Source organism: Erythranthe guttata, chromosome 9, assembly GCF_056151865.1.
Source record: "Erythranthe guttata isolate IM_541 chromosome 9, IM_541, whole genome shotgun sequence".
In the NCBI taxonomy this organism is placed as follows: Eukaryota; Viridiplantae; Streptophyta; class Magnoliopsida; order Lamiales; family Phrymaceae; genus Erythranthe; species Erythranthe guttata.
The window spans coordinates 14,999,142-15,141,397 of NC_142541.1; the positions used below are offsets into that span (position 1 = coordinate 14,999,142).

At 34.1% G+C, this 142,256-nt stretch overlaps 15 protein-coding genes, 8 long non-coding RNA genes and 2 other non-coding genes across 34 annotated transcripts; 6 read left to right on the plus strand and 19 right to left on the minus strand.

Annotated features, from left to right (window-relative positions):
- Positions 1-11,593: 11,593 nt before the first annotated feature.
- Positions 11,594-13,583, minus strand: LOC148768187 (uncharacterized; the record flags this gene model as incomplete). Its single annotated transcript, XM_088822798.1, has 5 exons — positions 11,594-11,682; positions 12,024-12,095; positions 12,990-13,112; positions 13,233-13,304; positions 13,421-13,583. Coding segments are annotated over 5 exons (519 nt in total), but the record flags the coding sequence as incomplete, so codon positions are not given.
- A 4,219-nt stretch (positions 13,584-17,802) lies between these two features.
- Positions 17,803-49,020, minus strand: ERH3 (P-loop containing nucleoside triphosphate hydrolases superfamily protein). 5 transcript variants are annotated; one of them, XM_088823074.1, is made up of 9 exons: positions 48,806-49,020; positions 22,025-22,052; positions 21,556-21,895; positions 20,896-21,391; positions 19,724-19,921; positions 19,357-19,601; positions 19,108-19,266; positions 18,924-19,011; positions 17,803-18,257 (listed from the first exon to the last, which is right to left on the minus strand). In XM_088823074.1, exons 3-9 carry the CDS (start codon positions 21,675-21,677, stop codon positions 17,976-17,978), a joined length of 1,590 nt encoding a protein of 529 aa, XP_088679200.1. In that variant the 5' UTR covers positions 21,678-21,895; positions 22,025-22,052; positions 48,806-49,020; the 3' UTR covers positions 17,803-17,975. The 5 variants fall into 5 exon arrangements, with proteins under 5 accessions (XP_088679200.1, XP_088679199.1, XP_088679198.1 ...); XM_088823073.1 differs by having other exon boundaries at positions 21,991-22,052; XM_088823072.1 differs by having other exon boundaries at positions 21,984-22,052.
- On the plus strand, positions 23,327-27,932 carry LOC105975859 (P-loop containing nucleoside triphosphate hydrolases superfamily protein). 2 transcript variants are annotated; one of them, XM_013001098.2, is made up of 13 exons: positions 23,327-23,651; positions 24,217-24,602; positions 24,704-24,783; positions 24,878-24,929; positions 25,019-25,060; positions 25,214-25,292; positions 25,392-25,423; positions 25,515-25,583; positions 25,656-25,730; positions 25,819-25,935; positions 26,054-26,104; positions 26,202-26,363; positions 27,626-27,932. In XM_013001098.2, the coding sequence occupies exons 1-12, from the start codon at positions 23,396-23,398 to the stop codon at positions 26,343-26,345; spliced, it is 1,383 nt and encodes a 460-aa protein (XP_012856552.2). In that variant the 5' UTR covers positions 23,327-23,395; the 3' UTR covers positions 26,346-26,363; positions 27,626-27,932. The 2 variants fall into 2 exon arrangements, with proteins under 2 accessions (XP_012856552.2, XP_012856551.2); XM_013001097.2 differs by lacking the exon at positions 27,626-27,932 and adding an exon at positions 27,074-27,324.
- LOC105975861 (uncharacterized) lies at positions 26,384-26,940 on the minus strand. Its single transcript, XR_016033491.1, has 2 exons — positions 26,798-26,940; positions 26,384-26,694 (listed from the first exon to the last, which is right to left on the minus strand). It is a non-coding gene; the product is annotated as an uncharacterized LOC105975861 (transcript).
- LOC148768188 (uncharacterized) lies at positions 27,493-28,383 on the minus strand. Its single transcript, XR_016033492.1, has 2 exons — positions 28,225-28,383; positions 27,493-27,697 (listed from the first exon to the last, which is right to left on the minus strand). It is a non-coding gene; the product is annotated as an uncharacterized LOC148768188 (long non-coding RNA).
- On the minus strand, positions 28,792-30,224 carry CDI (Nucleotide-diphospho-sugar transferases superfamily protein). The gene has a single exon (XM_013001301.2). The coding sequence runs from the start codon at positions 29,836-29,838 to the stop codon at positions 29,080-29,082; it is 759 nt and encodes a 252-aa protein (XP_012856755.2). The 5' UTR covers positions 29,839-30,224; the 3' UTR covers positions 28,792-29,079.
- LOC105975479 (putative protein phosphatase 2C 55) lies at positions 31,015-31,860 on the minus strand. Its single transcript, XM_013000677.2, has one exon. It carries the CDS (start codon positions 31,858-31,860, stop codon positions 31,015-31,017), a length of 846 nt encoding a protein of 281 aa, XP_012856131.2.
- On the plus strand, positions 33,051-33,949 carry LOC148768189 (uncharacterized). The gene is made up of 2 exons (XR_016033493.1): positions 33,051-33,282; positions 33,656-33,949. It is a non-coding gene; the product is annotated as an uncharacterized LOC148768189 (long non-coding RNA).
- Positions 35,204-37,563, minus strand: LOC105976049 (auxin-induced protein IAA6). The gene is made up of 3 exons (XM_013001330.2): positions 37,180-37,563; positions 36,793-36,886; positions 35,204-35,515 (listed from the first exon to the last, which is right to left on the minus strand). The coding sequence occupies exons 1-3, from the start codon at positions 37,490-37,492 to the stop codon at positions 35,404-35,406; spliced, it is 519 nt and encodes a 172-aa protein (XP_012856784.2). The 5' UTR covers positions 37,493-37,563; the 3' UTR covers positions 35,204-35,403.
- LOC105976048 (uncharacterized) lies at positions 40,802-42,960 on the minus strand. Of its 2 annotated transcripts, none has more exons than XM_088823071.1 (3): positions 42,606-42,960; positions 42,143-42,313; positions 40,802-41,667 (listed from the first exon to the last, which is right to left on the minus strand). In XM_088823071.1, exons 1-3 carry the CDS (start codon positions 42,756-42,758, stop codon positions 40,969-40,971), a joined length of 1,023 nt encoding a protein of 340 aa, XP_088679197.1. In that variant the 5' UTR covers positions 42,759-42,960; the 3' UTR covers positions 40,802-40,968. The 2 variants fall into 2 exon arrangements, with proteins under 2 accessions (XP_088679197.1, XP_012856783.2); XM_013001329.2 differs by having other exon boundaries at positions 42,143-42,337; positions 42,606-42,956.
- Positions 49,021-49,765: 745 nt separating the features above from the next.
- On the minus strand, positions 49,766-61,530 carry EMB2753 (tetratricopeptide repeat (TPR)-containing protein). The gene is made up of 26 exons (XM_013001007.2): positions 61,075-61,530; positions 60,062-60,140; positions 59,014-59,096; positions 58,768-58,917; positions 58,542-58,657; positions 57,792-57,897; positions 57,104-57,175; positions 56,908-57,023; positions 55,465-55,597; positions 54,699-54,776; positions 54,563-54,616; positions 54,391-54,461; positions 53,864-53,918; positions 53,665-53,760; positions 52,913-53,041; positions 52,714-52,796; positions 52,396-52,626; positions 52,164-52,296; positions 51,975-52,079; positions 51,715-51,846; positions 51,535-51,591; positions 51,288-51,385; positions 51,098-51,156; positions 50,901-51,012; positions 50,733-50,812; positions 49,766-50,414 (listed from the first exon to the last, which is right to left on the minus strand). The coding sequence occupies exons 1-26, from the start codon at positions 61,123-61,125 to the stop codon at positions 50,227-50,229; spliced, it is 2,667 nt and encodes an 888-aa protein (XP_012856461.1). The 5' UTR covers positions 61,126-61,530; the 3' UTR covers positions 49,766-50,226.
- A 2,568-nt stretch (positions 61,531-64,098) lies between these two features.
- ATXRCC1 (BRCT domain-containing DNA repair protein) lies at positions 64,099-67,935 on the minus strand. Its single transcript, XM_088823078.1, has 8 exons — positions 67,723-67,935; positions 67,313-67,539; positions 67,023-67,211; positions 66,328-66,439; positions 65,788-65,867; positions 65,435-65,527; positions 64,951-65,037; positions 64,099-64,521 (listed from the first exon to the last, which is right to left on the minus strand). The coding sequence occupies exons 2-8, from the start codon at positions 67,484-67,486 to the stop codon at positions 64,198-64,200; spliced, it is 1,059 nt and encodes a 352-aa protein (XP_088679204.1). The 5' UTR covers positions 67,487-67,539; positions 67,723-67,935; the 3' UTR covers positions 64,099-64,197.
- Positions 67,936-68,750: 815 nt separating this feature from the next.
- Positions 68,751-74,005, plus strand: CENP-C (centromere protein C). Of its 2 annotated transcripts, none has more exons than XM_088823077.1 (10): positions 68,751-69,124; positions 69,613-69,824; positions 69,926-70,014; positions 70,212-70,314; positions 70,440-70,618; positions 70,755-71,576; positions 71,749-71,834; positions 72,939-73,104; positions 73,191-73,298; positions 73,610-74,005. In XM_088823077.1, exons 1-10 carry the CDS (start codon positions 68,969-68,971, stop codon positions 73,738-73,740), a joined length of 2,052 nt encoding a protein of 683 aa, XP_088679203.1. In that variant the 5' UTR covers positions 68,751-68,968; the 3' UTR covers positions 73,741-74,005. The 2 variants fall into 2 exon arrangements, with proteins under 2 accessions (XP_088679203.1, XP_088679202.1); XM_088823076.1 differs by having other exon boundaries at positions 68,815-69,124; positions 70,752-71,576.
- Positions 74,006-74,821: 816 nt separating this feature from the next.
- On the plus strand, positions 74,822-76,561 carry LOC105975765 (F-box/kelch-repeat protein At1g80440). The gene has a single exon (XM_013000994.2). It carries the CDS (start codon positions 75,303-75,305, stop codon positions 76,371-76,373), a length of 1,071 nt encoding a protein of 356 aa, XP_012856448.2. The 5' UTR covers positions 74,822-75,302; the 3' UTR covers positions 76,374-76,561.
- A 2,191-nt stretch (positions 76,562-78,752) lies between these two features.
- Positions 78,753-80,591, plus strand: ASHR2 (ASH1-related protein 2). Of its 2 annotated transcripts, none has more exons than XM_013000993.2 (2): positions 78,753-80,082; positions 80,391-80,591. In XM_013000993.2, exon 1 carries the CDS (start codon positions 78,888-78,890, stop codon positions 80,055-80,057), a length of 1,170 nt encoding a protein of 389 aa, XP_012856447.2. In that variant the 5' UTR covers positions 78,753-78,887; the 3' UTR covers positions 80,058-80,082; positions 80,391-80,591. The 2 variants fall into 2 exon arrangements, with proteins under 2 accessions (XP_012856447.2, XP_088679205.1); XM_088823079.1 differs by having other exon boundaries at positions 78,753-80,093; positions 80,391-80,551.
- Positions 80,592-80,620: 29 nt separating this feature from the next.
- Positions 80,621-84,181, minus strand: LOC105975763 (UDP-Glycosyltransferase superfamily protein). Its single transcript, XM_013000991.2, has 5 exons — positions 83,580-84,181; positions 82,192-83,305; positions 81,368-82,101; positions 81,147-81,203; positions 80,621-81,013 (listed from the first exon to the last, which is right to left on the minus strand). The coding sequence occupies exons 2-5, from the start codon at positions 83,189-83,191 to the stop codon at positions 80,768-80,770; spliced, it is 2,037 nt and encodes a 678-aa protein (XP_012856445.2). The 5' UTR covers positions 83,192-83,305; positions 83,580-84,181; the 3' UTR covers positions 80,621-80,767.
- A 1,921-nt stretch (positions 84,182-86,102) lies between these two features.
- On the minus strand, positions 86,103-91,407 carry LOC105975838 (CASC3/Barentsz eIF4AIII binding protein). Its single transcript, XM_013001076.2, has 11 exons — positions 90,577-91,407; positions 89,519-89,621; positions 89,212-89,432; positions 88,366-89,135; positions 87,928-88,039; positions 87,630-87,749; positions 87,406-87,461; positions 87,276-87,321; positions 86,962-87,195; positions 86,451-86,537; positions 86,103-86,372 (listed from the first exon to the last, which is right to left on the minus strand). The coding sequence occupies exons 1-9, from the start codon at positions 91,110-91,112 to the stop codon at positions 87,168-87,170; spliced, it is 1,992 nt and encodes a 663-aa protein (XP_012856530.2). The 5' UTR covers positions 91,113-91,407; the 3' UTR covers positions 86,103-86,372; positions 86,451-86,537; positions 86,962-87,167.
- A 1,034-nt stretch (positions 91,408-92,441) lies between these two features.
- Positions 92,442-93,126, minus strand: LOC148768190 (uncharacterized). The gene is made up of 2 exons (XR_016033661.1): positions 92,782-93,126; positions 92,442-92,680 (listed from the first exon to the last, which is right to left on the minus strand). It is a non-coding gene; the product is annotated as an uncharacterized LOC148768190 (long non-coding RNA).
- Positions 93,127-100,022: 6,896 nt separating this feature from the next.
- LOC148768191 (uncharacterized) lies at positions 100,023-100,764 on the minus strand. The gene is made up of 2 exons (XR_016033494.1): positions 100,402-100,764; positions 100,023-100,319 (listed from the first exon to the last, which is right to left on the minus strand). It is a non-coding gene; the product is annotated as an uncharacterized LOC148768191 (long non-coding RNA).
- Positions 100,765-105,911: 5,147 nt separating this feature from the next.
- LOC148768192 (uncharacterized) lies at positions 105,912-106,698 on the minus strand. Its single transcript, XR_016033662.1, has 2 exons — positions 106,386-106,698; positions 105,912-106,158 (listed from the first exon to the last, which is right to left on the minus strand). It is a non-coding gene; the product is annotated as an uncharacterized LOC148768192 (long non-coding RNA).
- Positions 106,699-107,398: 700 nt separating this feature from the next.
- LOC148768193 (uncharacterized) lies at positions 107,399-109,652 on the plus strand. 2 transcript variants are annotated; one of them, XR_016033664.1, is made up of 4 exons: positions 107,399-107,866; positions 108,134-108,264; positions 108,830-108,864; positions 108,944-109,652. It is a non-coding gene; the product is annotated as an uncharacterized LOC148768193 (long non-coding RNA). The 2 variants fall into 2 exon arrangements; XR_016033663.1 differs by having other exon boundaries at positions 108,830-109,652.
- Positions 109,653-112,113: 2,461 nt separating this feature from the next.
- Positions 112,114-112,847, minus strand: LOC148768194 (uncharacterized). Its single transcript, XR_016033665.1, has 2 exons — positions 112,496-112,847; positions 112,114-112,384 (listed from the first exon to the last, which is right to left on the minus strand). It is a non-coding gene; the product is annotated as an uncharacterized LOC148768194 (long non-coding RNA).
- A 2,516-nt stretch (positions 112,848-115,363) lies between these two features.
- LOC105975477 (uncharacterized) lies at positions 115,364-116,238 on the minus strand. Its single transcript, XR_016033666.1, has 2 exons — positions 115,941-116,238; positions 115,364-115,614 (listed from the first exon to the last, which is right to left on the minus strand). It is a non-coding gene; the product is annotated as an uncharacterized LOC105975477 (transcript).
- A 5,348-nt stretch (positions 116,239-121,586) lies between these two features.
- LOC148768195 (uncharacterized) lies at positions 121,587-122,372 on the minus strand. Its single transcript, XR_016033667.1, has 2 exons — positions 122,054-122,372; positions 121,587-121,785 (listed from the first exon to the last, which is right to left on the minus strand). It is a non-coding gene; the product is annotated as an uncharacterized LOC148768195 (long non-coding RNA).
- Positions 122,373-123,403: 1,031 nt separating this feature from the next.
- On the minus strand, positions 123,404-124,466 carry LOC105975627 (thionin-like protein 1). Its single transcript, XM_013000818.2, has 2 exons — positions 124,107-124,466; positions 123,404-123,685 (listed from the first exon to the last, which is right to left on the minus strand). Exons 1-2 carry the CDS (start codon positions 124,387-124,389, stop codon positions 123,555-123,557), a joined length of 414 nt encoding a protein of 137 aa, XP_012856272.1. The 5' UTR covers positions 124,390-124,466; the 3' UTR covers positions 123,404-123,554.
- Positions 124,467-142,256: the final 17,790 nt, after the last annotated feature.

Below are 142,256 nucleotides of genomic sequence, written 5' to 3' on the forward strand. Positions count from 1 at the left end.
AAGATGAAGATGTTCATCAAGTCCGTTGATGAACGAGCGTGGCGTGCTATCGTGACTGGTTGGACCCCGCCCATGGCTAAAGGAACGGATGGTATGCAAACGGTAAAACCAGAAGAAGCATGGACTAATGAAGAGATATTACTTGCCAATTACAACTCAAGGGCGATAAACTCAATTTTTAGTGGCGTTGGTGACAATCAGTTCAAACTGATAGCATCGTGTGAATCAGCAAAAAGGGCATGGGAGATCCTACAAGTGACGTATGAAGGCACATCAACTGTTAAAACATCTAAGCTGCAGATGTTAGCCACGAGATTTGAGAGTCTTCATATGGAGGAGGACGAGACGATTGCTGATTTCCACGCTAAGTTGTGTGATATTTCAAATGAATCGTATGCATTAGGTGAACAATACTCGGAAACAAAGTTGGTAAGAAAGGCACTACGTTCATTACCAGAAAGATTCGCTTACAGAGTTGCAGCAATCGAAGAAGTGAGAGATATCAATACGCTAAAGCTAGATGAACTCATGGGTAAACTACAAACCCAAGAAATGAATTTTAGAGCAAATATTCGAGAAAAGAAAAAGGTGAAGAATGTGGCATTCCAAGCTGAAGCTTCCCATGGCATCTCACAAGGCCAAACATTTCATGAGTGTGACATTGATGTTGAAGAATCCTTAGCAATTATGTCAAATAACCTCGAAAGCCTGCGTCAAAAAATTGAAAATAGAGAAAATTCCTCTCAATCAGGTAAGTCTGTTAACCCTAACAACTTTAAAAAGTTTTCTAATAATGGTTATTTTGGTGATGCAAAGTCTAGGAGAAAGCAATGTCGAGAGTGTGGGGGTTTTGGACATATTCAGGCCGAGTGTGCGAACACTTTGAAGAAAAACAAGATGTCACTCACCACTGTTTGGAGTGATAAAGAGGACAGTGATGAGGATGAGAACAGCAAAGGAGATCAAACCACTAAATTTATGGCATTCAGTGGTACTACTTCGATGAGCAGAACCGAGGGACGAACTGTTGCAACAGTCTGTCCGACAGATTTCAGGTATGATGAATTATCTTTAAATAAGGACAATAGTCTGACTTCATCATTTAATTTTGCAGGTGAATCTGAGAGCAGTAGTGATGATGAAGAGCCAACCCTCGAAGAGGTGAAAGATGTATATGAAAAAATGTACCGGAAGTGGCTTGAAGTATCTGAGGTAAATAAGCGCCTTGAAAATGATAAGCATGTTCTCATAGAGGAAAATAAAGTGTTAAAGGTAAGAATTTCTACTCTTGAACAAAATGTTATTTCTTCTAGTAGAGAAATAGATAGCTTGCAGGCTAAATTTGCTCAAACCCAAGATGTTATTTCTAAGTTTAATACTGGTAGAGTAACTTTGAATGAAATTTTGAACAAAAATCAGCCGAACTACTGTCGTATAGGTATAGGGGGTAATCAGCTATCTAATGATGCATTGAAACAGAAAGAAGATCCAAAAAGAAAAATCAATTTTGTTAAACAATCCACTGTTTCACAAACTGTTGCGACAGTTGCATCAACTCAGTCATCTCAAAGAAAACGTTTTGTCCCTACCTGTCATTTTTGTCATGCTCCTGGTCATATACGACCTAGGTGTTTTAAGTACTTGAAATTAGTTAAAAGAATAATGGCCCGCTCACCACTTTCCGCTAAAATTGATCACACTTCTGTGTCGTCTCAAAAACCCAAGATAAAGGTTGATTTAGTGAATAAAACTCAACAAAAAATCTGGGTAAAGAAGTCTGATCTTAATTGTTTATCTGCCATTACTTCTTTAAACTCATGTGATGATAGTACTAACTGTTCCAACAGTTCTGGTGACAAAGCTAGTTTTGGGAATAAAAAACTTGGTAATCTGAATTGTGATAATTTGAATGCGAAAAATAAGTTTATGAATCCAATTCAGCATTCGAGAACTAAGCTTACTGATATCTGTCATTGTTTCATAAGGGGCTTGGTCGAAAAGGGGGTTGTCTCAATTGATTATGCTGCAACGGAGAATGAATTAACTGATGCTTTTGCAAAAACCCTTGATGCACAGAGATTTGATTCCTTGCGAAAATCGCTGGGAATTTATGTTGTTTAATCTGATGCAGTTGCATGAACTGTTGCAACAGTCTGTGTGTCCAGACTTGCAACTTTTAGTGGTAGGACACTTCATATGTTTTGCATCTCATATAGGATCTGCATTAAGCATACTGCATATGATTGAGACAAATGTGAATTTGATACAACGTGTATTTCTAAATTTTGTGGGGTAGAACTTCACAAATTCCCAAAATGATTACTTAAAAGGCTCCAACTTATTTATTTCTCTGAATAGTCTTGTCATGGTTGGATGTTTTTATAGGGAAAAGCTGCCTCTTTTAATGAGTGAAAGCTACTCTTGAACTACTGTTACTAATATGTATATCTACAACCATTTGGTCAGTGAATAGTTCGAAGCCTTTTTGAGTCGAGTCAGTAAATCACGTGGCCGAAAGCTCGCTACAAGGCTCAATTAGAAAGCCCAGGGGACTACACATTGCACGACCAATATAAATTATATATATGGTCAGTGAATAGTTCGAAGCCTAGTTGAGTCGAGCCAGTAAACCACTTGACCGAACACTTACTACAAAGCTCAATTAGAAAGCCCAGGGGACTACACATTGCACGACCAGCATAATCTCGTTCCTTTTTAATTGCTCTGTTTTTCATGGGAAAAAGCTACCATTAGACGTGTGTGTACGCTACCTAATAAGAGCATCTTTGTGTTTGACTTGGGATTATTAAGTTTGTTGGTTGCATTGGCAGTCGGATTTTTGGGGATTGCGCTTATCGTGAATGTGAAGATAAATCCCATATATTTTGTTTGTCCATGCAGTATCCTATTCACATATGTCTCTTCACTCATGTCTATTTCTCATGTTTACTTTTTGTACTGCATTAGGCATTATTTAATAAAAAAAAAAAAAAAAAAAAAAAAAAAAAAAAAAAAAGAGAGAGAGAGAGAGAGAGAGACGGGATTTTTGTTTATGTGCCGGTTAAATTTTATTTTTTGTTGCAACCGGATCGATTGGGCTTACTCCTCACATTTCCACGTTTCTTATGAAGTTTGGCAAAGTCTGTAGTCTTTGCTATTTAATGTTGGATTTGATATCACCATCCTTTGATTTATGCATTGCAATTATCGTGTGGTATTGAGTTTGTGAGTTTGTGATTTTCTGTGCACGTTATGTATAGTGATTCTTCTCACTTAGTTCCAAGATTCTCTCTTCGTTTTGATCTTTTTGTTAAGTGTTTGAACAGCTTGCTTGACTCATCAAGATCGTTAGTCCATGTTGAGTTATCTTTGCATGGTGATTGCCCAGAAAGGGGGAGAAAAGAACAGTAACGATGGCATGAACACAGGGGGAGTTCCACAACTGTTGCGACAGTGCATCAGACAGTTGCTGGAACAGTGCAGGGGGAGTTCAGACAACTGTTGAAACAGTGCATGAGACAGTTGCTGGGCAGAAATATAGGACAACTAATAAGCATTGTGCAGAGAAGTTGTTTCTGCTACTGCATATCCTTTTATCTCGTGCTTATCTGAACGAATTATCTGCTTTTATTATGGAACTATGGTTTATTTACGGTTTACACTATATGCTGAACTGTTTGATAAACTGTTGCAACAGTTTATATGTGCAGATGTTATTCTGAATTTGCTAACCCTTGTTCATGCAGTTATCATATATTTAGGGGGAGTAAATGTTCTGACCAATCAATGCCAAAGGGGGAGAGTGTTAGAATCTCGTGGGATTCTAAGTCCACAACACCAAGTGAAATTCTATGGAGATGTTTATTGTCATTAATTGGTTTAGGTCTTCACAAGAATATAAAAGGAGGAGCTATAATGCCGACGTTATTTGTTGAGTCTCTTATCACGTGGATGATTTACCACGTCGCGTTCCACCGATCTCCAAGCCTACCAAGCCAAGTAAGCAAAGGGGAAGAATGAATGCATTTGCAAGAGGAGCTGCCTAAGGATCATTCACAGGGGGAGATACACATGCAGGGGGAGTTAACTTTGTTGTGAACCACCTGCCGAAGCCACTACTGCTGGAACAGTTGCTGAAACTGTGGCACTTACTATTGCAGCAGTTGATGTCACTCTCGTTGCTGAAAGAGATGATGATGAGCTGTTCCTTTAATACTGAGGATGATCCTGAGTTTTATTGCTTACGTCTATCATCTAATTGTTTTATTTTCAGGTATTTGACGAAGGGGGAGGACTTGATTATAATAAATAGATGACAAAGGGGGAGATTGTTAGAATCCGAGAGGATTCTAATTTTGGTTTTTCAACACGTGTGAAAAACGCTATCTAAAGCTAGGGAAGTTTCCTTAATGCTTTAAACTCTTATTTTGTCATTAATTTATTTAATTATATAAGTCATATGTTAGCAAGGAATTTCTTGGACAAAGACTTTCCTTACTACATAATTTTGTTTCCTCACGTAAGATTCTCACTAACCTAATGGGCTCCAATTTTGTAGGGCTCTTCTATTCAGGAATATAATTACAGGAGTATCAACGTTTTGTTGTTCACGCCTTTTTGGAGAGAAAATTATATTTTTCTGCTCTTTTGATTGCTGCTCTAGGAACGTCTATTTTATCGAGAGAAGTTTTTCACAAAAAATATTTTTCCTCTCGTTTTGATTGTTCCATCGTGATACGTGATTTTCATAGAAAATATATCGGCTTCAAGGCTTTGTGGTGAAGACATCAAGATTCAAGGAGTATCACAAGTTTGCTTCTTCTATATAAAAAGAAGATCGGTTCTTCGGGAGAGGGGCTTAAACAGATCTCGGGAGGAGATCGATCCGCCGACTGAGGGATTCAGCGTTGAAGGGAGTTCAACCGTGCGGAGCAAGGGACGTGCTGCAAATTGAAGATTTATAATTCAGCGTAGTATACAAGAACGGCGTCAACAAAGAGGGAGTCTTTGTATTTTGATTAAGTCCTATTATTGTATTCGTAAAACTAAAAATTAGTAAATTTTATTTGCAGGTCCCAGTGGATGTAGGGTACAGTTGTATCCGAACCACATTAAATTTGTGTCTCGTTTATTTCTGTTTTTACAAACTGTTTCACGAACTGTTGCAACACTTCACGCAACAGTAACGAAAAACTGAATCTGACACAAATAATTTATATCTGCACGAAATAAATTCTAACAATTAGGATATATATTATATATTATGAACCTGCAGCCAATAATTTGATGGAAAATCCAATCAATCCCATAATTTATTCACAACCAAATAATTATATATATATCCTAGCTGGTCTAGGTGTGAATTAATTATGGATATATATAGGGTTAATTTCTCTTGGACCCCTTTTGAATAGTGAAATTGCAGACACACCCCCTTGTTAGTCTAAAAATTGCTCAAATCTCCCCTTTTAGACGGTTCTTCTTACTCAGTTGGCCCCTCCATCCATATTTTGGACGGAAATTGATGATGTCATCAAAAAATAGGTTAACTTCTTATTTTGCTCGTTTGATCAAAGTTGACTATACTCACTATATTTGGACGGAATGAAATGCCCTTAATTTATTTAAGTTAGAGGGGTGTCAAAGTAATAAAATAAATATATAGGGGTGTTAAAATCTTATATCAAGTACTTTACGTATATATTGTAAACGAAGACATTTTTCAACTTATTGTTGCTATATCTCAAATGGTAAAGATGCTTAAAGTACACCCTAAAGGTTGCAGGTTCGATACTCAGACTATGCAAGCGTGGGGTTCTACGTTAATTATTTACCACTCTTTTAATATTTTTAATAATATTCTCTCTAAATATTATCTAAATTATTTCATAATTTACAAATGATCCTTTTAAATTTGATGTTTTACATATTTTTTAATTGTTATCTGTGTATATTATTATTATATAAAAAAAATGGGGGCGCTGCCCTCCAACTCTGTAAACATTTAGTCAACCAGTTCGAACATCCTTACAAAAAATCATGAATTTGTCACTGCCTGAAAGAGGACCTTTTAGGAGGAGGTTTTCCCCCATCTCTACAAATCCAAGTTCCCCAGATAATTCATATCAAGAACTCCTTGTCACGATTGCAATGCTTCAAACCAGAAATGGTATATTTGTCGTTCCATACTTGACTCATTTTTTCCCTATAGTACCGCATTTTTAAAAAAAATGGTCAATGTAACGGTAAATTTATGTTTCACACGCTCCGTTAGTCTGTGGTAAGCGTAATCTTCTAAAAGGGGAGGTTTGGGCAATTTTTTAACTAAGAGGGGAGGACTCTTTAATTTCACTATCTAACCGGGGTCCAAAAGTAAAAGTAACCCTAAATAATAATTATAAAAATATATATGGAAGGACCATGATGGTCAATTATATTTCACCATACTTGTGTATTTCAGACTCAGTGTTATATAACTATTCATTTTTTACACACATCCACATGTATATGTGTGTAACAATTACGTACCGATGTCCCTCACCGTATATATACGTCGTATACAAGGCAAACAATATACCTTGGAATCCCATAGCTATAGTACTCATCTTGAACAAGAATTGATCGACTTAATTCAATTTGTTAAACCTGCAACTTAAACCCATGTTCTTTTTAAGGAAACTAGTAGTTTCTTATTCTAGAAATCATCACAAAACCAATGAAATTAAATATTCAAAACAAGATAAATTTATTAAATATTATGAATTTTAATTTCAGATTTTTGTAATTCAAAATATCCTTATCTGTATATCTAGATGCAGAACATGCCATTTCTTGTTTCTGTACTTATATGTTGAATATATGTCATTGTCTACGTAATTTGTTTTAACATATTGTCACATATATATATATATTATAAATGTATAAATATTTCAATTTTCAGTCTGCAGTATGAAAATTAAACCAATGGTATAGCATAGAGCGAAGGAAAAATGAAATACTCGGGAACGAAACAGATTAGCCGTGCACACTACACGATTTTCGACGTGAATTTTGTCGGGCTAAAGAAAAAAGAAATCGAAAAAACTTAATTTAATTATTATACAAAATGGCAATAATATAATAGGCCAAAATTTCACTTTTGCCTCAGTTGGAATTATATACATGTATGCATGGTTTTATATATTTTAATAATTTATTGTAGTGTATTTTATTTCAATATTAATATAGGTTTTAATTTCACCTGTTGGGAAAACGAAGGGTTACTGTCATAATTTGCATGTTTGTATTCTACGTTTGATTGCTGCCTTAACCTTTGTCAGAGGAGATATCACCATCTTTATATAATATAAGCTTCATCACGAAGGAAAATTAATACTTTCAGTTATTTTTTATTTGGTCCAATCCATATATATAATTATATAATTATATAATTTATTTGAAATTAATTAATTATATAAGTTTATTCACCGAGCACGAAAGTTTAAAAGAGCAAGAAAAAATTGGAGTCCTCAAGAAAATATAGAGAAAACTCTTGGGAGTTAATTTATTGCGTAAATTACGTCCACCCCCTTGAGGTCAGGTCAAATTACGAAAAATCCCTACTTGTTCGGGTAATTACAACCACCCTCCTCAACTATGAACCTTCTTACACGTTCATCCTCGTGGTGTCAAATTCAACAGAATCTTTCGAATTCCGTAGAATGTTCTCCAATTTGTACTCGTTTTATGCAAATATGCAGATACACAACAATGTGATATTTCCAAAGCAAGAGAGGCATCTAGTTTCAAAATGTGGACCTCAAATGGGGTAATACGGGTACAAATTGGAGAATATTCCAAATAATCTAGAAGATTCCACTAAATTTGACACTACGACGGTGGATGTGCAAGAAAATTTATAGTAAGGGGTGGTTGTAATTACCCAAATAGAAGGGGATTATCGTAATTTACCTTAACCCAGGGGTGGACGTAATTACCCACAATTTATACTATTACGAAAAACCAACTCATAAAAAAAAAAGGAAAAAAGAAAAGAAAAAAAAAGATAGTAAATTAAAGTACAAAAATTATTTAAATAGGTGTTGGGTGCTAAATACCCACACGCAAGTGCACGTATCACAAACAAGTAGTAAAGTAGACTCGTGAGAGTCGGATGTCGATCCCACAGGGAATACGCAAATTATTTAATTCTAAGTACCAAATCTTAACAATTACAATTTTTATCCAGCCTACGCAGGGTTATCAATTTAATTAACTAAATAAATTAAACTAATTAAGAAAGCAAGTAATTACGAGAAAATATCAATATAAAACGGATCTAGGATTTTATCTTCCCCCTATGCGATAATTCTTCACCCAATTAATCTCCTATCATGCAAGTTACGATTCCCGATTATTAACCCAAGACACGAAATTACTCATAACCAGCTGTCGCTGCGTTATAAGCCTATTATTCATAAAAGATTCACTATATGTCTATGCAAACCTAGTACAAATAAAGCATTAACTAACAAGTCTCGTAAACGGCTACCTAAGGTATTATCTGTATGTCTACGATAATACATGCAATCAACACACGCATTCGGTGAAAAACTACTCGAAGGCTCTTCTATCCCTGTTCTAATTATTAAAACGATCTGTCAATCAATTCTAACAATAACAAATAGCAACATAAATTAGCTACGTTCATGCGCTAAATAAGATCAAGATAGAGGAAATAATCGAAGAATTAAACTTGCATAAAAGTAGAAAAATAGGTTCGAATTACCACATAGGGTTCCAATAAAATCCTAGAATAAAAACTTAGCTACTCATGTTCGTAACGAAAAGCATAATAAAAATATGAAAAATCATAAAAGCTATAAATAAAAATCAAAGAGGAGAATTAGGATGAAGATTCGTCAAGTCTTCGTCTTCGTTCTTGTGCTCCTTGATCGCGTGTAGAAAGATGAAGAATAAAAACTAAGATAAACGATAAAAAGGAAAAAGATAGATCTAATTGTGTGCTCTTGGCCTTTAAATAGGGTGCAAAAATATAATAGGGCGGGTTTCCTTGTGTAATTAAAGTTCCTTCACTGCGCCTTCACGTCCACCCGGACGGCCGTGTGAGATTTTGAACTAAAATCCGCACGGCCGTGCGGTCTTTTAATTCTTCAGAAATCTGATTTTTTCACTTTTGGCCCACTTTTTCTCTGAATTTGCAGTTTTCACCCCAAAAGTTGCCAATTCTTCAATTTGCACCTAAAATACAATTAATAACCATATTAAGCACCAATTATCGTAAAAACACATCAAAAGCTCCAATTAAAAGGTACAATTAAGTGTATAAATATACACTTCACAATAGGCAAAACAATTTACCTAAAAATAAATATTATATTTTGAATCATTGATCATTTTAAGATATTTTGGAATCGTCATTTCTATATGTAACAATTAATTATTCCCAAAAAAGAAATATATTGTTTTAAATATTTTTTTCTACTGTAGACAAAATGAAATAGAGCTGTGTTCGACTTCGAAGTCGAATTGTAACATTATTATTAATTAAAAAGATTTATACTTCTAACTTTAATAAGTACGAGTATATCTAAACAATTTGGATATGCTTCTCTATATATATGCCACTTATTCTTTTATATGTTGATGAATATATGTCATTGTATACGTAATAATTTGGAACATACGTAAATGTATAAATATTGTTGATTCTGATTAATTTAATTAATTTAATTTCCAGGATGAATACCAATAGATATAGATAGCATAGTCGTCAAAATTGCACTATTTCCGAATTAAATTCCGTCAAGCTAATACAATTCAATGAAAAAAAAACAAAAAACAAAAAAATTAAAAATTAAAAATTAAATATATTGCGATAATAGGCCAAAATTTAACTTTTGGACCCAGTTGGAATTATATTATATATATCATCTTTTATTGTATTTTTCCCCATTCAGTGGGGTACATTTGAAACTAGGGTTTAACCTATTAGGCTTAGCTATCCCAAAGGGTAAACGAAGGGTTACTGTTGTATTTTCTATTTCTACATTTTTTTTTAAATCATTTTTTTCATAATTAAATCAACAAAAATAATATTGATTCAAAAAATAAAATAAAATAAATTGAGAAATACAATTTAATTGAAGTTTCAATATTATTGTGATATATATATATATATATATATATATATATATATATATATATATATATATATATATATATATATATATATATATATATATATATATTGTTGTGACTTGTGAATGATCGGCGAAATTTGTTTCTACTTGAACTCATTTCCAAGGGAATTATAAATTATAATGAAACAAATAAGTAAATTATAAAATGTTTCATGGCGGAGGGACTCTTCTTACTATTCATTTGTATCAATGGACCAAATAGAAATTAAAATTAGGTGCTCTAAAAAAATTATGGAAAATTATAGTTTCACCCTCAAGTTTGCACTAATTCCACATTTGGTCCCCCATGTTCACAACAAATATATTTGGTCCCTCATGTTTCAACAATTTAATATTTTTGATCATTTTCGTCAATTTACCGCTAGTCTGTGAGTTAAGACGCTGATGGGCACATACTTGAATCAGCAAGTACTAACAGAAAATTGACGAATATGACTACAAATGTTGGTTTTTTGAAAATTTAGGTACTAAAAATTTAATTGAAAATTACAGTTTTCATCCCTCGAGTTTGCACCAATTTTACATTTGGTCCACCATGTTAAAAAAAACACATTTGTCCCACATGTTGTCATTTTCGTCCATTTACTGATGGTCTGTCAATTAAGGCAGTGATGGACACATGCTTGAAACCGTTAGTACTAACGGAAAATTGACAGGATAGACTAAGAATATTGAATTAGTGAAACATGGGGAACTAAATGTGTTTTTTTGTGAACATAGGGACCAAATATAAAGTTGGTACAAACTTGAGGGGTAAAAATTGTAATTTTTCAATTAAATTTTCAGAGCACCTAAATTTTTCAAAAAAATCAAATTTTTAGTTCAATTCGTCAAATATGCTAAATCAAACTTTAAACCCCAAAAAAAATTTAGTTAACCAATCAAACCATACTAGAATTCACAACATTTATACAAATTAAACATAGGAAAAATGGATTTTTTAAATACAATATACATGATGCATATATGATATATCTCTGCGTCCATTGGTTACTTTGGTGTGCGTGACCGCATGGAAAAATGTCCCTCAGCTAAAGCAGTTGGATAAGATTCACATGTTGCTCAAACAAAGTGAGTGTGACTACATATTTTGGAGTATACATGTATGTTACAAAAATCCACTATTTATTAAATTTGCTCCAATTTCAAGAGAATTTAATTTTTTATTTTAATAAATAAATTGGGAGATGGGCCTATCATTTATATCTGACACTTGATGTAAAAAATTGAGAAAGTATTACCGAACATCTGTTTTAAATTAAGTGTCGTTTAAAAATTCATCGAACACATTCAGAAAAATAACATTAATATTTATGAATTTCAATTGTTTTTACACAACTTCAAATGACATGAATCAATTATATGTTAAATCTATAGATATAATTGTTGCACTACACGACTAAAGCCAAAATGATTCCGGATAAGAAAACCAAATTCGAACCATCACAACTCTTCAAGTTCGTCGAAATCTTTCCCAATCCTTTCAAAACAACAAGAAATAAATAAGAAATTGTTATGTATTTAAATTTCAATTAAATACTAAAGATATTTATTATAATTTATTGTCTTTCAAATATTGTATGTTATAAGTGTGTGTGTGTGTGTGTGTGTATTTATTACTTTTTTTTATATATGAATATAATGAGTTCGAGTTTTAACAAATAGAGCTTATGAATATTTTCGAAGAACTACCAATAAAATTTCCGAAAATATAAAAAATAAAATTATTTGCAGATATTAAATGAGAAAAAGCAAATGAAAACCCTCGAAGCCGCCTACCCTTTGGTGGCGACGATGATTTTTTTGGTTGCGCTAACGTACCATTTGTTGGTGGCGGTGGTGGTGGTGTATGTGGACCAAGCCCAAGTCCACTACAGTCTGCTCCAAACGAACCTGTCGAATATATAAATAAATCAGTAAAATGAGTCGTAATTAATTTAAATAATTGAACTTTATTTGATTTGTTTAGTTCAAAGATATCTTACAAGCCAAACAATTACGAAAATAAATGAGCTCTAATCTCGGGTTCATCGAGAAACTCGCAATGAACCTCTAGACACCTTTGACAGCTAACTATTATTTTTAGGGTAAATTCCACTTTACCCCCTCGTACTCTGCCTGAGAGTTACTTTACCCCCTCGTACTCTTAATTTTATCGATTTATCCCCTTGTACTTGTACAATTTCCCAATACAGCCCTTTCCTTCACTTTTTGTCGATTTTGACTCTAACGCCATTTGGTCAACTATGTAAATTACAAAATTGCCACTGCCTATAACGCGTCGTTTCTCCTCCGTCAATATTGTCATTTCTTCTTCTCCCACCACTTCCCCTTCCAAGATATCCCCAAATTGAACCCCTAACTTAGTAAAAATCAAGACCCAAAAATTGATCGATTTCACCCAGTGCAAAGAAAAAAATATATGAATGTGTGAAACTTTCTCTTTTCTAATCTCGAGAGTCAAAATCGAAAAAATTCAATATTTACGTCAATATTTTGACTCCTGACCAAATGGCGTCAGAGTCAAAATCGAAAAAAGTTGACGAAGAGGGTTGTATTGGGAAATTGTACAAGTACAATGGGGTAAATCGACGAAATTAAGAGTACGAGGGGGTAAAGCGGTTCTTGGGCAGAGTACAAGGGGTAAAGTGGAATTTACCCTTATTTTTATATAGGTATTATAATTCACTTAATCAAAGCACATAAAATTTTCTAAAATAAAATTGAAATATTTTATATAAGTATTATTCATTGATGAGTTTGTAAATTGGGATAAAGAATTCTTACATTGCTTGACACAAGGTAAGGAAGTGTTACTAAATAAATTGGAAGATCCTTGGTTACATTGACAATAATGCCCCGTCCCGTTTACGACGCAGCTCCCCTCACCGCACCATACAAGATTGCAAGCTGTCAAAATAAGCAAATTTTGTTTATATACATTTTATTCGTCTCGAATTTTAATCGGTTATTTAATTGTCATTAATTATAGTTCATAAAAAAAATTATAATATTTATTTTTTGTTTTACGGTCAAAGGGGTTGATCGGCGGTGGTGGAGGAAGAGGTGTTGCTGCATTTCCACATTCAAAGTTTAGAGTGCCTGCAATATAATGAATTTAACGCTTGAGTTCGAATTTTCAATTTTTTCTATTTTTTAAAAAATAATTGATTCATTTGATTAAGTAAACATACATATATATAAATGTAGAGACTTACAATTTGGAAGGATACAAGAGGGAAAAGTAATATTCCAAAATTCCGGTTTCTTCCAACCGGGGTAGCAATCACAATCAAACCCTAGAATCGAACCGTTATACGGTACACATTTTCCACTCACACAATTCACGTTTGCACAAACATCACCTACATATGTAACCAAAAATTAAAAAATTAAAAAATTAAAAAAAATTAATAAAAGGACGCACAAACCAAATTTCTCGAGTATCCAATAATATATATATATATATATATATATATATATATATATATATATATATATATATATATATATATATATATATATATATATGTGTGTGTGTGAAAATAAAAGTGATCGAAAGAAACCTTGTGCATGGATCGGAAGACGAACGAGAAGTACGGCGAAGAAGAAGAGGAGATGAAAAAGGAATGGAGTGGGAGCAAAGTACTTCAAATTGTAGCTTCTCATAATTTAATTTATTTTAATTTTAATTTTAATTTGCTCTAGTGAAGAAGGACATATTTGTATAGCACCACAACCATATGCTTTTGTTGTAGTAATTATCGATAATTATAATAATAATTATTATAAACTTTTGTCCCACATAGATTGATGATTCGATTTTGCAGACAGGAGAAGGTTTTGGCCTGTTTTTGGACATTTCAAGAACTTAAATCAAAACATATTTAATAGTTAATACAATATGAAACATATTAATAAATTAGCAAAAAAAATAGTAAAAAAAAAAAAAAATTCCTAGTAAGCCAGAATCATAATTTGACAGATCATAAACACAAAAAAGTTAATTAATTAGGATATGTACAGAAAATGTACATTAGAAATTACGTATATATTTTTCTCATAGCAAATATTATTTTATAGGGAATAAGGAAATATATAGGCGAAGTATACCATATGATTGTGCTTCGATTTTTGTTTGGGACAACATTTATTAATTGTAAAATAGTATAAAACAAAATACATTTAATGCATCAATGAAATTTTAAGTGACAGATAATATGAAACAAAAATATTATGTCTCGATTATTGTGAAACATGGGGGAGTTCTATGCTCCGTTAAGGTGAAGGCCCGGCCCAAGGCACAGGCTGGAGAGGCTGTTGCCTTGGAACTCCGAAAAATCGAACACTTTTGGAGCCTGCAATTTTTATAAACTGAATAATAAGTTATATGTACAAAGTAAATATAAGTTTATGCTTTCCTTAAATGGCAGAATACTTGCATTCTTTCTTAGCGGTCGTTAGATCGAGTCCCAGTTAGCACATGCGTTCATATTTGTTTTCTTTTTATTCTAATTTTTTTGACAATCAAAATTGAGTTGTTTTGAGTTTAATAATTAGGGTCGTATTTTCTTTTATATTTTTTATTGCTATAGAATATAGATTGGTTATTTCTCGATACTATGGGTCCTAGAAAATTCGAGTCTCGACAGCATAAAAAATAAAAAAATTAAAGAATCAAAGCTTGATTTTTTCAATGTTGTTCCCCGGCCCCTAATTATAAACATGGTTATTTGGTTAGGTAAGGGGGCCTCACCTCTGGTCTATCAACATGTTATCTTGTCCTAAGTGTAAATAATGATTTTATTTCACAAAATGATAAACTAAATAAAAAAAAATAGTTATTTAATGATCATGATCAATTTTACCAACATATTCATCAATAGTATATATATATATATAATATATTAAAAACTCTCAATGAAATACAAAGTGGAAATTACAGTGCTAACACCAAAATGGATGCAGTTAACAAAGCCATATTGGCATCTCCGCGATTCCTCCGACCGTTTGAGCTCTCTCCGGATCCTTCTAGAAGAAAAAATAAACGATGAAGAGATTAACAATGCAACGTTTTAATGCGACTTAGAACATTCGTATTCGATATCACAGATACGTTAAAAAAAATATGTTGCGATGCTTAGACCACTAGTTAATACGAAGGAATTTAAATGCATTCGATTATTTAGTTATTACTACACCTTAGTAGAAAATGATAAATATTTGTTTTGTATTTAATGTTTTGGCAATTTTAATTGAATGATGTAAGAATTAGAGAGCCCCTCGAAGCCACCTACCCTTTGTGGGCGGCAAAGGTGGCGGCGGTGGTGTTAGTGATGGTGGCGACGGTGCTAACATACCATTTGGTGGTTCTGTAATTACAGGCGGACCAAAGCCAAGTGCACTACAGTCTGCTCCAAAGCTACCTGTTATTAAATAAACCAATAATTGAAGATAAAATTAGTTTCTCGAACAAAAAGTAATATTTTATTTTATTAATATATGTTATATATTTATATCTATTACCTATGAAAATGATATATATTGCTAATACTTACATTGCTTTAAGCAAACTAATGAAATGTTGCTCAATAAATTGGAAGACCCTTGGTTACATTGACAATAATGCCCCGTCCCGTTTACGACGCAGCTCCCATCACCGCACCATACAAAATTGCAAGCTATCGAAAGAAAGTAATTATTTTTTTTGAATATAATCTTCATTTTCGGTCCCAATTACTTATTTATATATTTTATTGTAAGTTATAATTAGAAATTAAAGTTTGTTTACGGTTTGAAAGATTGAAAGATCGCGGGAGAGGAGGCGGTGGTGCCTCACATTGCAAATCTAGAGTGCCTGCAAATAATTTATCCTCGCCTATTAGGTTTGTATATATGATTATTCGGAGTTGTACGAGAAAATACCATTGTCGTAGTATTGACAAAGGGTATAAATTAGACAGACCGGATCGAAATTGATTTTTTTATTTTATTTAAATCAATTATTTTAGGAAGCAAAAAAATTATTCCATTAATTCATTTCATAAAATTCAAGAAAAAAAAATCAGAAATTAAATAGATGGAGACTTACAATTTGGAAGAACACAAGCAGGGATAACCAATGGACCTAATTCAACTTTCTTCCATCCAGAGAAGCACTCACAATCATACCCAAAAATTGAGCCACTAGATTGTACACATTTGCCCCTCACACAATCCACATTTGCACAAACATCATCTGCATATTTATATTAATTAATTAAAAATAACCTTGTATTAGTATCCATTCATTCATTCATAAATATTATCAAATAACATTTTATTTTCATTTGTAATTAAACGAATCAAACTGAAACTTCAAATTTGTCAGATCATCAGTGGAATCAGAATTTTAAGTTCGGTGGCACCGAATGCATTAAAAAAAATCTGAGGGAGGCCCGTTAACAACGTTAATGCATAGTACACAAAAACTTTATATTTATATATCAATTAATAGAGATTTGAGAAATGTTGAACGATGTGGGAGCAGGCCCCCCGGCCCAGGGGCGTACCCAAGCTTGTGGCTGGGGTGGCCCCCGCCCCCCCAAGAAAAAATTTAAAGTTTTTTTTTTTTTTTTGGTATTTATGTATTAGTTAATGCACTTTCGCCCCCCCAAACTTTTAATTTTGTACACTTTAGTCCTAAAAACAAAAAAAAATTCCTTTCTTAAATTACCCCTATATTTCAGCCCCCAAGAAAACCCCCCTGGGTCCGCCCCTGCCCCGGCCCCTATGTTGACTTTGCGGATAGGTATTATTTTAAATCACATAAAATGAAGAACAATTAGTACCTTGTGCATGGATCGGAACATGGCCGAGGAGGAGGAAGAAGAAGAGAGGAACAAGGAAATAAGAAGTGGGAGTGAAGTTCAAGAAAATGTCTCCCATTTTTCTTTTAATTTGGTGAAAGAGAATCAAACATATATATGTAAATATATATATATATATATAAAAGTATAAATTGGCTTTGATTCACTAATTGAAAAATTAAAGTTATGTGAGTAGATTTAATCTCAATCTTACTCTAATTAAACAAATAAAACAAATTAAGGATATGCAGATATTTACATAGGATAGTACGTATATTTTATTTTTTCTTACAATATGATTGTAATATATGAATAAATTAAAGATGGTTACTAGGCGGAGAAAACAATGGCACATTGAGATGAAAAATCCAGAAAGCTTATAAAAAATCGATTCTTTCAATAATGCAAATATGGGTTTTATCTATGCTACATCGAGGGAATTAAAGGGAATTAAAGGGAATAGTATCTCATCGTAAATCTTCACACAATCACACACACATACATGTGTAAAATAGTACTTACACAGAATAAGTATATGCTAAATTCTATATATAGCGAAGTTCAGCTATTATAGCATAAAAATAAAAAAATAAAAAATAAAAAGAATAATTTCAAATTCGTTGTCGTATCTAAGAAGCTGAATCTCAAATAATCACGTTTTAAAAGTGTAGCAAAATCACCATCAAAACACACACACACCCACACGGGTGTGTGTGTTTTTGCAGTGTACAAATCACATGCATGCATGCATGCATGAAAGTAAGAATAATAAATAAAATATCTTCAAAATAATCATAAAAAAAAAAAAAAAAAAAAAAATCTGTAATAGATAGAATACAAAGTTACCCTTACAAATACAAACAAACACAACACCATCAATTTCCATTTCGAAAACCCGAAAAAAAAAAAAAGAAAAAAAAAATTCTCAGGCGGACCCGAATTCGGAGAACCATTTCTCGTGCCTTTCGATATCGGAAGCAGAAACACTGGGCTGAACCTTAGCAATAGCTTCTAGAAAGTCGCACATTGCAATAGGATCGTTCGAAATCTCGTCTTTAGGCATATTCTTGATTTCATCGCGTGTCTTCCCTGCAATCTTTCGCCTCATGCCGTTTAACGAAGCATCTCTACAAACATTCGTCAGGTCGTCTCCACTGTACCCCTCTGTCTTACGCGCCACCTCGTCAATGTCCACATCTGCAGCTACCTGTTATATTGTACCCACAAAAAGGAAAGGCATGAAAATATAATCAAGGTGATTGATCACATGGGACAATGTAATTCTAACGAGTTTAATCAATCTTGACAATTCCAATCAACGTTTCCAAACGGGGCCTTAATTGGATAAGATGGCAATCAATTCCACTAATAAAACGTCGATTAATAGCATCACATAAAAAGACATGTGGACAATAATGAGAGTAGACATTATTAAAAAGAAAATTTAATTAAATACTTACAAACAGAATAAGTTTGTTCATCAAATCTTTGTTTCCTAATGTAAGAAGTAAGAACTGATTTGTAGTAAGAAGTAATACGAATTCTAGCAAGAAAATATAGCATATAAGTAATGCACGACTTCCAAAATAATGGTAACCGTTAGTTTGTTTAAATACTGACAGTGAAGAAAAAGTCGAAAAATGTTAGGGACCCAAATCTATAAATACTTGTGTTCCCCATTACCGATTTTATACACGATATATGATATATGCTATGATGCATCATATGCTAAATATTTCTCAATTGTCGGCAATTTTCACCAGAAGACATGCAAAGTATTGGTCGATGGGGAAATTAAGTCATACACGCACACACCACACACACACACACGCACGCACACACACACAGACCGGAAAAAGCAGTAAGTTATTACCTCCACAGTTTTCACATTTATTCGTACAAGCTCCTTACGACTCTCGAAATTCGGTAAAGGTATGTAAATTCTTTTCTCCAGCCGCCTCCTACGTACATTTATCGTGAATAAATCAAATACATAAGTTAGAATTTGAAGACAATATAAAAAAACTATAAGAACGCAAATAAACAAAGGACCAAACCTCAAAGCCTCATCTATATCCCAAGGAAAATTCGTGGCCGCCAAAACCATCACAAGCTTGCGCGTACCATCTTCATTGGTCGAAGAAGCATTCACCCCATCAACCTGAACTAGAAGTTCCGATTTTACCCTCCTCGACGACTCATGTTCTCCAGAAGCCCTAAAAAAAACGCAGAGTCGGACAAAATTAGCAAAAAAATATGAATTGGCCAATTACAAAATTTGTACAAAAAATAATTAAATTCCTTACCCGCGAGAATTGCAAAGAGAATCGATTTCATCGATGAATATTGTGCTGGGAGCATGAGCTCGAGCGAGATCAAATAAGCATCTAACCATTCTTTCACTTTCTCCACGCCATTTTGAAGCCAAAGTGGCAGAAGAAACATTAAAAAATGTGGTCCCACATTCAGTTGCAACGGCTTTAGCGAGAAGTGTCTTTCCAGTACCTGGGGGGCCAAACATGAGGACACCTTTCCATGGCCTACGGATTCCCTACAAGCAAATACATGTTTTCAAGATTTCGTTTGAAGTACGTGTATTACAGTAAGATCTAATTTAGACCAACTAGCATTAGACTAGTAAGAAATCATTCATTTTTGAGAGATATCTGATACCTGGAAATATTCGGGCATCCATAATGGAAGAACAACAGCTTCCTCGAGAAGTCTTTTTGCTTCACTTAAACCAGCCACATCATCCCATCTTACACCAGGACTCGAGTCCAAAACATCCCTTTCGAGCATAGCTGCCAAGTCTGCATCGGGCCCTTCATATTGCACCTTTTTGGGCTTCCCTTCCTCAAAGTCACCATTCTGAAATGTTGCAACAAATTCATTAAGAAACTCAAAATATATAAATAGATATGAAAATAGGAACAATAGTAAAACCATAACAATCGGATATACTCCACAAGAAGTCAAAATTGTGAAGCAAGAAAGGTTTATAATGCCCTCTACAAGTAATATGGATTAAACAATATTCAACTCCCGTCAAACTATGTGGCTGTCACAATAAAATGTTCCAGTTAGAACTGAAGCGTATATCTATTATCTATGTAGTCAACTGGAAGCTTTAAATTAGACAACGGAGAACTTGTTCCATCACACAAAGTTACATAAATTACCGCAAAGATTTATGGAACAGACAAAATATGTTTCATAAAATGTGAATGACAAGAAACCGCGAGGTCAGAAACCAAAGTCCTAGAGAGTCTTCAAGGTTGTCATTTGACAAAAATTGCTATGACAACCCTTGGCATGTAGATTAACAGAACTGCCATCAACTACTAAAGGCATAGAACTTCAAAGATATAGACCTGAGCTATCATCGTCTTAGGGCGTACAAATAGAAGCATATAATTAAACAGAACAAATGATATTCCCTGACATAAGTGTACAACAGTCAATAAACTAATTTAGTGTCCACAAAAGAAATTATCGAAACAGAGTACGCGCGCGTGATTATGGTCTCTTGCTTTCTTCTAACATTATACTCATATCACTTACTGAAAGTGCATAGAAAAGGAAAACATGTAACAATTGCCATCGTAAACTAAAACGCTCAAACCTCTGTTTATAATAGCAGTGATATATTTCCTTTTCAATCGAACCACAAATTATTCAATTTAGTTACCCATTTAGCAACCACAATAACACTCAAATCAGTAGCAAGTATACACCAGTTGCACACAAAAGAAGAAAGGGGAACTATTACTGCAATTAGTCGATCACTTAAATTAATTAAACAACCAAAATAACAACCGAATATTCTAAGCGTTAAAACTTACAACAGAATCTGCTTTTCCAGCGGTGTTCTTTCCAGATCCTTTCTTTGCAGCAGTAGAAGTAGTAGTCGAAGACCGAACTCCAGTGTTTGCCTTACTAGAGCCACCGCCACCGGCACTGCCAGCTGTCCTTCCTCCACGACCCGTTGGTCTTGTTGAAGCTCCACGGGCCCACGTCGCATCTTGTGGTGCTTTCCTCGTGCCCACTTGACCGGGTCTCGTGGGTCGCCGACCCGCTGGATCTCGGGTGGGCGGCCTCCACACATCCGGGTCGTCCATTGAGGCACCAGATGAAGTAGGGTACTCATCCAACGGTTGAAATACGAAAGACGATTTAGTCGAAATAGGAGGGGAATTAGGGCGTCTGCCTAGAGAAGCCTCCTTGAATGACCTTTTTTCGGCATCCAACTGCTTCACCACCTCTGTTTCTTCTGAAATTGCTTTCTTTACATTCATCCATTTCGTACGGAGCATAGGATCGTCAACAGTATTCAAATGCCTATGAAAATTAAAATAAAATTAATATTCAAAATTCGACACTCCAGAGTGCAGATTTCCCCAATTCGCGATTTTGAATTAATTACGCCTTCGATTAGGTTCAAAATATCAAGTAATTGCAAGATGTAATGACAAAAAATGAAACGGGGATCAAAGAATAATTACTTGTTGATCTGAGCAATGGCGCCATCGAAGAAGATAACGGAAGTATCGTAGAGCCCTTCGACTGCGTACTCTCTCGCTAACTTGAGATGATCTTGCAGACCAGCCAGAGAAGCGCCCACCATTGTTTATAGATACATACAACACGATGTGTCTCTATATAAAACGAACTGAACAGGCGTTTGCTCTAATTAGGGTTTCGGACAAACTGAATTGGGGAAAATCGAAGCTCAAGGAAGAAGAAGAAGGGCGAATTGTTGGTGAAATGAAATGCAACCGAAACGAAGAAACGCTGTGGGAATTTGAAGCTGGTGGACTGAAACGACGGCGTTTAAATGGTCGACTGAAACGAAAAGAGAAGAATTGATAATTAGAGTTCGGTCCTCAGAGTTATGAGAATTTACATTAGAGAACTTTTTATTATTTGGTACTTGGTACTTGTAGTTCTAATTCTTCTCTAACATATCCTCACACATGCATTTTGCAACGAGTAATATATACTTGTATTGTATATATTCACGCTCACACACACTACACGCGCATACACACACAAACGTACATACACTTTTGACACGCACTTGCACACATTTTTCACACACACTCAAATACACTCCAACACACACTCAAATACATTTGACACGCACTTGCACACATTTTTCACACACACTCAAATACACTGAGACACACACTCCAACACACTTTTCAGACGCACATATGCACCTTTAAAACATATATACACACTGTTGTCCCACGCACATAGACACACTCTTATATTGGCTATTACGTAGGCCCAATTTCAAATTTGTGCCCCGGTCATAAACGCATAAATCGTGCTCAAAGCTTGTGTCCACGCTTTTTCATTTTCAAATAATAACGAAAATAGAAGTAGAATATCTTTTAGAATAAAAAAGGGAAAAAGAAAAAATTTTAAAAGGAAAAGGCAATTCTTTAAATTCAATTTCCAACCCTTTTATTTGAATTTAATTCATCCTCATCATTTGATCAACGTTCTATTTTTTATTTCATTTTTTATTTTTTTTAATCTTTTTATGTAGTTCATTTAAAGAAAAATGAAAACAAAGATTCAAAATATTAATGTTGAGCCCATTATTTTATTATGGGTCGAAATATGGGTTTATATTCTTAAATCTAGACCCTACCCAATTAGATGAGTTTTGGGTTGGGCCTTCCCTGATATGTTATCAATAGAATTTGGATCCAACGAATGTACAACCTATGATCCACGGAAATTGCTAGACGCGCGCGTTTCTACGTTTTGGAAACTGAAACGCCATAACATTTGTTGAATACTTTTCGGAGATGTTTTCGTAAATATTATAGTTTCAAAGACGTTTCTAGCATTAGTAGAAAAAAATAAAAAAAGCATTTACATCCCAAAAAAAATCTAAAACTCGTTTTAAATATAGACTCGATAATTTTTTTAAAATTATGAAAGCACCCCTATATTTTTAACATTGACACGTTTCTCCACATTTCAATATCCAACTTTTTGAAAATTGGTATTTCTCCATATCCATTTCTCGATTTCACCGTGTACGCATTCCCGTGTTCGTGCGATATCGCTAACAACAAATATTTTATGTTTTCTAAAAAAAAAAGAGAATTGAAACTGTTTAATACCTAAAATAGAAAATAGTATTAAACAGATTTGACTTTGTGCAAGCCACCCCACCCCACCCTACCCCAACCCCCACCCCCCCCCCCCCCCCCCCCCAGCATCCTACGTGGCAATTGCTGGAATGAGAACCAAGCCAAACTGATCGCAATTTTTCGAAGTTATCATTAAAAATAGTAAAATACTGGAATTTCAGAGGAGATAACAATGGCGGTGTTGACTGGTTTATCCCCGCCAATCAGCTCATCGTTGATTACGTCACCGTCCTCCTTACCTTCGACTTCCAATTATTTTAATAATGACGAAAGAAATTGGCATTTTTTGCCCCAAAAAATTTCGAAATGCAGTCGATTTTCCCCAATTTCCGCAGCAGTTCGTAAGCGTAAAGCAGAGAGAGCTCAATCAATTCTGTACTCGATTCAGCCCCAGCCCCAGATGAACCCTAACTCCTTAAATTCATCAGGTAAAATCATGGGTAATTATGAATTATGCAATGATTCTTTAAATTTTGTGCTCAATTTTTATTTCTGGAGTGATGATTTTTTGTTGTATTTCTGATTAAGGGTTTGTCTCTTTTTTTTTTTCTTTGTAAATTTAAGCTGGTGAAATAAAAAATGATTAGTGCATTATAAATAGACTGAAGATTATGTTCTGTGAAGTACCTAATTGTTAGGTTTATGCAAAAAAAAAAAATAATAATAATAATAAATAAATAAATATTGTGTATTTATTGAATTCTGCAAATTGTCTATATATCTGAACCATAAAGAAGTTTCTGGTGGCTAATTTAAGACAGAAAATATAAAGCAAATATAGAAAGCCATTTCTCACTGAAAAGCAGCTTATTTATGTCGATATCGGTCGCCATAATCACCAAATATTTAATTTACTTAAAGAATGGACGATTATCTTTTGATGTTGCTCGTACTAATATACGACACTTGGCATTTGAGATATTATCCAAAAAAAAAAAAAAATTTGTAGTGGATTTTCGAAGGACTTGTACTAACTGTTGGTTTTCATTACAGGTAGTGGAGTTTCATGGATAAGAAACGAACCATCGATTTACAACAAATTTGATTGTCATGGGCAAAGTGAAGGTCCATTGCATTCGGTGTTCCCTACAACATCGGCACAAGTTTCTTCTGTAGAGGATCTTTACGAATTTATATGTGCGGGCCCACTTATAGACAAAGTAGGCCTGAATCCGGAAAAGGTGGGCGAATCAATCAACGAGTGGGTACTGTGTGGGTCCCACCTCTGCAGATTGTTTCAGCTCGACGAACTCTTTCTCACCGAGCCTCAAAAAATCCGTATCTACCATTACTACATACCTGTCTTCATGTGGTGCGAACAGGAAATCTCTCGTCATAATTCTCAGTTTAAAGACAAAGATGACGTTCCCCCTTTAGTGGTATATCTTTTTTTAATTTTTTTTTTTTTTTGTGATCGAATGAGTGCTGAAATTTTTGGTGATGGGAGCGTATTCGTAAATTTGTTGTTCTTCGAATGCAGATTGGTTTCAGTGCGCCACAAGGGTGTGGGAAAACGACTCTTGTATTTGCTCTGGATTTCCTTTTTAGTATCTCTGGGAGGTAGATTACTAAAATGGTAAATTAATATTTGTTCGAAAGTACGAAATTATGGGTGAATTAAAAGATGGTAAAAACAGATGATTTAAGTTTTCAGGAAGACTGCGACTGTGTCGATCGATGATTTTTACCTGACGGCAGAGAATCAGGTGAATCTTTCTTCTTGTCTGAAATTGAACTCTGCTATTTACGTATCGAATGAATTACAAGAATTTCTTTTTTGTACTGTCCATTTTAGGCCAAGCTAAGAGAAAGCAATCCTGGAAATGCACTTCTAGAGGTAGTTTGAACTTCTCTCGAAATTACGCATTTTTATTTTTGTTTTAGTATTATTAAACCGAAACCCGAAACCCCGAAACCCCAAAAATTCGAAACCGAAAACCTTTTATATATTGTTGTGCGATTAAGAAAACATATACATTTTTACCTTCAGTACCGTGGAAATGCTGGAAGCCACGATCTTTCATTGTCCATTGAGACGTTGACAGAACTAAACAAATTGACCAAAGAAGGTAACAGAAACAAGCCTAATGCAGTTATTTCGATCAATCTTCAATGCTTTGATTGTGTTATATTGGCATAATATGTATAATTTTAATGTCGAAATACAGGCATGAAAATGAAGCTTCCCCGATATGACAAGGTAAGTACACAAGAACGATCGTAATATTCTTATTCTTATTCTTACAATGTTTCATATGTGAAGACACTTATACTATGTTTCTTTCTTTTAGTCGGCATATAGCGGTCGTGGTGACAGAGCTGACCCGTCAAAATGGCCCGAGGCCGAAGGCCCTCTAGTCGTAAGTGATTTTTTTTTTTTTTTTTTATAATGTTAAGATAATCATGGAATTTTCTTTTTTCGCACTATATAGGCGGTTCTATTCGAGGGTTGGATGCTTGGTTTTAAGCCCGTTCCAGTTGAAGTTGTGAAAGCAGTAGATCCACAGGTTCGAAAATCCGATTTGTGAATTTCTTCACTCTCTCTCTCCTCTTTCTTATTGTGAAATATTTTTTCGGTTGTGATTTATCTTACAGCTGGAGATCATCAATAAAAACTTAGAAGCTTATTACGATGCATGGGACAAGTTCATCAAATCGTGGATCGTAATCAAGATTCAAGACCCCAGTTGTGTCTACCAGTGGCGATTGCAGGTAATAATAATAAAAAAATATATATATGTATATATAATTAAAAAAAAAGTCTGTCGTAAGAGCAATATTTTCACTACGTGGGCCCGACCCGGTCCATGACTGATTATGTGATCTTCAGGCAGAGATTGCTATGAGGGCTGATGGAAAGACAGGATTGTCTGATGAAGAGGTAATTATCGAAGTAGTAATATTATTAATTCATCTTTATTATCAACTGAAAAAAATTGCACAAAGGTAACTAACTATCTTGGTAATTGTAATTACAGGTTTTGGATTTCGTTTCGCGATATTTGCCAGCATACAAAGCATATCTTCCGACACTTTATGCGGAAGGACCAAAGGGATCTGACCCAAACCATTTACTAGTTGTGGAAATCGACGAGGGGAGAAACCCTATTCTCGGAAGTTAGACCACGGCCTCTTTTCAGGTGTTTCTTTTTTCCGTAAATTCCACTCTTAATTATGCATGCATATAAGTTATTTCATATTTTCGCCAATAATGTCGAAATTCAGATGATTTCAAGAAATCGTTACTACAACAATACTAGGCACTTCAAATTAAATACAAGGCATTTCTTAACATATAATATATATCAATCGTATATATCAAAGTTAAGCTCAGTCTCGTTATTCTTTGCAAAAAACAAAAAAGAAATCGAGATTTCTTGGCAAGAAGTTTAAGCACAGTTGCAGCAGCAAATGTCCAAACAGCACTCACAAGTCTCGAAACAACAGAAACAGCAACACATCGTGAATAAACTGCAACCAAAAAAAATGTCGAAAATGCCCTTTGTAAATAAAAAATAAAAAATAAATAACAAAATCGCATATTGATCGGTAAATTCGAGTAAACAGTAATCACCATGCATAGAGGCATCCTTTCTCCTCGTGTCTTCTTCGAACATGATCGGTGTAGGACATTTCTTGATATCCAGGGGCATCCATGGTCTTTTTGGTTTTGATATTTATTTATTTATTTTTATATTATTGAGATTTGAGGATGGATAATTAGAGTGGGGTGTTTGGTTTATATAGAGCTTGAACTGATATATACTTCGCTTCTAGACGAAGAATTCTCGAAAATCATATTACTATTATCGCACATTTATTTAATTTTGTTCGATTTTTCGTTTGGCAGGTGGAGCTTCTCTATCTGTTAATATCTGCTTCTGATTTTTTGGGATTCACCAGTTTGATTTTTAGCAAATTGAAGTTACACTTGTTTTCCCAGAAAATCTCTGTCAATTTAATTCTTTTTTTATTTAAATTTATTATTAAATTTCTGTTTTTTTTTTTTTCTTTCCCTTTTTCTGGTTTAAATTACAGCACAATGTATGTATTAATAAATTATGACATCTAACTATAATTATAAATTTCCATCATTTAAAATTGACATGTGAATTGCGTTATGAAAGTGACATGAAAGCTACATTCAACAATTTAGCAGCAAATTTGGATATAACTTGAAATGATTAACTTCTGTACTAAAATAATAATCTTTCACAATAAAAAAAAAAAAGAATAAATAAAAAGATATTGATTGCGTGACGAGAAGTATTTGATTAAATTTATTCAAATTATTGAGATTAAATTAAATATCAGTACACATAATAAACTCGTACATAGAAAATAAGAAGTTTTGACAATAAAATATTATTTATTAATTTTTTTAATTTTTGCTTATATGCAGCAACAGCAAATGGCGTCCAAACAGCACTCACAAGTCTCTCCACAACACCAACAGCAACACAATGTAAAGAAGCTGTACCACAAAACAAACATGCCCTGTTATATTTCGTTAGGTAAATTTACGAAAAACCCACTTATGTTTGGATAATTACAACGATTCCTCAACTATGAATCTTTTCACAAGTCCATTGTTATGGTGTCAAAATTGAACAGAATCTTCTAGATTCCATGGAATGTTCTCTAGGTTGTACTCGATTTGTGCAAAAATTCAGTTTCTGATGCACCAAAATCTGATATTTGCAAGCCAAGAGACACATCTTACGATCATCTTGTTTGAAAATATGGAGCTCGAATGGGGTAAACTAGAGAATATTCCACATAATCTAGAAGATTCTACTAAATTTGACACCGCAAGGGTGAACGTGCAAAAAGATTCATAGTTGAGGGAGGTGGTTGTAATTACCCAAACATTAAGGGTTTTTTCGTTATTTAACCTTTCCTCAGGGGTTGGCCGTAATTCACGTATTTCTTTTTATTCAATTCAATTCAGCGCAAAAAAAAAAAAAAAAAAAAAAAAAAAAAAAAGAAAGAAAGACAAACCAGGCATAGAAGCATCCTTTATCTTGACGACGTTTTTGGACATGATCGGAGTAAGACATGCCTTGATAGGCTGGTGCTGCCTGCGGTTGCATTTCTTCTTCTTCTTCTTCTTCTTCTTCGATTTTAATAAAAGACAAGAAAAATGTTGTTATTGTTCTTGTTCTTGGTGGTGTTGTTAGGATATATATGTAGTTTTATTGACATATTTAATGCATGCTGATGAATAATGTTGTGCTATTATTGTTGGTTATAGTTAGCAGATCTATACCAATAATTTGCCTTTTTCAATCAATTCTACAGTTACAGAGTTACAGCTACCACCTCTCACATTATGATCACATTACTCTCTCTCTCTCTCTCTCTCTCTCTCTCTCTCTCTCTCTCTGATCTATGAGAAAATTTAAAGAAGCATGTCATAATAACTATAGTGATCAGCATTCATGTCATTTATTGCTGCGTATAATATTGCAAGCAAACTTGAGCACAAAAAAATAAAGAAAATCGAAACCCGAGAAGAAACAAAGATCGGTACCAAAGGAAGCCAATCGAACAGCAACAGAAAAATCGTCCAAACTAACAAACTTTGTCGTATAACCAGAGTTTAACTTTCAGACGAACAATTTTTTTGCTTACAAACAAGATTCGCTCAAGAACAAGCAAATCGCACTAACACCGAACTTCTTTCACCAAAATACAAATACCCAATAATCCAATCCCAAGAATTCTCGATTAATCGAAACTATCACAAACAAACAATGCGAAAACACTAATTAGAAAAAAAAAATAACACGAAATAAATGTGGAACAACACACGACCGTTATCAATAAAAACGGCACATCGAATACCAATCGAATCTAAGATTCCGCCTTCTTCAAAGAATCTTTCCGATACTCATCCAACTCACTCAACCAAAGATCGCCAAACTCGCAATCCTTATACTGCTCAAACCACGGCCCACCGAGCGTATAATGAATCGCCTTGGGGAAAGTGCTCTCGTCCCCATCAACAACCTTATTATGTCCCACGAGAAAATTCCACACAAACGGAATCTCACCGATTTCATCGTCGTCCAGCCACTGAAACCTATGCAGAAAAGCCCCCGTCTCCTTGTTAACAACCTCCGGCGTAAGAACCCGATTCTTGGGGTGCCCGCAATTGTACAAAACCATCGAAGACCAATTCTTTCTAGGGTACACGGTCTGGACCGCACCGTCCATCTTCGTCGTCTCTTTAGGCGTGTAGTCGTGCTGCACGCACATGACCGCGTACTTGTCGTCGACCAAATCGGCCAGTTTCTTGATGTCGTCCAGGTAGAGGAAGTCGCAGTCGACGAACATTGCCCAGCCTTTGTAGTCGGCCAAATACGGGGTCAAGAAACGGGAGAAGGAGAATTCGGTGCTCTCCAATTTGCCCCTTTCCCGCCAGTAAACCCCCTTCTGCCGGAGCTCGCCTTGCTTGATGGCGGAAACCTGAATCGGGATCGAAGCCCTTTTCGATAGCGAGTAGTTGCACACCTCGTACGCGAGATCCTCCTTCGGATCGTAACCTATGAACACCTTCAGCGAATCGGTCGAAATGGGATCCGGATTGCTCGAAACGACGCCGTTTGACATGGTCGGAATTCCTTTTTTCTTTTTTTCCTTTCACCTGCGCCGAAAATTGGAAAAAATGCAGAACAAGGGTTAATTCAAAGAAATCGAAATCAAGATCGCGCCTTTCTTATGTTTTTGTTTTCTTGAAATGTACCCAGAAGAGATCGGAAGAGTAAAAACAAAAAATTGGGGATTTCTTTCTTTATTTATTTTTTTTTGCATAAATTTCAATGAATTTGAGAGAGCAGGTCTTTTAGTAGAATAATGGAGGGAGAAGAGATGATCTGGAGATAGCGATTTTCTACCACAAAGGGTGTCGGTGGGTTAACGGTAAAATTTAGGTGCTCTCTGTTTTCTTCAGAGTGATTGAATTGCCGTTGATTTCATCATTCAATTCAATGGGCTGTTTATCCAATTTTACAATTTAGGTCAATTTATCCCTTTTTGGGTTTTTTTGGTGTGTCAAATTACCAATATACCCCTGAATTTTGGTTTAATTTAGGAAAAACCCTTAGGGTACTCATAATTATACAAAATACCCTATGAGTCACGATTTGGCCAAATTGGTAAATTACGGTCATCCCCCTAAGGTGATTTCAAATTACGAAGAAACCCCTCATGATTGGGTATCTGTCCACCGTTACGATGGCAAATTCAACAGAATCTTCTAGATTTCGTGGAATGTTCTCTAGTTTGTACTCGTTTTGCTCAAAAATGCAACTTCTGATACACCACAATAATACTTACAGGCCAATAGACACATTTTATGATAATCTTGTTTCAAGATGTGGAGCTCGAATGGGATAAAACAGATACAAACTAGAGTATATTCCACATAATCTATAAGATTCCACTAAATTTGACATCGCAAGGGTAGACGTGTAAGAAGATTCATAGTTAAGGAGCTGTTTGTATTACCCAAATATAAGGGGATTTCGTAATTTAACTTTATCTCAAGGATGGCTGTAATTTAATCGCTATCTATTTGTTAGCTATAGCAAGTCATGTTTGATCATGAATATATAATGTCAACACCACATTCTAGAATTAATTAGATTAATATCTATATCACTTTAGATAACTAAAATCAACAGCCCTATGAAGAAATTAAAATTCACTCAAATTTATTTCGAACGTACACATTAATTGTCAATCATCAGAAAAAAAAATCCGGCAAGAAGAAATTAAATAGTATTGCTAACACAAATTACTTAGATTATTAAAATGCGAGGGCACAATGTGTGCGACGACGACAGTGATGTCGTCTTTCTTGCCTCCGGTGGTAATATTACGACCGTATTTGGATTTGTGTTCGGCGTATTTAAAATCGTCACGGTATTTCCCTTTGCATGTTTTCTTGGCAAGGTCTAAGAGTTCGGCCCGTGCCTCCACCGCAAACGGGCCTCGGGGGCGGTGGCCGAAACCCCCGGCTTTTAGGTAGGCCGTCCTAGCGAGGTCCTCCGGCAGACGACTCCAATCCATGCACGCGTCCACAATCTCCTCGATTTCCTTCGGATGCAAATTGTCAAAAAGCCCGTCGGTCGCCACCACCACCACGTCGCCGACCTCCACCCTCAACGACACATCGTCCGCCTTCTCCGGCGGATCGCATGCGGCGGAATTCCCGAGCTGGTACGGGTGGTTGAACGCGTGCTGCTGCACCGGCGATCTGAAACAAGTCTTGCCCTTCCTTATGACGACGAATCCCGAGTCGCCCACGTTTGCCGCCCTGAGAAGATCTCCGGTGAGGGATACGATGCACGCGGTGGAAGAGCCCCGCGCCTCCGTTCGGTGGGCGGCTTCTTGAAGGATCGTCGAGGGGAACGTCGTGCCGGGGCGGCGGTCGTAGACGGCGTTTTCTGCATGCCTCATCAACTCGCGTGCGTATTCGCCGGCGTCGATCCCCTTCTTGGCCCAGCCGCCAACACCGTCGGCAACTCCGATCACCTGCGCCGCCTTGTTTATAAAGTGAGCGTCCTCACCGTATGGCTTCAATGGGTTATCTTTCGGTATGTAGAATGATTGAGCTTCAAACATCATCATCTTTTCTTGATTCTGAATCTTAGGGTTTGATCGAGATAATTAGGGTTTGATTGAGATAATTAGGGTTTGATCGAGAGAATTAATGTAGGGCAGATGGAGTTCAATAGGGTATATATATATATATGTAGTATATACGGTTTGCACGAATTATTTCACAATTTAGTTTGAAGAGATAGAATCCAACTACAACTCTACTAACCTTAATTAATGTACAAAATAATTACCTTAATTGGTCTTTTATTTGTTTAGGAACTTAAAAACTTTTTGAAAGTGTTTGGTAGATGTTTCCTAATTGTTTCCTAAAAGATCTTAAAAGCTCCAAAAAATAAGTGTTTGATATATATATATATATATATATATATATATATATATATATATATATATATATATATATATATATATATTAAGAATTTTAGTAAAATTGGACTGAAATTCGATTGTGCTTCTTGAAATTTCGGGGATTTTGAATATCATATTTACTTAAATTCGCTATAAAAATTGAAGCTCATAGACCATAGTTGAATGTTATTGTTTCGTTGAATTAGTAGCACTTCACTCCATGCGATTAATTTGATAGAGATGACTAAAAATGCAGTTTTATAACAATTAAACCCCCAATGTTAATTTTGTGAAGTGAGACATTGTATAGACAAATACTTCATCTGTTCTATAATATCTGTCTCTTTTGATAATTTTTTTTTGTTCCATGTTATGTGTCACTTTACAATTCCAATGTTGTATTAATTACTGCTTATTTTTCAATTTTACTCTTATTAACTCTATAGCACTCTTTCTGCATTAATTAATAAACAAGGGTATTTTGGTCTATCAATATCTATTTTCCTAAAATCAAGACATATTTATTGGGATTCTTAAGATTTTGGCCAAGGTGAAAAACGACACCTATCATACTAATTTGAGTGTGTGCATTTGTGTACTTATAAATGATAAAATATATGGGATTATTAGTGAAAATCCCCCAATACATTAGGATATATTAAAGGGGATTCACCCCCTTTTACTTTATTAGTAATAACCCCCTATATCATAATTAAATCTAATATTTTATTAAATTATTAATTGTTATGCCCATATTACCCCACACCTATTCAAACTAACCTAATTAATTTCTACGTTTCAACCTATTATTTATTTCTCACTCTCTCTTAGCCTCTCTTTTCTCTCTCTTCACGCATATCCCCATCTTCCACAGATTCAGCCGTCGCCACCGCCGCCACCATCTCCGATTTCACAGCGTCGTCGCCACTACAACATCGAAACCGTGCGACAAATCTGGTTGTAGATCCCTCTCTATCGTCATCGCTCGTCTCCGACGCCGGATCTGTGATCCCGCCGCCGCTACAATTCTCGATGATCTGGAGAGGCAGTACGACTTCATCGACAGTAAATCAATTATCTCTGGTGAGTTAATTGCCGTTTTGATTCAATTTTGTTTTATGTTGTTTGTCAAGGTTGGTGATTTTTATGCTGTATGTGTACATGATTGTAGTTGGAGTTTTATTATTGTTTCAGTATATTGATAGATTTTTGTGTGTAGTTTAATTTGGGAATTTTATTGTTGCTTTAGTAAATTGACAGAGTTTTGTTTTGTAATTGTATTAGTGAAGTTTATTGCTGCTTTAGTATTTTTTTCATGGAATTTTCTGTTTCTTAGTTGATTAGCATAAGAGAGTATATTGATTTATTGTTTATGCTCTATAGTCGATTTTATTTAATTTTCATAATCCGACAATTTACTAGCTTACTCATAAATTTATGCCTATTCATTTTTCAGCGCCAACTACAAAATCGAGGGGAGGAAATTCGGACCTTTCATAAAGAGAATATGGGATTCGAGGCGGAAGCTTTTTGCAGAGTTTATTCATTTTGTGGTGGTTCAATTGATTTTTTTCTTAGTTGAAGGATTTTTGCCCATGGATTGGGGGAAGGTCGTGTTTTTCTAGATGTAACTGCTCGACTATATAGTAGTTTTTGTTGCAATTGGGGTGTTTTCTTTTCTAGTTGATCTCTATAAATTGTAGTTAGTTTCGACTTTTTGCAGTCGATTTCGACAATTTAATAGTTGTTTCGACAATTTAATAGTTGTTTACAACAATATAGTTGTTTTCGTACAGCAATATAGTTGTTTTCGTACAACAATATAGTTGTTTTCGTCAGCAATATAGTTGTTTTCGTCAGCAATATAGTTGTTTTTATTACTTTTTAGTTGAATGTAATAGTTGATTTAACAAATAGTTGATTTTGATAAATGAGAGTTGTTGGAGATATATAGTTGTTTTAATCATATTGTTTTAGTAACAGTTGTTTTAATAATAGTTGTTTTATTGAAATATAGTTGTTTTAAGTGAAGACAAAAAAATATAGTAAAAAAATATTTTTTAAAAATATAATAAAAAAGTTAAAAAAATATTTTTTTAAATATATATTTTTTAAAATAAGAAATAAATAAAAAAACGAAAATTAAAATTAAAATACAAAATAATAAAAAAGTAAAAGTGTATCAAAGTAGTGTATAATAATTAATAGGTAGTGAATAGAGGAAGGGTAAATTTGAGAATAAAAAAAGGATGAGTCTCTCACTAATAAAGAAAAATGAGCTAGATCCATCATTATTAAAATAATAAAGGTAAAGGGGATTCTCACTAATAGTCCCAAAATATATACTCAGTGTATAGTATTTCACACGCGGGTTAGTTGTATGTGGCAAAGTAGTTTCGGACAAGCTGCGACTAAAATATATTTATTTAGTACTATATATATATATATATATATAATTAATACATATTTTATGTATCTAAATACTAAGTCTTGTTTGGACATACTAAACCTGGAATTCCGTGTTTGCCCCCTGACATGCATGTACATAACAGAATTATGCAAAGATTAGTACATGACAAGGGGACACTACCTTCATTAATTATGTAATTAATTTATTAATTTATTCTTAATTACTATTTGCTAATTGTTTACACTTTTCAAAGCTTAGAATTATTGTATACCGGGTTTAATTAATTTATGTCAATAGAACTAAGTTAACGAACTTCGGGATTCGAATTCAACGAACTCGTCCTCGTTACATGTTTCGTCAAATTAATTATATGGTTTTATTGTTTTAAAGTAATAATTCATCGTTCGATAATGCCTCGATGTTTTTGTTCACTAGACCATGTATGATGAACTTAATTAGTTCCGGTCGTGGGTGATCAAGAACGTACAATCGTTCTAATAGAATTCGACCTCAAGATATTAGTGTTGTTGATAAACTTAATCACTAATTAATTACTAATTGCGAAAACGAAAACGCAAATTAAATTAATTCATAAAAAAATATATATATTAATATTTAATTAAAAGCCAACTCTAATAAGTCTCAAGTCTGCAATTAATTAGTTACATCTCACTGCTAAATTATGAAATTAATGGTACAAAGAATATATCACAAGCTAATTGTGCATAGAGAAGGTGGTGAAATGACAGATATGCCCTTACTATTACGTAGCTTAAAACAACTTATTTTAATTTTCAGAACGATTCGTCCTTCTTGCCAAGCTCTTTGAGAAGGTCTATTGCTTGAAGCCCATTTGCATCTGATCTTTTCATTATCCTCATCCTCTTGCACGAATCTACGAACATCCTACACGTAAGCAAAACAACATATTAATTAGGTAAAGATAATAAAATTAAATATAAAAATATAAAAATATAAAAATACTAAAAAACAAAAATCCATTTTTATTAGGTAAAATCCAATTTCATCGAATTGACACAATTTTATCTGTTCAATTTGTTTTTAACGATTGGGTCACGGTTGGACCGGTTGATCGATCTGATCTGATTCTGACAATATTGGCACAAAGTACAAACTACAAAATAGTATTTATTTATATATATGTTTTTTGAGGCAATTGAAAAAAAAATGGATTTTTTTTTTAAATAAATTTCGGGGAATTTGATGATTGTGTTCGGTGGAAATGAGGTTGTCTCTGGAAAAACGTGGCCTGCCTCATATTTTCTGTCTGTGAATTCAATATTAATGATGAGCAAATTTCACATTTGTCGGCCACGATTTAAATAAAAATAAGAAAGAAAAAGAAATTAAATAAAAAAAAATGAAGAACAAATTTCACGTTTTAATTTATATTTTGAATTTATTTTATAGTTTAAATGGTCGATCTGGCCGGGCAAAAGTTGAACCGGGTCGATCCAATCCAACATTTGATTTAACTAAATCATGTGTTTTATTTTTTCGAGTGTTTTGAAACCCGGACATGACTGGCCGGTTAAACCGTGTTAAGCGGTCCGAGTTGCCCAGTTGAACCGTAAAATCAGATCCCGCTAGAAAATCGGATTTTTTTAACCAAAGTGGTGCATTTAAAAAATAAATAAATAAATGGATAAAACGACTTGATTTACGTTGTGTCGGTGTGTGGTGTGTAAAAGAAAATTAGACTTGATTTACGTTTCAATTGGAGGTGAGCCTGTATGGGTCAAAGTCTGGTCCGGTTTTTTAAAACATTAATCTTTTCTTTTATTTTCACAACATATCAACAAATTAAACTAGTGAATTACTACATATATTATTTTATTCTTGTATTAAAAATGTAACTCTCTTAAAAATGATAATATTTATTATAACTCCAATTTGTTACTAGTTAATTAAAAAAAATTGCAAATACATATATATATATATATATATATATATATATATATATATAGAGAGAGAGAGAGAGAGAGAGAGAGAGAGAGAGAGAGAGAGAGAGAGAGAGAGAGAGAGAGAGAGAGAGAGAGAGAGAGAGAGAAAATATATATTTTTTTATTAATTATAATTTAAAAGACGATGTAAATCGGGTAATTAGAAAATAAAGAATAAATAAATAAAAATGTAAATTTAATTAGAAAAAAAAAACTTACTCCCAAGGAACATCTCCAAGAAGCATCCAATCTCCATCTTTGTCTTCATAGATTGGAGAGTACTCTGAATTCTCTGAATCTTTCAATGCTTCCTCTATTCACATTTCAAATATCAAAATTAATTAATTAATTATTTTATAAAAAACAATTTATTCTGATAAATACAATTTTTTTTAAGGTTTGATTTCCCTTCCAAACTATTTTTTTGTTTTAAATTAAAACTAGACAATGTCTTAATTTTGCATGGCAAGGGTCTAATCACTAATCACTAATCACCCAAACCAAATTAAATAATAACAAATAAATAAAAATTCAAGGACGATGACCAATCTAATTAATTAACTAAATCAAACAAAATTTATATAATTAATTAGTGAATCAATTTACCAATTCCAAAGCAGCCAAAGAGTTGTTCAATTGAAACGAAAAGATCAGAGTAACACTTGTGATTGGTCAAGTCTATCTTGCGCAGAAAAGGTGCGCCGTCCATGCTAACCTTCACGTACATCTTCCCCACCCCACCACCACCAATCTTCCTCCTGTACGCCCTAACCGGCGGCCACCCCACCACCGCCACCGCCGCCTTCTCCTCCTCCCCACCGAAGATCATATCAGAAAACACCCTCTTCTTCTCACCACCACCACCGCCGGGAAGCCCCAGCCTCAGCTCAGTCTCCAATGCTAAACCATTTTTCGCCATTCTTTTTCTAAATCAAGGGTATTTTAGATATTTTTACTTACTTTTTCTTCTGTTACCTTCGATCGAATATATATGTGTATATATATATGTATGTATAGAGAAGGAGAAGGCAATGCCAGGTCAAGCAAAGCTTAATGGTCGGTCACATGAGAAACAATGGTGGGGGAGTGTATGCTTTAAAAAAAAACACTAGAATGGCCCGGCAAGATTAAAGTTAGATATGGGTTTTTCGATCGGAGGGCTATTATTTTATGATGGGTTTCGAGGGTTTGATCTTGACCGTTGGATCTGCTTCTTGCGGGAACATTGCATGTGGTATGCTTGATTGAGGTTCGTTCATCAAACTTAAATATTTAATTTTCAAGAAAATAAAAATTAATGTATTATTATTATTAATTGATTAATTGTAGTGGGTGATGGATCACTAATTAATTATTATTAAATTAATGGTGAGCACAATTAATTAATGTATGCTTTAATTTGTTTTGTACGTCTTTTAGTCCATGCAGGAAACAAGGAGCGAAAAGTGTTTAATGATGTTTGAGGAACGGATAAAATTTATTTATGCCATGTTTGGTTTGCTTAGTGGAATCTTTTTTTGGTTTACTAATTTAATTTGTCAAATTCTATAAATATTTTCAATTCTTTTCCTTATAGTTCAACCCTCGAACTCGTAACCTCGGTTTATCTAAAGCAATTGCTATTTGCTTCAGTTGGTAATCGGATTTGTGACCTTCGCATTGATACCAGTACTAGTAAGATCTCTGACGTCATCAGTTGTCATAAAAACAACGATGACGTCAAGAAAATCGAAAACCCTAACTTATAGTGTATTCAGCAAACACCAGCACCCACTACATTCGATTGTGAGCTGTTCATACTCAGACCTTCCTCGCGTGAACAATTGCTGACAAAACAATTAAATGAATTAACGTTAGGCAACTTAAAGGTAACCCTAATGGTGTTTTTGTAATATTGGTTTAGAAACAAATTTCGTTTTCTATATTACACTCCATCTTACTTTTTTCTCTTTTTTTTATCCGCTTTTTATTTTCACGATTATTGTTTTCCTGATATTTTTTTCCTCCGTCTATCGTATGTAGAAAAATACTAGTTATAATTAATTTAATGAACTGTTGTCGGCAAATATATTCTTGCACAAGGATGAACTCTAACTCATTTTCAATTTAAAAGAAAAAAAAAATTCACACCATATATATAATAGCATTTTCGTTTATTTAATTAGTATACCCCAATTTATACTAGTTAGCCCACCCATCAAAAAATTAAGATGAATTTTAGCTGAAACAAATTTATTTATTTTAATTATGTCAGCATTGACTGAAATGAATTTGAATAAAATTAAACTTATAATTGAGCATAATGAAAAAAAAATGGTGAATTAATTAATTAAGTTGAAGGTGAGGTACGTAGCTGGTAAAAGCCTGGATGCAGTGAATTAGTCAGAGAGTTCACTTCAAAATGTCTGACCAACAAGGAACAAAAAGGGCAGTGGGCCCGGCCCATTTAAATTCCCAATGGACTTTCAATTTTGGGCACCTATTTTTCTTTATTTTACGCGTTCAATTACTGACCAACTGGACACACACACACACACACACACACACAGTTGTACATATATATTTATAAACATCAAAATAAAATATAAAATTAAAAAATAAAAAGAAAAAACCTCAAACATGTATCAAATCAAATGTGATCATCTAATTTTATTTATTACTATTTTAATTTAAATTAGGATCTCTAAACAGTGCACATATAATATTCTTGAAAAAAACACAGACAAATAGGATATAAAATCTCAATTATGACGACAGTTGAGAACTATAACGGTAACAACTAACAACAATATATTTCAAGAATTGATCTTATGATCGATATATATAAACTTTTAATTATAATATAATTGATCTTATTAATCAGACCACATGGCTTACAATATAATTTATTTATAATATTTGTTGATATATCATATATACATATATATACCCCCACCAAATGATTATTTTCTTGATTATATTTATTATTAATTTTTTTTTTTCCAAACAAGAGATTCTGTTGTTTTATGTCTTTAACTATGGATTAAATCATCTCGATTTTCTCGTATATAAATTTATTATTTTTTTATTAAATGAGGAATTTTTTTGTTTGTTTTTTTTTTTTTTTTTTGTAATTTTAATAATATATAGTATTGAATATGGTTAATTTATGTAACAAGTAAATGTCTCTTCCCAACCGGGCATATGTTTCCTGAAATAAGACAAGTGAATTAAGTTTTAGATATGAATATAGGGCACACGTGATGGGAGTTGTCTCCCTTGCATAATTATGGGATTTATATACTATGGCGTGTTTGGTTGATGAACAATTAGACAAACAAAACCCAACTAATTATTATATGTTCCAAGAATCTTATTATTAAATATTATTACCGAAACATGCATATAACAATTTTTTTCATGTCCAAACATGGTCTAATTGTTTGTTTATAGTCGTTTCAAGATTAATTGCAGCGTTGAACCCTAATTTTGTAGAATCTACACCCGCTGAAAATAATACACCATGTACTTTTAATTTACACTGCTGATCTACATATAATATCATCTCCTGCATTCAGTGGTCAGTTTTAGACCTTTGACGCCACATCATTTCTACTTTATCGAGGAACTATTCTTGTTATCAATTCGGATTAGGACGTGGTCCGAGTAAGTGTCTCAAGATGAACTACCTCTGAATTTCGGAACGAGGCTTCGCCACTCATTCGTCGCGCATGCCCTATTAATGCGTTCTATGATTGAAAACGGATGTTTTCTATTATGCGACCAAGTCAATTAGTAACCTATGAAACCGAGATCGAACAATACGGATTCCCTTAAGCATTCGCTCAAATCATTAATATCGGTATATGCTACCGTTGTTTTCCCCCACTTTTCTCGGTTATGGAAAGAAGAGAAGTGAAATCTCGTGCGCACATATATCCAAGGTTTGTTTGACTGAGTATATACGAGTCTCAAAAGCCTCCAAGACTTGTATCTAAATCGAGCATTCTGCTCACCGTAGAAACCCGCGAATCTCCAAGTCGTATCTATATGACAAATTGAGTAACTCTATAAAATAACTGTGATATCCTTTGTCCAAGAAGACCGAATCCCCCGGACAAACACCTCGCATCCCGACAAACCTCTTCAATTTCTTTTTTAAAAACTCCAAATCCTTACCGGAAATTTTGGGGTTATATATTATCTCGGATGAGTTCATCGAGAGCGTCGCGCACAGTCCCAAAATATATACGACAAAATAAAAAAATATACGACGAAATAAATACCGAGTGCATTAATACCAAAAGTACGCATCTCCCGAAAACTTGCACTAAATTATATTTCTACACTGCTAATCTTCTCATCGACTTCAAAATTCTAAACCAAAAGAAGTCGAAAGAGTTAACAACACTACTACTAAACAATTCCATCAACCAAAGACCCATCGAACAAGTCGATAATCTTATCGAGCACCGCCACCTCATCCTTCCCATACCGTATCCTCCTCTGCAAATTCTCGACACCCGCCACGTCAGCTGCCACCTTTTTCTCGAAACTTTCCACGGCTTTCAGCTTTTCTTCAACAGCCAACATGACTCTCGATTCAGCTTCTTCAAGACTCGAAGCACCCTCACAAAGCTCCCTTGCCTTGACTATCAAGTCGAGCCTTTTACGAAGCCACCCGACTTTCACCTTCACAATCTCGAGATCTCCAATTTGACCTGAAATAGATTCCATCTCCAATGGCTTTAGCTGCATTAGCTTCGAAGCTTTTAGCCTCTCGTAAATGGTGCAAACCAGCTCCAAGAGGCAATTGCGTGATTCTTTCGAAAAAGTGCTTTCTTTGACAATGTCGCCGTATTTAGCGAAAATAGCTTTTAGAAGTGGGATCATGTCCTCCTTCACTTTGTACTCGTCGAAATCGACAAATTGATTTTTTTCGGGATTATTATTATTATTATTATCCACAAAGATATTCGAGACTGCATTATTAGCATTGAGTTCGGGTTCTTCATCAGTTTGGGCAAGGAGATCTAAAGTAAATTTCTTCAAATCGAGTACATTAACATTTGTAGTTCTGTCGGAACAAATATTCTCTTGTTGAGAACGGAACTCCTGAATCGCAAAAAAGAAAATGAAAAAAATGAATCAACATGCTTTGTTAATCTTTAAAATCCATATGATTACTTTGTTTCTTAATAGCTGGGGGTGGAAATCGGACTTTTCGGATCAGAATTAGCCCTTTCGAAAAAATCCATTTTTTTTCAAAAGTGTAAAATTAATTCCAATTCCGTTTCAAAAGTATTCGGGAAAATTGAAATTCGGAATTCCGGAAATTGGATAGGGAAAAACTTGTTCTGAATTTTCGGAAATTAAAATCGGACCGACAATCGGAATCTCATCTAAATTCCAAAACCGATCCAAAAACAAAATTATGAATCGTATTGGAGTTCGGAATGAAAATATAGTTCCAAAATCGAGAATTTCGCATCGGAATCGGAAAGGCCATTCCAATTAATAATGATGAAGATAGTAAGTAGTGTACTACAAGAACAGGGCAAAGCAAAATTGAACTACAAAGTTGATGTACCTCATCAGCTCGAACCGGAGATTCCGAAATAAACAACGGGGCTTCCTCCGGGACGTCGTTGCTGACTGGATCGGGTCTTTTCGCTCCGAACCCGTTCTCATGAAAGAGAATTTGCTTCACCAGCAATAAAGTGGGATTTTGAGAAGGATTTGCTTCTTTTTCTGCAAGTGCCTTCGAATATCGAGTTTGGTAACCCTAACAAAGCAAGTGAACATAGTTGATATAGAATGAACTCATCATGAAAGCAATTCACCATATATATATATATATATATATATATATAACCCAAAAAATTGAAAATAAAAACACACACACATGCAAACACAACATATCTGAGAGAGAGATAAAAACAATTGAACCTTTTGTAGTGTAACACTGAAATACAAGGGCTGAACCCAAGATCCCAGACAGTGGGGGTAGAGAGAGAGAGAGAGAGAGAGAGAGAGAGAGAGAAAAGTAGTACCGGTGAAGAAGACGCGCCGCCGTAGGTCAGTGTTTCACCATTCTTGCGGCTGCTTTGTAATTGTAACTGTTCTTCTTCTTCATTATTAACTTGTCTGACTTTTATCGGTCTGCCCTCCTTCACTTTCGGTGGTCTACCTCTCTTCTTCTCCATTTTCTCTCTCTCTCTCTATCTTCAGTTTTCAGACAGGGTAGTGGAACTTGAACAGACGCAACGCGTGACTAAAAAAAAAAAAAAAGAAATTGTATATTTTCAAATATTTTGTCAGGGAATTCGTATTTCCTGGGATTTTTAAGCAGATACGTACACGGTACACGTTAGCATTAATGGGTGATAAGAAATTAGCATACACCAGAAGAAAACTACAGACCTTTTTTTGCAGAAAATGGGGAGCTCCATAAATACATTACCAGAACAAAATTTTCATGTAAAATTAATTTTGGTTTATTTCATCCATTTCAACATCATTATCAAAGAAATATGTTTTTTTTTTTTTTTTTTTCATATTACTGTACATTTGATAACTAATGATACATTAACTACTCGTTTACCAATATTACCCTTGATACTCATATTAATTTTCACAAACAAAATAAGTAAATTATAAGGAAACTATAATTAATTAAAGGGTTTATTAGGGATAACCCCCTTGTTCATATTTTCTAATGAGGTAGATCCATTTAATTTTTCCCTTTTTGAGATACACCCAAATTTGCCAATTTGGCAAAATATATTATATAATTTCCCTTTAATACCCCTGTTTTATTTTTGAACGGCATTTATTTCCTTAACTACGTGATATGAGATTTGCTGATACGTGATTCTAAAATCACGGAATAAATTTACGTGAGATCATTGGCCGTTCTATCAAATCGTGTCTATCAAATCGTGTACAGATTTTTTTTGAAGATTTATCCAGCGTTCCATCGTTTTAATCGCCTTTGAAGATTTCTTCACCGTCAAGCGGGTATGAATGCGTCTTTTTCGCTTTTATTTTCGCTGTATGTACAGGATTGTCGTGTACGGTGGTTAGACATTTTTAAGAGTTGTGTTGATAATTGATTCTATTAAGTAGAATGTTTTTTAACAAAATTACGTCGTCATATATACATCGTTATTTTTTGCGGATGATGTTTGTTTGGAAGAGGATTGACAGAGTTAGAAGAGGATGGTTCACGCAGATCGGACCAGAGTTGTTTTATATGAGTTTCGTAGTTGGTTTATGCAATAATCGGAATAATTGTCCGCTGTGGTCGAGTTCATGTTTTTTATCCCGATCGATAGTTGGTTTATTTGTTTATAACAGCCGATTTAAGTGTGCTGGGTAGTACATTAAAATATAGTTCGTAGTCTTTTTTAATTTAGCGTATGGATTTTGCATTTTAAGTTTATTTTTGATGATATTAATGTATTATCATTCAAATGTATTTGCAGTCTATTTAATCATTTTTTAGTATTATGCATTTTTAATTTTGTTTCATGATTTTAGGTTTTTTCGATGGCGAATTTCGTACGGATTTTGTTGAGGTTTGGTGGGTTGGTTGCTATAAAGAGGTGTTTACGATGTAATGGCTCGGTAACTTCGGTTAAGTGTTAAACCGTTGTAATACAGTAGTATACTATTATGAATACCGTATGATACTACCATTATCATTTTATTATACTATTATGAGAATATTAATGTACTAGAGTTTTTTAACTCGACATATTGGTTTGATTGTGTTATGATGTGTTTTATGTATTTTATCAAAACCCTAGATTGAAATTATGAGATTATTAATGTACTATTTTATTGGTTATGTTGGAATACTTTACGTTGGTGTTGTTCTCAATGTTCTTGTCATTTCAGTGGTATATTGTTTGTAACACAATTTCATATCACTACTATAACCGTAATATACTATCATAGCAGATTAATGTGCTATATTGAAAATATTAATATACTATGTGGTTGAATAATACGGGATTCATAGATCCATAGTCGAATTAGATCAATAAGATAGTCTATTACATGATATAAGGAAAATTACCCTAATTGATTAGTATTTCAAACAAACATATTATTCAGTTTCCATATATATTATTATTTTTTCATATATATTATTATTCACCCTAATCGTTTTCATATAATAAGAAAAATTACCCTAATTGATTAGTATTTCAAACAAACATATTATTCAGTTTTCATATATATTATTATTTTTTCAATAGTCAATTAACTAAACCCATAGTCGAATTAGATACATGGGATAGTCTATTAAAAGATATGAGATAGTCTATTAATTTTAAAACACAAATCTGCCGCCGTCACTTCTCAAATCTAGGGTTTTGATGATTCTTCGGCCCATAGTCGATTAACGAGATCCATAGTAAAATTATACCAGTGGGATAGTCTATTAAATGATATGGGATAGTATACTAATACAGATGTAATTCGACTATGCATCTCGTTAATCAACTATGGGCCGAACAATTATCAAAACCCTAAATTTGAGTAATCATAGATTTGAGTAACCCTAGATAGGAGCAGTGACGGCGACGGCGACGGCGGCCAACGACGATATCACTTCTGGTGGATGTCCTGCCCATCAATTGTTGCAATATCACTGATTTAGTGCTCGAATTCGGTATGCGATTATAACAGATCTGCAATTACACAAACGTGATAGTCGATTTAGCCAAAACATATCAACAAATCGATGGATGATAGCGATTCAGCGAGTGGCGACGACGTACCTACGGAGGCTTGGTCGGAGTGCAGAAAAATCGCCGATCCACGACCGTGCAAATTTCTGGTTTTGGGAGGTTTTGCAGTTTTTTTGATAGTGGGTTTGTGGTGATAGTGTTTTAACGGGAAAATAGGGAGAGATTTGATATTATTTCAAAAGGTAAAGTAACGGGATTTGTGGGATTTGATTGAGGGTAATTATGTAATTTAGAAAAGTTTGGGTTTTTATCAAAATGGCAAATTTAAGTTTGAGTCTACCCCTATTATTTGAATGTTTAAGGGGGTTATATCTAATAGACCCTTAATTAAATAGGTACTTAACTATCTACATGTACAACCCCATACGACGGCGTTTAAGAATCTGGATTAATAAAGGTCAAAAGTCAATGGGCTATCAATGGACCAATTGGGCCTTAATGGGCTGAGAATGTATTTATACATGTGTTTCTTCACGGGATAAATAGCATTTTTCAATATAGCACATGACCCCTTGTACTTTAATATAAACGCATAAGCCCTAATACTTTCAAAAACATTATCTTCCTAACGAGCATGATTATTTACCAAGTAAAGTACAATAGGCGGTTTATGTACTTATATTAAAAATACAACGGGGTCATGCGTACAAAATTCAAACTACAAAAGGGGGTCATGTGTTTATATTAAAAGTATTAGGGGTCCATGTGCACAAACATCAAACCAGAAGGGGCTAAGTGATATTTACCCTTCATTATATTCAGACCCAAAACACGGTTGCTGCATGAATCAGGCTTAATAATAGTATATGAATACCCCAAACAAAATTCAAATTAAAAGTAGCATTTTATACATCACAACTAAAAGAAAGCGTTCTCGTGGTAACTTATATTAACTCCTTTATGTGTCTTGTCTATGGTGAATCTATATGTATGTATACATCCATTAAATTTTTTTTGATATCTTTCAAGTTTCAGGTTGGCGGCAGCGCATTATATCTTCTGTTCGTTACTGGTAAGGATAACTTTTTTAACGAGCGGCTGAAGCCATGGTTTGGGTCCAAGCATCACTACAAGAAAATGTAAAATAGGCAACAATATAATTTCTTTGTGGACGAAATTAATTTCGTTGCCAATAATTATATTTTAGCAACGAAATATAGTATTTGTGGCTAAAAAATAACCGTTTTGTAACAAGAAATTTTTGTTGCCTTTGAATCTCATAGACAACGAAAACTATTGTTGTGAATAGTATCATATATATTTCGCAGCGAATTTAATGTAAGACAACAACTTCATTTGTTGCAAAATAGTGTTTTTTTTTTGGTACGATATAAAATTGTAGTAAATACATATACAACGACAACAAATTTATTTTGTTGCCAATAAGTGATAAAAGACAACGAAATATTTTGTTGTAAATGCTCCAAGTAATTTGGCAACAAAATATAATCGTTTGTTAATGTTCCAAGTGATTTGGCAACAAAATATAATCGTTGCCAATTTACAAACCAACTATTTTTTCTTGATTTTAATTTATTGAATTTATTATTATTATTATTATTATTATTATTATTATTATTATTATTATTATTATTATTATTATTATTATGATGATGATATATAATAAAATATGATAAAAAATATTATTTATTTATATAACTATATTAAACATTTTTCCTTGTCTATTTAGTTTTTATAAATTTATTTTCAGCCAATTTGCAGAATATAATGTTGCCCAGCGGTTTGAAGGGGCTCTAACTTCAAATCAACCAGGGTTCAATTTCTACCATTGTCATATTTTCATATATTTAACATTTATCAGTCCGGCCGGTCGTGAGTTCGACCCAACTATTCATATTCCGAAGCAGCTCGGTGGTCCAATGGATGTGGGTCCGGCTTGGCTCGGTGGTCCAATGGATGTGGGTCGGGTTGGCGGACGTGGGTCCGGCTTCGATAAAAATCCGGACCATAATTTTGCAATGAAATAAATTCGTTGGCAACGAAAATAAATTCGTTGTGTATACTATTGGCGACGAAAATAAATTCGTTATGTATACATAATACATTGGCAACGATATATAATTGCCAACAAAATATATTCATTGTGCATTCTAAATGTATAGGCAACGAAAAATAGTTGCCAACGACATAAATTCGTTGCGCAAACTAAATGTATTGGCAACAACTTTTAATTCGTTGCCCCAAACTTTCCGTAACAAATAAAAGACAACGAAGCTAGCAACGACTTATTTTCGTTGCGAATGGAATTAGCAACAAAATTATATACTTTTCTCAACGAAATTCGTTGTAGCCAAATGCGAACTTTCTTGTAGTGCATATGCCTCGGGTTTATCCCTCTTTAAGAGAGATTTTGGCCTCGCAATTATCAAACTCATCCTTCATCTTCTGAATGCATCGGTCGGTGAAGTTCCACTCAATTCCGTGTGTGTGTTGAATAATATACATTTTTATATGTTTAATATGGAGTGCTCTCGGCTCCTCAAATGTAATAGGTCTAGGATTAGATACGAATCAGATTCGGATTCTGGTTCCAGAGAGATTGACTACAGAGATAGCCCTATGTAGATACGGTCATGGGCCGGTTCACTGCGGTTCGCGGTTCACTTTTTTCGGAACCGGAACCGGCATGTACTACACACGGTTCGGCGAGTCGGGCCGACCCGCCGGTTCACTCCGGTTCTGGGCCTATCCGGGCCGTCCCAGAAATTTATATATATATATTGAAAATACTTGATGGATAAATAAATTAAAATAATTACTTTTAAATAGGAAAAAAACAAAAGGAAATAAATAAAAGGACTTGAACTTAATTTTATAGGAAAAAATGCGGTGTGATGGTATTTATAGGAAAAAATGGGGGATTCAAAAAATAGCAAATAACGGTGGTTCAACTTTTTCAAGCCTTTTTCAGCTTTTTTTTTTTTTTTAATAAATCCGGGTGAATCGTCGTGCCGGCCCGGCGGTTTACGATTCACCTATTTCTAGAATTGGGCCCGACTCGAGGGACAGGGGTCGGTTCACCGTTCCGGTTCGTCAACGGGCCGGTTCTGGGCCGTGTCTAGCTCCATGTCACGGCTCGGCAGATTTGGCCCAATCCTTTGCCAATTTCTCTTGGGTTGGGAGGTTAAGAAGTCCAAAAGTTAGCCCAAATAGGGTAGTCTCAAGTTGGTCCAAGTGTATATAGAGATTGGTAGAGATTCTAGAAAACTTTTTAGAATGCTCAATTTGTAGATATTTTGTAGGAATTATTTGGAGTGTTCTAGAGAACCACTCATAACCATTAGATCAAATAGATCTCCACCGTCCATTAAAGAGGTGGACTAGTATAAATAGGAGTAGGAATTTCATTTGTAATCATCTAGCAAATCCAAGACATCAATACATGTACTTTCCTACAAACATCGACTCCATGTAATAGGTGTAGGATGAGATACGAATCAGATTCGGATATTGATTCCAGAGAGGTTGACTACGGAGATAGCTCCATGTGGCCCCTTAAGTAGATGTAATAGGTTTAGGATATCATACGAATTAGATTTGGATTTTGATTCGAACAAAGTGGATTACGGTGATAGCTCCATGTCACGGTCCGACAATTTTTGACCCTACCATCTACCAGTCAATTTTCCTTAGATTGGGAGGTTAAGAAGTCCAAAACTTAACCCAACTAGAATAATATTAATTAATTTTCAATAACAAAACAAGTAAATTATAATGGAATGAGAATGACATTTGTTGTCATATAATTAAACGTAAACGCTACTTTTCCACTTGTTGAAAATATTGTCTCAATATGGCCCTAATAAAAAATAAAACATAATAAAAAATTCAAGCCAACGAGAAAGCGTAGTCCACGACGCCAGCCACAATTTTTTTTTTTTTAATAATTATTACAATGGGATGGGTGGTTTTTTTGTAATTTTCAGACTTAGATCAAACAGTATTAAAGTCAAAGATCTTAAAACTAACGGCGATGGCACATTGAGACATTTTTTTCAAGTACATGGGGCAAATCGATGCAATTGAAAGTAGAATGGGGGTAAAGTGATATCGAGCCTAAGTACAAGCGGGAAAAGTAGAATTTACCCTAGTATCTACTGTGGTTTAAACTTTAAACTTTGTGAACATAAGCGCCTGTACTTTCAATATAGCACAAGACCCCTTGTATTTTAATATAAACATATAACACTCTCACAAAATTGATCTTCCTGACGAACATGTTTATTTTCCAAGTGAATATAATAGGAGGTTATGTGGTTATATTAAAAGTACAAAGGGGTCTGTCATGTGCACAAAGTTCAAAACTACAGGGAGGTATATGCTACTAATATTGAAAGTATAAGGGGTCCGTTGCCCAAGTATCAAACCACATGGTGTTAAGTGCTATTTACCCTTCTTTATATTCTTCAATATTTAGACCCAAACACAGTAGCTGCATGAATCAGGCTTCATAGTATATGAATACCCAAACAAAATTCAAATTAAAAGTAGCATTTTATACATCACAACTAAAATTGCTCAAATTTAATTAAGAAAAATACAACATGCTTCCAAAGTATGATAGCTATTGGGTATGGTGGTGGTTCTATGCCTGAGTACATAAAATTCTTGCTTACGAAAAAATGTACAATCCAACTGCCAAAAACAAAATGGTTGTACGTATATGCAATATAATGGCATATACCAGTAAGATGGAACGGAAAGAAAAGAAAAGAAAATTCAGATTAAACACGTAAACTCTGCAATTCTATCAAACTCGAAAATCGTTCTCTCTCGTAGTTTCCTCAGCTTCCAAGCCGCAACATTGAATTATTATTTTCTTCGCTCAACGACCTGGCATATGGGGATCTGTTCGAGAAATAATAGCCATGTGTGGGACCCACATTGACTATTTTTATCGGATGACTAGATCCTTGAGTGCATCCAAATTCTCTACACTTCCATTGGATGAGATGTTTAGGGGGCTGCCATTTTCGGATAGTTCGGGAATTTGACGGTAAGATGAATTTGGAGCGGCTGAGCTGTGGCTGCCTTCAAAGTAGGTAGAGTAAGGAAAGTACTGAGCACACCGAACTTTCCATCCTGCAATAGAGTAGCAAGTTCAGGCCAGTGAAATTTGGACACAGTACTCGAGTCTTGCTTTGTCTACCTCATGCATATATGAGCATATTCTTTCTTTTCAACATTTCAGTTATTTTTTTGATATCCACCTCACGGTTCAATATCCAATATTTTAAGTGATTCTAAGACATGTGAAGATGCAAACAATGTTGCAATAGCAACAAAATTAACATAATAAGGAGAATCGATCACCAATGATCGCTCCGATTAGCAAAGTTACAAGCATTACTTTCAGTAGCAGGAGCAACATAAAAGCACAGAGGAAAGGAAAAGACTTACTTGATGCAGCATCCTGGTCGTCCAAAACTGTGCCTAATAGTTTGTGGACTGCAGTGCAATCCTTAAGCGGTGCTCCATTTCTGAAAGGAAAAAAAAAAGATCAAACTCGATGCCTCAAGAAAATGCTTCATAACAGTGAAATTAATAACATCGTATCAAGTAGCATACTGTGGAAGTAGGTCACTAGACGATTCTTCTATCAGGCTAATGGCTTCTTTCTTCCTGCTTGGCTCCGTAACAAAAATCATTTCTGCTACAGCAGCTCTGTGCCTCAATGAATCTGCCAAGAATAAACAAAAAACTAATATAATAATATGGATAAGGATAAGCAAACCAACATATACGCAAACGTCGCAGATTATGACCTCTATGTTTCTCTAGGAAAAGGGTGTTTGCCTCAATTAGAGAGTTCCCATGCAACTGACTACAAAAGCAAAGCAAGTCATATAACACGAGATAACTTTTCAAAAACCAAAGCAATAATAATGGGTAGAAAATTAATTGCTATATCAAATAATTTGGAAAGAGATTCTCACGAAACAAACGTCAAAGTACCTAAATGTAGGACGTTCAGCTTCTATGACACCGCTGATGAGTTTTTCAGCATCGGTTACTGGAGCAGGACGGGATCCCACTTTATGGAAGAATTTTATCTGCAAAAGTGCAATAAACAGAAAATAGTGTCCTTCAGGAAAATGATTAAAATCAAGAAACTATACGTAAAGCATGCAGAAATTGGAGTGTCCTCCATTTTTGCACTAAATTAGTGAAATAAATGTGATATATTACTGATTAAACATACCAAACAACGATGTGTATCTGGGTTATCGGCATCCAACCGCAGCATATGCTTAACCGCCTGTGGCAAACGAAAAGAGGAGCTTGAATAACACAATTTTACACAAACCAAGTTTTCAGCTAACAAAACCCAGGACTAAGAAGTGTGATATACACCACAAGAATAGGAGAAGCATAACATCACCTGCAATGCAAGTAAAATTTTCTGCTTTCTCATATTAACTTCAAAAGAAAGTAAGTGGGTCTGTATGGAATCAGAAGAGTGCTTCTGAAGTAGCTTCAAGTACTTTGTAGCTTCCACCAAGGGATCTTCGACCTACAACATATTCTTTATCCGTGGTAAAATATTCTAAAAACGGTTCAAATGAATGTAGGGAGAGAAACGCTTATAAAACAGGATTATAATATTTATAACCAACTATGCCAATGAATGGACCAATATACCTGCAGTAATTTCTCTCCGTGTGGATCCAGATCTACTGGCTTGGCCGGGCGTTTTCCAGATTTTGAAACAGCAGTAGCATTAGGTTCTTCCTTAACTTCCGCTTCCTACATAAATGCAACCATTAGCGCACAACTATTTAGAAAAAAAAAATATTTTCAAAAAAAAGGTGAGGCAGCAAAGCTGGTTACTTTCTTAGCCCGGGCTTCAGCTTTCCTCTGTTTTTGCCTCAATTTCTTTTTCTGTGAAGGGGGCAACTTTGACATCTCTTCATCTTCTTCTGCAGATGACTTTGGAGGAGAATCATACAACTTCAAGTAGCATCTGCATATCAAATAATATTACGAATTTGTTACGCAGCTGGCTTCAAAATTGAGTTTAAAATACTACAAATCTAATAGTAGAGAGAATAGAGAGCAATACTTTATGGCCCCAGCAGCTGCTTTGCGGAAATAAGAGTATGAATGAAGGCGATCTTGAAATTTCAGCATTTCAACATAGGTTCGAAGAGTCATTTTCCTTAAGCAGTAAGAGTGGAAGTCAAATTGGTCCTCTGTAATGTCTGCGTAATGCTTTTCCACAGCCAAAAATTTCTTCAAAGCATGTCCAAGGTCTCCTTGGCGAAAATAACTTTCTCCAGAAGCTAGTTCATACCTTTGAACATTTACAGTAATATTGATTCAACAAAACATGGATATGTTTTCAAGGAATTTAGAGTAACTTGAAAAAATAAATACGCACCACATGCACTGCATATCATGAAGATTATTGTGCTGCTCCCCATCTTTTGTGAATAAAACGGCTGTCTTTTCTGCCAATGTAACCTAGATTTGAAATATCAAACGTAAGCAAATAATAAAGGAATGAATCTAAATATGGAAAAGCCTAACGTAATATGATACTAACATTACAGGAAAAAGGACACATGATAACAGCAAACCTGATCAGCTTGTAGCATACGCTTGACGCATTCACTATTCACGTAGCGATCGGCAAGATCCATGCATCTAGCTTCGTCAGCCAAAGCAGCAGCTGCTACTGGGTCACCGGCATGCTTTAGTATCCGGCTCTGTGGTGAGCAAGGACCACATAAATATGCGTTAATTATCGCAATGAAATTACTATACAAATAACTGTAAATGGGTTCTCTAACTTAGACAGTTGTGTGAAACACAGACAATATGAGGCTGAAATGGGAATCTAAGAAGTTGACCACTCAAAATAAACCTTAACCCCAGTGGACTCAAAGATAAACCTTATGCCAATTGACAAAACGAAACCTAGAGGGATGTCGTATCAACAATACTAAAGCTAGAAAATTTGAAAAGAGTGAAGCTTAGTTCCTACAGCAGCATATAAATTTTGAAAAGAGTGAAGCTTAGTTTCAAGAATAACATACATTTTATATTTGGAGATAAATGTATTTAGTGTACATGATTTCTCCTCCAAATCACACTTCACCGTAATGTGATTCTGGAAGATGAGTTCTTAGGAAAAAAAATGGAATGATTTACTCTACATAATGCGATCAAAAAACAAAGCTAGACAAAAAACCAATGTATAAGCAGAAATTCCTCAGACAAAATATACACTTGGTTACAGTCATATAAATCAGCTTCAGATACGATTATCCTAGAAGGTTTTGAAGGAGAGTCCAAGAAGGTTGTTATTAGATGATTAACAATGTATTACCTTCACTGAGTACAAATCTATGACAGTTGGAGTGTGCTCTATGGCCTCGTCAATTTTTGTGAGTGCAATACCATACTGACCACGTCTGTCATAATGCTGTATAAAAGAAGATATTATGAAATCAAAAAGTCTTAACATAACAAACAATGTAAGCAGAATTAACAAGTACAAACCTCAGAAAATATGGATAAGTACAAACCTGAGCCAAATAAAACAAAATCCACATAAGTGTTGAAGGAGGCTCCTTCTCCGACCTGAACAAAGTCAAATATATTATCTATGATAAGTCATCCATCCTATTCAAGTTTCAACTCATATCACCCAGTCAGAAAAATACAATGCAAAAAAATAATACGCCATACAAGACAATGGCGTCAATGAGGTGGTGCTTCATGCCAAAATTTAAGAGAACAAAATCATAACCGAACATGTTGAATGCATTGTAAGATGAATACATAGAAGAGGATTTTCAAAACTGACATACATATTGGGTATAACAGATAAAAAAAATATTAGTTGATCATGGTTCTATAGCTACTCCAGCCTGCGAATAAATTTTCAGATTATATGCTAGTAATGTCCAATATTATAACAAATGGCTAACAAGTAAACTATAACAATTATATAAAATAAAGGCAAAGAACAGGAGGCTAGAACAACAAAATCTCATTAAAACGAACATTCTAACATAAGACTCTCTACACTAGAGTAGAGACGAATTATTACCTCCCAGGATATCCACCAGTTGTCTTGATGGAGTGCTCTAGCTCAAGAATTAACTGCTCCAGAATCTCTGCCTGTGCAAGAGTTGTACATTAACTCTTAATAGACTATCCTAAATATTTTAATCCTTGAGTCCAAGGAATTAGTCATCATTTATAAACAGAAACCAGCTAACCTTTCCAGGGTGATCGTAGAGAGATGAGAGATCCGAAAATAGAGAAGGAATGCCCTACATATGCATCACAAAATAAAAGGATAAGTCATGCTTCAACAAATAGACAAGTAGTCATTATACAACTTAGGATGGGTACCTTGGTCAGAAAAGGTTGAATATAATTTTCGGCAGCTAGACGGAATTTTTCAGCACATAGGAAGTCCAATGGGATTCTCTGTGCAATATCGAATAAGAAATAATATTAGAGCACTAAAGAGTATATCATAAGAAACTTTATGATTTTGAACTTCACTTCATTGAAAAATGATTTCCATGTTGGCAAAAATCAATTGTTTTGGTCCCAAAAATCCAAAACCTGTTACAAGGGGAAAGTAAGGAGGGGCAGGGTTTGACCCCTTAACCTTGGCTCTAATATAACCAAGGCCAGATAAACTGTGATGAAGAGGCATTGAGGAAAAAATATTGTTGCTAGAGGTGCATTGAGGACAGTGCATGAATTGGTTTTGTCACAAGAGTTTTACAAAGGAAATCGTCAATGCAATGCATAACCATTCCTGTTTAACACAAATGTTTTGCATGAGAAAATCATCACTTAAAATTTTGCAGACACCAAACATTAAAAAATCATACAAAAATTAGTGTAGTTACTTTTATTGTAATTCAAATTATTAAAAAATGAGAAACTCCTATGTGCATTACGATGAGAGACGTTATCTACAAGTCAAAACACCAATTACGAGGCTAAGTGGCCATCTTTTCAACTTCTAATTATGAGAAGAACTTGATTGCGAGGCAGACCACACTTACCACTAGACTAAAAATCAAAGGAACTAATAACTAACAAAAGAATATGCTAAAGTTGCAAGGGAAAAAATGCAAGTCAATGAAAGAACGCGCATCACCTTGACAGCAGATGACCTGCTATATAGCTTGCTAAGTGATACATACAAGGCTTCCAGTCGATCAATATCATCAGAAGAATACTGACCATTTGCTGAATACAGACCCATACACCTTTGTAGACCTTCATAATACCTAAGTTTACAGACGTCCCATAAGAAGTGTTTAGTGGCTAGCAATGTTGTACGAAGAATTGTTCTTTCAAATAAATTTGACTGTTTCAATCAAATCTACTGTAATCAGATAGAGATCGAACATAATTCATTACAGAGGCCCAGAAGTAAGAGATACAAAATAAATCATTTCAATTAGTTCCAAAAAGAAGAATGTGTAACCATATCGTGAGTGCAACGAAATAAAAAGTAATAATAAAATGAGCTCGCCAATTTCCTGAAAGCTTAGAAGTCAAAAGCTCTTTTTTATTCGTGTCCAAATCCAAATTTTATAATCTTTGAGAATAACTGAATCAAGAATCTGTAATTAGCAAGCCTGAAATAAAAATCAGCTTAACACCTTCAAGCTTGACGAGAGCGAAAGATCTAAGCTTATATGTGCATAGGACACCCTGAATTTCAATCCACCTATACTTTCCTATTAGCTGCCTCAGTTTAATGGATGAACAGTTTCAAAGAGACACATTTATGCACAAATACAGAGATGGTAGAAAGGAAGAAGTGATAACATTTTAAAACTCTTCTCAAGAATACAAGCACTTTACCAAAAGATCCTCATTTCAGTATATTACTATCTCTCATAGTGGGACCGTAGGTAATAATATAACTTCGTTGTGCCCCAGTTCTGCATGGCAACTTGCAACTTTTGAAGCACATAGCAATTACATAATATTATATTTTCAACTTGCTAAAAGTCTTGACTGTTTTCTATATGCAAAGTATTACTTAATATGAGTTTCGATCAAATAGTTTTGAGACTGTTCGGTATTGAAGCTTTTTTTAAGGAAATCATAAACGCAGGGTCCGTTCAGGAACACCAACAAATATTTGACTGGCCATATACTCCCTAAGACATGACAAATCTCCTATTGACATGAAATGTTTTATAATAAAATGTTCTGAGACAAACAAGCCCTGGCGTACAATGTCTTTTTGGGAGCAAAGGAACTATCAACCAGAAGAAATCCCTTTTTTTCTATTTTGATGCTACGAGAAGCGAGCTTAGTCATTTCTCTTCCTAGTCTTTTTTTCCTGATTTCTTCTACCATTCTGCTCCTTTTTCCTCCAATATTTAGGAGTAGACAAGTGTGGTTAAAAAAAATCAAAAAGTCTTTTCTGCTCAGACAATGACTAAACATAACCCAAGAAACTCAGTATGTTTAGAAAACTATTGTTTTGGTCAAAAAAATCAACTAATCATAATAAAATAACAATTAGTGCTACAAAAATGACACGATACTCTAATCAAATATAGGATCTATATCTAAATACCTGTAATTGTCAGGATTCATTGAAAGGAGTTTCCTGTACAATTCTTCTCCTTCATCAAAGAGGCCAAGCTTTTCAAGCAGAGAAACTTCTTGCTCTTTGACAGCTAATTTATCAACCTAAAGCGAAGAAAAACAAAAGTGCGTAAGTCTGTTATGAAATTCATACTTTGATGAACCATGTGCTAACTACCACTCACTATTTTGAATTCTTTCTTGCGCAACTCTTGAAGACCCCTTTCGGTCAATCCGCATTCTTCTAGTAAGGAAATCTGACAGCAAAATCTCAATCAGAAAGAATGGAAACATAACATGCAAGGTAACACAATCATTTTGGATGGTCAACAATTGGTAAGAAACTCAAAAGATTACAGTAAAAGCCAAATAAATTGTAACTCCACATGAATCCAGGTTTAACTATTACATACGCTTTTAATATTGAGGGAACTCATTAATTACTATAGAGGAATTTGACGATCTCATGGTTAGTTGATCAAAAACTAAACATACCACTATCAATCACTTTATTGCTAAATGCAGATTATCTAGTAAAAGAATAATTCGAGCACCCTGTAAGGACGCGTCTCGTCAGACAAAATACTAGCAGTAGCTAAATCAGCACCGACTATTATGATAAAACATGAATTGACATGTATTAGTGATTGGAATAAGTATTACAGATTAAATCTAACACAATCTCGTGCCAGCATATACATGACCAAAGGGTAACCAGATGTCAGCCTCTTAAATGTACAATAAAGCCATCATCTAACACCAATATATGTTAATTTTACACCCAAGGAGGAAGCAAAGAACAGAAAATATTCAAGAATATGTAGGTATACAATTATCTTCCACCATGTAACTACAGCTAATACAGGTTGATACCTTGTACAGAAGCATCTCTCCATGCTCACAGCGTTCATTATCAGGAGGGTAATCATCCTCAAGAGTCCCTTCATACGCTTCAAGGATATCAACAGCCTTCGATCCACTGATAAATAACAAATTATAAACTATAAAAAAGGAAACCTAACTACAGTAACAGGGCATTAAAGTGGGAATTTTATCTACATATACGTGGAAAAAAAATCACATACAACAAGGCCACGTTTGATATATAAGATGTGATTGCACATGATATTGTTTACAATGGATAAGTACCCGTGTTTGACAATGATTTGCTGTCTATATTTATTTTGTAGCATGTCCTAGAAATTGTACCATTTATTTCTATTTTCCAAATTTGTCCATGGATAATAATTAATGTTACCAAATAGAGGGTTATATTTGTCATCTATTGTACTATAAGAACCATTATTATAGTTGAGACCATATCAAGGCTCTTGGCTTGACTCGTTATCAAGCAAATTGCTTGATTGTGTTGCGGGCAAACAATAAATGATGGCTTCTACAACATTACCAAATGAAAATTTTGCTTTCACGAGTATCTACCTTACAATGTGGTGAGCATCCTAATTCTAATGATTTACCATCCCAGATAATTTATTGAGGGCCAAAAAAGGAAAAAGCAATAATAGTCAAATTAGGAATAGAAAAGACACAATAATCTACATCCAACTTCTAGCTGAAAATTCGTTATATGATAACACACTGGTATCAAATGTCAGAACATACTTGTAGTTCAGATGCTGGGCAACAGCGAATCCAATCCAATTCATGCGATGATTTGGTTTCAGGGTGAGCAGTTGTTGTCTTGTCTCAACAAAACCTGCCAAGTCACGCATTTGCGCCTGTAAAACGATGATGAAAACAACATATCACATCACCAGCTGCATACTGCAATAAAAAAATGTTTACATATTGTCAAAGTAAATAGTTTTTTGTTCGAAACATAATATACCTGTAAAAGAGAGAGATCCCGAAGTATTTCAATATTATCAGGATCAATCCTTAGTGCATTGCGGTAGCATTTAATTGCTTCCCTGTATTCTCTGTCTGAACGGTAAAGAAGACCATAAACGTGCCAACAAACATGACTCTTGAGGTCATTCTGCACAAGAGGAAAATCAAGTTTAATACCGGTCGCTTACTATAGGCAAGAAAGATAGGCACTAGTTCATGGTAGAGGAAAATTGGAGGTATTAACCTTCAATCCAAGCCTAACAAGTTCATATGCTTCTGACTTGCGGTCCATGCAATTCAAAGTCAGCCCTTTCATTGATAGAGTCTCTGGTGACCAACAAAGAAATCAAAACAAAAATTAGAGAGCATGACATCAGTCAGAACAAGGAGTTGATGGTCATACCAGATTACGAATGAAAAAATGAAGTTTAGAGAACACAAATATTTTCTCTGCTAATCTTTTATCAGTCTGAGACATGCTGCAAACCCATGCCATTGATTGCATACTAAAATTTATTATGCTACGAATCCATTTTCTTCCTCCACACAGCAGAAAGTGGCAAAAATTCCATATTATCATCAGCACTTAGGGGTCTAAAATCTACGAAGTAATAGACCTCGTATATGAATATCTAGCCAATAATCCACCTCTTTTCATTTTAAGCTGATAAGAATAAGCTATAAATGTGATATAAGAACATTTCTAAGAAGACAGGCTGATGACAATAAGCTCGTAATGTGAAGGACATTTCTTAGAACATATGACACATCGAACAAATTGGCCCTCTAGCAGAATTCCTACTAGAGTTGATTTTTCTTCAAATGCAAGTATTTATGCATTTATTGGAAATGTGACCAGAAGCGAAGAAAGAAATTCTTTAAAAACATATTCCAGTTCTGTTAAATATTTAAAAATAGGCAAGGAAACATATTCCAGTTCTTTTCCTTTTTCTTTTTCTATTTCCTACTGTTACATACAGTTTAACATGCCCATAACAAATTGCTTCAGCATAGTATTCGACATTTGTATACAGTCAATTTTATAAGAAGTCCAAGGAAGCATGAGAAGACCATGATAAACATTTCTCAAATACAAATCCTAGCTTGATAGATAGATATTTTTAGAACCAAGCTATATACTATTATACAAGGGATGCAATATCATATGCATAAAACGTAAAATGATGGAGAAGACAGATTTCCATTCATTTCATATCTTACATAAGCTTATCACAACAATAAAAGAGAGATGCTAAGCATGCACTACACTAACAGATAAAATATCCACATACCTCCATGGTCAGGGAACTTCTTTAGAATTGCATCAGCAGCCTTTATACCCTTCTTGTACTGTTTTGTTTCGTAGGATTTCTGCGTAGATATAATTCAAAAGATGTCTCAAAACTTATGATAATCATAGACCTGAATGCGTTAGAATGTACACTTGCATAACAAAAACGTGTACCATCACTTTAGAATTAGTATTGGAAACCGAATCATTTACCCAGTGGATTTTTTTTATAAAGCCACTCATGTATGTATGTACTTACATTTTAAATAGTACAAATTCTAATAAACAATTCCATGAAAGGTGGAACAGCTCGTGAATATTACCGATTTATAAACATAATTATGCAGTATTCATCACAAATTCCTCTTCATTTTCTTCAGTCGACAAATTTTAATGTCTCTAACAAATTACATGATCACTTCCAAATTCCAATACTCATGTGCATTTGTTCTTAATGTACCCTAACTACCAAGTCTTGCAACTTTAAGCTACATCGATCCCTAAGCTACAAGCATTCAACAAGACATACGTGAAACATGTATCCATTTCTCGAATCTTTGCATAAATATACGAATAAAGAAAAAATTGATAAGCAGGTCGTCCCAGAAGCCCATAATGTACTTCATTTTCTATCTCCCCATTAAAATATGTCAAACAGAAATAACTATTTCCGCACTCAAAATCTGAGATTTCACTTAATTGCAGTCGAATGCAAAGTGCTATTCAACACAATTGACTATTGCATGCTCAGATGAAAATAAATATTACAAAGAATCACATACGCAATGCCTGCATGTTGAATACAAAAACATGAACTGCGAGTCTACAACACTACAATTCGACAAAAAAAACAAACAATACGACAGAGTCAAAGCATCGACAAATCTGCTAAAAAAAATTCCTAGGGTTTTACACTTCGCCGTACATCAAAATTTCAATCACAAGTTCGGCAAAATCCCTAGATAAAACAATATCTCAAATTTTAGAATCTCGACGGGGGGCGAAAAAACTTACAACGATGAGCTTGAACAGATTGGCCTCTTTGGAAGGAAGCGAAGCACCCATTGTAGCAACTGCTGCAGTTTCAGGCGAGCTGTGAGAAGAAACTGGAGATTAATTTCGGAAGGTTTCGATAATTTTAGAGAGAGAAAGAGAGTACGATTAGTAGAGCGAGAGAGAGAGAGGGGGAAAGGGTTTGCGGTGGGAGGGGAGGGGTGGCGTTTATCTGCTGCAACCCTACAACAAGGAAGGAGAGTTGAGAGAAATGTACACTCGGAAACTCATTTTGTGAAAAGTGTACAAAGTCAAGGGTCTTGTGGAGGGTATTTTCGTCATTTTGGTTTATTTTACTTTCTTAAATCAGTATGATGACAATTAAAAAAAAAAAAGGAATAAGGTGCTTTCAGTTTTTTTTTTTTTTTTTTTTCTCTCATATTTAGTGGAATTTTATAGATTACGTGGAGTATCCTCAAGTTTATACCCGTTTTATCCAATTGGAGGTCTACGTTTTGAAACAAGATGATCATGAGATGTGTTTCTTAACTTTCGATCATGAGATGTGTTTTGAAACTGCATTTTCCACAAAACGAGTATAAATCAGCTAATATTCCACGAAATCTAGAAGATTCTGTTGAATTTGTAACTTTTGAGCCGGTGGTTGTAATTATCCAAACAAAAAGGATATTTTCTTAATTTAACCTTACCTCAAGAGTGGCCGTAATTTACCATATAATCAATAAAATATATAGTATATACTTACGACTTATATGTACGACACAAAATACAGGCCTCGTTTGGATGTTTAATTAGTCCAATAACCTTTTTTTTCCCGGACCTGGTCGCAATTATGGACAAAAAAATGGCTCTAATCTTGGCTAATTGAGAGATTGTTTATTGGATATCTCCAATGGTACACCAATATAATTTCTTTAATTACAATGTAATGAAGGAATGAGCATGCAAAATCAAGCAGGAAACAACTGGAGTTGCCAATCAAATTTAAGAGAGGGGAGAGAGAAGCACACGACGACGTTTTGGGTTTCTAAATAGCTTCCCTTTGGGCTTTCTATTTCAGCCCGTTTATAGTGGATTTATCACTGGATTCCTGTATTTTCAGCCCACTATTAAAACATTTAATGCCCCGTCAATATATATTTTTTAGGGTAAATTACAGCCACATATTCTTAAATAATTTTATGGTCCATGTGGTATCGATAATTATACTCACCCCCTGAAACGTAGTTAAAAATTCTAATGGGATAATGCATTGGATACGTTATTCTGATAGGGTTCTAACGGACTATTGGTTTCAGGAAGTGGTGGAGACAACATCTTCATCAGCTTGCTTGCATTGAAAGAGTTTGCAGTTTGGTTAGCTCGGCACTAGCTTCGATGCATGGCTGTATCATATCACGTATGCTACAAAGAAACTTGAATTTGTTGATCCATTACCGAATTTGAAGGAATTGGAAGTATCCGAATGCCGCAACATCGAGAGCTTGGAGATAACTGCCAAAAAACTCGTCTCATTTGCAGCGGCGGATCTACTATATGTCTAGGGTGTGCAGCTGCACACCCTTGAAATTAAAAAAAAAATATTCCTTATATATATATATTGTTATATTATATTATATGTGATTATTTAACAAACGTAATTGGTAGTTCACCTGGTAAGTAGCTTTAATTTTTTGTGAAATGTCATAGGTTCGAGTCCCAACATCATCAAATTTTTTATAGCTTTTCCAAAACTCTACAAATCCATTTATACTTAACATTTTCTCTCATTTTTCCAAAATTTACTCACATTTTCTCTCTACAAATCCATTTATACTCTAACATTTTCTCTCATTTTTCCAAAATTCTACAAAAAATTGCAATTGGTCTTAAAATTTCGATTTTCCTACATATTAATATTATTTTATGCTGGTATTATTATTATTAAAAAAAAATCGGGGGCGCTGCCCCCGAACCCTCGTAAACTTTCGCACCCCCTTGGCTAAATTCCTGGATTCGCCACTGCTCATTTGCATACCAAGGAAGAAGAATCAATTTGTCATCCAGACATAGTCTCTCTGAGCTAAGTCTTGGTGGGGTGATTTGCCGGTCTTTCATTTATGAACCCAAAAATATCGCATGCTACACACATATAATAAGAATCTAGTGTTGAATCGTCAATGTGCGAGTGTTCAAACTCCGGTAGGTTCATTATATCATCCGAATAACTCATGACATTAGCATTAATTCACAACAATCGCTCACATTTTCTCTTCTTCTTTTTCTTCAGAGAATAATTGATCCACCTTATAGTTTCCAGTTCTACTTTCTCAAGCGGCTAGAATTGAACATTGTGTCAAATATTTGGCGAAGCCTTCTCTCTTTTCATATCATTCATCAAGGAGTCTCCTAACATAGAAGAGTTCAAACTCAAGGTAAATGCTTCAACTTCACCGTATTTTTTTGATGAAGAATTGAATTTTATTTCAAAGAAAAAAGATTGCTTTTGCTTAAATTTAACTTTGCAATTGTCACAGATGGAGTACTTGGTGGCTCGCGTACGTCGTACACCGGTAGAAAAGTACATGATGGAATTTCCCGACGTAACTTCAGTAGACGAAAGTGGGCCCACCCATAGCAATCTCAAGGTAAAAGTGAAGAAGATTTCTTAGTGGCACTCGTTAGGGTTGCCCCATCAATTAAGCCGGTCTTTATAAATACAGATTGTGATTATTATTCCGACCACCATGACAAGAAAGTTCTCGTCTATAGACTTAGAAAAGATGGGAAAAATCTCATCAGCAAAGCCGCTAGAAAGGCGCCAATCAAGGCAAAGATAATGTGTCCGATGTTTCCGGAGACAATGACATCGTCTCAGGCGAAGAAACATGCCGAGGACTCGAGTTTCAGATTTGGCCCAAACCAAAAATTTGTTATTACATAATTATGTTAAATTATTACACTACTAGACTACTAGTATTACTACAAGAGTTTATTTTGGCCTTTTTTTACTAATAAAGTTATGCACTGAAACAAAAAGAGGAATTCTGAAAACCTTCTTCAAGCAATTCAAATTTCAAATCAAAATCAGAGTTTTCAAAACAAGAAAATTTCACTGACTATGAAAAAACCTAAACATTGTTGTCATTCACAAAAGGTGTTATAAGCTTGGTCAATCTCCTCTTCGGTCATCTCGATCGTCGCATCACTGTCATAACAAGGATCATCAACGTTCTCTTTCTTGTCAACCTTCACGCGTGTATGAATTTGCGGGCTTTTATTGTTTATTACAACAAAGTCTTCGTCTTGGTCCAAATTGAGATATTCCATCTGGTACATTCCGTAACAGCTCATTGCTTCTTTACAGAGATCTTCTTTGCTAGGGCCATTTATGCTGCCATCAAACTGCACTAGCTCCTCCACTGCACGAGGAAGGCAAGCCCACTGCTCCACCATTTGTTGTATGCCCTAAAACACGGAAGTGTATATATATACGAGGATGCCTAATAAAATATGTAATGTATACTTTCAACTTATATATACACGACATAAAATACAAGCACAGATACTTTTAATACACTCGTGATTAATTATATGATTGGACTTTATTGTGGAAAAAATGGCTCTAATCTTGGCCAATTGGGAGATTATTTGACTAATCTTGTATTAGGAACCAAATGAAGCCTTAAGTATGTATAGAAAACATGCGGTCATTAGTCTATAGAAATCATAGATAAGTCGTATATAAATAGTATGGCAGATAGGCTTCGAAGATCATGTTAAATATGTAATGGAAAAAATGATATACCTGAAATTTTGTTGGACGGTTTTGAAATACCCGATAAGTATTTAGGGGTGAAAAATGAAATTGAATTATCGTCAAATAGAAATCAATACCAGGCCTTGTTTCAGTGCATCTATAGCATCCTGTAAACAAGTTAGGATTCCTTCAGCAGCTATCTTCTTTATCTCACTTGGCTCTGGCTGCAAAAACCGAAAAATAAACTCGATGTATAAGAAGAGAAATTGATATGAACAGAGTCGAACTTCTAATACGGTAATTGTAGAAAACAATGAAATATACATGTCATATTATGAATTATTATTGACAAGTAAAAACAATCATGTCCATAGATAAATTGGCAATGTAATAAAATTTGGAAATGAATAACATTAAAAACAAAAATCCATTCTGAAAATAGAACTATTCAGCTAGGAGGAAAAAAAATTGTGACGTGGCATTAAGAAGATTGAAGAAGTAAAAGCATAAAGACTGAACCAAATGATGATATCACTTATCACATTAAGAAAAATTACGCCTTCAACCTCAAATAATTTTTAGCAATATTGAAGTTAGATTTAGCGAAAGATTACAGCTTACTTTCTCATCTTGATTTTCCAGCCATGCTATGGTTCTTTTAAGATCCTCAACAGCCCACTTCTTCGCTTTTGTAAGAGAAATGCAGCCTTTTATCTGGTAAGAATATATCCTGATTAAAAATGGGATAATCACTTAACATAAACAGCATAGAAATGTAACAACCTGTACCCAGCACAAGTTTCAAAGAAGCTAAAATTTAAATTAGAAGATTTTGTATCTCAGTTCAATAATTATGAAAACAAGAATATAATTATGCTCAAGAGATGTGTAGGGGGGTAATGGGATTCATAAAAGCGACGGAAGATTGGTGTATTTGGGAAAAAAACAATAGAAAATGTATTTGATATGAGTACCTTGGGAGAAGTAGTCTTCTTTGAATGCAAGCCCGTTTCTTTGCGTTTTGAAGATTTATTACTCGTGGATGGCTTCATATCTGAAAGTAGAATTTGATATTTAGTTGGATCAGAATCTCATAAGATAAGATCTCAACTATAACAGCATATTTGTACATCAACAATAAACATAAAATATACAAGTATTGAGCTAAGTCATCATACACAAGCCAATATTACTAGCGTCTAGCAGCTAGCTAAGTCGTATACAGCCTTTTAACTACCTTCTACCCAAATTTCCGAAACCTTTCACATTTTCTTCTTTTTTGTGTTTTCAAAGATACGGGCACGTAATATCATCAACGAGAAAAGAAACTGAACCAAGTGGAGTTCACTACGTACTAGAGTTGCTTAGAACTATTAAGTAAGTAAGATATGCACTATCAAATATGTGTGTATATATATATATATACATACATACAATGCATATGTACAGATAGGTTGATAGGTATATATTCATGAGGGGGTGGGGGTGGGGGGGGGGTGTGGTGATTGAGAGACCTTCTCTAACTTCATGAGAAATGGATTGTCTCCTCCATGGTTTACCAGCATGCAGTAGGAAGGGCTCAATATCCGCAAGTTTCTTTTGGGTATAACACTCCGATATCCAGTCCTAAATCAGACGAAAAAATTGTCACCGTCTCTAATGCAGTAAATGGATGGATATAGTAAATAAAAGGAGGAAAGAAAGAAAGAAGCCCAACTTTTTTGGAGAAATGGATCTTAAAACATGTTTCGGGAGTGATAAAAAAAACTGAATCACGTCGAAGAAATTACATTACAAGATATCTATAAAAAACATATTTAGAGGGGTACAAGGTAAATTCTCTGAAGCACGGCAAACACGCTCGAAGCAATCATAGAGTGCTAACGAGATGCAGAATACTGCACAAACAACAGCCTTATAACGACACCACAATTAAGAACAGTAAATTGATCGTACAAAGTTCAAATGAGAGACCAACAAACATTTGCCAATCCCCGCTTAAAAGCACTGCATAGCTACTTAAGAATTTCACACTAATTCTACTTCATTAACTCGTTGAATTTCACACTACTTAACAATGGCTGGATAAAATTTGGCACGAAAAACAAATAAAAACTCGTTGAATCCACAATCAACCAAACAAGACAAATTGCCCATGTCTACATACTATATAAAACAAGAATCGTAGCTCAAGCAACACGTTATGTACCTTGGATATAATAGTTCCACCATCGGCTTGAACTTGCCTAAATTTGGGGGTACTCGAAAACGCACAAACTAGAAGTGTGCAATTCGAGTTCCAATCAGGTTGATATTCTGCCCCCATTTCCAACATCTGTGACCTAAGAACACCCCTCTCTGGATTCACAAAACCAGACAGCGCAAACACGATTCCTTCCTAAAATCGGACACGATTGTAAAATTAATTACCAAAAACTTCAAGCCCAAGACCTAATTAACAATACTTAGAATTCAATCGATCAAATTATACTGCAATACCATGAGTTTTGAGGAATCCGAGGCATCCAAGCTGGCGGCAGGGGCGGATTTTCGGTCCTTGTTCGAGTTTTTATCGTTTCGAGGTTGCTTGGAGTTTTCACCATCGCCATTTTCGTCATCCCTTGAACTCATCCATGAGGGAAGATTCCTTTTCCTGCTATTTGATTCGGACATGATGACGTCACCTTTCTCTCACTTCAATCGGTACTTTTGACAGAACTTATAAACTGCAAAATCGAAATGCCGAGAAGAAGAAGAAGGATTAGCAGAGCATTAGTGAGTAATTTCCATTAATAATTTGAAACCTATTTCTAAAATTAATCTTCCTCAATTCCTACATTCACGAACGTAATAAAAAAAAAAAGAAAAAGTAAAACCGCATTTGTAATTAATCAAATACTTATTAGAACCTGAAAGCGATGAATTAATCCAGTAGTAGCGGAATCAAACTAGAACCAGCAAACAGAAAGACTTCGCCATTGACGGAGGTTCAAAGCTTCAGTTTCTTTGCGAATCAACGCTCTTCGCAAAGTTTTGGTTAAATTACAACCACTCCGAGGAGTCAAGGTCAAATTACGAAAATCCCTCTTTTGTTTGGGTAACTACAACCATCACTTGACTATAAATTTTCTTACACGTCCGCCCTTACAGTTTCATATTTAGAGAAATCTTCTAGATTATATGAAATAATCTCAATTTTGGACTCATTTTATCCCATTCGAGGTCCACAATTTGAAGCAAGATGATCATAAGATATGTTTTTGGCTTGTATATATTAGATTGTGGTGCTTCAGAAACTGCATTTTGCACAAAACGAGTAATTACCATAGTTGAGGGTAGATATAATTATCTAAACAAGAGGGGTTTTTTCGTAATTTAATCATACATCAGGGGTGATTGTAATTTACCCTTTTGTTTTAAAACCGAATAACAACACATAATTACATTTTGACCCGATATCATATACGGGAATCGATTTTAGTCTCTATATTGTTTCTGCCACCACATTAGTCTACAAACTAACCATTTTTTCATACTTTCGGTCCGCCGTTTGATTTTGGAGTTAGATTCCACGTAGCCATGATGTTTCAACCCTCATTCTTATCTCTATTTTTAATTTAGCCCCAAATTTATGTTATTGTTACAATTTCGTCCCAACAAAAATAAAATTCCAATAAATCTACTAAAAACGAAAAAAGGAATTATATTTCATAATATAGTTGTTTTTAATTGTATAAATATTATATATTTATTTATTAAATAATAAAAAATATATAAGAAAGTATTATACTCAAACCCATCCTATGTTAAATGTTTGGGCTGAAAAGTATTGTTACTAAAATAGGCCCAAAAGAACTATTATGTTATACGTGCGGCCTGAAAATCTAAAATAACCCGAATTAAAAAAAAAAAATCAATTATCTTTATATCAAAGGTTGAAGCCCAAAATATGAAAACATTTCAAAAAATTATAAAAGCGTGCTTACGAAACGCGACTTTCTGGAATGGAACCTTTTTCAGTTTTTCAGCATCCCGCTCGCGCACAGACCACTGAAATTCGAAAAGTAATTCGACTCTCTCTCTCTCTTCTCTTTCTCTCTCTCTCACACACACACACACACACACACACTCACAAGGCGGAGAAATACGGTGCAAATGGCGAGCAAGGCGGGAGTCTCCGACTCCGTTGATCCACTGGGCGGAATCAATGGGCCGTCGTTATTTCCCCGCACGATTAGGGCTTCAGCCGACGTTCCAGTTCCGGCCGATTCCAAAGACCTAGATTCGATTCACAATTTCATGAAATCCCTGGTAAATTCATTTTATTTATCCTTAATTTAGTTCGTTTGTCGTTTTACCAGTTATAGATGATGAGCATATATGTGAGCTAACCTTGCACTCAGTGTTTGTGGTTTACTAATTTTTTGGTTGGATTTTTCCAATTTTTTTGGTCTTACTTTCCATGTCACAAGTGTAGGAAGACTTCTGTTTTGTTTTGAGGTGGGGGGGGGGGGGGGGTTGAAGTTGTGGTAGAGTTAGTTGTAATCAGTGGTCTTGGCCTATTATTAAGTGTATGTGAGTTTCAGTTTAGGTTTTATTCTTTCTTTTTTTCCCTGTAGAATTTGTTTTTGATGGAGAATCCAGGTAACTGCTACTTGATCGCTGTACGGGTAACAACAAGACAATCTTGCTTAAATTTGAATTTTAACAGTTTGTGAGTTCGACCTGGTTAAGTGTTCACAAAGAAGATAGAATGTGAATTTAGGCTTATGTCGTGTTTTTTTTTGGGTTAATCGCAGGAGTTAAGGAGTCCTGAAAAGCTCATGTGTGAGGCAAAGAAAATTGTGGATGGTGGAATACAGCTTATGGAATCTAATTTTGCAAGCTTTGCGGAAAATGTGGGCATTGGTGATGCCATAGCTGCTAAAGGTAAAGACAGGCCTCAAGAACGAAGACCAGGTCTTGCCCGTGTTCGTAAGAGGGCTCCATTCTCTCTAAAGACCAACATCAGGTGATAACTGAAGCTCACAAGTTCTACACTTTACATCGGCTTGATTAGGTTTAAATAAGTTTATCTGCATATTTTAACAATTTTTATACTTTTTTCTACAGCCAGCCTTCAGTGATTTTGGAACCTACTTTGAATATCGATCACCTTCAGGACCCGGATGAATATTTTGATGCTTATGAGAGGATGCAGAGTATTTCTTTTTTCATTATAAACTATATATATATATATATATATATATATATATATATATATATATATATATATATATATATATATATATATATATATATATATATATATATATATTTCTTTTTTCATGTACCGTATCCTATATATTGCAATGCGTTTGTTTTGGATTTATAATTTTGTACATCTTCATTGTTCCAGATGCGAAAAAAGAAATACAGAAGCAGTTGGGTGGCAGTACGGACAATTTAGACCTTTATAAACCATCAAATAATGCACGCCCACGTCGACCTGGAATTTTGGGGTATATATTAGATTGTATTTTTCCATATAGATTGATTTGTGCAGCAAGAGTTGAGTTTCTATCTTATAAATATTCCTTTTATCTGGTTTTGATTTACATGATCAACAAATTCCATTTAATTACAGGAAGTCATATAATTATAAGCACCGCTTCTCATCCACGCCTTATGAAAATGATGACACGTCGATGCCATCCCAAGAGACAGTGGATGAGGACATTCCAAATTCACCTAAAGACGAGTCTCAAGAAAAGTTGGTACATCCAGATCCTAGTCCTGATGCTGGTTCAGAGGAAGTTGAAGCTGGTGAGTATGTTCTTTAATATTTATTCATTGTTCCATTTCTACAACCGTAAAACTAGCCTTTGTATCCTTAACATTGATGTCGAAAAAATTACTTTCCGTCTCATTTTGTATCACATGTTTTTTTTTTATGTAGCAGAATCTACAAAGAAGACAGATAATGAAGTCAACAATATATTGGAGGAACTACTGTCCTGTAATTACGAGGATTTAGAAGGGCATGGGGCTTTGAATATCTTGCAGGACCGGTTGAAGATCAAACCTCTTGATCGCGAGAACTTATACATGACTGAACTAGCAGATGTTGGAAGGACTAGTATTTCAATTGTGTCAGAAAGTCTGCAAAAGCCTCGCAAGAACTCGTCTGTTATTGATAGTGTGTTGAAAAGTTTCAGTAGGAAACGATCTATAGAACATGAACCGGTGGCTAATCCGAATAATCATGTTTCTTCCCCAACTCCTCCAAGAAGTCCATTTGCTTCCATGGCTTTTCTGAAAAAAAGAATTTTGCAATCCAATCCCCTGAGAGATCCATTTTCACCTCTGGATGTTGATCTTTCTGCATTCCCAAATGCTTCTCCTGCCCTGACCAAGGATAAGCGACAGGATGATGCACCAAAGGATTCGGGCATGTCTAGTGAGTTGGAATCACGTGTAGAGGTTGAATATGCAGAGCCTGCAACTTCTAATGTGAATGCTCAAGAAGCAAAGGAAAATACACAGGGTATGGGCATGTCTAGTGAGTTGCAATCACATGTAGAGGCTGATTATGCAGAGCCTACAACTTCTAATGCGCAGAAAGCAACGGAAAATGCGCAGGATGATTTCGAAAATGAAGTGATGGCAGAAGCACATAATCTTTCTGAGCAGTTTGCAGATGGGAATGCAAGCACAGATGCTGGTAGTAGGCCAAATGAAGAGTCAGATAACAACACTGAGAAAATAATGAATGTTAACGAGAGTAAGAATTCTTTGCTTATGTGCTTTTGACTTCATCTTCTGAATTGGCAATAGAAGAGAACTACTCTTTGCTTTACTGTTTCATATTTGGTAGGATGTAGTTTCTTTATATCATAGAGCTATTCACTTTACAAATTACAATGTTCTGCTTCATTTAACTCTCTCATGGGCAGATGAATCAAATCATGCTGTACTTGAGGAGGAGGCCAGGGATGCTACATCAAACAGACAACAAAAGGATCCAGAACAACAGCCTAAGGTCGTTCGCTTTCTTTTGTTATTTTTCACTTGTAGCTGCTTGTCTTGCTGATATTTTTCAAATATAATTTATAAATCTTATGCGTTTGCTGTATTGATTTTGCTTTGTTATTGCATTCATTGCATAATTTCACTGCGTTCAAGACAATTATTAAAATGATTTTGTGCGTGATCTTTTAAATCATGTGCTTATTTCAACTTGTGGGTGTGTATTTTATCTTAGCATATTTCTCCACACCGACTTGAGTTTAGTTTCGACAGTTAACTGCATGTGTGACACAACACAACATTAGATATCAACAGCTTTTTCCGTTGTATATGTGTGTGCGCTTGAGCATGTCTACGGACTTCCCCCCTTCCTATTTATATGCTACATGCACAGTAAGAATTTCTCAGAGTGGAAGAACCATTGTTGCATTCAGTGTACTGAAGAACAAAAAACACACATATATTAGGAATTTTACTAGGAATTTCTATTAGACAAACTTGAACAGACGTTCGGAGATTCACATTTCGATTGTATGATATTTACCCTCCCTTCTTTCTTCAACTCCCCCCCCCCAATGAACCTCTTTTTTGGCTCCTTAGAAGAATCCGTGCACTCTTAAATCTCCATTGATTTCCTCATTCTTCCTTTTGCTTTCTTCGTGAACTATTTTGAACTCATTATGGAAATTACTCAGATAGATGGTTTGACAATCTGTCAGTTACTAATTGATTTCTGTCACAATATCTTAATTAGCTTTGGTCACTCTAAGAGTGCTAACAAAACGAGTTCATATGATCTTTAAGAGACCAACAAGGTTGTGTTACAATCTCTTAAATGATGTGTTTTCCTCATTTTTTGTCCTAATGAATCATCTCAAAGAATAAGTATGTTTTTAAAAATTATTTATACATATTATATATCTGCTCATATAAAAGAATTCAATATCCTATTATTGACTAATAAAGCAGTTGTAAGATTCCCTCATCTATCATGCTTGTATTGAATTTTTTCTTGTCCTAGTAAAATGTGAAGATTTTTCATCTGTTATAAATATATAATTTTTTTTTTCAATTGTTAACGGCTAAAATTGATGTACATGTTCTATCAAAACTTCAGGTACATCAGAAAAAACTACAAAGAGGAAAAAGAGTATTAGGCGAAGAATGCAACCTTCAAAGAGGAAAAGGAGTAGTAGACGAAGAATGCAAGCTTCAAAGAGGAAAAAGAGTACTAGGCGAAGAACGCATCAAAAAGGCACATCCCATGCGGAAAAGTCTTGCAGGTGTTTAAGCATTCACCTATATAAGGAGAAACTTGTACAGTAGAGTATTTCTTGCTTAACTAATTCTATATATGCTGCAACTGCAGAGTGTGGTACATCGTTCGATACTGGAGTAAGAAGGAGCAAAAGAATCAAGATGAGACCTCTAGAATACTGGAAAGGAGAGAGATTCCTATTTGGCCGTGTCGATGACAGTGAGTTTTTTTTTTTGTTTCTGATTTTCAAATCTCACACGTGAATGTGTTTCTGCGAAGTTAATATATATATACTAATTTCTTTCACCATAATGCACTCATTTTTCCGTGTCTTGGTTTTGTATTTGATCCGATTCATATGTGTTGAATGACAACTGAATCTAAAAAAAAGCCGAAGCTGTTAATGAGGGGAATCATTTCCTATTTTTATATCTTCAATACGCCCACTCGTGCTTGTGGGATTCGAACACAGGTTCCTTTATCTTGTCTTTATTTTCACCTGAAGTTTACTTTATTTTCTCGTCTTGTAGGCATGAAGCTGATAGGAGTGAAGTATATCTCTCCAGGGAAGAGTGACAATAACAACATGAAAGTAAAACCTTACATCTTGTCCGAATCTTCCGATTACAAGGAGCTTCTTGAACTGGCAGCTCGCCATTGACGCTACTTACGATTTTCCGGTGAGGGTTCATTGGTTAGTCGTTTTTATGATCTGATTTCGCAGGAAGAAAGAAATTACATATTTCCTCGTTTTAACTTCTATATATTACCTTGTCTGTCTTCTCTGTATGGGAGTTAAAAACTAAAAAAAAAAGTCAGAACTCAACGCCATGAATATTTGAAGTATTGTTGTATGTAAGGTTATTTAGTCCTTAGTCCTTTAAGATTGAGAAAACATCATTTTAAGCCACACTTCTTCTTCTTCAGAATGTGCTACATACTTGCTTTTTCCGTATCCCAAAAGGCACAAAAACCTTCTCTAAACAAGAGGTGGGCCCTACCCCCTAGTTCTTATCGCCATTTGTAATATTCTCTCTTTTATAGTATATGCAAGTTGTAGCAAGAAATTCAAATTATGAAACAATTCTTGATTTGTTTTCAATTATCATAAATTATATATAAATGGAAAATCTTAAAATTTGAAACTTCTGGGGTGGGGTAGTGGTGAAATTTACCTAATGAATAAGGGATTTTCTTTTAAGACAATACATAATTGAGGGACTTGGTTGTAATTACCCAAACATGAGAGATCTATTTGTAATTTTGCACTAAATTTTCACATATAATATTCTTGAACTTATAAGATTTCTTGTGTGTGTGTGTGTGTGTGTGTGTATATATATATATATATATATATATATATATATTAGTTGTATGTATGAACTATGGTTTCAGCCATGATAAATATGTTGCAAAAATGCTTTTTTCACTCAAGTGGCATGATTAATGACTTTCAATATTAGGTCAATATATTATATGTATATGTGGAGTAAACTTGGCGTGTCGGACAACTATACGAATAATATTTGGATATTAATTTCTGTTTTTGGTCAACATTCATCACATCTCAATTTTTTTCTTTGCTTAAAACATACATTTTCCAATGTCTCTTTTAATTTAAAAAATGTGATATATCAAATATATAAATATATTGTTAAAAAGTCAAAATTGTGCATAATTGAAGTTGATCCCGCCAAATATTAACACCGGGCGGCATGTTTCTTCCCATCATCATACAATCTGTTGGCTAATTAATTGTTGCTTGAGTTATCAATTTCTTTTTAATTTTTATTTATTTTTAATCAATTTTGAAATGAACAAATTGAAACTATCTTAAACTTTCAAAATCAAGTATCTTGTCGTACAATACATAGTGCGATTTAATGGGCCTTGTTTTTCCTTCTAGAAGACTTTTTCCAGTAGTGCCACTATTCCCCTCTCTTCTGCATATATATATACATTTGTATATATATATTGATTACCATATTCGACCACTTTATTATGGTCCCTTTCTTGTCCTAAACTCAGCTTCTAGAAGCTTTTTCCCTTTAACATCTCATCCCCACATATGCACAAATTGATTATATCTCCATCGTCACTTTCATCTCTCATAAAGTACTAAAGCATACAAACCACTTTCATCACTTTTAATTATCTCTCTGTATTGCGTATATATATACATATTCTGAAACTTCCAACAGTAGTTATATTATTATACGGGTCATGGATATTGATACGGATACGGATCTTATTCCGGGTCTTCCGGAAGATGTCGGGCTTGAATGCTTGGTAAGAATTCATTACAATCATTTCTCTTCCATTTCATCGGTCTCCAAAAGTTGGCGGCGCCAGCTCCACCTTCCGGAGTTCTGGCGCCGCCGTAGGGCCGCCGGGTTTACCCGGCAAGTCATTGTGTTGGCCCAGTCCCGGGTCGACCCGACCCGGGACCACATGCCCAAGAAATATGCGGCTGCTCCCGTTTATCGGCTCACGCTTTGCGAACCGGAAACGGGTATTTGGGCCGAGCTGCCGCCCATACCCGGTTACTCGGGTGGGTTGCCCATGTTCTGTCAAGTAGTTGGTGTTGGGTTGGACTTGGTGGTGGTGGGCGGGTGCGATCCGGTTACTTGGGAGGTTTCAAATTCGGTATTCATTTACAACTTCGCCACCGCCACGTGGCGCCGTGGGGCCCACATGCCGGGGGAGCCGAGACTCTTCTTCGCGTGCGCGTCGGATTCCCTTCGGAGGGTTTTCGTGGCCGGCGGCCATGACAACGACAAGCGCGCGTTGAGAACCGCAATGGCGTACAATGTGGCGGGAGACGTTTGGTCCGCCATGCCTGACATGGCGACGGAGCGCGACGAGGCGAAGGGAATATTCCATGCAGGAATATTCCACATTTTCGGCGGGTACCGGACCGACATGCAGGGTCAGTTCGAGACCAGCGCCGAGTCGTTCGACGCCGCCACGTGGCAGTGGGGCCCGGTTCAAGAGGACTTCTTGGACGGGCCCACCACGTGTACTGGGAACTGCGATGTTGCGGTACAAGGTGGGGACGTGGCGGCACGGGAGGGGTCCGCGTGGAGGGTTGTGGCGGAGATGCCTTCGGAGGTGAGGAATGTTACGGCGTACGTGGCGGCGTGGTGTGAGAAGGTGATGGTGATTGGATCAGAAGGGTTTGGTGGGGCCTACAAGATGTTTGTGTTGGATTTGAAGAGTGGCAAGTGGGAAAGAGTGGAGGCGGGAGATGATTTTTTAGGGCATGTCCAATCAGGTTGCTGCATGGAATTATGAGTTTGAATAATAATCAAAGCTATGTTTGGCCCCTTTTTAGCTATATGTATATTTAATTTTTGTTTCGTTTTAGAAAAAAAGTTATATGAGAAGAAGAATTTGAAAAACGAAGTAATGTTTGTTTGTATTTTGAAGGAAAGAAATTCGAGCCTAAGTGAATAACACGTGTTGAGTACCTAACTATTCAATTTGATTGTTAGAATATGCGCTATTATAAGTTTTTTGCAATTACCACTTGATTTGTATATTTAGAAAAAAGAAAAAAAGAAGAAAGGGAAAAAAAATAATATTCTGAACATAGACATAATTCCATCCTATAGAAACAAAATTCCAGCATATACGATTACATTAGTTACAATATATATATATATATATATATATATAGACACACACACACGCGTCGCCGTAGGCACGAATCCATGATCAATAACTAATTTCTATGGGACGATATAATATAAAAACATTTTATTTTTCTTTTAGTTTAATGTTGGTGGCACATAAAAGAATTTCCAAACATCACTCGGTCGGATAGGTGACAACTTTATTAATTTTGTAACATATTTATATAATGGATGACAAGTTCACAACACAGGCAACTAATTAAATTAAATAAATACAAATAATTGCATTATAATTAAACTTGGCATTCTTTATTATTGCAATAATTACAAAAAATAATTTAAAAAATGAGTTACCTCATTGTCTACTATTTTATTAATTTTTACGATTTCAAGATTTGTACTTATTACTTCTCTTATTTCTTTAAATTATCAAGTGTAGTTTTAGCTAAAATAAAATAAAATATGTTTCATATTATATATATGTCGTTCTACAATTTTATTTAAAAACAAGTTTGTTTTCTTCAACGTTACCTGAACACTAATGACATAAAAAGCTATTTGATCAAAGAAGAAAGAACTTGGACAAAGACTAGGAAGCTATGTACAGTAGAACCTCGATAAATTAATACCCAATAAATTAATAATCTCGCTTAAATAATAAATTTTCCCGGTCCCGACTCGGGGACAAGGTGCTAAATTAATAATTCGCTAAATTTATAAGATAATACACATTCAAAAATTTTAAGAAGCCCCATATAATATATAAATGCATAAGAATAATTTTTAAATTACATGGTACAGTACATATTTTATAGATCTATGAAGGCTTAACACAATATAATTTAATTCTCGCTTGTTTCTTGTTGAAATTCACATTACCATCGATCTCGTCCCTCACTTTTCTTAACATGGTTAGAACTTTCGGTATAGTTTTCTCATAACTCAACATAAATCGTTGTATACCATTGCTGCTTTGAGAGCTTCCGTTCGTGAAACGGGCTCTACAATGCATTAAACGAATGGTACAATGAATAATATACACATAATTTTTTTAAAATAAATGTATTTATTGAAAATAATAATAAAAGTAATTTCATAAATTAATAAGTTATTAATTAATGTATAAATTAATAGTTATTAATTTATCGATAAGTTAATATTTCGCTAATTAATGAAATTTTGATGGTCCCAACTATTAATTTATAGAGTTTTAACTGTACGTACAAATCTTGTTGTCGGACTAGTTCAAGGACACTCGTGCGCAGAGGCGATGTGGCAGCACATGAGGGTTCCACGTGGAGGGTTGTGGCGGAGATGCCTTCGGAGGTGAGGAAAATTACGGCGTGCGTGGCGGCGTGGAGGGGGAAGGTGTTTGTGATTGGATCGAAAGGGTTTGGTGGGGCCTACAAGACGGACGTGTTGGATTTGAAGAGTGGAGGCGGGAGAAGATTTCTTAGGGAATTGTAAGGGGATGACAAAAATAGTACTCTCTATACAATGCCCTAGTTTTGTTCCAACAAAAATAAATAATATTAGAACACTAGCATGAATTTTAATTCCAAAATTGAGCTTTGACCATTTGATAGATAATCGAGTCGCGAGTTCGAACAATGTCGAATTGATAATCGAGTAATTTGATTGGTTGTTTTCTTTTTTCGTGAGTACTAGGTTTCATTTGGTTATCTACATTATATTGTATTAATTTTGATTAGATGAGACTAAATTAATTCTGAACTACAACTAATTATTTATTTAGCTAGTAATAAGATGTCCATTTATTTTTTTTTTAGTTTAGATCTTGTCTTAAATTTGGCATTATATGTGATTTGTGTGTATAAAATCTCTTATTTAGAATAATAAATTAATTGTTTGAACAATAAAATTGTATGTCTCAATTTTTAATTACCATACAAATCTAATTTAGTGAAAGCTTACATTATTTAATCAATAGTGAAAATCGAGTGGGACCTTATTAAACTCATCATAAACCCTACAAGAAAAACCCTAAAAGTCAACAATTTTAAAGTCAAACAATTTTTGGGTATAGAGTAATTTCAATTTAGGCTCTCCTCCCAAACACACCTTTACGCCTTTCTGCTCTCACACAGTCCCCTGTCTCACTCCAAACTCGCCGCCGCCGCCGTTCACCATCTTCGCCGGAAAATAGAGTAACATGTCTAACGATAATGGTTCGATTAAAATGGTGGAGATTGAGAATAAAGGTAGAGCACTGGTTTCTTCTAGGCCGCTGAATGCCGGAGAAATAGTCCTCAAGGACTGTCCCATCCTCCTCTACTCCGCCGCCCCTCACGCCACCGCCGCCGCCGCCGCCGCCAATTACTGCGCCAATTGCTTCAGAACAATCCCGCCGCACTCCGCAACAACAGTCCCTTGCCCTAATTGCGCCGCCGCCTCACTCTTCTGCACTCCACACTGCCAATCCATCGCCCTCTCCTCTTCCCACACCCCATTCGTCTGCCAATCCCTAATCCGCCTCCGCGCCGCCGATTCTCCGCTCCTCCACCACCACCACGACCGCCTTATCCAAGCTCGGTTCCTCATCTCCGCCTACAATCTCGCGACGGCGTCCCCCTCCCATTTCCAAACCCTCCTCTCACTACAAGGCGAACCAATTAAAGACGAGGAATCCATTTTCCTACACTCGGTAATTTCGTCGATTCTCCCTGCATCGTCAAATCTCCGGCAAATCGGATTCTCATTAGAGCTGACCGCCGCCCTACTGGCGAAAGACAAGCTGAACGCATTCGGGCTGATGGAGCCTTTCGACCAAGACGTCGAAAACAGGTCCGTTAGGGCTTACGGGGTTTACCCACGCGCCTCGTTCTTCAACCACGACTGCCTGCCAAATGCTTGTCGATTTGACTACGTCGACTCAGTCCCCGATTTGAGCAACACCAGCATTGTTGTGAGGGTTATCCACGATTTACCCGCGGGGAGAGAGATTTGCCTGAGTTATTTTCCGGTCAATCTCAAGTACTCCGAGAGGCAAGTAAGGTTGAAGGAAGATTACGGTTTTGTCTGCGATTGCGACCGCTGCAAAGTGGAGGCTAATTGGTCGGATAACGAGGAAGAAATGGACCAAGAAGATGATGACATGGATGGTGACGACATGACGGGTGATGACGACAACATGGATGGCGAGGACGACGATGACATGGCGAAAGAAAACGACGATTTCCCACATGCGTATTTCTTCGTGAGATACATGTGCGGTAGAGACAATTGCGGTGGTACGTTGGCTCCTGTACCGCCGGTGGATGCTCGAACATCGTCTGTTATGGAGTGTAATGTTTGCGGCAGCTTGAGCAACTCCGAAGACTGAATAAATAGACATAGACGAAAAAAAGGTGCAATTTCCGTGAGTTTTTTTCTTCTTTTTTTTTAATAACTTGTTTGCCCGTGTTTTTCTCGTTTTATGACTTGATCTTTTGCTTTGATAGTATCTACGATTTTCTTTTTGTGGGGTGCTCTGCATTACCTACATTGATTTATTGTTGTAGTAAAAAGGATTTGTTTTCATGCGAAGAGGTGAAATTGGTTTCTTGCTCTAGTCGGGAGTTTTCTCGTTTCGATTTTTTTAAAGATGGTCGAGAATTGAGCTTTAGTATCAAGTTGTATGGTCTAATGAGTGACAGACTTTTATTTTATATTGTAGGTAAGAGTACTTACTTAAATGGAGTCAGTTTCGCACCGGAAAATTTTCGACTGGCTCCGATCATTGTACTGTATTAGTCTGCAAATTGCAAATTACCATACATTCGCTATCTATATAAAATACACGCACACATGTTGGTGTGAGTGTGTAAACGAATGATACACATCTCTATTCGATATACATCCATTCGATATTATCTTTTTTTGGTACTCGTAAAATTCTAAACGGGGTTTAAAAGAAGGAAAAAAAACGGCATTTCGGAATACCGATTAATGGTCCAAGGCACACGAACATCAGATGATTACACTCTCGTGCACAAATAACAAAGATTTCACTATTTATATAGAATGTTGATGAATCAATCTCCTGCAAAATGCCTACTTAATTCTCATGCACTTGTACAATACCTCACCAAACTTCTGAAACATGTGCTTCTTCAAGTACATCTTCTCAACTTTTTCTCTACCTTTTAATCCCATTTCTTGCCTTGCATTTGGATTCTCGAGCAAGAATTGAAGATTGTTCGCAAGAATTCGGGCCCCCGCCCTACCTAAAGGATGAAGAAGACCGGTTATATTGTGTTCAACAATCTCTCTTGTTCCTCCAGAATCAGTTCCAAGCACCTGCATCGCCAAAAAAAAAAAAAAAAAAACCGAAACTCCTTCAATAAGTATCCGCTTATGCAATGTGTTGAAAATACCATAATTGAAATCGATTTCAACTTAAAAAAAAAAAAAAAAAGATTTAGGGCCGTACAGGAAGTCCAAATGCCATGGCTTCGATTGTTACTCTTCCGAAGGTCTCCCCGATTCCCTGCAGAAAAATAATGCACGAGTAATTAGATAAGACATCGGATAAGTTTAAGAACAACAAATTACTTTTGTTAGTTGTTTCGAAGTAAAATTATTTCGTTTGAATTCATATAAAGCTCTATGTGCATGTCTTTCGTATTTCAAATCTAAAGAAAATGTTGTTACCTGCGAATTCATGACATAAACATCCGCTGCAGCATAAAGCGAAGCAACACGAGTAGTAGATGGGGTCCATATCACAACCTTTGACAAATTCGAATGCATCGACAGAAAATTAAGTAGCGTCTTCACATAAGGTACTTTATTGCTCTTAGACCCCACCGAACCAACAAGAATCTTTAGATTCCCACCCTTCTTTCCAATATTACCCTCAGACAAGAGTTTCCTCAAGCCAGAAGAATCTCCATCAAACACCATCGAATCAAATTCACTCGACAACCTTAAATTCGTCTGATCTGTCCGAGGTTGTTCGATCAAGAAACGCCCTGCTTCTAGAAGCAACAGCTGACCCTTCCCCGGGTTTATACTGCTCAACGAAACGGCGAGCATGTCATCTTCGCTCAGCCCCATTTCTTCTCTAACTGCGCTTCTCAATAACCCTCTCTTCTCCATCATCTTCTCTGTGGAGAAAGATGGAGTGTTCAACGAGCATGGAATTCCCGCCACAAATGCCAGCTCGTCGTTAACGGAGAGAGGTACGAGCGCAGGCTCCGATTTTAATTGGATTTTTTCTTCCTCGCACCACGATAGCCATTGTTTGGATTGCGATTTGGACAGAAAAATCAACTTCTTCACTCTGTTTAGGACAAGCTTCGAACGGTCGAAGTACTCTCTTCTGTTCTCCATTATCCACCACATTATTTGGCTTGAACCGAGCACAGTTCGTGACAGGTATTGCTCTGAGACCATATATAATAAAACACAATAAATGGTTTTAGATGAAAAAAAACCTAAAATTAAAAAAATTGTAGCACTTGGATTTTTCTTACCAATCCAGGATGAACAGACAGCAGAACCTGCAATGATGATATCGGCTTTCATGGCTGTTTTGAAGCTAAGATCGGTTTTGTCCTCGAGAACTTTGATTTTTCTTCTAGAAAGTTCCGACATCAATCCGCCTCGTTTGTTTAGGACAATAACCGATATTGTGGCCCCACAGCTCAGAAACTCCGTTGCAAGTTCCAGCATGGCGAGTGGAGCTCCAGTCATAGACAGCTCATGGAAGATCAAAACAAACTTTCTTGACCAAACTAAACGAGCAAAAGCTCCCTTCCTATCACAAGTACCCGACCTTTTCTCAGCACTCCACTCCAAAATCGAGTCCTCCACAGATCCAAACGGGCCCACAAGAAATCCGTAAGTCGTATTTTTCTTCGGTATGATTTCCTCTGTTTGCAAATCAACTTCGCTTTCCACTTCCTCTTCAGCCATCGCCTTTGGCTTACTACTAACTGGTTTCTTCCTACGAAGAGATCTCTTACTTCTCCTCTTCGAGGGCTTGTTTTTATCCAACGTAGTGTTCTTCGCAAGAACCACATCCATAACACTCTTATTCAAACTCAACTCATTAGTATCGTTTTTCAACTCAACGGCCGCAGAATCGACTTTAGCAATTAAGTCCCTCCTCCGATTCTTGATCTGTGGTTCGAATTTATCACCGCCCGATTCGCCACCATAGCCACCGCTGAAGAGATCTTCCTTGTTGTCACCGTGGGCCCATTTCGACTGGAAATAAAATCCGGCGTAAGCCCAAAGAGTGATTAGAAGCAACCAAAGTACAATGCGGTTACTTCTAAGACAGTGAGAGCTAAACACACCGCTACGTGCGTCTCTTCTAGGAGTTCGCCCCGAGTTTAATCTCCTGAAAGAAGGGGAACCCCTCGGAGTTGACTTCCCCGACGATGGTGACTTTAAGCCGCCTCCACCACCACCGCCGCCGCCTCCGCCAGGCCTCAGTGGTGATAGCCTAACTAAAGTTCCTTCATCCATCTCAAAAAATTATCAATTACCAAGGCTTATATAACATTTCAAAAAAATGAACCTATATACAAACAAATTTCTTGAAATTAAAATCCAAGAAACACCACCAGAGTTGGTTATTTCCTGCACCAGAAAATCAAACATTTCATTTAAAAAAATAAATTGAAAACAGATGTAAAATCAAAACTCTCTGAGATGAAATTCCTAATTGTATACATACATTATCGCCAAAATAAAATAAAATTATGAGCAATCTTAGCGTTCAATACTTGAATAGTTAAGCTAGCATTACACTAACAATAATTAAATAAATGAATAAATAAATAAATAATGGATTACTGTGAGCCACATAATCAAAGAAATGAATATTAGAAAAAGGAAATCCCCAAATACTCACCAGGATTAGAAACTCTGAACAAAGTGATTTTCGAACACAGCTTTGAGCAAGTGAAATGTGATTTTCTACAAAAAAAAAAAAAAAGTAAAATCGATCTCGAAAAAGTTTAACTAAAGAAGATCGCACAACTAAAACAATTTGTTTGATTTATTTGGGGGAAATCAGAAGATCTCGAGTGCAGCTTCGAATGCCACCGACAAAATCCCAACGCTTGTATAATACTGTATCTATAACTGTTACAGCACCGAATTTTTCACTTTAGTTCCTCAGCTTCGGTGAATTCAAGAGAGAGAGAGAGAGAGAGAAAGTTGCACTGAGTAATGGAGTTAGAGAGAGAGAGAGAGAGAGAGAGGGAGCACGTGAGAAAGGAAGGAGTTGGGGGAGATGATGCATATATTGATATTTCATATTTATATATATAGATAAATAGATACAACAAACATATATGAAAGAAGTTACTAATACCAATTGAATAAAAATGGATTTAAAAAATTAATTAGAGATGTAATTTAGATTGGTTGATTGTAAATGGAAGCGCTAATTTCAAAGCATGGCTTCATTTAATACGTTTAAGACATTAGTCAAATAGGAAACACATACACAATTAACAACTCATAGGCTTACTTAATTTTTATATATCCCATCATAATTATTGGATTTGGATTTGGATTTGGATTTGGATTTGGATTTGGATCAAGTCATTTAACGCCCCATAATTAAAAACTCTCGTTTTGAAATTGCATTGAGATAAGTCAACTTTTTAAAAATAATTAGGGATAACTTTTTTTTTTTTTTTTTTTTTTTTTGTTTTTTCGACGAAAATTGACTACTTTATTTGTTATCTGACTAAAATATTAAAGTGTATAAAAGAAATATAGTTGTATTGACCATACTCGATTATGTAAACTGTCACATAACAATACTAAAATTAATAGAAGAAAAATCGGAGTGTATTGTACTGATGGGAGAAGCTCTGTCACGCAATGCGTTGGTGTCGGTGCCAAAGATGAGGAGGTTGTCAGTTTATAAGAGAAAGGATATTTCAATTATGACGATGGAGATGTTTGATGTATAGACGGTGGTGATTAATTGAATTATTTTGGTTTCCGGGCTCCTCAATAACAGTGGAGGTTTTTGACGTCCAGATGGTGGTTCCTCAACAGCAACCATCGGCGAGGAGGTAATGATAGGATTTAAAACTACTCAAAGAAAACGATTTTTGTTTAATGAAACAATTGAGATCGAACCTTTCACTATTATAATGTTAGGGCTATATCCAAGAGTCCATAAAAAAAGATGAAATTTATAAAATGAAAATAAGTATCAATTTGACATTTGTTATTTTCAAATTGGCATCTCCTAAAAATAAGTGAAAATCAGTTTATATTATTCTAATATTATTTATTTATTTAAGGGTAAATTACAAACACCCCCTGAGGTATGGTCAAATTACAAAAACACCCCTCTTGTTTGGATAATTACAACCACCCCCCTCAACTCATCAAATTTAGTGGAATCTTCGAGATTATATGAAATATTATCACTTTTGTACCCGTTTTATCCCATTCAAACTCTACATTATGAAGCAAGATGATCATAATATGTGATTTTTAGCTTGTATATATCAGTTTGTGGTGCATCGGAAACTGTATTTTTTATACAAAAAAATACAAACTAGAGCACATTTCACGGAATCTAGATGACTATGTTGAATTTGGCACCATAAAGGTGGAGGTCTAAGAAAAAATCATAGTTGAGGGGGGTAGATGTAATTATCCAAACAAGAGGGGGGGTTTTTGTAATTTGACCATACCTCAGGGGGTGTTTGTAATTTACCCTTTATTTAAATATGAATTTAGCACTCCCAAGTTCCATCCAACAAGAACTATAACCGACTTAGACTAAACATAGCCAAGGCATTTGTCATCAAAATTAATTCGATTTTGACTTTGTGCAAAAAGATGCTACTTGATATGGGCGTCCATTTAATAGCTCCTTATTTAATTAAAAAAAATATGTTCTCAAAAAAGAAAAAGAAAAAAACCCAAAAAAAAAGCCACCCAATAGAGAATCCACATAACATAGGTAAATTAGAGAACGTCAACTTACGAAGAAACTCCTCACATGTGGGTATCTAGAACAAAAAAAATCCCCTCAACCATGAATTTTCATACACGTTCACCGTTATGATGTCAAATTTCGTAGAATTCTCTGAATTATGTATAATATTCTCCAGTTTGTTGACCGTTTAAGCCCATTCAAGCCTCCACATTTTGAATCTAGATAAATCATAATATCTTTCTATTTGCTTGAAAATATCATATAGCGGTGTATTAGAAACTGCAATTTCGCATAAACTAGACAAAATTCTACATAATCCATAAGATTCTAATAAGCAATTTACTATCAATGGAAATAAATATTAAAAACATCTCCCCTTTTTTAATAAATAAAATAAAAGAAAATGGAATAAATTCTCATCAAAATGTTTAATAGTTGAACAAAACCAGGAGGAAGCAGCAATTTATTCTCAACCCAAATACATACATATATTAACACAAGGACCATTCAGTTTCTCATACGAAAAAATATAATAAAAAAACCAGTTAAAAGATGTGTCTTCAATAATACCTTGATGAGATTGAAAATAATAACCCAACAAACATTAAAAAGAACAGAAGAAACTAAGGAAGCAGAGGCTGCACAATAGTGTACTTTGTTATTCGATTACCTTTTTTTTTTCAAATATTCTTGCAAGCTTCACGAAAAAAAAGACTAATGCACAACGATAACCTGCATCAGACAATCAAATTCATTAGCTTGCGATAAATATCGATATAAGATCCCCAGTTTTATTATAAATGCGCTTACATCATAAAAGAACAAGGAATTGCCACCCGTCAAGCTGCAGAGTTCTTCCTAAATTTAAGCAGCATGATCAGGCGTTTCTTCAGACACCTAACCAGCAAGACAAAAGGAATATACATTATGAATAAACCAACCCGTAAAAACTTCCATATTCGAATTAACGGGCAGAGTAAAAGATTTCTTCTTATTCTAGAAAAATGCAACAATTGTTTTTTGTTCGGGATTCATTTCTGCTATTCTTAGCAGCAATTCTGTCACAATTTGCACTAGTTCTCATCCTCAGCCACAAACAAGGTTAAGACAAGGAAAGGGAACTGAAAATCCCAAAATAGTTGACTATTAATTGATCAATATTAAAATTTTCTTTTTTTTAGCATACCACCCCACCTCCCAACCCCGCAAAAGAAAAAAAAGAAAAAAAAGGAAGAGCAAAAGGCAACCAACAAACAAGAAAGACGATTAATTTGTTAAAAGTGCAGATATTCGAGAGCAAACCTAAAAATAAGGTCATTACCTAAATTACATCAGAATACGCAGTAGCCCAAAGTGCTCCAGATCAAGATCTGTAGAACTCAGAGGGCAGCCTTAGGAGAAGGCCTTCAGCAAAACCACACCCAAGAAACTCCGCTACACCAAACAGATGGAAGAGACACCGACTCTATATATTTTTATTTTATTTTATCGGCTAATTTCCAATGGGATTCCAGCTAACTAGTTACTTCACTGGTCAAATTTCATCTCCGTGTATCTGCAAATCAATCCATGGAACGATAAGTAAAGAGCATCTACAGCAAAAGCATAAAACTGTAGGCGGTATAACAAACTTGCCTGCGAGGATTCTTTTGCCTCTGCCCAAAGTCGTTGTTTGCAAGCTCTGTAGAGAGAGAAAATATTGAACTCTTTAAAGGGAAACAAAAGCAGAAAAAGTTTAATGGAGCAAAATGTTATTAACACTTACCAGGCCTCTGTGCAGGTTTCCAATCATTACCAACTTTTGCTGAATTATTTTCTTTGCTGCAATGTGAATTATATTAGAACAGATTAAATATAGGCCCACAAACAGAACTTCATAACAGGAAAAATTACATCTAGCAAACATAATATGAGAGACTGAAATTAGCAAACAAACAAGGTGCACTGTACAAACCAAAATAATGGTAAGAAGGCTCAATCCTTATATACCTTGAAGCAGCTGCTATATTAGTCTGTCCAGTCGGACGAGCATTATATGAGCCATCAACAATATATGGAGGACAATATTGTGCACCCAATGCTCCAGCAGCACCAGCTAAAACGGGTAGCCTGAGTGGTTTCATAATAAAATGATATATTAATACTAGATTAATAAAAATATGAAAAATTAAAATGTAATGCGAGATGAATAAAAAGTTTGTCCACGTTGAAACAACCATAAAGTGACAAGAAATATAATTTTAAAAACTGAATTAGAAGAGCACATCTATTCGTGTATAGATATTACCAAGTCATTTCCGAACTCCCCAGCCCTTGTGGTTGACCAACATATCCAGGAAAGGCCATGCCAACAGCTGGAACGCCCATTCCGCCAGGATGCTGGCCTCCAAATTGCATGACTGTAAAATTTGCACCAAACAGAAGGTTTAAATGTAGTTTAAGCTCAAGTAAGTTGACGGAATATATAAACACGATATACCAGATTATAATTCTTGATACATAAATTCAACATTAAAAACTAGACAACCTAAACAGTGCCGCTTTTTTACACTCGTTGCATTCGAAAATTCTGATTAAAGAAGGGGGAAACTGATGTGAAGCACAAAGACAAACAAAGAATAAGATGAACACTTCTCTATTCAAGGAAGTAAAAAAGTATATAGACATATTCTACATGAAATAAAAAGTTCTTTTTCTTCATGAAACAATTGTGCAGGCACATTACCTGGCAAGAAAGCAGGAAAGTTTTGATCACCGTGACCACTCCCCATATTTCCAGAAACTCCCATAAGCTGAGTTCCACCATACATGAAGGAGCCTTTTCCACTGCCTTGCACACTGCCTTTTCCTTTAGCAACCAATGCACTCTTGGATTCTGAAGCAGATTCCAGCTCTCCAGATTCAAATGCATTCCCAGCCCCAGCAGCTTTAGGTGGAGAAAGAGCTTGTGGTCCACTAGGATAACGTTGCGTAAACTGTTGAACTGAAGATTGGGCACGGCCTTGACCAGGATTTTTCTGGAAATTTTGTAACTGGTTTGGTGGAGGAACCCTGTTGACTGGTTGGTAGGCCATTTGTGGCGAGTTAGTTACCCCTCTACCTTGACCCCTCAACTGAGGTTGACCATAGCTAACAGACGAGGAGCCAGATAGTGGCATCTGCATAGTGTTTGAAGGCTTCCCAGTCATTGCAGAAGGTGAATTATCAATGTAACGATTATCCATATGGATAGAGTCTACTATATTCTTTCCTCGCATCGTGGCATTGGATTGTGCCATAGAGAATCTCTCATCCGCTACTGATTGCTGACCATTTCGATGAGCTGTGCCAGCTTGGGCACCCCCCTTGAGTGGCACGGTGTTATCTTTGGTGGAGGAACCAGTGGGATAAAATGGAGGAGAAGCAATGCTCAAATTGGAGGCGACTTGTTTTCTGGGCTGAACCACGTTAGGTTTTGCATTAGACACAGGTTCCTTCTCGACTAATTTCCCAGGTCTACAAATAAAACATATAGCGTCAATGAGAGTCTCATAACCAACCCAAAGAAGCAAAATAAGAGGATTTTACTCACTGTTTGTTTCGGGTGATAGGCGCCTCATTATTGGTCTTAGAAGATGGCTGATACCTTCGAGGTCCTCGTCCCCTGACACTTTTAGAACTATTGTTCTGATTGTTACTATTCTGGGTGTTATTATTGTTGTATTCTCTGGGTGTATTTCCTTGAGCATATCCATGGTCTGTGCCTCTGTTTCTACCACGGCCTCTTTGACGACCCCGAGAACCTCTTCTAGGCTGCAATTCAACCCATATTAGACAGGAAGAAACTAAAGAAATGAAAACACACGCAATACCTAGTTACTGGCATAAGCAAAAATCACCTCCTCGTGATGCCTTTCCTGAATAGTAAGCTCTTCAAACTTATCATGTCCCCATTTCCTATCATCTTTAGATTCCCATAATTTTCTTCCACCAAGCGTTCGCCTATAACAACAAAGTACACACAAGTAAGCAAATCTGTTTTTTTTCTGAACGAACTCTAAAAAAGATTAGTAATAGCATGGCAGCGTAATTGCAAGGTCTTTGAACTAACAATGATCTAAAACCTGCATTGTATATAATGTCAGAAAAAAAGGCACTTCTCATTAAACTTAAATAAGTATATTCCAGTAAATGTATATCGCTTCAATTTTGGAATGGCTCTTCAGATATGCAAACTAAGCTAAGTTTCAAAGGCATGTGACAACTTCTACTCTAGATAGTTGAAAAATGAAAACTAATAAGATAAATACAGGAACCAAAATGAGTATCAAGCGCGCATGTTTTGTCAATTGAAGAACTTCAAACAATAATATAGTTGCATTTTCACTTTAATCGAAGTATTCGAGTGGTCATCCTAATCATCCATATGCCGACTATATCTGCTAACATGGACCCTTCTTTTTCAAGTGAATGTACGAAGCACAAATATAGAGCATGAAAATAATGAATAGTATCATATCCTATATTTAGCACACAAAAACAATAACGCAATGGTGATTAAACTAAGCTTATATGTTTTGCTACATATCTCTTTCTGCAGGATGCTCTTAAACCCACATAGTTAAATTGTATATTAAAACACCTTAAATTTCAAAACAATGTTTTTCAACAAATTAGAGGAACTTAACCAACCAATTTAACCCTCTTTCAAACCTACAACTCTTCAAAATGTGCTAATTTCTCATTCTTGCCCAGATTCTTCATATTCTCTTCTAATTGTAAAGGAACAAACTAACTAACAGAAAACCAAACCCAGACCAAGAAATTAACATGTCATCTCATGTCATCTAAATAATGATCAAACTCACCCATGCTCAACAGGTAAACATCCTAGTCCAAGTCAACTCACTCCGTAAAACAACAACTAAAAAAACCTCAAGAAAAATAAAATCATTACCTATGTCGCCCACCAGCATTGTCGCGAAATCGGTCATCGTGCATATAAAATGCCCCCGCAGTCGGCACAGAGAAAGGCTCGATTTCCTTCCTCTCTTCCTCATGCTGACCCTCGGCAACATTGTTGTTTTCATCATTCATCTCACCAGCACCAATACTTCCTCCCTTCTTCTCCTCCACCAGATCTCCGTCAACAACAGCAACTTCTTTCGCACCCACAATTCTTTCAACTGCCACCGCCTCCACACCCCCACCGCCACCGCTCGCTCGATACTCCACCGCCACTTCCGCCTCCAACTCCTCCACATACTCTTCATCCAAATCATAATCTTCCTCCTCCTCCTCCAATTCATCCTCGTACTCCGCCGCAGCCCCTTGAGATTCCCCATCGGAGTCGTCAATCCTCCTCGGCGGTTGTTCCCTGCGATTCCCCCCTCCCTCCCCCTCCTCGTCGTCGCTCGCCTCTCTCCTCCGCATCTTCAACGACAGCTTCGCCTCCTCCGGATCGCTCTCGTACTCAATTTCCTCCTCCGCCATCGCCAGTAATCGAAACACACAAAAAAAAAACTTCAACGCAGAAAAGAAAGACAGGAGTTAGGGTTTTTGGTATGTGATCGGAGATTCGAAAAACCCTAGAAAATCCTACAATTAATTTAGGGTATATATTTGGGGGATTTCCGGTATTGAATTCTTTGCGGACTTCAAAACTAGTCAAAATTTACCAATCGTAGGGTTATATAGAAGAACGGGGGGGTCATGGAATTATCTCATTCTCCAGGGTGTTTTCGGTAAATTCACTTGCCTTTTCGTTTTAGTTGGGTCTCCGTTCGTGATCGTTATCTGGATCTACACACGAGCCCAATCCGGGGCCCAAATAGTTTTTTTATGGTAAATTACAATAAACCCCTAATGAATACTTAAACTATATTTATACCCCCTTTTGTTTGCAAAACTATAACTTTGCCCCTCAAATTAAACGGTCGATACAATTAACACCTAATAAACTAAAAACCTTAAAATTACACGACAACGTTTATAGGGTTAAAATTGGTATATTTGAAAAAAATATGTTTAGGCCCCGTTTGGGGGGAAGATTATTGTTGAATGACCATCTCAACCAAAAGCTTAAGCTGTTAGTGAAATGTATCATTTAATATTAATATCTCCAATACGCCCCCCTCAAGTGCAGGCGAATTACATTTGAAGCCTTGCACTTGAAATATTTTTATATGGGTGGCTGTGTGATTCGAACCCAGGACCTTTCATTTGGCCTGACTCTGATACCATGTTGAATGACCATCTCAACCAAAAGCTTAAGCTGATAGTGAAATGTATCATTTAATATTAATATCTCCAATAATTATCTATGATGAACTAAGTAGTTGGACTTTGTTGGATGTTTGGTATCCCCAATAATTTGTCGGGTCGACCTGCAGATATTATGTTATCATGGTTTATCTTGCATTTTAAGCATATTTTTTGTTGGACCTTTCATGGTCCAATTAATAAAACAATTGGGTTTCATTAGATTATTTAATCTTATCTTGACTAATCTTATCTTGGCAATCAAACGTGGCCTTAGAATATAAACGAGTAAGTTATTGTTAAAACTGGAGATGTACAAATCTTTAACTGAAAGTCTAACCACGTCGTGGGCTGCCCCGATTCGCAGACCTTTTAACACGATGGGCATAGAAATACTCAAACAATTTGCAATGTCCGCAATAATATTTTCGCAAGTCCATTGTTCGCATCCAACGCCTAATATAATTGCTAATTGTGGTGGTGTAAGATACTGCGGTGTCAGATTTCTCGAGTTGGGACTATTTTATTAAATATTTTTTAGATTAACCCTAACACACACGGTTAGAGTAATGCGATTTATATTTTTCGTACATTCAATTATCTACCAACACTTTCATTATTTCTTAGGGAATTTAATTCAAGTACATCCAAACAGGTAAAATAAAACCCGGAATATCGATCATTCTATAGGTGTTAATGGAACTTCGATCCAGACGATGACTTTCCCATAGACTTCGAGTTTCCTGAATATCTACATTTATTTCCACAACTCGCGACACATTTCTCCGCTTTCTCGAAATCTGCAAACATCGATTTTAAACAATTTAATTGCATATTATTTGTCGCTTCATATATATTATTTACATTTGTATATATATATATATATATATATTCTACTTACCCTTGCCAAAATTGGCACAGTGGTTAACTGCACAACCAGATTGACAGTAGCTTAGCGCGGTCGGAACCGAATGGCCGTCATCTTTAATAATGCATTGAACTAAGCATAGCAAACTACACACGATTATGGGTTTTTTTTCGACGAAACAACCGAGTTCACAAGCTTCAAAGCAGGGCTTGAAATCTGCTGATGCTTCTTTTATTGCAAATACTAAGAACATAAACACCAAAACTATGTGTGTTGCCCTAATTCCAATGTTTCTTTTTTCATACATAGTTGAATTTTTTTATTTATTTTTAATTGTTTTTTCTAACTATGATGTGATTCACTATATGATAGATAGATATCTCTTTCATTTGAGAATGGAAATATATAGAGTAGAGGGAGTTAAATTTCAGTGATGAGATTGCACGTATATATCCATAATATATCATATTATGTTCCATTAATGATATTATTACATGTTACATGTAATAATGTATATGTAATAATAATGTTAGGGCAGATTACTGGCCCCCTGAATTATGGTTAAATTACGAAATCTCCCGCCTTATTTAGGTAATTACAGTCATCCCTCAACTATCATACGAAAATATCCCTCCAAAGATAAATTTTGGGATGTTAAATCGGTAAAACTGAACCGAAAGTGTGGTACGCCAACATTTCATACTGTATCGAACTGAATATACGATTTGGTTGGGTAAATAACCGAATTACATAAATTTTATGTAAGAATATTTAAAAGGAGGGGTGACTGTAATTACTGTTGGTCGAAAACCTACACGCAAGTGCACGTATCGTACAAGTAATATAGTGGACTAAAAGTCCGGATATCGAACCCACAGGAAATATTTAATTATCTAATCCTAGACGCTAAATTCTACCAATTATTATCAAGCCCACCCTACACAGTCGACTTTTGAGAGAATTAACTAAAATAAATTAAAAAGCAAATTAGAACGACAAAGAAAGAAAACAAATTAAGCACGAAGATTTATCAGAGTAAACGAGCCTAGGATTTTATTCTTCCCCCTATGTGATTATTATTCCCCCAATTCCTTCAATTATGCAAGCAATTAACCCGGATTACTAACCTGAGATGCTAAAATAATCATAACCCGCTTCCGCGTGTATTACGATTCTAATACTCTAGATTCAATTACTATATTCCTATGCAATTAATTCTAGAAGACAGCATTAAGCACAAATCTCAATAATGGCTACCTAAGAGATTAACTATATTCCTATGTTAATACCACAAAGGCTCTTCTACCACAGTTCTAATTATTAACCCGATCTTCCGATTCATGCGATTAACAATAACATAAAAGCGCATAAAGTGGCCAGTTTCATGAACTTAATAAAACAAGTAGAAGAAATAATCCGGAATTAAAACTTGCATAAAATCATAGAATTGGGTTCATAAATCCCACATAGGGTTCCAAATAAAATCCTAGAAATAAAGACTTAGTTACTCGTAATTCTTATGATAAATAAAATAAAATAAATAAATTAAATAAGAAAAACTATGCTTGAATCTTCGTTGATCTTCTTTGCTTTTGAATTTGCGTCCAAAGATTGATCCCCAATTGTGTGCTTGACTTGGTCTTATATAGGGTGAAGAACTTGGGGAAGAAGGCAGTTTCCTTGTGCAATTAAAATCCCTTTACTGCGCAACTTCGGGGTATGGGACGGGGGTCCCATAATTTGCCCTAAAACTGGGACGGGGTCCGAGCCTTGTTTCTTCAGAATTTTGATATTTTCACTTTTGACCCATATTTTCGCCAAAATTGCAGTTTTGACCCCATACTTTTCCAATTCTTCAATTTGTACCTAAAATACAATAAATCAACTTTTTAAGCACCAATTATCGTTAAAACACACCAAAAGCTCAAATAAAAAGTTACGATAAAGTGTAAAAATATACACTTAACACACCCCCAAACTTGAACTTTTGCTTGTCCTCAAGCAAAATCTACCAATAAGCTAATAACACAACTATTACATCTTATCACATAGATCAATGATCAACTTCACGTTTTCAGAACTTGTAATTATAATGACAATTCTTAGGCATTCGCAAGCTCAAAATTCAACAACACTTAGTCACTCACCATTACCAAAAACCACAAATCATACAATTGCTTCAAGTATCCAATATTTGCAAGTTAAAAATAGAGAAAATTTATACTTACATGCATATGCTTGACTCCAAATACTCACCAAATTATTCTACTCTACTAATATCGAACATTAAGCTATTGGGATCATTGGGGCTTTGTGACTTTCAATTGTTAGGCTCTTTGGTTCGAGGTAGGAAATATGTGTATATGTGGCTATTCTTCTTGAATTTAGGTGATTACGCCAAAATTTGAAAGATAGGCGCTTGAAACAATGAATTCACCTCAACGGACTCTAATAAACTCGATTCTCAAAAGTTCAAAAGTCTCCACTTTTGCTTTTGAGGCAATGGATCGAGTTTTCAAAAATAATTCAACAACTAGTCCTTATTTCTCCCTTCTAGTCTCTTCTTCTTCTTTTTCTTTTTTTTTTTCTTTTTATTTTTTTTTATATATATATAGAAGCATAGATATTTGTCTTCTTTTTTTTTTTTTTTTTTTTTTTTTTTTTTTTTTTTTTCCGAAGAAGAAGAAGGACCTTATAAAAATTTTCGACCGAACTCCAAGGGGTAATTTTCAAGAATCTCCACCTATTCTACCTTACACATTGGCTACAAGAAAGAACACCTTTTCTCCGAGGCTCAAATCAAGGTTCTATGGAATTTTTCGATAAAAAGGTCGGCTTGAAAGGCTCAAACGGTTCAAAGAAGGCCCAAATCATATCCCAAATCACTCACTACTCAATACTTCGTATCATAAATTTCCTAAGGTGAGTTCTAAAACCGAACATAGCATGATCTAGCACAAATTAATTCCAAATTTAAAATACAAAACATTCAACAAAAGCAATGCACAAAATGTGATTCCTAGCAATAATTCACTTCTAAGTCCCGTTGAATCGAAAGCTAAACAAACATCAAATCCTTATCACATAAAACAAGCAATTTCATCATCAAACATTGATCATCTCTCATCATCATAAATCATCGATGCATTCGACTCAAGCAAATTTTTTTTTTTTTTTTTTTTTTTTTTTTTATATTCCGGAAAAAACAAGAAAAACAATAAAAACGAATAAAACCTAATGCATGCAAACTAAAACAAATAAGCACAAAAACATGTTTTTCACCCCCAAACTTAAAATTTTCGTTGCCCTCAACGAAATTAGCACAAAGTTTAAGAATAGAAAACACCTGAGTTAGTCGGAGTCGATGTGATCGGGGGGCTCCTCCCTCGCTCTCTCACGCTCATGCTCTTTTGTTGGACGACATAGTTGGGAGAACGTTTGGAATTGATGCGGTAAGAATTGGACAAGAATCGACCTCCAAATTTGGTTGAGGCAAATTGTCGAACACCTTGTGGACGTGCCTTGAAAGAGTAGATTTTGAAGAATTTGGTTCGATTCTCGAGCCTCCCTATCAATACCAACACAAAATAAGAATTGGAGAGTGCGTGAGTGAATTATGTGTGTGAAATTGAGGAATTTTTGGACGAGAAATTCAAAAATTCGAAAATTCGTGTGTGGGAGTTAGAGAGAACGAAAGAGGAGGGTTTAAGACATAATGGGGGAGAAAATCTAATTTTTGAAAATTGAAACGCCCCCTATTGAGCTCGGACGGCCGTCCCACGTTTTTGCCTAATTCTCGGACGGCCGTCCGAGAATTTGTCTGCCCTCACTGGTTTGGGGACGGCCGTCCCGGTTTTAAGGCTAAAACTCGGACGGCCGTCCAAGGGTACTTGTTCCTTCTGGTTGTGGGACGGCCGTCCCGTTTTTAAGGTATATTTTGGGACGGCCGTCCCAAATACAGTGCTGCACAATTTTTTTTTTTTTTTTTTTTTTTTTTTTTTTCGCGGACGGCCGACTCGACCCTCGATCACTTCTTCGACCCTGCAAAATAAAATTCAAATAATAAATTAGAATGCATGCTTATGAGAAAAAAAATAAATAAATAAAAACGAAACGAAAAATTAAAGAAAAAATACGAAAAACAATAAAACTCGGGTTGCCTCCCGAGAAGCGCTAAGTTTAAAGTCTTCAGCCGGACATTTCTTTCTTAAAATTGTTAAGTCCAATCCAAAGCCTTGTAGATTGCGCATCCATCCATGAGCTTTGTCACTTCAATTGCAACCGATACAGGGATAGGATTGCAATATGTCAGGGTCCACCTTAGCTTGTAGTCTTTCTTAGTTGTAATCAATCGGTACGAAGCCAAGTTGGGATCTTCATCACCCGCTCCCTCAAATCGGTACACAAAAACCTCACGTCCGCGTATAACCTCCACTTCAAACACATTCGTCTTCTTATCAACCTCTATTGATGCCTTCAAAGCCACGTCAGGAATAACAATAAGATCATCAATTTGAATATTTGCACTAACCACATCCATCTCCTTCTTCTCTTGTTCCGAGACATCTTTGGAGTTGAGCTCGATTTCATTGTCTGATTCATCATCTTCAAGTGTCTTCGTAATTTCTTTTTCCCTCTCATCAACACTATTTTCTAGGTCTAAATGATTTTTCTCATCACAAGTTTCAGACGGATTTTCTTTGTTGCAACCATTCTCGATATTGTCTGAAATATTTTCAAGAGACCTCTTGAGCTTCATCTCTTCCAACATTATTTCAAGTCTTCGGATAGATGCTTGAGTGGATTTCATAAAATCTTCAAGGATGGATTTCCTATAACACTCCTCAATAGTGGGTTCTCGTGGCTTTGCATAATAGGTTTGAAAATCATCAAATTGCGGCTCACGATGTTGAAAATTGTGGAAATCTTGGCTTGAATTGCTCTGCTCGTACGTGTTGGTGTATGTGTTCCAGTAACCGCCGTTGGTGTTATCTATGAAATTATTCGCTTTCGGTGCATACCAACATTGGTTAGTGTAATGATCTCCACCACATCTTGAACAAAGTAACGGCATATTATAGGTATGTTGGAGGTATTCGCCAGACGGAAGCCATTCATATCCCGTTTGAGTTTCGCGAAAATTGTAACCTGACATGTAACCAAAGAAAAAAATATTAAAAAAAATTAAAACGAAAAGATAAAATAAAAAAAAAATTTGGGTGAATCGTGAAAATTGTTCAAATTTAGAGCTAGAATAAAATAAATAATTAAAATATTCCCCGGCAACGGCGCCAAAAACTTGTTGGTCGAAAACCTACACGCAAGTGCACGTATCGTACAAGTAATATAGTGGACTAAAAGTCCGGATATCGAACCCACGGGAAATATTTAATTATCTAATCCTAGACGCTAAATTCTACCAATTATTATCAAGCCCACCCTACACAGTCGACTTTTGAGAGAATTAACTAAAATAAATTAAAAAGCAAATTAGAACGACAAAGAAAGAAAACGAATTAAGCACGAAGATTTATCAGAGTAAACGAGCCTAGGATTTTATTCTTCCCCCTATGTGATTATTATTCCCCTAATTCCTTCAATTATGCAAGCAATTAACCCGGATTACTAACCTGAGATGCTAAAATAATCATAACCCGCTTCCGCGTGTATTACGATTCTAATACTCTAGATTCAATTACTATATTCCTATGCAATTAATTCTAGAAGACAGCATTAAGCACAAATCTCAATAATGGCTACCTAAGAGATTAACTATATTCCTATGTTAATACCACAAAGGCTCTTCTACCACAGTTCTAATTATTAACCCGATCATCCGATTCATGCGATTAACAATAACATAAAAGCGCATAAAGTGGCCAGTTTCATGAACTTAATAAAACAAGTAGAAGAAATAATCCGGAATTAAAACTTGCATAAAATCATAGAATTGGGTTCATAAATCCCACATAGGGTTCCAAATAAAATCCTAGAAATAAAGACTTAGTTACTCGTAATTCTTATGATAAATAAAATAAAATAAATAAATTAAATAAGAAAAACTATGCTTGAATCTTCGTTGATCTTCTTTGCTTTTGAATTTGCGTCCAAAGATTGATCCCCAATTGTGTGCTTGGCTTGGTCTTATATAGGGTGAAGAACTTGGGGAAGAAGGCAGTTTCCTTGTGCAATTAAAATCCCTTTACTGCGCAACTTCGGGGTATGGGACGGGGGTCCCATAATTTGCCCTAAAACTGGGACGGGGTCCGAGCCTTGTTTCTTCAGAATTTTGATATTTTCACTTTTGACCCATATTTTCGCCAAAATTGCAGTTTTGACCCCATACTTTTCCAATTCTTCAATTTGTACCTAAAATACAATAAATCAACTTTTTAAGCACCAATTATCGTTAAAACACACCAAAAGCTCAAATAAAAAGTTACGATAAAGTGTAAAAATATACACTTAACAATTACCCGAACAAGAGAGGTTTGCCTTCATGTACATAAAAAAAATGTTTTAATGCGGCCCTCGTCGTTATTGTTGGTTTTTAGACCTTTGACCTTAATACCGTTTCATCTAAGTCTGAAAATTACAAAAAAACCACCCCTCTCAGTTTAAATAATTATTCGAACCTTATTATTTTTATGTCAAAATTAATTGTAAAGCTAGTACAACTTTTTAAATATTTAATTGTACAATAACATATGAATACATGTTTTGGTTTATTTGTATTACGTCGTCTTAAATTAATTTTTGCCTTTTATGTTCTTAATTAATTGGTTTGTATAACTACAGTTAAACATCTACAAATTAATTCAGTCGGGACTAGCAAAATTTTATTAATTTAGTAAAATATTAAATTATCAACTTAATAATTTAGTAGTTTTTTATCGAGTTGGGACAAAAAAAAAAACTATCATTTAAATGAGATTATTAATTTATCGAATATTAATTTATCGAGATTCAATGTATTTAAATACATATATTTCTTTTTCGACGCATGGGGCGTATATTGAGGAATCCCTACTCCTAGCTAGTTCGTTTGAGTCATGTGATTATTCGTTCGTAAAGCGTTCTGGAAATCAATTAGCGCATTGTCTTGCGACTAGATTTGGTTCTTCTTGTATTGAGGGCTCTGCACTACCTTTTGAGTTGGTGTTCGATGCTTAGTAATAAATACCTTTTCTTTCAAAAAAGAAATATATAGATTTCAAATAAATGTTTATGGAAAATAATATTAGAACTAGTGCTAATACAAATGTGACAAAATATTGAGCAAATAATAACTCCAATTATTTTTCCTTATTTCTTATAGCCATACAAGGGTCTATTCTATGCTACATCAGGTGAAATACATCGGGTAAATCTTTACCATTCATATACATACAAATACACACACACACCCACATTGGTGTGTGTAGTAGATCAACGATAAAATTAAAATCACCCAATATAATCTCCACCAAATGTAGCATAGAAAGAACCGGATCAAATGCGAGGCGAGACTCCCAAATCGTTACATTTTTCAGTCTCACAGCCCTTCACACAGCTATCCACTTTGCCAAAATCTGCATAAAAAATATTGATTTTTTTTTTTTTTTTTTTTTCATATTATATAATTATATATATTAAATCAGAAAAAAAAGTTACCTTTGCCAAATTGGGAGCATTGATTAACGGCACAACCAAATTTACAGTAATCGACAGTATTTGGAGATGAGGAAGAAGGAAAAATGCAATGAGCTAAGCATTTAAATCCACACTTGAACATATTCTTTCCTTGTCCAAGACATTCAATAAGGCAAGTTTCATAGCATTCTTGGAAAGAAGCTGATAATACAGCTTGATGCTGTGTTGCAAATATCAACATAAGTAATACCAACACCACATTTTGTATCCTAGTATTCATCACTTAATTTGTAGGAACAATTTTTATTTATTTTTATTTTATAATATTCCTAAATATATATATATTTAATTCCCTAAATAAATTGTTGTTCTTGAATTAGATGTAGAGATTTAATTGGGTTGGTTGTTATTTATAGAGAGAGTTTTATCAATTTCAGTAATGAAATTGCACCTAATTCGTAATCAGATTTTGTGTTGGTGTCTGTAATATAACATATCTACATAATCTTGAGGGTAAATTACAAGCACCCCTGAAATATGGTCAAATTACGAAAACTCCCCACCTGTTTGGGTAATTATAATCACTCATTAACTATAAATCTTCTCACACGTCCACCCTTGTGGTTTTAAATTTAGTGGAATCTTCTAGATTATATGGAATATTCTCAATTTTGGACCCGTTTTATCCCATTCGACCTCCACATTTTGAAGTTAAATGATCATAAGATATGTTTCTTGGCTTGTACATACTAGATTGTGGTGTATCAGAAACTGTATACTTGCACAAAACGAGTACAAACTAGAGAACATTCCACGAAATCTAGATGATTATGTTGAATTTGAAACCATAGTAAGAAAAAAAATCATAGTTGAGAGGGCAGTTGTAATTATCCAAACAAGAGGAGTTTTTTTCGTATATTGACCATACCTCAGAGGTTGTTCTAATTTACCCTAAATTAAAATAAAAAATAAAAAATAGTTAGCAAACAAATCAGTCCTTTGATGGGTCCAAGTAAAAAATACGGCCCAAAATCCAATGACAAAATTGTTGTTTCAAGCCCAATTTCAAAGAAAAAATATGACTTGTTTTACACCACATTGCTATAGAATGTAATATTTTCACATAATATTATTTATTTATTTATTTATTTAATAGGTTTTTTTAGTTTTGATTATCAAATAGTTTGTTTATTTAGTTAATAGGGCATTTTATTTAATAATATATGATTTTTTTACACCATATTGATATAGAATGTAATGTTTTTTATTATGTTTAATACATTATAATTTTAAGAAAAAATAAAATAAAAAATAAAAAGAGGGATTTGGTATTTCCGGTTACAGTAGTACTAGTCCCAAATGGAGTTGAAAAGAAAATTTAAACTTCCATATCAGATGACCTGCAAATTATATAACTTGTGTTAATGCAGCCTAACTATTTCATCCAATTTTGCATAACAAAATTGATATGCTTAATTGACCCAACTCAATGGGCCTACAAATTATTTACCTACTGGGCCACGAGCCCAATATCGAAGACCACTATCACCGAGGCCCAATCACCTTCAAGCAAAGTTTGGGCCCGACAATCTCAACTAAGCTGTAAATAAAGGTTTGAACTCATTCCTTAAGGTAGGTCTTATTAACTGAGCAATACTACAACTGTATTCTCTGGACTAATTCTATGATCAGCACGTCTGACTTGAGCGTCGGAGGGGTTTCCGCCGGATCAACCCCCGGCTTAGTTCACGTGTTCTATGTTCGCAGGTATCTCAAGGTCATCAAGCTCGTGAGCCAGTGATCCACTATGCTCTTCCAGCTCATCCTACTTCAACCATCTAAGGTGATCTATATTTAGCATCATCATTTTGGCGCCGTCAGTGGGAAGGCAAACACAATCACGTAGCGCACATGATGGCCTTGAGACATCTGCTCAAGTGAGTGTGACAGTGCTAACAACCTCCCACCTCGTGGAGGCTCTGGCTTATCACATCCTCATCCCCGTCCTCGGGATCCACTACGAGATCTTCCTCGGATGTCCCACTAGATCCTCAACAGGATTCACTTCTTCATGCTCCTCGATCGATTCAGACACCCGAGGAGGCCCTTCAACGCTAGCAAGGGTTATCGACTCCCTAGGGATTTAAAGTACCCCCAAAAACATTTCGCTCGCCAAGGGTTATCGACTCCCTGGGGGTTTACAGTGCCCCCAAAATATTTCGCTCGCCAAGGGTTATCGACTCCCTGGGGGTTTATGGTGCCCCCAAAATATTTGTTCGCCAAGGGTTATCGACTCCCTGGGGGCTTACATCTGCCCCCAAAATATTTCGTTTGCCAAGGGTTATTGACTCCCTGGGGGTTTACAATGCCCCCAAAACATTTCGTTCGCCATGGGTTATCGACCCCATGGGGGCCTACCTTCGCCCCCCTCGAACGGTTCAGATAACCGAAGAGGGCCTTCAGCATATGATCGCCGAACCTTCAACAAGATCAAATTCTACTTGCTCCTTTAACGACTCAAATAACCGATAAGGACCTTCAGCGTACGACCGCGAAAGTTTCAACTCGTGTTGCCACTTAAGCAATGGCACAACCGTGCGCATCCACCTCAAACTATAGATCTCGAGCGCCTCATTCTAAAGTAGGGGGTTATCCCATCCCAAGGTGGGCATCACCCTTACCTTTCAACCCCAAGTGGGTGCACATCCCATCTCAAGAGACGGGTATAATCTCCCTACTAAAAAAATAGAAAATCTCCATCCCAAGGTGGGCATCACCCTTACCTTTCAACCCCAAGTGGGTGCACATCCCATCTCAAGAGACGAGTATAATCTCCCTACTCAAAAAATAGAACATCCCCAAAGGGGTGAACATCAACCACCTAAAAATAAAAATAAAAAGAAGATGAAGAAAAAAGAAACAAAAAAAAAAGGGAGAATAAAGGAAAAAAAGAAAGAAGAAGAAGAAAGAAGGAGAAAAAAGAAGAAGAAAAAAGAAGAAGATGAAAAAAAGAAGAAGAAAAAAGAAGAAGAAGACAAACAAACAAAAAAAAAAAAAAAAAAAGAAGATGCAGCCAAGCCGCGCGCGAGCCAAGCCACGCGCGAACCAAACCAAGCCGCGCGCGCGCCTCCATTCAAAAAAAAAAAAAAAAGAAGGAAGAAGATGCAGCCAAGCCGCGCGCGCGCCCCCATTCAAAAAAAAAAAAAAAAAAAAAGAGAGAAGAGAAGAGCGCGTGCACAGCACGCGCGCGTGCATGGCGCGCGTGGCCAGCCGCAAAAAAAAAAAACAAAAAAAAAAAAAAAAAAAAAAAAAAAAAAAAAGAAAAGAAGAGGCGCGCGTGCACAGCACGCGCGCGTGGCGTACACGCGCTGACGCGCGCGCGTCAGCAGAGAAATTTTTTTTTTATTAAAGCGCGCGCGCCCTTGGACCGCGCACAATTTTGACTACTCTCCACCAAATTGCGCGTAGATTTTAACTCGCTTCACCAAATCACACGAGAATTTCAATGCGATTCACCAAATTGCGCGAGCTCTCCAACGCGCCTAACCAATTCGCGCACGCTCTCAAACGGATAAATAAAAAATATTATTTCTCCACACCACGCCAACAGTTATCGGTACACCACGACACCGATATACTCTCGACACGATCCGGTAGCATTTTTCGACTTGGCTCCCACATCGTATCGAGAGTGGGGAGCTTGCAAGACTCCCACGAGGAGCAAACTCGCTCGGTACCCCAATCCGCAGCGGGACAACTCCCACGAGGAGACAACTCGCTCGATACTACCGAACCCGCAGCGAGACAACTCCCACGAGGAGCCAACTCGCTCGGTACTACGAACCCGCAGCGAGACAACTCCTACGAGGAGCCAACTCGCTCGATACCACAACCCGCAGCGAGACAACTCCCACGAGGAGCCAACTCGCTCGACACTACAAATTCGTTGCAAGACAACTCCCACGTGCAACCACCTCGCTCGATAATATTACTCACCGCGAGACAACTCCCATGAGGAGACAACTCGCCCGAAATTCACTATATAATCGCAAGCTCAAGTTAGCACGATTACAACCCTAGAAGCACTTAGAGATATTATGAGAATCTATATAGCCTGGCCAGCTTGATTACTCAAATTTATCTACTTATTTTCGATGGGTCATTCATTAAAACGTGGCCACGGTCCAAACATACTTAAGACACACGAGGTCTAACAAGGGGCACGACCCCCATAAAAAAAATCTTGAGAGTCTGATCCCCTTCTCAACTACATCACGCACAAGGCTATATGTAAACACATATAAGCAACGCGTCAAAACATTGACAATGTCGAAAAATAACAACTCCCACAAGGAGATTACTTGATCCGTGCTACTACATTATCGCGAGACAACTCCCACGAGGAGATAACTCGATCAACACTATTACCCCGTGACGAGACAACTCCCACGATGAGATAATTCGCTACTACATCGTCGCGGGACAAAACCGACGACTCAATTAACTTACATCGCGACAACTTGGTCGCGCTATGCGCCAACGCGCATTCACGCCCCTCCGACACACGCTCCAACGCGTTATCGCACACCACGAGCCCAATATCGAAGACCACTATCACCGAGGCCCAATCACCTTCAAGCAAGGTTTGGGCCCGACAATCTCAACTAAGCTATAAATAAAGGTTTGAACTCATTCCTTAAGGTAGGTCCTATTAACTGAGCAATACTACAACTGTATTCTCTGGACTATTTCTATGATCAGCACGTCTGACTTGAGCGTCGGAGGGGTTTCCGCCGGATCAACCCCCGGTTTAGTTCACGTGTTCTATGTTCGCAGGTATCTCAAGGTCATCAAGCTCGTGAGCCAGTGATCCACTCTGCTCTTCCAGCTCATCCTACTTCAACCATCTAAGGTGATCTATATTTAGCATCATCAAAAATTGTGAACTTTAAATTTATATAGTTAGCCGACAGTAGATCCTTTCCAAAATTAAACCTAAAAGGGTGAAACAAGATTCTAAGAATCGTGCAGTCTGAATCAATTTCTAGGCGAATTACGTTGAATGAAATATAACCCATTTTTCACATTTTACTCCATCAAAAACATCAATATCAAAAATCTATGTTCTTGTATTTTTTGTTATTTAGTTTCTACAAGACACTCTTAATTTATTTTTCCAAGAACGTGAATTCCTACTCTTTTCGACCTTCGGATGTTTTTCTTTGACTAAGGTGTCGTTCGCTTGAGAGGGTACCGACATAATTTTATGGTGAATATTCTAGTAGAAAATCGTGGAGTTTTTTGTGTGAATATTCTAATTAGTTTAGTGGTGGATAATTTCTAACTTTGTACAGAGTGTGTGAAAGATGAAGAAATGGGTAAACTAAAAAAATATATTTAATTTAATAGTGAAATAATATATTTTGAAGTTGGAAATAACACGTCTCAATATTTGATGGTGAATATATTTAACTATATCTTTCTTTGTTTTTATTTGTTGGACCTGCTTTCAGTTGAGATATACATAGATATTCAAATCAATGTCAAAACAAATTCTACTAATTCTTCATCCATTTATTTACCAACATTGATTTCATTATTTCTTAGATATTATGCAAATACACCCATAAGAGCAAAATACAACCCCAAAATGTCACTCTATGGGTGTTGGTGCAACTCCAGTTGACGACGATGGCGACTTCCACGTTGACTTTGACTTTCCCGAAAGGCTACAGTCGTTTCCACAACTCTCAACACATTTCTCCATTTTCTCAAAATCTGCAAAATTAATCGAACACAATATATATTTAATATATAAAACTTTAAATCAATACAGTCCAGACCAGCCAATTTTTTTTCAATTTAACAATTTTTTTTGAAGTAAACGAGTTCATTAATTTATCGAGGTACTACTGGATCAATAATGTACGTATTTAGGCTTTTCAAGTTAATAATTTGATAATTTATGTAACGAGATCCAAATAAATGTCATTACATATACTTACCCTTGCCAAAATTGGAACATTTATGAAGTGCACAACCATATTGACAATAATTTAGGGAAGTTGGCGCCAAATTTTGAGGATGATGAATGATGCATTGTCCTAAGCATAACAACCCACACACAATTGCATTTTTTTTCCAGACAATACAGCCAAGCTCACAAGCTTCAAAGCAATGTATGAAACTTGCTGCTGATGCTTCTTGGATTATTGCAAATATTAATATAAACACAAAGATTAAATGATGTTGTGGTGCCCTAATTCGGATGTGTTTTTCTTGGTTCATGGTTGACCGGGTTTTGTTTTGTTCGTCTATTTTCGTTTGGAAATTATTAATGCGAATATATAGAGTAGGGAGAGTTAAATTTCGGTGATAAGATTGTGCGTATACGCAATCATATATATTGTGTTTCATTAATCATGTTATATGTACATGTAATCATCATATATATTATGTAGCATTAAGTTTTAGTAATGAGATTTCATATTTTAGAGAGAGAGAGAGTTAAGTGTTAATTATCATAAGGGATGTAAATGAGTAGAGCTCGAGCCTAGCTCATCAGATTTTTCAAGCTCAAGGTTGAGTCAAAATTGGCGAGCTGGAGCTCGCCATCGAACTTTCATTTTATGACCTCGAACTCGAGCTCAGCTTATTTTATTATTTTTTATTATAATTGTTACATAATATTAATATTATATTTTGTTATAAATTATTTATAAAGTAAATTATCGTCACCCCAAAATTGTTGTTAAACACTACAACAAAATTGGTTTTTGATAGCATATGACTATAGCGTTTTCTTATAAAGTGCTATAATTGATTCTCATGTCTTCAATAATTAATAAAAACAGAAAGAGAAACGCTATAAGATAAAAATACAACACCCACACACGTTTAATTTTTATGTTCGCTAACTCAGGTTAAATAAATCTCAACTCTTAATATCCATCCCTCCACCCCATCTCTATCAAACCCTTCATTCAAGCCAAAATTCATCTGTGAGCCGTGTTCAATTCTCTCCTTGTTTCAGCTATGGCGTTATCTCTTACTCTCATTTTTTCTCATTATATTCCCTAATTTTACTAGTTTTGTTTGCGAAAAATACCTAATTTCAATTTTTTTGCAAGAAATATCCAGAATCGTCGATCGAGGTTTGGAAGATTGAACATTAACGGAGCAGATTGATGACGCTCACCACCTATTCTCTGCCCTCAATCATGAGGGAAGTTCCGTTTAATTTGCAAAATTCTTTCCTCGTGTCTTTATTTATGTAGTATTACTGTTGTTTATGTTTATAATAGTTTTTATCTAGTTCTAACTCGTTTCTTTGTAGTTTATGTTTTTTAGGAAACCATATAGAATGATATATTTACTGAATGATCCATTTTATTATTTTTTTTCCTTTTGGTAGTACCCCTATTGGGAGTGTGCAGAAGGTGAATACAAATAAAGCTTTTCTGTATCTATGTATTGGTAATTGTAGGTAAAAATTTTGAGATGTTGAAAAGATATTTCCATTAATTGACATTGCATTTGAATCCAGTTTCCCTTGTTTTCTTTACTGGATTTATGGATAAGTAGAATATTTTAACTTTATTTTTTAATTGTTTATGATTTTGATTGGGTCTTGTTTCTACATTGCATCAATTATTATAGGTACATTTTATACGTTCAAACTTTCAATTATAATACTTCATCACCTCTTTGTTGATTAACAAAATGTGACGAACCTTTGTTTTGGTCTGTGCAGCTTTTAGGATGCTGTAATTGTATATGGCGGTGCAATTGAAACTGTGATAATTACTACTGGAACTCCTTATAATAGCCTGCTATTGAAATTATAAGCAGTAATATAATCAAAGAGTCTGGAGTACTAAAAAGGTATTTAGTTTCCTCTTGAGATTTTTAATCATCTGAATTTTGTTTCACACCATTTCATCCTCATTTTAAAGAACATTGTTGAAAGGAGTTCGACTGTTATCCACTATTAGTAGGCATTTCCATGACATTTCGCACCATCCAAACTATTGCATAGAAAGATAATTATTATTTCTATACAGAGGATATACAAACTTTTTTCAAAGATTTATTTTCCCCGAAGAAATTATTATATCTTGTTTGGATTAATAGCAAGATGGTATCATTGTTGATGACAAATGCAAGTCCCATTAAAGGATATACATCGGGCAGGTTACATCTCGATGGACAACAATTTAACTTGTTAATATTGAAGTTTATTAGCTCTCCTACCAATATCTCTTAGCACCATTGGCCGTTTATCATCGACTTAAATCAGTTTCTCGATTATTATTATTATTTTTAATATCCTTCTATACTTTTTTTTTATTTTTCTTTATTTTATTAGTCGTTAATATTGAGTTAAATTTTGGATTGGCGTAATTTTAACTTCGAAACAGTTTTACTATCGACTGATATTATTTCTCAGGCTTCCCGGAATTTCTAGAGTTTTTTTATCCAAAGGTTGGTCAACGAGTTTCGAGTGGTTCTCCCATTTTAGTGGAAAAACCAACTCATGATTGATGATCTGATGTTTCAACAGAGAACATTGTGTTTTTATTTGCTTGTGAACAAGATGGTGATGGGCAACTATGTTATTATTCCACGGGAAGGGTAATCAATTTAACCTTGTAGAGATAATTTCTATTCCGAATCAATCAGCAATTACCAAGGATAATGACTCCATTCGAATCGATGGAGTCCTCTATGTCAAGGTATGTCTTTATTTGATTTTTTGGTGTGGCTTAAATAAACTGATTACTTGAGATTCTAAGTGAATGTTGACATCCATTTTCCTTTTTCGTGTTATGAAGATCATTGACCCTAAGTTGGGATGGTATGGAGTTGAGATTCCATTGTACGCTGTTATTCAGCTTGCACAAACAACTATTCGAGTGAGCTTGGTAAGATCACCCTTGATAAAACTTTTGAGGAGAGAGACACACTCGACATTGATCGGGAGATAAAGTGGTTATGCTTTAGAAATATATTGCATGTATAATTTCTCTGTATTATCATTATATGTATACTAACTTAAATATTTTTTTTTCTTTTGTTACCAGGTTAAAGGATGATATATGAAACCACTAGATAATATGAAGACTGTAGGATATTTATTTTTTGTTGCTTTTTGAATTTGGTTTAGATATATTAATCATAATTGTTTATTTATAGTATAGTTGATGTTTCACAAGAATGTTGTTGTATAAATATTTTTTATTATTAATAAAATCTCAGCATAGTTTATTACAGATTTGTAATGGAGTTTTGGTGCTTGAAGGGAAAAAAGGGATAAGGATGTGTAAAACATCTATCTATAGCATTTCATGTGGCATTTTGTATACGCTATTAACAACATACAATTGTAAATTATGAAATGCTATTATAGGCTTAGTACTTCCATAGACGCTATAAAATATAAATAATAGCGCTATAGAGATGTTATAAGAACTTACATATAACATTCTTTTAGAAGCCATAAATGCTATAAAAGTATATAATAGCGCTCTATAAATGCTATCATAACTTTTAATAGCAATTTCTAGAAGCCATAATATGGACTACAATAACGATTATAAAACGCTATTGTAGATATAACTATCATAGCGTTTCATAAACGCTATATTAGAGGTTGGACCTATTATAGCTCCGGCAGACATAGCGTTTGCAAAAACGCTATAGTAGCCTATAACAACGTTTTTCAAACGCTATGAATGGTGTTTTATGTTGTAGTGAAATTAACTAAAAACAATTCTCTTGTTTGGATAATTACAACAATCCTTCATATGAATCATTCAACACGAGTTTCTTTCAAGGTAATTTATTTTTAATTTATTTACCTTTTGAGATTTGTCACACTAATAATCTTGAATTTTTATTATTAATTTTTGTTGTATCGTTGCTTACGTGGCATTTATGAAACATCGTTCTTCTTTGTGAATGGGTTTCCGTTGTCCGGTCCGCCCCTGGTTTGAACTTATGATGCATTGTCACAAATTTTATTATAAAATAAAGGGTAAATTCGACTTTCATCCATCGTATTTTTGCTTGATATCACTTTACCTCCTACCAGTGGCGGAGCTATCCTTTGGTAAGGGTGGGCTCCAGCTCACTGTGGAATATTGATATTTTATACTATATATAGCTTAAATATAAATGGTTTATTGTATAATTAGTCCAGCAAAATAATCTAAATTAGCCCACCCACGAAAACTTAGAATTTATTCATAAAATTAATGTTATTTGTATAGTGAACAATTACTTGGAGACATTTCAAGAGAAAACCACCCCCTTTGTGTGAATGAATTGAGAAAAAAAAACGGGGCGCTACCCCCGAACCCCCGTAATTTCTAAGTCCACCCTGATCGGGATTTCTTGCTCCGCCACTGGCCTCTACTACTCTCAATTGTATTGATTTGCCCCACTGTACATTGGTTCGATATCACTTTACTCTCTTCTACTCTCAATTGCATCGATTTGGCCCCTTATACTTTAGTTCGATATCACTTTACCCCCTTCTACTCTCAATTACAAAATTAAATATGTTTTATATTTTCTTTTAATGTACTAATAAATTAATTGATTTAGTTTCTACTTTCATTAACTCTTCCATCCAATAAGGGATTTAATTAAATTAAAATAAATTCTTTCGAATCATTCTATCCTCGTAGTTTTGAAAAATTATTTATGTATGTAAATTTATAGGAATAATCGATCAACTCCTGAGGTCAGATCAAATTATGAAAATCCCTTCTGTTTGGATAATTACTACCAATCCTCTCAACTATAATTGTCTTACTCGTACATCCATATGCTGTCAAATTCAACATAATCTTTTAGATTCCGTGGAATGTTCTCTAGTTTGTACTCATTTTGTGCAAAACATGCAGTTTTTTATGTACGAATGCTGTCAAATTCAACATAATCTTTTAGATTCCGTGGAATGTTCTCTAGTTTGTACTCATTTTGTGCAAAACATGCAGTTTTTTATGCACCACAATGTAATATTTACAAGCCAAGAGATACATCTATGATCATTTTGTTTAAAAAATATGGAACTCGAATGAGGTAAAACGGATACGAACTGGAAAATATTGAACATAATCTAGAAGATTCTTCTAAATTTGACACTGCAAGGATGGACGTGTAAGAAGATTCATAGTTGAGGGGTAGTTGTAATTATCCAAACATAAAGTTATTTTATAATTTGACCTTACCTTAGGGGTGACCGTAATTTGATTTCGTTGAAAATTTGCTTTCTATTTGCAGTTATTCGAGAATAAAAGCTTATGGCAGCCAACGGGCGATGCACGTGTGATGGATATGGATGCGGCGGTCCCGATTTATCGTCCTACAAAAAGCAGGCTATTGAAATTCGACGAATCAGACAAGCATCATAGGAAGTGAAAACACATCCTTTGTGTCCAATTTACAACAACCCGACCAATGGTAAGGGAGTTGAAAATGCCCGAATAATTGGTTCGATTTCGACCTGTGTGAAATGTGTTAATGGTGCTGTGAAAACTACTCATTTTTTGTAGTAAAAAACGACGCCAAAAATCTATAAAGATTTAATGAATGCTTTGAAAACGCCGGTTAGTGCTGTATTGATGTACCAATTAGCAATTTGCGTCACGAGCAAATTTTCGGGATCCAAATCCAAATCCAATTCAAAATTCGTATTCAAGAAAAAGCCGGAAAAAGAAGCAACGGTGAAAAAAACACCAAATAAGTCATTCCTAAGTAATGTCAACAGTTTAACAATTGACTGGTATGTAAATTGCGACAACCGAATTTACGAGGGTAACATTCAAAACGAGGACCCGATTCGGATTTGTAAATAGCGGTCCCATTTTATTACATATCAAATGTTTTCAAGAACTCATAATTAATCACACTCTTTGCTGGTCTTCAAAGCCTAATTAAAGCCTCTTACATATCCCATTTCCACACTTAGTCACACAATCATCCATCTTGTCAGCATCTGCATTATCGAAAAAACGATCGATCGATAAACATAAATTATTATTTTTATTTTTTAATTTTGTAAATAGATTAAACATTAAAAAAAATAAAAAAAAAATTAACAACTTACCGTTGCTAAATCCAGCGCATTCGTGAATAGCGCAACCCAATTTACAGTAGTGAATCTTGTTCGACCCCGGTGGAGACGAAGCCAAGCATTCGTTAAGGCATTGTAATCCGCACGTCGGTATATCCTTTCGTTGGTTCGTAGTGCAATCATTAAAACAAGGTGAATAACATTCTTTGAAAGTTACTGCTAATGCTTCTTGACCTGCAATTAGCAACATAATCACCATGATTAATTGTGTTAATTTCATAGGGTTAGTAATCTTGTCTTGATGCATGGTGTGACAATTTAAAAAAAAAAAATTGCTCTTTATTTTCTTGAAGCAAATTTGTTGTTGTTCTTGAATTATATGTGTAGATCAAAGCCCTCATTCGATTCCTATTTATAGAGAGATTTCGATTTCGGTAATCGGATTGCGTGTATTCGTTATCGGATTTTGTGTTGGGGGTGTAATCTGATTATATATCTCCAAAATCTTCATTCGTATGCTCTTTTGGATTAAAATAAGAGATTAAATTCTGAGAGGATGAGCGATATTTAATATAAATCGGATTCCACTAATTTTTTGACATGCGGCACTCTTAAGTCTTAACTTTTCATAAATCACATTGATTATAATTAGGGTTAGAGGGGTTACGTGTTTTTTTTTTTTTTTTTTTTTTCAATTATTAGAATCCTAATTATATTTTTATTTAAACTATCCACGTGTCAATCATCCTATGTCATCCGATTTCCCTATTAAAACAGGCCATCCGGTCTAAATTTGCACCCTTAAAATAATTACCGGACCTCGAAGTTTCGGTGTGATTACAAATAAATTATTCGGGTTTGAAAATTTGCTTAAATTTTATTAAAATTACAAATTCAACCTATATTTTTTTACCCTTAGTAAATATTTATTGCATAAACTAAATTACACTATCTAGACTCTTTTAAATTTCAAATATTTCCCTTTTAAATTTCAAATATTTCCCAAACCCCTCTTGATCAATTAATCCTATTTGATTTTGCTTAGATTTTTAGTAAAACTACCACTTTAAGGGATATTTTGATATTATTCTTTAAATAAAGAGGGTTTATATGTAATTTCACCAATCTTTGGGGAAGGACGGGTCTATTCTATGCTACACCGGATGAAAAACACCGAGCAGATCTTTACCATTTATATACATACAAACACCATACACCCACATTAGTGTGTGTAGATCGATGGTAAAAAAATCACTCAATATAGCACCAACAATGTTATAGCAACTATCGCTCGAACACTTTTGCCCTGATCCATGACTTATTGTTGATCTCAATTCTTAATCGGTTAATTAATACTCACTAATTACTCTGGTTTATGATTTATTGACGGTGAAAATTCACACTTATATACTAATTTTTTTAAGGGAAAATCCGATTGAGATTTCGAATTTGTATAATCATAAATTAAGTAGCGAGAAGCTCATGATTATAATCCGTGTTGGGTTACTATTGTAGTTAAAAGAAGGACTGCACTATTAATTATAAAATAGTGGTTTTTTTTTTTATATATATAATAAAAAAGTGGATTTATAGTGATTAATATTAATCTGCATAATTATGATGATAATACGAGCATATATTTTGTTTAGTCAATATTATGTGAGTTAATTTATAATTTATTTTCCATGTTGAAATCCGATTTGAGTAAATCCCCGTTTAGTCAATGTGAAAACTAGTATTTCTTTTGAAGTAAAATACATACATGATTTTTTCATGCGTAATTGACACTTTGCACCCTTGAATTATATGGGTTTGGCATTTTGCACCCTTAAGTTGAAAAAATAGTTCTTTGACTTTGCACCTTTGAATTACATGGGTTTGGCATTTTGTACCCTTAAATTGAAAAAATAGACCTTTGACTTTGCACCCTTGAATTATATGTGTTTTGCACTTTGCACTCTTAATTTGAAAAAATAGCACTTTGCACCCTTCAATTGCAAACACCTTGGCACTTTGCACCCTCTCTTATTTCTCAACTAATTAAAATTGAGGTATAGCATTCAACCCCCTTTTGTCACAAGCTTTCGCAAATATCCACTCATGCTCGTAATATCAAAACGCAACCCCCTTATAGTTGATACGGATAGTTTGTGTTAGTTTGTCCGAACCTCTCTTGATCAACGAACCATGTTTGGTCGTTGATTTGTTAAGTGTCGTCCAAATGATATTATTTGTGAATGATCCATTAATAAATTTATTACCCAACACATTTTTCAGCAACCCACGTAACACTTGAACCCAAATTACATGTCAATACAAATCTACTTTGACACCTCTCTCTCTCTCTCTCTCTCTCTCTCTCTCTCTCTCTCTCTCTCTTAACACATGGGTTGTTCTTCACTTACACTCCAATCTTATTTAACTTTCATGTAATTTGAAAATTGTATGTAAGATTTCTATTCATCGATTCTAATCCAACTTGAATAAATTTTAAACTGATTGAACACGAGTCCTTCTTCAAGACTTTGTTTCCATACACGTACTTATTCTTTTATTATTTAAATAAGGGTAAATTACACACACCCCCCTGAGGTAAGCTTAAATTACATGTCACCCCATAGCTCTTTGTTGTCTTCACCACTTTCTGAAACCAATAGTCCGTTAGAACCCTATCGGAATAACGTATCCAATTCATTATCCCATTAGAGTTTCGGACTACGTTTCAGGGGGCTGAGTGTAATTATCGATACCACAGGGACCTTACAGTTATTTAAGCTTACCTCAGGGGGGTGTGTGTAATTTACCCTTTAAATAAATTTCGATCACGCTTTCGAGCTCTTAACATGCTAAAAGATACATTTCACTTAATTATTCTCTTATTTGCAAAAAAAAAAAAAAACATATTGAAATTTACTTTTTATTTTCATGTAAAATCAATATAAGATATATAGAGTACACTCACTGAAAAACAAGACATAAATGTAAATTTCAAATTTCAATCGTACAAATCAAATGTTTTCAAGAATCACAGAAGTACTATTGCAGTCAAAATATCCGTTGACCAAAATTTCATTGCCTTGGCAATGTTTTCACGACTTGGTTACATTCTCCAGTCTCACACTCATTCATACAATCATCAGCTTTGGCAACATCTGCATTATCCAAAAAGTCGATTTCGTTAAAAAAAAAAAAAATCAACTTTCGAAATTTCGGAATCAACGGATTTAAAAAAAAATCATTTTTTCAGTCACCCATTATATAAAATAGATAATAACATTAATATAATAATGCAATTTTCAAGTTAAAACCGTTGTCTTTTTCGAAAAAATCGGAAATCAAAAGTTTCAGAATTCAAAAACGAAAAATGTAACTCTTCTGGACTAAATCTGCCGAAATGGAAATTTCTTGGATAATTATCCGGTTTGAGTATATATATGAAAAAAGATTATAAATAGATAAAATGAAATAAAATACATACCGGTACCAAATCGAGAGCACCGATTAATCGCACAATTAAATTTGCAAGGGTCGTCGGCAAGTTCGACCTTTCTGCACTTGAAGATGCATGATACGAGGCACACTGTAACTTCCTTAGCTTCAGCAAAGCAATTGTGCAGACAATCACCATAGCAACTCGCCGTTGCTTGCCCGGCGCACAATAGCACCAACAACGTTATAGCAGTTATCGCTCTAACACTTCTGCCATGATCCATGTCTAATTGTTAATCTCAGTTCTTTAATCAGTTAATTATTCACTAATTACTCTCGTTTGTGATTTTATGACCGGTGGAAATTCGTACTTATATATAGTAATTTTTTTCTAGGGAAAATCGGATTGAGATTTCGAATTTGTGTAATCATAATCCGTGTTGGTAGTTAAAAAATTGACTGCATTATTAATTAAACAATTAGATTATAGTGATTAATATTAATCTGCAAAACTAGAATGATATTATGAGCATATCTTTTTGGTCAACGCTATGTAATGACGTTAATTTATAATTTATTTTCCATGTTGAAATCTGATTTTAGTAAATCCCCTTTAGTCAATGTGAAAACTAATATTTCTTTTGAAATAAAATACTTTAATAATTTTTTCATAATTGACACTTGCACCCTTGAATTACATGGGCTTTGCACTTTATACCCTTAAATTGAAAAAACTAGTCATTTGACTTTGTACCCTTGAATTACATGGGTTTGACGTTTTGCACCCTTAAATTGAAAAATAGCATTTTGCACCATTCAATTGCAAACTCCTTGGCAGTTTGCACCCTCCTCCACTTTTTGGTCAGAAACGTGATGGACAACCGGTTCCAATAAGGGTATATTTGTCTTTCTCTTATTTCTCAGCTAATTAAAATTAGGGTAAAAATAGCATTTGACCCCCCTTATTCACAAACTTTTGTAGATGATCACATTGTACTCGTAAGATCAACAACTAACCTCCTTGGTTGATATGTGTAGTTTCGTTAGTTTTTCTGAACACCTCATCATCGATTTGGTCGTCAATTTGTTAAGCATCGCCCAAATGATATCATTTGTGAATGGCTCATTAATCAATTCATTATTCAATTCACTTTCCAATAGTCCACATAACAGTTGAGCCCAAATTACAAGTCAACTCAGACTCACTTTGACTTGTTCTCTCTCCTAACACTGCAATCGTTCTTTACTTATACATCAATCTTATCTAGCTTTCGTATAATTTGAAAATTGTATGTAAAATTTCTTATTCATCAATTCTAATCCAACTTGAATAAATTTTAAACAGATTAATTGAACACGAGTCGTTCTTCAAGACTTTGCTTCCATACACATATTTTGTTACTCTTTTATTATTTAAATAAAGTTCAATCCAACTTTCGAACTCTTAACATGTTAAAGAATTCATTTGAAATTAACTATTTTCTTATTTGCAATTACCTTTCATTTTGCTATAAAATCGACATAAGATGTATAAAGTACAGTCGCCGGAAAACAAGACATAAATGTAAATTGCAAATTTCAATCGTACACATCAAATGTTTTTATTTATTTTTTATTTTTATAATTATTCTTTTCTTACAAATCGAATGTTTTCAAGAATCCCAGAAGTACTATTGTGGTAAAAATATTCGTTGACCAAAATTTCATTGCCTTGGCAATGTTTTCATGGCTTGATTACATTCTCCAGTCTCACACTTATTCATACAATCACCGGCTTTGGCAACATCTGCATTATCCAAAAAATCGATTTCATTAAAAAAAAAATCAAAATCATAAATTTCGGAATAAAAATCGACGAGATTTAAAAAAAAAAATAACATTAATATAATAAATGTAATTTTCAAGTTAAAATCCATTTTTTTTTGGAAAAATCGAAAATCTAAAGTTTTAGAATTCAAAAACGAAAAATGTAATTCTTATGGACTAAACCTGCCGAAATGAAAATTTCTTGGATAATTATCCGGCTAAAGTATATATATTAAAATAAAATTATAAATAAATAAAATACATACCGTTAGCAAATCGAGAGCACTGATTAACCACACAATTAACTTTGCAAGGATCGTTGGCGTTCACAAGTTCGACCTTTCTGCACTTGAATAGACATGTTATGAAACAAGTACCCGTATCCCCAGCGTTAAAGCATTCTGCCAGACAATCACTATAGCAACTCGCCGTTGCTTGCCCGGCGCACAATAGCACCAACACCGTTATAGCAGTTATCGCTCTAACACTTTTGCCCTGATCCATGTCTAATTGTTAATCTCAATTCTTTTAATCAATTAATTACTCACTAATTACTCTGGTTTGTGACTTATGAGCAGTGGAAATTCGTACTTATATATAGTATTTTTTTCTAGGGAATCTTGGATTGTTAATCGGATTGAGATTTCGTATTTATGTAATCATAATCCGTGTTGGTTTAGTATTTTATTAAAAAAATGGGTTAATTACAAATACCCCCTGAGGTATGGTTAAATTACAAAAACCCCCCTCTTGTTTGGATAATTACATCTACCCCCCTCAACTATGATTTTTTCTTACCTTTATGGTGCCAAATTCAACATAGTCATCTAGATTCCGTGAAATGTGCTCTAGTTTGTACTCTTTGTGTCAAAAATACAGTTTTCGATGCACCACAAACTGATATATACAAGCTAAAAATCACATATTATGGTCATCTTGCTTCATAATGTAGAGTTTGAATGGGATAAAACGGGTACAAAAGTGATAATATTCCATATAATCTCGAAGATTCCACTAAATTTGATGAGTTGAGGGGGTATTTGTAATTATCCAAACAAGAGGGGTGTTTTTGTAATTTGGTCATACCTCAGGGGGGGTGTTTGTAATTTACCCTAAAAAAATTGACTGCATTATTATTTAAACAAATTAATCTGCAAAATCATAATGATATTATGAGCTTTTTGGTCAATATTATCTAATGACGTTACTTTATAATTTATTTTCCACGTTTAAATCCGATTTTAGTATATCCGATTTACTCAATGTGAAAACTAATATCTCGTTTGAAGTAAAATATTTTCATGTTTTTTCATTGATAAGAGAACTCGAATCAACTAAAAATGCACCGGATAAACCCTGTTTAGTAATGCTCATTATTCGAGCTCGATTCGGCTGATAATCTAACCAAGTCAACCATGCCGACTAAAACTCAATAAAATTCAAATATATTTGAACAATTAATTGTCACTGTCTATACATCGATGCATCAAAATAGTATATACGTCGTACGGTTGACCGAAACGCTTCGAAAGATATTTACCGTATCCATTATTGCAAGATTACAATTACAATTTAAAAATATCCTTAAATACAAATATTAACATTTCCTTAAAATAATACAAATACTAATATAATAAATCCTTCAATTAACTAAAATTAAATTAAAATACAAATTTATAACTATTCCGAACCTTATTACCCAACAACTCTCAGTCGCCGCAAAAAACAAATTAGCGTTTCTACTGAGTCATAATTAATAATAAAATTAACTAATTCGATGCTAATACGCTTCAATCTTATTAGTTTTCATGAAACTTGAAAATTGCATGTAAAATTTCTTATCCATCAACTTTAATCTTGCTTGAATAAATTTTAATCTAATTGAACACGAAACAAACTTCTATAATTTGTCATTAATACGAGTATTTTATTATTCTTTTATTATTTAAATAAAGCTCATTCGAACTTTCGAGCTCCAGATCTTAACACATTAAAAAATGCATTTGAAATAAATTATAATTATTCTCTTATTTGATTTTTTTTTCAATTTACTTTTCTTTTTCCTATAAAATTCACATAAGATGTAGAGTAGGGTCACTGGAAAACTAGTCATAAATTTAAATTGCAACCAATTCCATTCCTTTACATATCAAATGTTAAAATATTAATTAATTTTTTTTGGTTACATATAAAATTGTGGTCAAAATATTCGTTGACTAAAATATCATTGCATTGGCAATGGTTTCTTGGCTTGGTTGAAGTCCTCACAGCTTCCAGTTTCACACTTGTTCATACAATCATCAACTTTGTCAACATCTGCGTTATTCAAAATCGGAAATTTTCGAATCAGAATCAACAGAATTCAGAAATTTTCATGATTTATTCACAAATTACACATAGTGGATCGATACATTAATATAATAAATGCGGTTTGATCGATTTTTTCTCTTTCGAAAATCGACAGTTTCATAATTCAAAAAATTGAAAACATAAATAAAATAAAAGACGTACCGTGAACAAATCGAGTACACTGATTAATTGCACACTTAAATTTGCAAGGATCATCGGTCGTAATTTCGACCTTTCTGCACTTGAAGAGGCATTTAAAGAGGCACGACGTAACTTCCCCGGCTGCAGCAAAGCAATCTGCCACACAGTCACTGTAGCAACTCTTAAACGACGCCGTTGCTTGCCCTGCGCACAATAGCACCAACACTGTTATAACAGTTATCGCTCTAACACTTTTGCCCTGATCCATGACTAATTGTTAATCTCAATTCTTTTAATCAGTTAATTACTCACTAATTACTATGGTTTGTGATTTGTGAGCAGTGGAAATTCGTACTTATATAGTATTTTTTTAGGGAAAATCGGATTGAGATTTCGAATTTGTGTAATCATAAATTAAGTACCGAAAAAGCTCATGAGTATAATCCGTATTGGTTTAGTATTGTATTTAAAAAATGGACTGCATTATTAATTAGCAAAATTGGATTTATACTTTATAGTGATATGTTGAAATGCAATTTCAGTAAATCCTATTTACTCAATCCGATTTCTTTTTATTTTCATGATTTTTTTTCTTTGACAGGAGAACTCGATTTAATAATCTTCTTAATTACCGTGTAAAAAGTAAAAACCTTAAATCACTAAAGATATTATTGAACAAATTGAACACCTTTTTTTTTTTTTTTTTTTTTATTATGTGAAACCATTAGTTTTTGCTTGCACTTTCGATCGGCATGTGCCACAATATTTTCGATTGTAGAGGCTAAATTCGATTTTTGATTTGCTGGTTTGTATTCGATTGTCGTCTATCGAGTGTGTGATCGATTTTCAATCGCTGTATGTCAACGTTTCAAATTCACCCATGAGTGTTTTATTTTCCAAATTTTCCAATGAAACAAATCCAACCCTCACTAACCAGTTATTATGTATCATATATATAAGGGTAATTTACAAACACCCCATGAGGTATGGTCAAATTACAAAAACACCCCTCTTGTTTGGATAATTACAACCACCCTCAACTCCTCAAATTTAGTAGAATCTTCGAGATTATATGGAATATTATCACTTTTGTACCCGTTTTATCCCATTCAAACTCTACATTATGAAGCAAGATGATCATAATATGTGATTTTTAGCTTGTATATATCAGTTTGTGGTGCATCGGAAACTGTATTTTTACACAAAACGAGTACAAACTAGAGCACATTCCACGGAATCGAGATGATTATGTTGAATTTGGCACCATAAGGGTGGGTGTGTAAGAAAAAAATCATAGTTGAGGGGGTATATGTAATTATCCAAACAAGATGGGGGTTTTTGTAATTTGACTATACCTCAGGGGTGTTTGTAATTTACCCTATATAAAAACTTGAAAAAGAAAAAAAGGCAACCAAGTCTTTATTCTTATTTGACGAATATATATAAAACAAATAAAAGTTGAAATAAATAATTTATTTTAACAATTTATTCGGGTCAAATAAAACCCGATTCTTTCTAAGCAAGTTTTCTGGGTCGACCCACTTGGCTACATTGACCAGTCTCACAGCTAGTCACACAACTATCCATCTTGTCAGCATCTGCAAATAATAATTCAAACATCACCAAATTAAATCCACCTCAATATTTTTAAATCAAAAAATAAAAATAATAAATATAAGGGTAAATTACACGACACCCCTGAAGTATGCTAAAATAATTTTAAGGCCCCTGTGGTATCGCTAATTACAATGTTTCATGGGGTAATTACAATATTTCATGGGGAAACTGTGAGTACCGAAACCGCAGTGACCTTAAAGTTATTTTAGCATATTTTAGAAGTGTAATTTGCAATAAATAAATAATTACCTTTTCCAAATTGAACGCATTGATCAGCTGCGCAGCCTAATTTGCAATAATCCTTCATAGTCCCGGGCGGATTAACAATACACTTAGCCAAACACTTGATTGCACATTTGGGTTCACTCTCGTGTCCCACAACACACCCAACCACACAAATCTCGAAGCATTCCTTAAAACCCGCCGATGCTAATTCGCTTGTTAATAGCATCATTAACACCATAATTGTCACGTTTATCATTTTTTTATTCATTTTTGTGTGTGTGTGTGTGTGTTTATATATACGTATATATATAGATATGTATGAATAATTGTTGAATGATGAATTGTTGAGGCCTCGTTTGGTTCATATTTATATAGGTAGTGTAGTGCATTTGTGATATTGAGATTGGAGATCTAGTTGTAATTTGATTTTGAGAATATTTGAATTTTGAATATTGAGATTACATATATTTGTGTGATTTTGAGAATTTTAGTTTATAAATAGAGGTTGACCAACAAAATAATGACGAGATGTTGACTTTTCGGACCAAATTTGTAATCTTTGCATTAGTCGATATCATGTAATTAGATTGTCGGGTAAATTACACCCAACCATGAGGTATGGTCAAATATAAGTTTTGGGTAATTACAATCACCCCCTCAATTATAAATTTTCTTACACAGTTCAGTCTTGATGTTTCAAATTTAGTGGAATCTTCTAGATTTTATGGAATATTATCACTTTTGTACCCGTTTTATCCCATTCAAGCTCCACGTTTTGAAGCAAGATGATCATAAGATGTGTTTTTTGGCTTGGACATATCAGATTTTTGGAGAATAAAAAACTGCATTTTTACAGAAAACGAGTATAAACTAGAGCACATTACACGAAATCTAGATAATTATGTTGAATTTAACACCATAAGGGTGGAGGTGTAAGAAGATTCATAGTTGATGGGATATATGTAATTATCCAAACAATGAATTTTTCGTAATTTGACCATACCTCAGGGGTGGTTGTAATTTACCCTTAGATTGTGTGATTAAACCCTTATTCTTGAAAATCCAATTTCAATAAATCCCATTAATCCATTTCATTTGAAATCATAGTAAAGAATTACAATTTTTTTTTCTCTCCAAATTTCATTACGAAGTTCAATTAACTGCAATGGCATCAATGTATCGGTTTTGTAAAGCCTACATCTGGTGAAATACAGTGTTTAATTTTGCACGTTGATCTACACATAATAACACACACACCTATATATATGTGTGTGCTTAATGAATAGTTATTTATATGGATCTACGGAATCAGATGGTGTATTTTACCAGGCGCAACATTTCGAAAGTCGTAATATATCTATAAAGATGAGCAAATAATGCAAATACATACCATTTTTAGATTATAAAAATTAGAAAAAAAGCCCTCTAATGTCAACTTTCATATATATCTAATTAAACATTTTAAATTGCACAATAATTTTCCAATATATTGCTTTAATTAATAAAAAAAATCACAATAAAATAACTATATTGGTGATGGAGCTTCATTTGGTGACAACACTTGTGAAGTCCCGGATTGGTCAACGTAGCCACATTGACCAATGTCACATTCATCAACACAGTTAGCCACCTTGTCAATATCTTCAATCTTAAAATCTGCAATATCCAAAATAATAATTTAATTATTACCCAAAAAATTATTAAAATAAATAAATAATAAATTTGAAGGCATCCCCATACCCTTTTTGCAAGCTAGAATAATCCTTAAATAAATTATATACTAGTATTCTATTTCATAACTCGTTTAATATATACAGACGGATTTCCTACACTCGATTTCTATTCGTTTGCCCTATATAAGTAGCATTAAAAAAGAGGTATACACAAATTTTAAAATCGGGCGGATATTGTTTACCGACTGTTAATCTAAATACGTTTCGATATCTACATTTTACTCCACACAAGTAGCATTAAAAAAAGGACCGCGTCGATATTGTTTTCCGACAGACGATACAAAATATGTTGAAATAATAATAATATCAAAAAAAAAAAAATCCAAGGTCAAAAGTTTAATTACCATAGACAAGAGGAGCGCATCGATCAAGGGCACAACCGAGCGTGCAATTTTGGAGCTCGTTGTCAAGCTCGTTAAGCGGGCGAACGCCGAGAAGGCATTTAGGGAAACATTTAAGCACACAACCGAATTTGTTGTCTCCAAAGAGACAACCAACTGCACAACTGGCAAAGCAAAACTTGAAATTCAATAATGAAGCAGATGCTTTTTGTTGTTGGCCTGCAATGAGTAGTAGTACCATCAATCCTGCAGCAATTGCTTGTACATTCCTCCCACTTTTACCCATGGCTTCAAATCTCTAAATTAAATATTTCTTTAATTAGTGAGTAGTTCTTGGTAGAGATATATGAATGTGTTACAAATTTCTAACTTTTATATACCAAAATAAGTCAAAATTGTAACACCCTATATTAAATGCCATTTATTTATTGTTTTAAATTCTCAATAGCCATTACTTTTACTTTTATTATTTTTGACCTTGGTACACTATGAATACGAAACCTTTTTTATTTATTTATTATCTTCTATTACTTTATTATTATATTTTAATATTTTGGGCAATAAAAGGTAAAAAAAAGTAAATTTTGGGCAACAAAAGAATTAAATTTTATCTTGTGGGCATTTTTGGCTTTTGACTCTTTATTTTTATTTATCTTCTTTTTTAAAAAAAGTCAATTTAATCCACCCTCTATATCCCTTTATCTTAATGAGTTTACTTTAATATTTTATAGATAAAAAATACTTTTTCCAATTTCGAATACTTCCCATGCTACGAAACTCGTTGAGCTATTTATAGTAGTTTGTCTCTCTTTCAACCCCACCCAAATTTGATGGATTTTATTCTGACAAATATTACCTTTGATTTGTTTTAGATATATTATTAAATATAATAAATTACAACCATCTCCCTGAGGTAACATGAAATACAAACAAATCCCTACTTATTGCAAGAGGATGGATGTAACTATGAAAAAAAATGAAGAGTTTTTTTTTTCTCTCGTAAATAGACCTTACCTCAAGGGACGGTAGAATTTTGCCCTATTAAATATATAAATTAAATATGATTATTAGTTTAGAAATTAAATAACTTGACTGACTGAGACAAACTTTAATATGTAATTGGGTAAATATCACTTTCCCCCCTTATACTTTGGTTTGATATCACTTTACCCCTTCTACTCTAAATTACATCGATTTACTCCCTTGTACTTTGGGCTCGCTACCACTTTACCCCATTCTACTCTCAATTGCATTGATTTGCCCCCCTATACTTGAAAAACTGCAAAAGAAAAATATACATAAGTAAATATAAGGAAGATTACAAGGAATTGTAAGAAAATTACAAGGAAAAGAAAAAAGAAAAAGAAAAAAAAGGCTATATTTAAGTTACAGGCTGTTGAAAGAAATAAATTTGGGCCAAAAAACGGGCCAGGCTTTGCGGACGGCCCACGATTACTTTATGGGCCGACCAAGCCCATGAAGTAAAACTGATGCTAGCCCATGGAATTAAATTGCTGGGTTGGGCGGGCTGAATCCACGGGCTTGCTTCATGGGCCTGGGTTGTGGGCGAGACGCGGGCCTACGCCGAGTTTTTTTCATCACTACCATGAGGTAATGTCAATTTACAAAAACGTTCCTAATTTTCAGAAACCATATTTAGATCCCTACATGTTGGAAGTTTCTTACATCCACCCCATTTTAAAAGGGTGTTGATGTAAGCAATTTACAGTTTTCTTGGTGTAGATGTAATTATGAAAATATAAAGGGTTTTTTTCGTAACTAGGTCTTACTTCAAGGGGAGCGTTGTGCTTTATCCACAATTTAATTGTGGGCCCTTACCTTTAAATTTGACGGGCAATTACGACCACCCTTGAGGTAATGTCAAATTACGAAAAAATCCCTCTTGTTTATATAATTACAAGCATCTCTTAACTGCATGTTATCTTTCGGTGTCAAATTTTACCTATTGAATAAGATGTTTTTTTCGTAAGACAATACGTAGTTGAGGACAGTGGCCGTAATTTGCCCAAAATTTTCAATAAAATATCACTTAATTATTATTATAGTGAAGAAAAATATACACATTCTAATTAATCTCTAATATTCATATATAGCTACCACCACTATGAATGTAATAAATATTTAATGATGATAACAACATTAAATTCAAAAAATAAAAAATAAGTATTATAATTATAATTTATTAAATTATTATATCACATACAAAAGCCAAGTCAGCTAAAGGCTTAAAGCAATCTCAAATTGCCATGCGTACAACACTAACACGTACAGACTCATCCATCTGGAAAAGCCCACTCAGTGAGTCAACCCGTGCCGCGACGGCGCAGCCGCAGGTGAAATTCGATGGCGGAGCACCTGATCAGTAGTACATGGCTTCCAGCAACCACCTTTACAAGACTGAAAATCCTTCACGCCGCCGCAGGTTTTGATGCAGGCGATCATGCAGTCGGCGGTGTCATCGGCGGCGTTTCCTAGGGTTACGGCCAAGTGGAGCGCCACCACCACGGCGAGGAAGAATACAGGTCCAACTCCGCTGCCCTTCATTTTTTTGTTTTTGCTGTTATTTTCTCTTATCAAAATTTAGTGAGTCCTGAAGAATATTAGGGGCACTTATTTATAGGGTAAAATATTTAGGTAATCTGTCATTTGATTCTTGTAATCTTTAATTTGTCTGGATTTTAGGGATCTAATTATGAATTACTCCCTTTTTTTCATAATATTTGTGATTTTTTTTTTTCAATTTCAAATTTTTTGTCACTATATATATATATATATATATATATATATATATATATATATATATATATATAATTAGATTTCAAGAAAGAATTAGTGGTGACTGGTGAAGATTAAATGAGAGGGGTATTTTAGTCATTTTATTTCGTCGAATTCATTCACATTATTTTTATTTTTTTTAATATGTGTACATCAACTAAAAATGACAAATAATACGAGAATGAATGAGAACTAAATAGTAAATACTTATTATGTTATTATAATTAGTTTGATAACCCTTCATTTGTTCGAACAACATCTTCCGATTTCTGGCCAGGTGGATAGGCGGCACCGCCATAGACCGCCGGTGGTTTACCGCAGTATTTTTTCCTACAATTGGTCCAACAAAGTTGAGGCAACCCGTCGCAGAGTTTCGAACATATATATTCGCAACGATCGTCATCGTAATGCAGTGCTTCTGCTACAGAGATAATCACCATAATTGCCATCATTGAAATTATTATAGCTTTTCCCAATCCTGTGCACTTCATTTTTTTTTATTTATTATTATTATTAATTTTTTTTATATATAAATATTATTGCTTAATATTGGTACGAAATGTGAGCTAGAGCAGTATTTATAGGAGGGAGAATTTAATTAATGAAATTGGAATAGAGAGGATTATTTCATTTATTATGCATGGCATTTTTTTATTTTCCACTCGGAATTTGATATCACTCGCAATAAATTATTTACGCAGTTTTATAGCATAAATTTGAATGTTTTGTTTTATAGTAATTTCTCATGTTATAATTCAAAAAAACATTTATATTAATTTAAGGATTATTATATTTTTTTCATTTTGCCACTAATAAGGTCGAAAGTCTAAGGTTATGTAGTTCGCGTGGCAAAGCCAAAATCTTATCATTGGGGAGTGAATGTGCATTAAATACAATTTTTTATTTCCACTTTTTGGACAATAGTTTTCATTTCGGATTTCAATCACGAATTTTTTGTACCAGAATTGGAATAGATATGAGATATGATTAACGATCCTATTTTATTTTTTGAAAAAATTCCAAGAAATGATTTTCACCCCCTAAAAGTATCAATATTATCATACATTTACATTTTAGGTGACTAAAAATATGAAGTTTTCCTAATTCCACTATCTTGATCCTCAAATTTTCGGTGTTGGAACAATTTTTTCATTCCAATCTCCGCAACTCCGATTTTTAGTTTTTGAGATTTATTTTGGAACAAATTAGGATTAGTTTCACTCAAAAAAAAAAAAATAAAAAAAAAATTCTAAAAATTTTAATTCCAATCTGATCCGTCGATTTATAATTACAAGTTACAACAAAATGACATTTGTTCTCAAATTCCAAAAAAAGGAAAATGTGACACTCAACATTATTACTGATGAGAGAGAGTTCAGTTAATTTGCATCTTTCCATTTTCCTCCGGCCGCCGGAGAGGCTGAGCCGCCGCCTGGAAGCAGCGGCGGCAGATTACAATACTCTCTTCTACAAGCATCAACACAAGCTGGATTTGTTATCACGTCGCAGAGTTTTGAGCAAATGTCGCATGGTTCGTTAGGGTTACGGCGTCCTTCAGAAACAGATATTATATTAATCATCACCATAATCACCATTAATATCAATAAACCCCAACTTTTGATTACCTCCAGTCCTTTTCCCTTCATTTTCTATCCTTTTTACTTTTCTATGTACATTGAGAATGACACAATATATATTTATAAATTATAATGCATTGTTTAATTTTTAGAGGGTATTAATTTCAATTTTCCATTATATGATATCTAGATTTATTCACACTACTTGATTAATGATATTTTTTCTTTTTACCAAATATCTATTCCGATCCCGGAAAATTCGTATATCGGAATTTCGGAAAATTCGGATATCGGAACTTCGGAAATCACATTATAAGAAAATGTTCCAAAATCATAAATATTAAATTGACGGAAAACAAAAATTTGTTCCCATTTCCTAGTAGAAGCGTACATAAAGTCAAGCAATCTTAATTGAAAAAAATACAGGTTTCATCCTTCCAGTTTGCACCAATTTCACATTTGGTCCCTCGTGTTCACAAAAAACACATCTGGTCCCGCATGTTCCAATTATTCAACACTTTTAGTCATTTCAATCAATTTACAGTTAGTCCGTTACTTGAGGCAGTGATTGACACATGCTTGATTCCGTTACATTTAAGGGAAAATTGACATAAACGACTAAAAATGTTGAATTTTTTAAATATAAGGGACCAAATATGTTTTTGGTGAACATAGAAGACCAAATATGAAATCAGTGCAAACTTAATGGATGAAAACTGTAATTTTCCCAATCTTAATTTAATTGTTTTATAATTCCTCAAAATAAGATACTTATTTTCCAAGAACTACAACTCCTCAATTAAATAGTACATTAATTAGGATATGATTATTATAGATAATTGTTTGATGACCCTTAATTTGGTCCAACGCTATCTTCTGATTTCCGGCCAGGCGAATATGCGGCGGCGCCGCCAAAGCCAGCCGGCGGTCTACCGCAGTAGTTAAGCCTACAATTCTTCAAACAAGCCTCGGTCATATTCCCGTCGCAGATTCTCGAACAAATATATTCGCAACGATCTGGATAATGCAGTGCTTCTGCTACAGAGATAATCACCATAATCGCCATGATTGAAATCAAAGCTTTTCCCAATCCTGTGGACTTCATTTTATTTTAATTAAAAAAAAAAAAATATATGTTTGTTTGTTTTAATTGTGTATTTCTATGAATTGTGAGGGCAGTATTTATAAGAGTTTTGAATTTAATTAATTAAATTGTTTCATTTATCATGCATGGATTGTATTTGTGCCCTTTGTTACATATTGTGTTGGATTAATTGATTTTGGTTTTCCACTTTTGAAATTTCATATCAATCATAATTAATCATTACGATTTACGCCATTTTACAATTCAAAGAAATATGGGAATATATTAATTTCAGGATTTTTTTTATTTTATCATTTTTTGCCACATATAAAGTTGAAAATCTAAGGTAATTAATTTCGGTACTCGATTCGAGATTAATGGTTAAAAGCTCGTTTGCGAACCTAGCGAAACGAGATTGAACTCAATGTGATCGGAAACTCGCCTTGAACTCAAGACCGATTAGAAAAGGTAAAATAAAAGGAAAAATTACGGTTTTCATCTCTCAAGTTTGCACCTATTTCACATTTGGTCACCTATCTTCACAAAAAAATACACTTGGTCCTTCACGTTTCAATAATATAACGTTTTTGGTCATTTCCGTCACTTTACACTTAAGGGAAAATTACAGTTTTCATCCCTCAAGTTTGCACTAATTTCATATTTGGTCCCCCATGTTCATAAAAAACACATTTGGTCCCTTATGTTTCAATAATTTAACACTTTTGGTGATTTTTATCAATTCACCGTTAGTTCGTTAGTTAAGACAGTCATGGGAACATGATTGATTCCATTAGTACTAACGAAAAATTGACGGGAATGACTAAAAGTGTTGATTTTTTTAAACATGAGGGACCAAATGTGTGTTTCGAAAACGTAGAGGACCAAATGTGAAACATGAGTGATGAAAAATGTATTTTTCCCCACCTATAATATCAATACTATTATGCATTTTACATTTTCGGTGTCTAAAAAATTGGAATTTACCAAATTCTGCCTATTCGATAAAAAAAAAAAAATCAATTTTGGAACGATATTTTGCATTCTAGTCCCCGGAACTCCGATTTCTGATTTGTTCGATTTTTTGGAACCTAACGGAACTGGAATTAATTTTTCACTTTCGAAAAAATTGTTTTTTTTTCTTTCCAAAAGTGTTAATTACGATCCGATCTGTCCGATTTTCACCCTTAATTTAACCATTATATTGCATATTCAAAACCCAAAATAACTCGATTTTGTTACAACAACGAAATAACATTTATTACTCCAATTCCGAAAAATAACACACTCAAATTGAAAAAAAGAAAATGATATAATCATCATCATCCATTATTATAACGACTCTTGATTTATCCCAAAATTTATTTTATTCTACTCAACAATATTCCCATTCTCAATCCCCCGTGGCGGCGGCGGAGGCGGCGGAAGAAATTTATTACACCTTTTCTGGCAGTCACGTAAACAATCCAACATAAAAGTGTCAAGCACTTCTCCTTTGGTACAATCTCGGAAACATATGGTACAAGCGGTGTAACGATCATCGGTTATTACCACCTCTGCATCCGTCACCCATATTAGCAGCGCCGCCGCCATAAGTACGACCGCCGCCACACTCAGCCCTTCCTTCTTCATTTTTCTTTCTTTCTTTAGTTAGTTAGTATTTTGGAATATTGCAAATGCTTTATTGTGAGATAAAACTTATACATATAGATAGATAGATATAAATTATAATAGCTTTATTTATATAGTGGATTTTTTTTTTTTTTAATGAAATTGGAATATGATATTATTTCATTTATCATGCAAGGATTGTGCTGCTCATAATATATTGTGTTGAATTGATTTTGATTTTCCGATCCATTCGAAATTTGATATCAATCATAATAAATTATTACGAGAATAATATAGTTTTCATTCCTCAAATTTTGTACCGATTTCACATTTAGTTCCCATGTTTACAGAAAAAACACTTGATCCCTCGTGTTTCAAAAATTTAATATTTTTAGTCATTTCCGTCAATTTTCCGTTATTACAAATGGAATCAAGCGTGTGTATTTCACTGCCTTAATCGACGGACTAACGGTAAATTGACGAAAAGGACCAAAAGTGTTAAATTGTTGAAACATGAGGGACCAAATGTGAGTATGGACAACAATTGTACCGTGGCGGAGGCTCGGGAATAATCGAACGTTGTAAGCAATTATATGTGCTGAATGTGTTATAAAACTATTGAACTCACTCTTTTCTACGATCAATTAATATTAACACGACATTTTAGTGTCCGATGTACGAATTGTACGTCCATAAATGTAACAACCCGACGGTGCGAACCGAATAAATACACACGCACAAACGCTACACACTCCCATCGTGTCAAATTATTTGTCGTTTAGGTAAAAGAAAAATTGGTTTCAAATTATATGATGCTTTTATTTTATATATTGTATTTTTCTCAATTTTGCTCTTACTAATTTTGATTAGTTGAAGAGATAATTAATGATAAAACGAACAAGGGAGTGAGCATGGTAGTTAATCTCGCGATATACCGCGATATATATCGCGATACGGTATGGTTCCAATCAAAACGATACAACTCGGGTTATGTATCGCCGATTGATAAATACCGTTAAATATCGCGAGATATCGTATCGTATCGTTGTATCACGATACGATACGATATTGACGATATTAGTCAACCTTTAAAAAAATGAAAAAAACGAAGAAAAAAAAGATGAAATGCAGTCAACTACTCTGAAAAACGATTTAGAACATATTTCTTCAATATTCCAACCCTAATTCACATTTTTCTCTTCAATTTCTTCACCAACCCTCACAATATTACAACCCTAATTCAATATCTATAGATTCTTGCGATTCAAGACCAATTCGAGGCTTTTTTTTGTTGGATTTTGCGATTGATGATGATGAATGCAATCGTTTAAAATTGGTAGATGACGACGATTTAAGTAACATTGATCTTCAAAATTATGAGATATCGAATATTTTAGAAATTAGGTATTCGGATTTGAACTTAGGGACCATTTGGCTAAGTTTATTTTACACAGTTCATAAACTCTTACATCTGATAAGTTGTTTTAAGAGCTGATAAGTTGTTACGTCTTACTTTTAAAATAATTTTTTTCAAGTGTTTGGATACTGATCTTACAAGCTATTTTACTCATTATATGATCTTAAATAAATAAGTGGAGTAAAGGTACTTTTAAAAAAAAATCTTATTTGCTCTCCAGTAGCCTATAATATTTTGACTTTGTAAGATCTTTTAAAAAAATTACCTAGCACACTAGAATAGCTCTTAAACATCTTATAAGCCTAGCCAAACACCCTATTAGATGATGTTATTTGATATTTTTGTCATTTTTTATAATATGATGTTGAAACTTGAATTTATGCCTATTTTGAAATAAGTAGTTATATTAAATTTTACATATTTATAATATTTTATAATCTAGATATATATTTTTTACTATTTTAATAGTTGGTTAAATATCTTACGATACGGTACGATAACGATACGATACGAGACATGGAGAAAAACGATACGAGATATTTTTACGGTTCGATAACCATGGGAGTGAGTAATTTAATCACTAGTATATAATTTATTCATTTGTGTCAAACACTTGCATAATTGTATGTATTTCAAAATTTTCCTATGAAAACAACAATTCAATTATTCTCCAAATTCTCAGCCCTCTGCCGCCGCGGCGGTGGCGGTGGTATAAGCGAGGAGCAGAGACTCAGACAACCGGGCAAACAAGAAGGGTCAATTGTTCCGTGGCCGCAACTTAGAAAACACGTTTTTAAGCAAAGAGCAATCAGATCTCCATCCTGTGCATCTCCGCCATGTACGATCAGCGCCACCGCTAAAATCACCATCAATACACCCTTCATTTTTTTTTTCCTAAATATTTTTTATTAATTTCTTGAATACAAATACAGTACTATATAATGAAATGTAGCTCAATTTATAGCAATTATGCAGAAATTAGGGGATTGTGCATATCATGATTATTTTGCAATTGGATTTATATTATATCAATATGGGCAATTTTTACTTCTTTTTATGCATTGATTAGTATTATGGTTTTTTTTTTTTTTTTTGATAAATTACTTATTAATATTATGTAATGATTAATATTATGCAAGTTTAATATTGGCAGGGTATGATTCGTATGTACATACAAATAGATTATATGTACGTATAAGAAATCTTTGATTAATATTTGAAATATGTGTATTGTGTAGGAAAGTGTGATTGGCCTTTTTTCTTTTTCTTTTCCAAATAAATTTAATTTGAAAACAAAGTCTTATTAACAAGCAATGCAGTCAATATCACAGTATACTGTAATATTATCGCGATACGAAACGATTTCCATGGAAACGATGCAACTATCGATTAAGGATGTGAATTTCATATTACATCTAATTTTGAGTAATTTTATTAAAATAAAATGCCTCTTATTTGTCATCTCTCTCTACATGCATATTCAGAATTTTCTCATTCCACATTGGTTTTTTTTTTTTTTTTTTTTCTAATTTTACTAAATTTAACTCTTTTTTTTTTTTATTTTGCAACTGAGCATATCTTAAAACATGAAAATTTTATGAACAATAATAAAAAAAAATGAAATTTAAAGAAGTATACACAACAACGATAAGGAAATGCGCTCATATTCTCCGAATGATATAATCTTATATATAAAAGAAGATAAATAACTGAAAGAGTACACAAGATCAATACTAATTATTTTATTGAAATTTAAAATATGAAATACTTAAACATACATAAATAATATAACTTATTCTCAGAGCTTCTGCAACTTCATAATAATCTTGTGCTTTTGATTCTCATCTGCTAAGAACAAAAAAAACAATTGATAAACAAGTACATAATTAATTACATCTGAATAAAACATTACTAATTTAATTACATACTTATAAACGCGCAAATTTATCTAAATGAATATTTTTAAGGAATTACGAGACGAGATCGTACGTTTTCGAACCAAGCTTAGGAGGTATGCATCGATCGACTGCACAGTCGTCAGCGCACCGGCGGAGATTCGGACTCGATCTGCATATGAAATAACAGTATCCGAGGCATTGTTCGTATGTTGGATCACGAGCAGTCGGGTTTTTTTCCGCCACCGTCGTACAAATTATCGAAACTACTATCAGAATTACAAAATTGATGATGCAAATTTGTGCTTGCTTTCTCCCCATTTTTTCTTGATGATAAAAATTCTATGTGTCTTGATATTATATTCCTCTGTTGCAAGAGAATAAATTTGTAGTTTTGTGCTATTTATAATCGGATCAATTGTTGATTTCTATGATTCAATTTCATTTATTTTAATTCTATATATGCAACCATTGACCAATATTTTTCGAAATTATATTGCGCTACATACTTTATTTTACCTAATTAATGTCGAATTTGAAGATTTTATTCTGTGTGTGACGAGGGAGATTTTTTATGTTGACTATTTAAATCATTATCCTATTTCTAAAAGAACAACTAATTAAAATTACATACTAAAGTTAAAAGATCAAATATGTAATTAATTGGGAATAATACGAAAAAATACATTTGATCCTTGATGTTTGAAAAATTCAACACTTTTAGTCCTTCACGTCATTTTTTCGTTAATACTAACGGAATCAAGTTTGTGACCATCATTGTCTTAACTAACGGACTAACCGAAAACTGACGGAAAGAATCGGAAGTGGTAAATTATTAAAAGAAGAGGGACCAAATGTGTTTTTGTAAACATGAGGGATCAAATATGAAGTCGGTGTAAACTTGAAGATGGAAACTTTAATTTACATAAGAAAAAATAAATAAAAAATCAAGTCTCCAAGATCATACAGTCTGGTAATCAGATCACGAATTGCGGATTACTGTGATTTCATTCCATTCCCGTAATTATTTTTGGGCAAATGGCAAATAGACCCATGACAAGAGTACTTAATCTATATATAATATAAAAAGAGGATCTATGCCCTCAATGATTGACATGTGGCAAATTATGATGTCATTTGTCAAAATTGCTTAGTTGGAGTTCAATTGATTATGTGGATTCTTCAATTGATTAAGTGGCATTTTTATTTATGGATGTTTTTAAGTTCTTTCCTATTTTACATTTACACAATCATTTAATAATTACCACATGTATATATATTATTTCCAAAGTTAATATTTTATAAATTCGAAATAAAAAAATCTTATTTATATTTTCAGTATTTCAAAATATATTTATTGGAAAAAAATCATGAAACTCAATTTTTTTACGAATATTCAAATAATTTTCATAAAAAAATATTTTTTTAAATACTAAAATATTAAAATAAAGGAATATGTTGTTGTTTTTTTTTGTTTTTTTTTTCAATATTTTAGAATATTCGAATATCCATTCCATTAAAAATAATAATAATACAATGTTTTATTTTTCAATTTAACTATTTAATAAATATACACTATTTTTTGTATATAATTTTTATTATACCATATTTCAAATTAAAAATAATTATACTATTTAATAAATATGCAATATTTTGAAATTTGAAAATTTAACAATTTAAATGCAGTATATTTTAATATTTTAAAGCATATTTGTTGTTTTCTAAATTTTTTGTGATCTCCAGCCCGCAATTGTAGGACAAGAAATTATTTTCTAAATGTAGTAGTTTGTCAGTATATTTGAAAAACACTATTTAATATATAATATGTTTCGAACTATAAACCGGATTATGCATTATATTTGTCAATTACTATTTCAAATAAAATATCAAATCACCAATACAAAAGAATCTTTAATATTCCAAGATTCCTTCATGTCATCTTTGATTGATTTAATTTACAATTTAATTCAAAATTGAATGGTAAAAAATAAAAATCGTATCTTCATATTTAATGTTTTTATATTGTAAGATTTTTTTCCACAAGTTATTATTTTATTTTTTTGGGTTGTTTCCTTTATTTGTTTGATTTGATTTCATTTACTAATATATAATTTTTTTTGAATTTTGAATTTTTCCATAGGATCAAGTTCATTTTCAATACTATATAAACCCCTCAATGTTCATTTCATTTTTATCTACCACATATTTTATTTTTTTTATCATTTCTTATAGATTATTAGTGTTTCATATTACATTTTATATATACATATTAGTACTATTTGTATTTCTTTCTCCTGGGTTTTAATTTTAATATACTTTTTTTAATTGTTTTCATGCAGTTTATTAAATAAAGTCGTTCGTACTTTATGAAGATCAAAAAAATTGTTTGCGCTCAGTCCAAACAATGTGTTCTTTGCAACGCATATTTTGATCATAATTTCAATCCATGTATGTGCGTCTCATGTAGGGAATCAATCAAAGTCGTTCCACGCTCTGGATCTTGCATTGTATGTGGGATGACTGAAATGAAAGATTTCAAATCTTTCTTTTTGTTGTGGGTTATGCGATGAGGTTTTTATACATGAACGATGTATTCCTACAAATCATTGTTGAACCAATGGATCCATGGTTTTTTGTTGTTATTTTTGTTTTAAAGTTGTTCCTGATATTCATTGTCCATTGTTGATAGCTATATATGTATATCTTTTCCATTTTTTCTGTTTTGTTGCGTACCATACTACACTTAATATGTTGACCTTACTGCAATCTTGCCTTAATATAGTTAAATTGTGCATAATTATGAAATCAATTGATAATATCCTCTAATTATTCACAGCTAATACATATTATATGGAAATTTATATTCATAGTTATGGAATGATTAAGGAAAATTATATGCAAAATTTGTATACGTAAGCTTTATAAGAAAAAAGTGCAATTATGTTATATATGTAATTATACTATAATTATTCGATTCTAAAATTTCATAAACGAGAATTTATAATGGTAAACTAATAATTTATATTTTTTAAATGATTGTTTATTTAATTATTTTTATTATTTTGACAAACCCAACCCACTTATTGGGATAAATTATTTATACAATATCCGTTTTGTTACTAAATTTAGACAAAATATAATGGATAATTTTTTTTATACCAGTAAAAAAAAATTATTTTTTAAGTTATATTTTGGTGAATTGTGTGTGTTGAAATACTTAAATTGTTTCGAAAAACATAAAAAATATATAAATATGGATAAATAATTTTTAAAATATGTGTTACCACCACGGGATACAAGATTTTAAAAATTGGGTGAAGGGCATTTGATAATGGTAAAATTAATAATTTTTATTATTTTCAAAGTTATGTTTTAGTGACTTATGTGCTTTGAACTATTTTAATATCTTACACAACGAACTTAAGCTCATTTAAATTACGATAAATAATTTTTAAAATTTATATTTCGTTAACACTACTAGATACAATATTTAGTAATGAAAAAATAGTAACTTTCATCTTTTTAGTTATTGTTTGGTGAATTATGTGGTTTGAACTTTGAACTATTTGAGTTTATTTAAAAGATATTTTTTTTGTTAACATTTATTTACAAAATCTTAATTCGTATAAATTCTGATATATAATTTATAAGATACTCATTTTGTTACCACCAATAAATAAAATTTATATATAATATAAAAAGAGGATCTATGCCCTCAATGATTGACATGTGGCAAATGATGATGTCAATTATCAAAATTGCTTAGTTGGAGTTCAATTGATGGGGTGGATTTTTCAATTGGTGAGTTGTCAATTTTATTTTGGTATGTATTAAGTTATTTCTTATTTAACATTTATACACTCATTTAAACAATTACCACGTGTATATATATTATTTCCAAAATTAATATTTTATAAATTCGAAATAAAAAAAATCTTATTTACATTTCCAGTAATTCAAAATATATTTATTGGTTATCTTTTTAAAAAAAATTCAGTACACTCAATTTTTTTACGAATATTCAAATAATTTTCAGAAAAAAAATATTTTTTTTAATATTCAAATATTAAAATAAAGGAATACAATTGTTTTTTTTTTTAATTTTCAATATTCTGGAATATTCGAATATTCATTCAATAAAAAGATATTAAAAATAATATATTAATATTGTTTAATATTGCATTAATATTCGATTTCAAATTAGCATATTAATAATATATTATAAAATTTATATTTTTATTATTAAAATACAAAAAAAAAAGACAAAAAAATAAAATAAATAAACCGTGTATATTTATTTATTTTAAAATTTTCCAAAATCAGAATATATATTTTATTATATGAAATTTGATTTTTTATCTATTTAAAATGATTATATTTAATTGATATAGTTAGTTTAATGAAAATAATTCAATAACAATAAATATTGTTTAATATTTTAAAATTAATTCCTAATCAATAGAAATCAAATCATCTGAATTGAATTGATTTGATTTCTTACCTTTCTTTTTCCACCTATAATTTGAAATTTGAATTCAAAAAATTTCGTAATTACTATATACTTATCAAAGCTATATAAACCCCCATCTATTTGTTTCACCCTACACTATTCTTCTTCATCCATTCCATTCGAGTTGTTTTTGTTTTTCGTTTTTTTTTTCTCTTTTTGGTTTTTGGTTTTTTTTTTTTTTTTTTTGTAATTTTTTTTCAATTGATCTCATGCATTTATCGTATTATAATTTAATTTAGATGGTTTAAATCCATTTAATATTTTTATTTAATTGAAGAACTATGCTAATACTTTTTCTTTATGTATTTCTTGCAGATGTTGTTTACGAATACAACTTATGTCCTATGTGCTACATTGTTGCGGTTTGCATATAATTTATGTAATTTCATTTATTTATTTTTTTATGTAAAAGTTTGTATTTAGTTTTTTTAATTTAATTGACTTATATATTTATCATTATCCAAAAATCGATTATTGTTTTGTCAAACAGAAATGAAAGAAATTGACACTAATCATGTATTGCATGTGGAAACGTGGAAATCAAAGATTTTTTTTTATTTTTCTTTGATTTTGAAAAGAGGATTGGACAATATTTTTGTATGAACAAGTTTCACCACAATTGACATGTTAAACGATATCTGTACTTTTGCTTCATTAGTGAAATTTTGTTTTTCTTTTTCTTATAGTTTACATATTTTACATCCATTATAATATTCTATTTTATGTTTCAATCTTAAATGTTTTTTGAATAAATTACTACATTAACATTAAGAATATTCAAATTTATTCATTTGAACGTCCATCTTTTATGAATATTCAAATAAATTTTAGCATATTAATATATATATATATATATATATATATATATATATATATATATATATATATATATATATAGAGAGAGAGAGAGAGAGAGAGAGAGAGAGAGAGAGAGAGACGTAAAATGTAATATTTTTTATATAAATAAATTATCAGAACAAATTTATTATTGTGGTTAGCTTTAAACTTTTATGTTGATATTTTTTTTTAAATCTTTAACATTGAAAAAGATCCAGTGTATTTATGTTTTAATATATATATATATATAAAAGAGTAAATTAAAATCATTTATTAGGATATTATAATATTATATATGGTAGTTATGGAAATGGTAGACAAAATCGATGGAATATAAAAAAATCATATTAAAATTTGTTTTTTCAATATTTTTTTAACATTCCAAAATCGGTGCATTAATTGTTAGATATACTTTCATAATTAGTTTTATTGTCTTTGACTTTTATATTAACATTTGATTTTATTTATATAATCGATTTGTTAATACGATTTATTACTATTATAAATAAAAGGCAAAAAAATGATATTACCATGTTTGACTAGAATCTTCCAACAATTTCTATTGATGAGGATTCAGTCCAAGTTCAAATAAATGTAGAATAACATTAAAATGTTAACTTATGATCTTCCGGATTTGATTTCAAGATTTTCTGCTGATTTTATACCATTATTTCGTGATTTGATATAATAAATTATTACAATTAATAATGATTTTCTTAACATGTGTTATTAACTTATTTAAGGTTTGAAATTAAGTATAAATAATCTCAACCACAACTCATTGAACTCATAATTCATCTACACATTTTCTTATAATCACATCAAACAACGGTTTTCACCCTAATTTATTTTTTCATCTTTCTACTTTGCATTGTATTATTATTATTTTTCACGTGTTTGTTTAAACTATGTTATAGTGTATTATTTACTTTTGTATCCGTTAAAATGTATGCGTAAATACAACAATCTAGCTCATGTTTTTTACTTTTTAAATTCATGGATAGCATCACTTGTGTCATATGCGGCGACATCAACAAAGGAGTAGTCCTACAATGTTGTGTATAGGGGTGTAAATGAGACGAGCCGGCTCGCGAGCTTTCGAAGCTTGCTCGAAAAAAGCTCGTACTCGAGCTCGAAAAATCGAGCTCGAGCTCGAGCTCACGAGCCCGAGCTTTTCGACGAGTCGAGCTCGAGCTTCATTTCAGTTGTTCGACAGCTCGCGAGCAGGCTCGCGAGCTTTACCTTTTCTCTATATTTTTTAATACATATTAATAATATATAATAATAGATATTATTAATAATAAATAAAAAAATAATAATATTACTTTTTTAATTGAAAAAATAAATTTAATGGATGGATTTTTGGTTGTGCCGAGCTCGAGCTCGAGCTCGGGCTCGGGCTCGTTTCGTATACGAGCTCGAGCGCGAGCTCGAGCTCCTTAGAAACACAAAGAGCTCGAGCTCGAGCTAAAACTTATAGGCTCCTCGAGCTCGAGCTCGAGCCCGAGCCTTGGCGAGCTCGAGCTCGAGCTCACGAAATAAGGCGAGCTCGGCTCGAGCTCGGCTCGTTTACACCCCTAGTTGTGTAGCACGCAACGACACGATTCACGTTTAGTGTACTGATGAATATTCAGTGGATGCACGGGGATATTTTTCAATGATTGTTAAATTGTTTTCGATATAGAACCATTTGATATAAATGAAGTTGAACATGTAAAAGCAAAAAAGGTAATCGTGTATTTATTGATTTGTAATAGGGATTCCTCTGCCGTTTATTGAATCTATTTGAATAAATTTTCTACATTCTTTCATGTTCTTTATTTTTATTTTTTATGAATCTAATCATATGATACATGTAATTTCATTATTTTCTTTTCTTCAAGGAATGATAATATGCATTCTAATCTCGAAGTGTTTGATTTGTTTATTTTATTTGAAAATATCACTTATTTATCTTCATAAAATTAATCAATATAATATAATAATATAGATAAATAAATTTATCTTTATTTACTCATATTATAAAATTTTAAAATGTAAATATATATCTACAAGTACATCCGTCTCTCTCTCTCTCTCTCTCTCTCTCTCTCTCTATATATATATATATATATATATATATATATATATATATATATATATATATATATATATATATATATATATATATATATATATATAAATTTTGTTTTTCAAATACATAGATTTGTAGATATTTTAAATTAAACTCTTCAATATTTATTCTTGATCAGTAAGACATATATATATATATATATATATATATATATATATATATATATATATATATATATATATATATATATATATATATATATATATATATATATATATATATTATGAAACTCTTCAATGTTTCAATTTGAATTTAATGAAAATCAAAATTTAGTGAATTCATTATTGTTAGTGTT

Excerpts from the sequence above, each read along its gene's own strand:
- ERH3 (XM_088823074.1), bottom strand. The coding sequence starts at position 21,677 with ATGGTGGGCGCTTCTCTGGCTGGTCTGCAAGATCATCTCAAGTTAGCG. Across the intron at positions 21,392-21,555 it reads GCCATTGCTCAGATCAACAA|GCATTTGAATACTGTTGACG; the intron begins GTAATTATTCTT and ends TAATTTTCATAG. Across the intron at positions 19,267-19,356 it reads TCTCTTTGCAATTCTCGCGG|GGCTTCTGGAGAACATGAGT; the intron begins GTAAGGAATTTA and ends CGTTTTTTTTAG.
- LOC105975859 (XM_013001098.2), top strand. The coding sequence starts at position 23,396 with ATGGCGGTGTTGACTGGTTTATCCCCGCCAATCAGCTCATCGTTGATT. Across the intron at positions 24,603-24,703 it reads ATGACGTTCCCCCTTTAGTG|ATTGGTTTCAGTGCGCCACA; the intron begins GTATATCTTTTT and ends CTTCGAATGCAG. Across the intron at positions 26,105-26,201 it reads CAGGATTGTCTGATGAAGAG|GTTTTGGATTTCGTTTCGCG; the intron begins GTAATTATCGAA and ends TTGTAATTACAG.
- CDI (XM_013001301.2), bottom strand. The coding sequence starts at position 29,838 with ATGTCAAACGGCGTCGTTTCGAGCAATCCGGATCCCATTTCGACCGAT.
- LOC105975479 (XM_013000677.2), bottom strand. The coding sequence starts at position 31,860 with ATGATGATGTTTGAAGCTCAATCATTCTACATACCGAAAGATAACCCA.
- LOC105976049 (XM_013001330.2), bottom strand. The coding sequence starts at position 37,492 with ATGGCGAAAAATGGTTTAGCATTGGAGACTGAGCTGAGGCTGGGGCTT. Across the intron at positions 36,887-37,179 it reads CTTTGGCTGCTTTGGAATTG|AGGAAGCATTGAAAGATTCA; the intron begins GTAAATTGATTC and ends AAATGTGAATAG. Across the intron at positions 35,516-36,792 it reads CTTGGAGATGTTCCTTGGGA|GATGTTCGTAGATTCGTGCA; the intron begins GTAAGTTTTTTT and ends GCTTACGTGTAG.
- LOC105976048 (XM_013001329.2), bottom strand. The coding sequence starts at position 42,758 with ATGGAGAAGAAGAGAGGTAGACCACCGAAAGTGAAGGAGGGCAGACCG. Across the intron at positions 42,338-42,605 it reads GCGGCGCGTCTTCTTCACCG|GGTTACCAAACTCGATATTC; the intron begins GTACTACTTTTC and ends TTGCTTTGTTAG. Across the intron at positions 41,668-42,142 it reads CTCCGGTTCGAGCTGATGAG|GAGTTCCGTTCTCAACAAGA; the intron begins GTACATCAACTT and ends TTTGCGATTCAG.
- EMB2753 (XM_013001007.2), bottom strand. The coding sequence starts at position 61,125 with ATGGGTGCTTCGCTTCCTTCCAAAGAGGCCAATCTGTTCAAGCTCATC. Across the intron at positions 55,598-56,907 it reads ATGAATCCTGACAATTACAG|GTATTATGAAGGTCTACAAA; the intron begins GTATTTAGATAT and ends CTGTAAACTTAG. Across the intron at positions 54,617-54,698 it reads TTCAACCTTTTCTGACCAAG|GGCATTCCTTCTCTATTTTC; the intron begins GTACCCATCCTA and ends ATGCATATGTAG.
- ATXRCC1 (XM_088823078.1), bottom strand. The coding sequence starts at position 67,486 with ATGTCCGAATCAAATAGCAGGAAAAGGAATCTTCCCTCATGGATGAGT. Across the intron at positions 65,038-65,434 it reads TGGAAAATCAAGATGAGAAA|CCAGAGCCAAGTGAGATAAA; the intron begins GTAAGCTGTAAT and ends CGGTTTTTGCAG. Across the intron at positions 64,522-64,950 it reads ATGCACTGAAACAAGGCCTG|GGCATACAACAAATGGTGGA; the intron begins GTATTGATTTCT and ends TCCGTGTTTTAG.
- CENP-C (XM_088823076.1), top strand. The coding sequence starts at position 68,969 with ATGGCGAGCAAGGCGGGAGTCTCCGACTCCGTTGATCCACTGGGCGGA. Across the intron at positions 71,577-71,748 it reads AATAATGAATGTTAACGAGA|ATGAATCAAATCATGCTGTA; the intron begins GTAAGAATTCTT and ends TCTCATGGGCAG. Across the intron at positions 73,299-73,609 it reads ATTTGGCCGTGTCGATGACA|GCATGAAGCTGATAGGAGTG; the intron begins GTGAGTTTTTTT and ends CTCGTCTTGTAG.
- LOC105975765 (XM_013000994.2), top strand. The coding sequence starts at position 75,303 with ATGGATATTGATACGGATACGGATCTTATTCCGGGTCTTCCGGAAGAT.
- ASHR2 (XM_013000993.2), top strand. The coding sequence starts at position 78,888 with ATGTCTAACGATAATGGTTCGATTAAAATGGTGGAGATTGAGAATAAA.
- LOC105975763 (XM_013000991.2), bottom strand. The coding sequence starts at position 83,191 with ATGGATGAAGGAACTTTAGTTAGGCTATCACCACTGAGGCCTGGCGGA. Across the intron at positions 82,102-82,191 it reads TGTCTGTTCATCCTGGATTG|AGCAATACCTGTCACGAACT; the intron begins GTAAGAAAAATC and ends ATATGGTCTCAG. Across the intron at positions 81,014-81,146 it reads CCATGGCATTTGGACTTCCT|GTGCTTGGAACTGATTCTGG; the intron begins GTACGGCCCTAA and ends TTGGCGATGCAG.
- LOC105975838 (XM_013001076.2), bottom strand. The coding sequence starts at position 91,112 with ATGGCGGAGGAGGAAATTGAGTACGAGAGCGATCCGGAGGAGGCGAAG. Across the intron at positions 87,322-87,405 it reads GAAACCTGCACAGAGGCCTG|AGCTTGCAAACAACGACTTT; the intron begins GTAAGTGTTAAT and ends CTCTCTCTACAG. Across the intron at positions 87,196-87,275 it reads AGGCAAAAGAATCCTCGCAG|ATACACGGAGATGAAATTTG; the intron begins GCAAGTTTGTTA and ends ATTGATTTGCAG.
- LOC105975627 (XM_013000818.2), bottom strand. The coding sequence starts at position 124,389 with ATGGGTAAAAGTGGGAGGAATGTACAAGCAATTGCTGCAGGATTGATG. Across the intron at positions 123,686-124,106 it reads ATGCGCTCCTCTTGTCTATG|ATTTTAAGATTGAAGATATT; the intron begins GTAATTAAACTT and ends TGGATATTGCAG.